This window comes from Malus domestica, chromosome 05, assembly GCF_042453785.1.
Source record: "Malus domestica chromosome 05, GDT2T_hap1".
Taxonomy (NCBI): domain Eukaryota; kingdom Viridiplantae; phylum Streptophyta; class Magnoliopsida; order Rosales; family Rosaceae; genus Malus; species Malus domestica.
In genome coordinates this window covers 32999471-33143649 of record NC_091665.1, presented here as the reverse complement: position 1 = coordinate 33143649, position 144179 = coordinate 32999471, and the positions used below count along the sequence as shown (strand labels likewise).

The window sequence follows — 144179 nt, the reverse complement described above, 5'->3', positions numbered from 1 at the left end:
CACAATTGGTGCCCTTATAAAAGAAAGGGCAACCGTTGGTTCAAAAATCGAAGAGGCACCACTCTCCGGATTTCGAAAAGGCACCACTTTCCACACGCAACATTAGCTCATCGAGTACCACAGATAACTTTGCCAAAGATCTCTGACAAAGTTTAGACACATAAATTTTGAAGGTCCAGCTACCCTACTATTACCCACAAGGGTAAAAGAATAACACTACTGCTTGATAACTAGAAAGTCCCAATGTGTGTCAACCTCCGTGCTCCGTGGCAAGGCAGACTGGCAAAAATGCCCAACCTTTACTCACATTTGAGAAAACACTCCCAACATAATTGCTTTCTAAAAAATCGAAGAGACATTGCTCTCCGAATCTCAAGAGTCAGACTCCCAACATGATTGTTTTCTCAAAAATCGAAGAGGCATCGTTCTCTGAATCTCGAGAACCAGATCCCTGACAAGATTGCTTGTTCGAAAACTGAAGAGGCACCGCTCTCCGAACTTCGAGAGCCAGATTTCCTTGGATAAAGCTTGTCTGCAATCTTCACACGCAACATCAGCTTTCCAGATACCACATACCACTTTTTCAAAGCGCTCTGACAAAGTTAAAACATGTGAAGCTTGCAGCTCCCACTACATTGCTATGACCAAGAAGGGTAAAGGAATAACATTATTACTTGCTCAAAAATCGAACAGGCACCGCCTTCCGAATCTCGAGAGCCAGACTTCCAACAGGATTACTTTCTTAAAAATCGAATAGGCATCGCTCTCCGAATCTCAAGAGCCAGACTCCCAACATGATTGCTTTCTCAAAAATCGAAGAAGCATCGTTCTCCAAATCTCAAGAGCCAGATCCCCGATAGGATTGCTTGTTTGAAAATCGAAGAGGCATCGCTCTCCGAACTTCGAGAGTCAAATTTCCTTGGATAAAACTTGTCTGCAATCTTCACACGCAACATCAGCTTTCCAGATACCACATACCACTTTTTCAAAGTGCTCTGAGAAAGTTAAAACACGTGAAGTTTGCAGCTCCCACTACATTGCTACGACCAAGAAGGGTAAATGAATAGCATTACTACTTGTTGTTAGGGAAACTCCTATATATATCGACCTTCATCCTCCATGGACAAGCAGACCTGCAAAAATTCTCAACCCTTCCTCATATCTGAAAGGGCACTCCCAACGAAGTCTCTCGAAATACTCAGCTTTCTTCCCCCCAATAATACCTATGCAAACTAGCCACACCAGAGCAAAAGTATCTTATATCATCAAGGTCAAAAGCAAGAGTATCCCATATCATGCTTTTTCCCTGTCTTTTCCTTTACCCATGTTCTTACCTGCAAGGCAAGGAGAAAGAGGGCAATCAGTCAACACTTGGAATCAAGCTTTCAATCAGGAACTGACTGCCTGAAACCCCTTGACTGATTACTTACCTTGCATTGCTCTCGAGTACTCATCTTCAACATCTTATGCTTCCAGAAAAGATATCACATCTGCCTGAAGAACAGATAGGGCAAGTGAGAAGGATACAAGGAAGTATATGGAGACAAGCGTAACATAACACGTGCCGATACATCCACTACTTTGTCAAAAGCAAAAGTATCCTATATCATCAGGGTCGAACGTACTCTAGATTTGATGGACTTGTTTTGACTTTCAAATTCTTGAGTCGGCCTTATACTCTAGAAGAAACCAGAAAACCCTCCAGCCCAATTCAAGAATAAGCCTGTGGAAAGTTACTTCTTCAAAAGCAAAAGTATCTCATATCATCTCTTCTCCATTTGCTTCTTCTTATCCTTGTTGCTATTTACGACACAATGAGAAGGAGAACAATCAACCGGAAGCCGAAGTCGAACCTCCGATCCAGGTTGCTTGCTTGGAAGTCTGATTGCTTACCTTGTCTGTTACCTCTTTTGGCAAATCTCCTAGCTCGGCGACTTGGGGGACTCCTACTATAGGGTTTTGTATCGCACTTGACCAAGCCCGAAACTACAAGTAAGCTTCAAGTGAAATTGATACATTAACTTGTGCATCTTCATCGATTAAAGATATCACCCCTGGATGGAGGAAAAGTACTTCCAGAGAAGATACCACATCTACATATGAGACAGATAAGGTAAGGGAAAATGATACCACACTTCGGTACTTAGAAATTTCGTGATTACTCAATGGCTTGGATCTTGCAAGTCCCCAACCGAGAAGCTTCCATCACTCAGGAACTTAGGGGAGCACTCTTTGTACCATACTTGACAAATCCTGAAACTACTGAGCACCGGTCAACGTTATACTGTCAAGGACCCAGAAGAGTTTCCCTCCAACCAGGAGGCCAATCATAGCGCGACACGTGTCGACATCAGAAGCCAATCACAACATGACACGTGTCAATGTTAGAATGAAACTAGAAACTCTCTTCTATAAATAGAGATCATTCTCTCACAATATTTCCGAATGTCATTTGTACTAAATCATTCACTAGTACTCACTAAAGGAGAGCTTGAACCTATGTACTTGTGTAAACCCTTCACAATTAATGAGAACTTCTCTACTCCGTGGACGTAGCCAATCTGGGTGAACCACGTACATCTTGTGTTTGCTTCCCTGTCCCTATCCATTTACATACTTATTCACACTAGTGACCGGAGCAATCTAGCGAAGGTCACAAACTTAACATTTTCTGTTGTACCAAAGTCCTCACTGATTTTGTGCATCAACAATGTCATTTATGTGGAGAGTGACTTCAATGTAAAACCTAAAATGCATAAGGTTTGAGTCTATAACAATTAGGTGTCAAAGAGCGCAACTAAACTATCCCTATGATAAATCTACTGTTTGATTTCCTTCACTATAGCAAAATAATAAATATATTCTTAACTTTTCCTCTTTTTTTTTTAATTGTAGGACGGGCAAAACCTATGAAGCTGATCGTTGATCGTGCACTGTAACAAACAAAGGTTAGGGTTAGGTAAAAACAAGATCAAGTGGATTACTAATAAAGGTTATGGAAGTTAATTCTAAATGGTTAGGAATTAGTTTCGAGTTTGTTTAAGGATCGGCTTATGCATTCTCCTTCTCTGCTTCTCATGTTTTGTATTTGTTTTTTTTTTCTATCATTAAATTGAACAATCAAAAGATAATCAACATACATAATTAAAAAGTGGAAAAGGTAAGGAGGAAGGTGTGGAAATTATTTCCCTAATTTAAAGTAAATTTCGGGTCATTTGCACTATTCCTCTTAATTTGTAAATCAAATATCTTAAGTTCAACTCACCTTATGACAAGCTTGATACTTGATTATGAATGACATGACTTAACCAAAAACTCAAGTTAAGATAAGCCAAAGATTGAAGCCTGGGTGCCCCATCTACTAATTATTTTGATAAAAGAATTTCTTGTATTTTTTTTTTGAACAAGCGATATTTTCTACGTTAAGTGAGAGGGAGGGCTTAGCTTTACAATGGGTTAGCAATAATGTGGTTCAAATTCGCCTTTAGCGAGAATTGAATTTAATACCTCTTACTTATAAATAAAGTTGAATACCATCAAACTGTAGTATTGTGTGACAATTTTTTGTATTAGTCATATTAAAATGAGTGCAAAATTCATCTTTTTGTTTTTAAGTGAACTTTTTTTTTATTTGTTTCTCACCCACTCATATTTAAACCTTGTTGAGTTGTAAATATATTTAATCTTTACAATTGAGCAATCGTTGATTGTTGATTGTTAAGTCAACAATTAATAAAAGAAATGAGAGAATACAGTAACACAAATAGGTATTTTCTAACAATTTTTTTCCTGATTCGTAAAGATTAGCTTTATTTGTCACAAAAATGAGCTTAAATTTTTTAAGGTGCCCTCTAAATTAAAGTTCTGGCCTGGTTCACCCATGCTATTACGAGGATATTTTATATGTGTTGAGAATGAATTTCACACTGATAGGAGGAGAGACATAAGTAAGTTGGGTTACTCCCTATATAGTCAATTAGTTTTATGATGGAATCTCAACTTTTTTCATGGTATCAGAGTAGATTGACACACGTATGAAGTTCAATGGCCATACTATTCCACGTCACCCAATTCATGTTGTCCACTTGTTTGACTTAAAAATTCACCATATGTGAGAGAGAGTGTGAGAAAGCAAAGGTAAAAGAGTCTCATATTAGTTAAAGGACAAACCTTGTAAGAGTTTACAAGATATTGAGCTACTTTCTATATTAACAATTAGTTTTATAGTAGAATTTCAACTTCCTTCATATACAACTCAAAACCATAAATTGATATGATTTCAAATTTCATATTGTGACGTAAGACAATCGAAACTATTTAAGGTATTTTAAAAATCACTCCAACCTATAGAGTACTAAATGTAATTGGCCTACAAACTATTATCGCAAAAACTATGACCCTTGGAAGTAAAATTCTCAAATGTGATGTCAAACTTAGGAAGAAAGTCCATGGGTCACAACCGCCTACAGTTTACATTACCATGACATCCGTTGTAATGGTACTTGAATAATAATAAAACGAAATATTATATTCATACATTTTAAATTACTTATTTATTTTTTAAATTAATTTTTAATAGTTTTTTATCTAATGTTAGTGATCTGTAAAATATTAAAAAACAAACAAATATAAAAAAAATAATTTAAAATGTGTAAATATAATATCTCTAACGAAGTCGCTATCATTTCTTACCATCATTTGGTAAACCAAATAAAATAGCAAATAAAAATGAGTGCAGCTGTACGAAATTCATTTAAAGGTTTTGTATAATTAGATAGATAATGGAGCCGCGACTTTTGGAGAGCTACTGAAATTCATAAAGAAACAAGACTTGCGTATCACCTTTCTGTCTTGTTTCTACAACGGGTTTACCTTTTCCCTATTTCTTAATTCTTTATTGTTTATTATTTTAATATAATTTGTAGGTTTCATTTAGAGGTATGATATCCACACACATTTTTTTAATTTTCGACCGTCGGATTCATCAGATCAAAAGATATAAATTAACAAAGAGTGCACACCCCTTCATTTATTGCTTGTTTTGTATGATTAGAGCATGGGCCATTGGTGATTGCTTTTCCATGGGCGAAAGATTTCACAATTGTGTATGGACTTTGGAACAATGGCGGATTCAAGAAAAAATATTCGGAGGATTACATGTAAAAGTTTACAAACATTTTTTAGACATATAATAATCTCAAAAATTAAATCATAGCTCCGTCATTCATAATTTATAGAATAAATAACAATCCAAGTTACAATTGTTTCCGATGTGTTTTCATATTGTGAACACGCTGCATTATAGCTTCATTATCAATGGATAAAAAAAATTGCTCTCAATATAAACCACCATGTAGGGATGTCAGCGGTTCGGTTTGGAGACAGAAGTGTCATATCCATCCCATAACCACGAAAATTAACCATATCCAAAACCGCAAATTTGACACACCCCAATCTGGGAAGGTCGAAGCATGCTGGCCATCACCGTGAGGTGACGTAACCATAAGGGTAAGTGATGTAAAAAAGTGAATAATTTCAAGACTAATTGAAACTAATTATACTAAATAGTGAAAGAGTGCGCAATCGTGGGAAGAACCCATTACAATTATTCAAAGCGTAATAGACAATGAGACTACAGAAGAGTAGTCAAAGTAACTAAAGTACACTTATTACATAATAATGATAAGTTCCTACGTCTAAACAGAAGAGAATGTCAGAACTGCCGAGATTCCTCGAGTGCCACAAAGAGTACAACTATCTAGGTCCTGGAGGGGCGAAAAATAAAGTTGAGTGGGTCAGTAAAACAATGCTTATACGAAATCCTTTATTTTCGAATATACTAACCCCTCGCCGTAAAACAAGTATAGTTTCCTTAAAACATATTGCATATGTATGTAAACAATAAATCAACAGCATTATAATAGTATTATAACCAGAAATATGCCAAGTCATGATGTATCAAATGCCATAATAATATAATCATGTGATAATCAAGTATAGCTAAGTGCTCATCTATCTAGGCTGACACACGAGTTCGAACAAATAATTTCTAACACGAATATGACTGGGTGTAATCAATATGCTCTAGTACTACGATCACGTGAAGGCTGGTGCAGGAGCACGATCACATATAAGTCGGATTGCCTAATGCATTCTACTCGACAAAACTGGCACCTAACTTGGATCTAAGGAAAGCGAATGGTGCGATGTGAACATACACGTGAAGGACTGACCCTAGCCCTGGGGCGAGTACTAACACTGGTGCAGCAAGATAAGCATGTACAAATATGTATGAATGTCATGACAGTAATATCTCAACCATATAGCAGCATTTATCACAATTATATCGCAGTTATCAATTATTTGGCAATATATATGTAAAGTGATGTATTTATGCAATTCTGGAAACTATAAATACGTATAGATATAAAAATAAAATGCCCACTCACAAGTACATCACTAGGTCATACCCCCCGAGCCTAGCTTGGCCTCGAACGTCATCGGGATACGTTTCCCCTATATGTGAAATAACTAATTTCGAATTAATTAAAACACATATACGTAAACCTAAATAAAACCACCATAGTTTGCTCAAACCTAGGGTTTAAATATACCATCGTGACCTACTTGACGTCACGAACATCCCCAAAATTTTAAAATAATTTTTGGACAACTCACGCGCCCCCATGCGCAGGCACGTGTCGTCAGCGTGACTGAAGCCGTTAGGAATATTCCATGAAATATTCTGTTAAATGCTAATAGAGATTAACGGCGTTATCTAACGCCGTCAGGAATATTCCGTCACCTTCTCCGATTGTCCTTGCCATTGCCGCCGTCCACGGCCGTCTGTAACTAAATTTTTCTTCGGATTTCTGGGAAAATTTCAAATTAACATAACTTCTTCATTTCTCATCCATTTTTAACCCACTTTATATGGATTTGAAGCTAATGAAGTGTAGAATGGTGTTATACATGTTTGGAGTCCAAAAAGTGGACGGAGGTCGCTAGAAAATGCCTCGAAAGTTCCGGCCAAAAGTGAACTCCTTGAAACTCGGTCGTTTCATGTCGACCTTCTTCCAAAACAAGCCTAGGACCCTTAGAATGTTGTATAGAAGCCTTCCCAAGCTTCAAAACATCCTAACTCGTCTAAACCAGGTTTCAAGGACATGGTTATGATCGTGAGGCTGAGATGAGTACAATGGGGTAGTTTTTAGGTTCGATCTGAGAAGTTTAGGGTTCGCTCAAGGGGGTTTGCAGAGAGGGAGAGTATACAGGACAGAAAGAGAGAAGGAAGAGAGAGAGATAATCATTTTTTCTCTTTTTTTGATTGGAGGACAGAAATAAGGGAGAGATGATATTGGTTGGTTTGAGAGTGAATTGAGGAGATTGATTGGTGAGTATAATAAAGGGGGATGGGGTGCACGGGTAGGCTTAAGGAATTCAAGGATAGAGTTTTGGATTTTCTCCAGTAAAAGGAAATCGGAGTATATCCGAAACAAGTATTTCTACACTGGTAAAATCTACGTAGTCTCCTAGTAACGTGCACAATTTATTTATGAAGACGATAAAATAAATAAGGAGGAAATAAACACGTCCACGTCATTCGCCACTAAGGGCATAATCGTCAATACACATACTCGGGGAGAAATTACATAGGAAAATTAGGGATGGGTCGTCACAAAATTAACCATCAGGGATTATCCATAACCATATACACCGAATAGCCGATTTTCAATCGGTTATCGGTTATATCCATCTTCGTCAAAAAACAAAAAAATGTTATATTCATCCAATTGACGCACTATAAATTTTAGTAGATACTAATTCCATCATTAAATAGCAACATCCAATTACAAAAAACATAACAATATATTTGAAGTTGTTCATGATAAGCCAATATGATAAATTGGTCCAATAAAAAAGAAAAAAGAGGACAAAAACAAATACGAAAGGAAGACAAAACAAATTGTCTAATAATTCCAAAACTTGTGATGACAAAAGAACGAGATATTTGCACTTCGCTTCTTGTTCCACCAAGTCAACATCATATTTCATGGTGCCCCTCCTTCACACCCATCAATGGAGCATGATTCCTACATTATTAAGTAGATAACAAAATAATTAATATGAATCGCTGCACACATATAATCTCCAAAGAAGATAGTTATATACATATAATATAATTGCCAATACTTACCTCATCCATATCCATATCTTCAAAATAAATGCAGCAACCAAATGTGCATTAGAACAAGAAGCTAGTTGTGAAACATAAATACTTAAATTAGTTCTAAAACTGAATGCATACTAATTAATTAAGTTTGAAAAATAAGTTCGAAATTAAGATTAAAGAATATGCACAAATATAGGATGAAAATAAATTAATACTTTGGGGTACCTTGAATTTATTTCCATAACCAATTTTGGAAGCACATTAAGGCTTCCAATGTCTTTGGATGAAGTCTATTACAATGTGGACTTACAAATCTCCCACTAGTACTGAAAGCTGATTCGAAAGCAACTATAGATACATGAATAACTAATATATCCCTTGCCAAAGCACTTAAGATAGGATATTTAGTCCCATTTGATTTCCACCAACCCAAAATATCAAAATCAGATGTTCTAGGCAAAACAGCCTTATCCAAATAGTGATCTAATTCTGACTTTACATTATCAGTACTTACAATACTAGAAACAAACAAGTCAAAGTTATCCATTAAAGGATTCATCTCTTCAAAGTCAAATTGATTCAATTGAGATGAAGTGAACGATGGTTGATGACCCATGTTAAAGATATGATTAGAGAATGATGGTTGATGACCCATGTTAGAGATATGATTAGATCCACACTCTTTTACCAAATCATAACAATATTTACGAATCTTGTCAATTTCATTCGAAGCATATTGCCCATACATAAGAGGAAAGAAATACTTAATCAGCCTCATCTTGAATCTTGGATCCAATACAGTAGCTACAACCATTATTCCATGAATCACACTCATCAAATTTCTCAATCATACTTCTTGCCATATTTTTTATTTCATCACGTCTAGAGGTAAGCCACCGAGTTAGCGACAACCTGATCTCACAAATATTTGGAAAATAAAGATTGTTGTAGGGTACTTAGTTCCAAAAATCAACTCGGAGACATTATAAAACAACTTTAACTTCTCACAAATCTCTTTTGCCATCTCCCAATCTCTATCATCAGGCAAACACTTATATTGCGACTCTCATTGTTTCAAGCAAGGAAAAACATCCTTGTAAATCAAAGCAGATTGAATCATTAAAAAAGTGGAATTCCACCGAGTTTTAAATCAAGCACCATCTTCTTAGTGCTTGGAAGCTTCAAATGACGCGCTGCTTCCTCGAACTTTTCCTCTCTTTTTTGTGTTGTTGTCTAGTAAACAACACTATCACGAATTTTCTCAACACCACCACCAATCACTTCCAGACCATCCTTCACAATCAATTTAATATATGCGCATAACAACGCATGTGAAAGAACCCTTCACCCAACAAAAGTGAACTACTAGAAAGTTTTTCAAGAATAAGATCAATCATTTTATCAATTGTAGTGCAATTATCTACGGTTAAGGTATAAAGCTTACGATTGAGGTTCCAATCTAGCAAGCATTCCATTAAAACATTTGAAAGTGTCTCGGCAGTATGCAAACAGGGCACATAAATAAATCTGAAAAAGTTACAAAGAAGATGGTTACAATACATAATCTGAAATATAAATCTAAAGCTAGACAATAATTAAATAGAAATTAAAGTATTAAAAATATCACCTTATTATTCGGCTCTGCAACGTCCAAGAGTCATCAATAAAATGTGTTGTTATTACCATAAATCCTCTGTTTTGATTACTTGCAGTCCACATATAAGTAGTTATGGCAATTCTACTCTTATTTTCATACAACAATTGCATTGTTTTCGAACACTCATAATCATATATTTTGAGGATATCACTCTTGATTGTGTTTCTTGAAACAACCTTAAACAACGGTTGGACAACACTCATGAAGTTTGTAAATCCAACATGCGCAACCATGGAAATAGGGTACTCATGCAATATTATCATTTGGGCGAGAGCTCTCCTTGCACTTTCTTGATCAAATATATACAACTCTACTTTCCCATCTCCCACTTTTTGGGTTAGCGTTTGCTTCAATTTTTTTTTGTCTCTAACACGGACATATTGTCAAATGATGCCTCAAATGGCTGGTTCCATTTCTAGTGTTCCCACCAAACTTCTTGTTACAATAATTACATATTTCTTTCATCACCCCATCAACAACTGTTCTTATGTAATGTTGCCAAACCAAACTACGAAGTCTCGAATTATTACCTTCACCATCATCACCTTCAGGTTCCTCAATTAATCTCACCAGCGACCTCATTTGGAGTTGGTATATCTTAGGGCCGAGCAATTTGATTTGGTATTTCTTGTTGCATAACACTTGGGATTCAATGTAGGTGCTAGATTACAATCAGTTGGGGTAGATATTGTTTCTTCTTGAGACTTATATTTTCTTTTAGACATTTTGATTGCTGCGAACACAACCAAATCCATTAATATGTAAACAAAGACATGGTATAATACTGAAACTGAATCAATTAACATGTAAACTAAATATATAACAACAAACAAGAAGACAATTATTGATTTAATTTTTTCATAATTCTATGGGCTCATAACATATGTAATAAACTAGAAAAATGACACTAATTGAGAATTTTCATGAATCAAATAACATGAAAAAGAATGAAAGAGTACCTATTGAGCTAACAACATGCACCAATTTCTTGATAGTGAGACTCTTGAAGAGAGATGAATCTAATAAACTTGGAACATTTGATAATTGATATATAAAATGATTCAATGAATTAATTTGGTTGAGTATAACAATAAGAGTATTGAATTGATGAGGTTGTTGGTAAGCCTCATGCATGATGTTTGGTGCATAATAAAGATAGTATAGGGTTTGATGCATGCATAATGAATTAGTATAGGGAGGGTTCGGAAAATTGAATAAAATTATATTATATATATATATAATATTTGGGTCGAATTCGGGGACGGATACGGATTGGGGACCCCTGTAACCATATCCAAAGCCATAACCGAATAAATTAACGGTTTTTCCCCATATCCATACCATACCCGAATTTTCATAGCCAAATCCAATCCATTTGGGCGGTTATTCACGGTTATCGGGTTTAACGGTTAGAATTGTCATCCCTACCACCATGTTACTACTCAACCATTGATATCTCCCATTCGATTACGCAATGGACTTTTAACAATATTTATAACGACAAAGGCTTTCTCCATTGAAGCAGTAGCAACCGGTAAAACCAAAGTTCAAAATATTTATAGTAGCAAAGACTTTTCACAATATTTATAGCAACAAAGACTTTTCACAATATTTATAGCGGCAAAGGCTTTCCCAAACCTGCCACCCAAAAGGTTCAGAAAAACAAAACAAATTACCCTAACATTTTTGTAAAAAGACCTATTAACACAAAAGACTAAACTGGAAGAAAATACGTTCAAACGCCTTTTTGGTGAAGGGACGAGGGAAGAACGGAAGGGGGAATGAGGGTGACGATGGATGTTCGAACGCCTTCTTGGAGTCAAAATCCCGAGAATTTCATGGTTCGATCAACCATGAACGACAGCCAAACAGCGTGAAATTTGGTGGGTCTAGTTCGTGGCACCAAGAGTAGTGGAACGGTGGTGGTGGTGGTGATGGTGCTTGTAGATGGAGTTTACCGTAAAGTCACCTGAGAAGCTTGCCCAGAAAACGGGTCGGGCCAGATATCCGGGTCATGGCAGAGACACAGGTCTATGGGATTAGTCCAGGCATAACTGTTGATCTAGGTTGAATTTTGCAGGTCCATATTCATGTTTGGGTGGTTGTGGTTTTGGTGGTGAAGGGAAAGGGACAGACAGAAGGGGAAGGCAAATGTGGGTTCTAGTTTAAGTTAGAGGTGAACAATGAAGGTAGGGGTTGTAGGGGTGTGTTACACATTGTTTTATAAAAATATTTAAATGATTTTGTTTTCAATTTTTAAAATTTAATTAATTTTTAATCCAAGTTTGCTAGTGAGTAGGCCCTTCTCAATCCACGTCAGCATTTAATAGAAAAACAGACAGAGATCTAATTTTGCAACAAATTCGTACAATGAGGTATGACATTGTAATTTTTAAAACATGAGGTATGAGATTGTGGTTTGACCCATAGTTGAGGTATTTTTGTGTAATTTACCCAATTTAATTTGAATAAGTTAGGAAGAACTTACTTTGACATTTGAAAGATAAAATTTAGGTGGTTTTCAGAATGACTGTTGACGTGGGATTGGGATTTGAGAATTGAAATTGAGTTTGGGTTTGTTGCAGCTTGTAGGTCAATTTTTGTCTTTTTTTTTTTAAGCTACTGCATGTCTGTTTTTTTTTTTTTCCTTTTTATAAAGTAACCTGACCCAAAATGACGTCGTTTTGGCCAGGTTTTAAAAATAATTAATAATTAAGGTAACTAAGCAGTTAGAGGATATGTATGAAGGGCAACTCCAACTATCAAAGGGGCAGCACCCAAATCATCTATGAAGATTCATCGGAGTTTGGAGGGTCAGTTGACCCTCCTTTCTCCTTAATAGGTATGTCCTTGCTTTGGAACACATAAATCCAACAATATGTGACATGCAAATTGTTAAATACTACACAAGTTGAAAATATAACAATTGCCAAATATATGCGCAATGGTCATGCTCATCTCACATAAGATAAGAATCCGGTGTCAATTTGAGGATTTAATGTCGATTTTTGTGGACATAGTAAAACACACTCTGTAATAGCAAACCACCCAAATTCACAATCACCACAACACCTACCAACCACAATCCTCATAAAAACTCCGTAATCCTTCCCGCTGTACACAATCACATTCTTATTCTAAATATGACTGCAACACTCCCCCTTGAGTGTGTAAATACTCAACAAACCATCGCATCAGATCTTCAGCATATAAGGTAGAATAGTTGATGAAGTCATTGGCATAACGGGTGATCGCGAGTTTTAAATTTAAGTGAAGTATGTATTTGTAGTAAAACTCACAAAAACCTCACTATGATAAAACCCAAGGCATGGTAAAAAAACTCATAGACTAAAGAGAAAAGTGAGAAGTATGCATAGTGTCTAAAACAAACGTCAAATAGGACGACAATAGTAAACTCAACGGAGTATGATCATCCCAGAATGGGTGCCTCATTAAAACCTCGTTAGGTAGCAAAAACCTAGTGGGAAAAATGCTACTAATCGTAGGAAAAAGAGTACATTAAGATCATGTGAGTATGCTTTTAGATACTCCCCCTGAGTTAGACATAACTTCTAAATAAGAGAACTACAAGCAATTCAACTCAGATAATTTACGCATACCGATTCCTTGGACAAGCTTCTGAAATGTAGATTTGGGCAATGATTTGGTGAAAAGATCGGCCAGGTTGTCCTGGGAACGGATTTGCTTGACTTTAATATTCTGATGTTGCTGTTGCTGGTGTGAGTAAATGAACTTCAATGTTATGTGCTTAGTGTTGTCTCTCATGTATCCTTTCTTCAATTGCTCGACACATGCCACATTGTCTTCAAAGATCGTCGTAGGAAGGTCAACGACTGATGTAAGACCACTAGTGCTTCAAATATATCCCATAACTTCTCTCAACCAGAAGCATTCACGCGATGCTTCATGCAAGGCGAGAATCTTAGCATGGTTAGACGAAGTTGCAACCAGCGTTTGCTTGGTAGACCTCCAAGATATAGCGGTGGCTCCAATGGTAAAGACATCACCTGTTCGAGAACGTAGTCTATGTGGGTTAGACAAATATCTAGCATCTGCGTAACCAACAAGGCCAGAATCAATCCAAAGACCATAAGGGACTGCAATACTCGGAGATTCGTGGGTATAGAACAAGCCCAAATCCGTTGTACCTTTAAGGTAGTGAAAAATGTCTTTAACACCATTCTAGTGCCTGCGTGTAGGCGCATTGTTGTATCTTGCCAAAAGATTCACAGCGAATGAGATGTTAGGTCTAGTGCATTTAGCCAAGTACAAAGCCCCAATTGCACTTAGGTAAGGCACTTCGGATTCCAAAATCTCTTCCTCATCCTTCTTTGGACGGAAAGGATCACGTTTAGCATTTAGAGTATGAACGACCATGGGTGTACTCAAAGGTTTCGCTTTATCCTCATTAAAATGATGCAACACCTTTTGGGTGTAGTTCGATTGATGTCCTAGGATTCCATTTGAACAATGCTTGATTTTCAGGCCGAGACAATATCGAGTTTTCCCAAGATCCTTCATCTCAAATTCTGATTTCAAGTGTGCAGTAATCTCTTCAAGCTATGTGGAAGTCCCAATGAGGTTCATGTCATTGACATAAACTGCAACGATTGCAATCTGGAATGTGACTTCTTTATGAACATGCATGGGCATAATTCGTTGTTCACATAACCCTAACTTGTCACATATACACTCAGACGGTTATACCACATCCACCTAGATTGTTTCAATCAGTAAAGTGACCTCCTCTACCTAATTGAGAGAGTGTTCCGTGGTCTAGAACTATTTGACTCAGTCAATGAAAGTCATTCTGGAATTTTATAATGTTCATTACGGGGGAACGTTATAACGTCCATTACGGGGGAATACGTCTCCTCGTAATCAATCCTAGGGCACTGAGAGAAACCTTGTGCTACGAGGTGTGCTTTGTATCGCACTATTTTATTCTTCTCATTATGCTTCTTCACGAAAACCCCCTTGTAGCCAACAAGTTTCACGTGTGATGGTGTAGGAATGATAGGTCAAAGACTTTACGTTTCGCAAGCAAATCGAGTTCGACATAGATTGCTTGTTTCCAGTTTGACCAATCGGTTCTATGTCGGCATTCATCGATAAAACGTGGTTCAATGTCATCGCTAAGCATGATGTCAGTAGCTACTGAGTACGCGAATGCATCGTTAACGATTATCTCATTCCTATTCCAAACCTCATCTAATACTATGTAGTGAGCTGAAATCTCACGATTCTTGGAAGGCCATCATGTTTTGTCTGAAGCATCACCGTAGTCTAGAATAACCTCATGTGTTGGAACGGATGAGTGAACGATGGTCGAATTTAAACAAGGGTCACTTGTTGGTGCCATTTTCCTCTTCCGGGGTTGTGAATCATTTGAACCAAGGGGTCTACCACGTTTCAGGGTCGGAGCAGGTGATTAGCTAGCCTCCAATGTACCTTACCGCGTAGAAGGTGCGGCCTCCCCACCTTCAGGGATGGTCCAGCCTTCCTAAGCAGGTTGTTGGCATACGTTGGGTACATCTATCCTTGCATGTGTGTTTGCAGCGGGTATATGTGATCTTGTCACCTTTGCTATATCATTAAAACATCTGGCATGCTTTAAGCAATGCTCTGAAGATCTATAATTTGTTGCACCTTAGTTTCAGACTGGGCAGTACAGGGATCTAAATGAGACATAGTGAGAGCATACCATGATAATTCACAACGTTCTATGGGAACGTTAGCATGCTTATCTCCCATTAACGTTCCTCTTAACGACGGGAAGATTGTTTCATCAATGTGACAATCTGCAAAATGTACGGTAAAAAGATCTCCTATCAAGGGTTCTAAGTAGTAAACAATTGATGGCGAATCATAACCGACATAGATTCCCATTTTTCTCTAAGGACCTATTTTGGTACATAGTGGCAGCGCTATTGGCACATAAATGGCGCACCCAAACACCCGTAAATGCGAAACATCAAGCTTGTATCTAATGACCAACTATAACGGTGAATGTGGTTGGGTAGCGGTGGGCCTCAGACGGACCAACATAGTTGCATGCAATATTGCATAGCCCGAGGCAGATATCAGCAGTTTGGTTCTCATAACCAAAGTCCGAACGATCAATTGAATGCGCTTTATAAAAGCTTCTGCCAGGCCGTTTTGGGTGTGGACATGGGGTACAAGATGTTCCACATCAATTTCTACTGACATGTAATAATCGTCAAAAGTTTGTGACGTAAATTCTCCAACGTTATCCAGTTGAATCGACTTAATCAGATAATCAGGGTGGTGAGCCCTTAGCTTAATGATTTGAGTTAGGAGTTTAGCAAACACGACGTTACGTGTGGACAACAAGCAAACATGTGACCATCTTGTTGATGCATCATCCAACACCATAAAGTATCTAAATGGTCCACAGGTTGGTTGGATAGGTCTATAAATGTCCATTTGAATCCTCTGAAGAAATTTAGGGGGGTCGTGAATAATCTTTGTATGGGAGGGTTGAGTATTCAACTTCCCTAGAGAACACGCTTTGCATGGTGGGAGTCCAACATAGGGATGTAACTTATGCATGTGCGAAGATTTGAGGATACGGCGCATCATGTCACGTCTAGGATGTCCCAAACGGTCATGCCAAAGCAACAAAGTGTCCTGAAACTTATGCATAGGGTCGACCACACTATGGGCTTCTATGCTGCGATTGGTTGTGATGTACAACCCACTCGGCAGACGTTCCAACTTCTTGTGAATATGCTTCTGGGCATATTCGTATGAAGTGATACAAAGAAATTCAGAACCATTAACTTCAGTGGTTTCAATATGATATTGATTATCTCGAATATCTCTAAAACTCAGCAACGTTCTTCCGGAACACGGAGAATATAGTGCCTTCTTAATGGTCAAGCTTGTACCATTGGACAACATGATACGTGCCTTTCTGTATCCTTCAATCAGGTTGGATGGGCCTGAGAAAGTTATCAATGGATCTTTCTTGGGTATTAAGTTAGTAAAATAGTGTCGTTTACACAATATGGTGTGCGTGGCTGCACTATCTGCCAGACAACTAACTTCCTTACTAGACATACCTAGAAATAAATTGATTGAATTGGTCACATGTATAAATATAAGTCCATTCATTTAATTAAGCAATTCGAGAAAAAAATATCCATTTAAATAACAATCCATAATTCAAAACAAACCAAAACCAAACAAATTATTCCAAATAATTTAGAAAAATTGTTCAAAATTAAACCATAAACCTAGAAAAATAGGGGGTAGGGCCGGCCACTCCTAGTGGGTTCGGCCACTAGGGATAAACACCCTAAAAATATGTCTAATTTATTCATCCATAGGCGATGACGTCTCCTGAAAATCCAATATCTCCATTGATGTAGTTGCATCTTCCAGATGATCCACATGTGCAAAGTTAGACTCACGATGGGAATGATACTTGGCAATAGCCTTAGGGGAAGCTCGGCATACGCGTGACCAATGATCCCTTGATCCATAGCGATAACACATGTCCCGTTCAGTAGAAGCAGGCTGAAAGGGAGCTTTGCCCTTGTTCTTGAAGTTTGGGGACTTAGGGGTGAGTGGTAGACGCTGCTGGGTCACATTTCTTCCTTTAGGTGCGGCACTCTGTTGACCTTGGGCCTGTGGTGGGGCTTACGGCGCATTGCCACGGTTACGATGATTCTTTCATCGTTTATGGCTGCTAGAATTAATTGCATGCGCTTTAGGTGCGGCGTTCGAGCCAATCGGTCGAGCTTGATGATTCTTCATAAAAAACTGGTTCTATTTTTCAGCGAAAAGTAAAACAGAGATCAAATCCGAAAACTTGGTGAATTTATATGCTCTATATTGTTGCTGCAGGATAATATTGGTGACATGGAAGGTTGAATAGGTATTCTCCAAGAGATCTGATTCAGTTAGTTCCACTTTACAGAATTTCAACAAAGAACGGATTCTACAAACTTCAGAGTTGTATTCATTCACGGACTTAAAGTCCTGGATGTGAAGATGCTGCCAGTCATGTCTTGCTTCAGGCAAGTATATGTTTTTTTGGCGATCAAAACGGTCAGCCAGAGCAAGCCAGAGGGTGCGTGGGTCCTCCTCAACGAGATACTCAGTCTGCAGTGCATCATGGATGTGTCTTTAAATGAAGATCATTGCAGTAGCCTTCTGAGCTTCGTCAACAGGTTTGTCGGCAATAGGTGTCTCAATGGTGGCTCTAATACCCTTTGCAGTTAGATGAAGCTTCACGTCTTGAACTCACTTTAGATAGTTTCTTCCAGAGACTTTTAGAGCGGAGAAATCGAGCTTGTTCAAGTTCGACATGTCCTTAAAATAGAGGAAAAAACGTGAGTAGTCCTATGGTAAGCCATAGACATATATCATAGAACATACAAGTTCTATAGACATGTATTGGTTTAATTTATAGATGAAAACTACAGGTTTCATGTGGTATGTTTTGAATAAAAACTTCGGGTTTCAAATGCACTAAATTTGAAACTACATGTTCAATTTAGTTTTATGAACAATTAGTTCATAATGAAAGGTTCCTGCAAGAAACACACAATGCAATATACTAATTTGAATATAGTGGATTTGAGGTTTTTTGGGAACTCAAGTTTGAGAGCTTCGTTACTATGAAAGTATGTGATGGTTCAAAGTATAAAAATAAATTATTGAATCGTTAATGTCCAAAAGTGATCTTTAGGTCAATAATTTTGGATTCATTATTAGATTAATAGACTGCAGGTCATTTTTAACTAATTCAATAAATCGAGCCATACGGGGTCGATTGTAGAAGCTAAATAATATTAAAATAATATTATTGGATCGAAAACATAGCATAGCCCAAAGAAGGGCTGTGTATCGTGAGCAAAAGAGCTCGAGTTGGCTGCTCAAAGCAGCCCTTGGGGTGGCTACAGGCCACTGGTCTAGAGGGTAGGCCCAAAAACCTACGGGGTGGGAGAAAAAACCCTAATTGTAGCTAGGTTTCATGTTTGGGTCAAAAGGGGGACACGGGTCAGGTCCAACGAAAGCTAGCCTATGTGTTTGGTCCGAGAAACCCAGCCAAAGCTAGGTTTCTATGTTTTCGATCTGAGGCAACCTAAGGCTAGCAACCAAAGTTGCTGGCAAGTGGGCTGAGATTGGGGCGAAGCTCAGTGAGTTCACGGGCCAAAGGACGCTGGACAATGAGCCAAAATCTGCTGGTATTTTAGACTTAGGGATTATGGGCCCTATAAATAGAGGTAGGCCGAAAGGCCTAGTAGTCTAGGTCAGTGCAGCAAGGCCATAGGGTTGCTACCATGAGGGGTCTAAGGTGTCAATTCCTCAGCTTCTGGCAAGAGCTTGCTGATAACATGTTGTAGGCTTATTTGATTGAACGATCTAGGGTTTAGAGAGAGAGGGGGGGCTGGCTATGGTTAGAGAGAAGAGAGAGTGATTTAATTATGAGGTGTGTTTGATACACCCATTGTGCTTTTATTTATAGTAGTAGAATATGTAAAAACCTTTCTCTTTAAGATTACAACATTGAATAGGTAATCTACTCTTAATAGGAATATAAGATACATTCCCAGATTCTCTAGAATTTACACAATCACATTTCTATTCTAAATATGACTGCAACAACTATAATTTTACATGGATTATAATTTTGGTTTTTTTTTTTTTTCAAATTTCCCTATTCAGATCAGAAAAGGAGGAGAGGAATGAATGAGGCCTAAAATTACATAAAGGGTCCCACTATGTTCCTTTTGATATGATTAATGGCAACTGAAGCTTCTGCATGCACTTGAACATTGTATATATTTTCATATTTTCTAACTTTAACAATTGACATTGTGATGGTCTATACTAATACTTATAGCCTAAAGCAATTAATTTGTAAAATGCTAAAAGCATAGCATGGCTATTGAGAAGGTTTTGGGTTGAGACTAAAAGCATAGCAAGTTTCTCTAGTTTGTATTGGCAAAAGTTGCCTAGACATAATCTACTTGCAAGTTTCAACACAACGAAATGAAAGATATACGGAGAATGTTAGCGACGTTTCCATTTATACCTTCTTCTATCTTTTCTCGTTTGATTCCATAATAGGTTATAAGAACTTGCAGCGGTGGATCCAAAAAAATTTATTCACAGAGGTAAGAAGCTCCCAATATTTTTGTAAAAGAAAAAAGGCTACATTGGCCACCAATAAGCTGCTTGATGCATTTTGACAAATTTTCCCGCACCTTGACTATTTTAGGCTTCACTTTAGATATCTTGCATAATCATAATGCTTTAGATTACGTGGGACATGAAGAACCAAGAGGTATCTCGTAAGTTCATAACAATATCATTGTAATTAAATTGAACAAAAAGTGTCATGCAATGAGTTTATAGCTCAGACGAAAAACATTCACTCTTGTATAGTATATATAAAAGGAGGGGTGTGATATCCACACACCCCTTTTTATTCATCCTACACTTTTTTGGTTTTCGACCGTCAAATCGGATAAATTGAAGAAAATCAACGAATAAAAACTAATAAAGAATGTGTCAGAAATAAAAAAGGATGTGTGGATATCACATTCCATAAAAGGAGTGCGTTCGATTGCTTCCACAGTTCCACTAGGAGTAGTCTAGACCATAGATGACTTTACAAGAATAGATGGCCTGGCCCAATCAAAAGAGTGCATGGTAGCCAGCCATAGGGACAAAACAATGGTAGGTATACATAGCCCAGTCAAATCCTTTGCCATAAAGTATAGTCTAACCATCTCAATACCGTGCAGTTCAATCCTTCTAGATTCACTTCATACGAGTCAATACAAGTCGACGGTTCACAATATTAAACTCAATGGTCATTGACGTTTGCAGTGCATTTTAAGCGGTCAATAAAGAAACTTCAACGTAGGTTGCAGGAAACTTCCAAGTTCCGATGTGCTTTACTGCTTTTAGGCTCGTACTTTCTACACTACTGCTCTATCAACTTGCTCCTTCTATTTATACCCCCTCATTGGATTTCCTTCAAGTCTAAGTCTTCCACACAATCTTCATTTTCCTAGGAAAATCTTCATTCTCCCAGGAAAGTATTCCCTTTTTCCAGCAAAAGAAATTCAGTTCTGCAAATAAAAAACTCATGGGGAGGACTGGATTGTTTGATCTTGAAAAGCAGTTTGCCTTCTATGGAGCATATCACAACAACCCAATTAACATTTTCATACACACTTTCTTGGTGTGGCCATTGTTCTTCACTTCTGTTCTTCTTTTCCACTTCACACCTTCTCTCTACAGTTTCCCAGTTTATGGCCTCGAATTAAATTTGGGGTTTGTTTTCACTTTGGCGTATTGTCTGTATTATGTCAAATTGGACAAGAAAGCTGGGTCCTTGGCAGCTTTGATTTGTATTCTCTGCTGGGTTGGAGCCAGTATTCTTGGCAGTGAGCTAGGGTTTTCTAAGTCGTGGAAGGTGGTTCTGGGTGGTCAGTTCTGCAGTTGGGCTGGACAGGTCGTAGGCCATGGGATTTTTGAGAAGAGGGCCCCTTCAGACAACTTTCTTGAAGGACTTCTAACAGGGCCGTACTTTGTGTTGCTTGAGCTTCTTCACTTAGCTTTTGGGTACGAGCCCTATCCAGGGTTTCAAAAAAGTGTGAAGGCAAAGATTGAAGCTGATATCAAAGATTGGAAGGCCAAGAACCAAAAGAAAGTCTCCTAGTTAATTTAGCTGGTCTGAGATATATGAATGTACTAATAATATTCTATTAGGTTATATTTTGTATCTAAATTTGTCGACTCGAATCTATAATTTCCACCAATCAGTTTGATGGACTTATAGTCTTATACGATTGTAAGAGTAATTTTTGCAGTGTAACCGTCGCAAGATTTCTTTTATAACAACTAGCTTATATGAAAGTTTCAGTTTTTAAGGTCTTGTCAGATATTGTTTGGTTTCTTGGGAAGTTTGCTTTGCTTTTCAGATTATCTCTAATGGGGATCCGGCTTGTCTGCCCTCCCACTTCCCATATACTTTTATCTTCTTCTATTTTGTGTGATCACAGTTAAATCACGTTAATATTTTATATTAAATTTTTTTTATAGAGATAATAAGATAAAAAGTAATAATAATATAAAATGTTAACGTAACTTAACCGTACAAATAAAAGAAAATATAAGTGTATGAGAAATGGAAGGGCAGAAAAGTTAGGTCCCTCTAATGGTCTAGCTAGTTGATTTGTTAATGAAACTTGCACAAGGGAATCTTGTGTTGGTTACAATATGACTTTGCGAAGCAGTTGAAGTTGGACTGGCTGTCAACTTTTTATTGGATGAGGATGTTTTATATTTAATGACACACAAACGAAACAAGATAATGACGACAAATAATAATGATAATCTAAACTATATTAATGTCAATAAAAAATGTGAAAGGTAATTTAGTATTTTATCACAAAATAAAATTAAAGGTAATAAAATAATTTTACCCAACTTAAATTTTATATTTTTTAAAGTTTCACTAACAGGTGATACTAACGTATTTCTGAATTAAAGAATAAAAAATAAAAGAATCTCTCCCTACCCTACTTCCATGTTCTCTCTCATTCCCCCTTAAAAAAAATGTTCACTGGAAATTTGTGTAGACATATGCTAGTAGTAATTTGTGTAGGCATATGCTACTAGTAGTAATTTGTGTAGGCATAATAGTGGCTAATTAATAGTTTTCACTTTCAAATTTGAAGTGATTTTTAAAATGAGTAATTAATAATAATAATAATGGCTAATTAATAGTTTTCACTTTCAAATTTGAAGTGATTTTAAAATGAGTAATGAAGTTTTAATTTTTTTTCATATTGCATCATGTGATTTTGAAATTGTATCGATTTACATATTTTGTTTCTTTGAATTCTCAAATAAATTAAGGGAATTTTTTTCCGTTAAAACCACGAAGTCAACCCTATTCTAGTATTGCTACCATGGAAAGTGACAATGAAGTATCTTTATTAAAAATAAAAAAGAAGGAAAATACAATCTATCAAAGGGACAAAAAGCCTAACATTGACCATAATAACACTCATTAACAAATAAAACCTCGAACAACCAATATAAAATATAACACGGCCAACAAAAGTTCGGTAGTGTGGAAGCCTACATAGTCACTTTGATAACATGGCAAAATGAAATCAGGAGGAGAATCCCGAACAATGCATGTAGAAGAGGAATCATGATTTGCAAGGGCATCAACAACTTGATCACCTCCCCTATAAATGTGAGAAGACCGAAAATACATTTGGGAAATTTTATGCAAGCAATTCTTCCACGAATTGAGGAGAGCTCAAGAAATCAAGAATCAAAACAGAATAAGCCGCCAACCAAATAAAATTCCAATCCCAAACTGAAGCTAATTCAATAGCATTGATTATAGCTATTACCTTCATTGCAACACAGCTAGGAATCTTCAAAGTTAGAACAAAAGGCGCCAAGGAACTAACCTTTGAAATCCCGAAACACACCAACATAACCAGCATAATAGTGACCAATCTTGCAAGCACCATCAATATTTAACTTAACCCAACCAGGATTGGGAGGAATTCAACACACCTCTAAAATGATGGGGGCTCGATGAGGCATACATGTAGCACCAAACCTCTTCAACACACATAAAGCGCGAACATCGTTATTCATAAAACCAGACCGCATTCTATTGGAATAATGGATCTGACCATAAGCAACATTAACACCAAGTCCTTCACGCCGAGCTTGGTTTCTCAAGTACTATACACACACAAAGTAGAAACAAAAGATGCCAACCACAAATCTCGTAATTGTGAACTTTTATTCAAGGCTAACTAGTGGTGAAAGCGCTCTAATAAGGAGCCATGAAGTGTAACCAAGCCAAAAGAATCCCAAATATGCTGCCAAATTGACATGGTAAAAGTACATATAACAAAAACATGCTCAAAAGATTTTATATGCAAACAACATAAAACATATGTAGATGCCATAAAAATTTCGCGTCTTTGCAGCATGTCCTCAGTCAAAACACGACCACATAAAACTTCCCATGCTAATATAGACATTCTAGGAGGAATAAATTTAGACCAAATCAATCTCCCCCAACCATCAAACGGCAAACGAGGCCTTGAGAATGATATGCATCACTAGCAGAGAGCTCACCTGAAGGAGAGGGTTCACAAATTACCATATCGGATCCTTAGCCAGCCATGCATGGAAATAAGTACATATTTCCGAAGAAACTCGCAAATAACAGGAAAGTGCAGTTGAAATTGGAGCAAAAGACCAAACACCTTCATTAATAATATGAACATTCGTGTCCTCAAGACTATCAACATCATCCCTTCTAACACCAAAAAGATCAAACAACGGTGATCCAACAAAATTCTCTCAAAAATAAATCTTTTCACTGGAAACCCACTAACCATCTACTTTGCTCAACAAATAGAAGACAAATGTTTAAGACCTAAACCACCTTCCTCCTTATGCACACAACAATGCTTCCAAGCAATCAATGACAAGGGAAATTTTTTCGAATGTCATATGAACTTATATATATTTTTTAATTTGTCATATGAACTAAAAGTTTAAGTAATTTGTCATATGAATGTTCTGAAATCGTTAATTGTCATCTCAACTAACTCCATTAAATTTTCCATCCAAAAGAATGTTATTTTGGATTTTTTACCTTAGTTTTCACAATTTTTTTTCATTTATTTATTCATTATTTTTATACAATGATATATGTACAAAGGGTTGGGCGATAAATTGGTTTTCAACTTTTGACTTCTTTTATATAAGTTCTCTACTTATATTTTAGAGCATCCTCGTGATGAAATGTCCAATTATTTTATCTACATGAATGACTAAAAGATCTTCAGATTGAATTATTTTTTGCACATATGATCTTTAAATGATGAAAAGAGAATGAATGTTTCTAATTATGATGTTTGGACTATAGAAGCAAAAATTCGCCGCCTTTAGTCTTGATAAATTTGTACTATTAACTCCTTTAATCAAAGATCAAAGCCTCACACACCGACAAGGTGGGTGGGGGTGGGGAATGGGGATGGTTGGTCAATGGATCTTCCATGCTTAAGTTAATATCTTTGAAAAGAGTGAAGTGTTTAGAGCTTGTATGCGTAGCAAAAAGCATACCAAACACTACTACAATATTAGCTTTAGGTGGCGGATATTAGAAAAATCATGTCGGATAAATTATATCCGACACATTATTTAATTAGTGGCGGATATTAGAAAAATCATGTCGGTTATATCCGACATAAATTCCTGGCAGATATAAAAAAAATCATGTCAGTTATAACCGACAGTATTTTTGAATCTTTTTTTAAAAATATTTTTGACAGATTATGGCAGTTTTTAAGTTAATGGTAGCGGTTATAACCGACAGAAATTGACTATTTTATTATTTTACTTTTTGGCGGTTATTATTTTAGTATTCTAGCGGTTATAACTAACAAAAATGAAAATAAGATTTTGTGGTATCCATTAGTGTAAATATTTTAAATTGAAGATCGAATTCGTTCATTGCATTCTTATAGGGTCGAGGAGTATAGCTGTAAAAAAAATCATCAAAACTGGAGCTAAAATAACTGTTAAATTGTGGTTTTTCGTTTATAACCGACGAAAACTTTTGTTCCGTTACCTAATCTCTGAATTTTTTTCTTTTTGTGATTTTTTACGTATGCGATCTTGTAGTATCTACAAACAAGTTTGACCGTTAGATCTTTGAAACTAGTTTTGTAGAATGTATATCTCCGCTAAATTTGCCTAAATTTTGAAGTGTGAAAAGTAATTTGTGCTAAATTTTTATTTATGTTTTTCAAGTATTGATTAGACAATATTTAGTTTGTGGGATGACATTTTCATTGTACAATTATCTTTTTGTTTCTTTATTGCATATTTTACATGGGTTATTATCTATTAAACCAAACAATTATTTATTTTTGACAAAAAAAAATTATTTATTTTGTTGATACACAAAATCAGTGAGAACTTTGGTACAACAGAAAGTGTCAAGTTTGTGACCTTCGCTAGATTGCTCCGGTCACTAGTGTGGATAAGTATGTAAATGGATAGAGACAGGGAAGCAAACACAAGATGTACGTGTTTCACCCAGATTGGCTACGTCCACGAAGTATAGGAGTTCTCATTAATTGTGAAGGGTTTACACAAGTACATAGGTCCAAGCTCTCCTTTAGTGAGTACAAGTGAATGATTTAGTACAAATGACATTATGGATTATTGTGGGAGAATGATATCCTTTTATAGAAGAGAGTTTCTAGCTTTGTTCTGACATTGATACATGTCGTGTTGTGATTGGCCTTTCTAGCTTTGTTCTGACATTGACACGTGTCGTGTTGTGATTGGCCTCTGATATTGACACGTGTCGTGCTGTGATTAGCCTCCTGGTTGGAGGAAAACTCTTCTTGATCATTGACGGTATAACGTTGACCGATGCTTGGTACTTTCGGGATTGGTCAAGTATAGTACAAACATATTTAATTTTTAAAAACGTATTCTACTTAAATACATATTATTTATTTATTTATTAAACCAAACAATTATTATTTTATTTTTTAAAATCATAACAAAATTTTTGGGGGGAATTTTTCCGCCATTTTTGTTATGTCGGTTTTAACCAATAGGAATGAAAATTTTCTGTCGGTTTATATTTAAAAAAATGTTTTTGTCGGTTGTAACCAATAGTAATGAAAATTTTCTTATACCCACATCCGACCCCCACTCATCTCCTTTATTTTTCTGAAACCTAACTCTAAATCTTGACACTCTCCCTCTTTCTAAGCTCTGAGAAGGAACCCCTACCATTCATCTCAATTCTGACCAAATCAACCCTAAAAAATTTGAACCTCAAACCTTTGGGACATGGGGAATCAACCTGCAGCGTTGCATGTATCATCGATGCATCACTATGTGATTTGCCATTAACACTGAGAGCTTCAGCTCTCTCGAACTCCATCTTAGGTATGAATTATTTTCCCCTCTTGGTTGTGTGGGTTCTAATCCATCAGTGATAAGTATTATGTCGAAAATCTCTGGGGTTTAATCTCTTTTTTGAATCTGTGTTGAAAAACCAGCGCTGGCTCTACGGAGGAGCATTGGGGGTGTTCTGGAGTGACTTCTTCTTGGACTGCTTGAGAGAAGAGCATGGGTGAGGAAGTGGGAGCGCCTGTTGGGTCGGGAGCTGAAGAGGAAGGAGGAAGAGGAAGTGGCATGCATGTCATCACATCGACGATTTTGGCGAATGTCGTTAAGTTCGAAGCTAGGTGGTGACTGTCTTCTTGGGAACCCACTCATCGTCTTCGTTTCGCTTCAAAGATCCGAGCTTTTCTACATGTCAGTGAAGTACAAATTTCTTCCATAACTCTCGATTCAATCGTCGTTTAATGCATTAATTTCAATCGTCCTTTTTTCCCTTATTTCTTCTTCCTATACTTCGTTTTTGATGCTGCTTCTGCTTCTTCTTCATCTTCGTTTTGCTGCTGCTACTTCGTTTTTTCCCTTATTTCTTCTTCCTTTACTTCATCATCACAGGTTTGAATGCAGAGGATATGGAAAATGCAAAAAGTGGTTGTTTATATATATATATATATTTTTAATTATTAATATATTTTATGTCGGTTTTATCCGACAAGAATGCTTTTATTTATTCTTATTAATAAATTCTCTGTCGATTATATCTGACAACATTTTTGGCGGTTTTAATATTTTCTGTCAGTTTTAGCCGACAGAAATGCTCTTATTTATTCATTATTAATATATTCTCTGTCGATTATATCTAACACAATTTTTGTCAGTTTTAGAGTATTTTCTGTCGGAAAATTCATTTCCTAACGCTAGCAAATCTGTTGCTTATTATTTTGTCACTGCATCCATTTTCTGTCGGACTTTGCTTAAAATCTGACAGTAATATACATTTTTTGTCAATTTTTGGACCGCCAGTTATAGATAATTTTGTAGTAGTGAAAGTTTGGTGGAGATGGAGGTATTTATAGGAGGTAGCCGACTAAGGTTAGGGTTTTGCCCTACACATGGTGGTGTCCAATTGGCCAAGGTGTGTCATCCATTGGAGAGTATTTATCAAATATAGCCAAAAATTAATCCTTAGTTTCAAAAACATTCCTTAGTTTCAAAAACATTACTTTTTATAAAAAAATTCAAATATATCCAAAATTTCACTTAAATAGACACAAATACCTGCAAATGTAACAATAAAATAAATTAAAGGCTTTTAAGCCACCATCGCCTCAACTTCTGGTCCAACTTCACCTTCACTCTTACACTCCACCACCATAACCCTATCCTCTTCAACCCCTTCATCACCGACATTGAGTGCCGTCACGGTTACCGTAAGAGCAGCAAAATTGCAATCATGCCTTCAATGCCTTCTTTCTTCCCACGACCCGGTTGCCAATTCATAGACGCTTAAACTCTTTCCGAATTGCATCAATTCTCTATAATCTTCGAACCCAATTGGAAAAGGAAAATTTTAACAAAGAACCACTAAATTTATCTCAGCGTGCAAAAATTTGGTTTGGAAGGTGGAGGGTTTGGATTGTGAGAGAATAAGGGTTTAGGTAGGTTAGGGTTTTTTATTTGGGAATGTTTGTTGGATTTTACCTACCAACCGAACAAGACGACTTCTTCTTTTAATTTTTTTATTTTTTAATTATAATTTTTTTTCTTACTATATCATTTTTAGTTTTAAATATAAAAATATTTTTTTAAAATTAATCCACATGTCGTTATATAATTGTATTTGTGAGACCCATGTGGCGCCACATTATCGCACTAATAGAGCAATTGGCAGATTTTTTATGGAAATACTAAAATGATCACAATAGACAAATTTAGAGAAAGACTAAAATGATTCATGATAGACAAATTCAAGGACACTACTATTGATTTTCATTGTTAAGGACCAGACTAAGGAGTTATGTTAATGTCACAAACCATTTTGGCTAAAAAGCCTTTAATTTATTTGATTGTTAAATTTGAGGGTATTTATGTCTATTTAAATGGAATTTTGGATATATTTGAATTTTTTATTATAAAAAAGTGACATTTTTGAATTGAAAAGTTAATTTGGGCTATATTTGATAAATACGCTCCATTAGATGAACTAGGAAAGAATATTCCCAATATATTAATGGGAGTTTTAACGAAAAGCCCACGGTACTGTTCACTTTAACAAAAAACCACATTTTTACACTAAAAAGTCAAACCTGGTACTATTCACTTTACCCTTTATTTTGTCCTTATCATTAAAACTCAAAGTTTTCAAGTACTTTTCATTAGTTTTCCTTATATTAATTAGGAGAAAATATCTTAGAACAATGGTGGATGTATCCTTACTTGGTTACAAGGAGGATTCCTTACTTGATGGAGTTGAACTTCAATTGGGAATGTATTAAAGATAGGATTTGGTGATTAATCTTAATGTCCTTGACTTTTTCATGCCACGAGTAGAGGAACTTTGAGCAATCATAGTCCGCTGCTTGAATTTCGAGAGATGCTAAGCTGCATGTGGGAGTATTTGTGTGCATTGCCCATTTAATGAGGAGAATATTGTCTTCTTCGGGATAAAGTTCACATGTCGCCTTCAAGATTTTTGAGATTATTTTTTACTCTACATGATAAAGATTTGTTAATCGTAGGTAGGAGACACAAACATTATAAAAAAAATGAAACTTTGGTTCCAGTCCTTGATTGACTAAAATCTTAAATTGAAACTTTATTCATCTGAATATTTTGATTGAAGGACAAAATGTTAAATTTCAGTATTAATTAAAAATTTTAATAACCACAATTATGAAATCCTTCCTAAAATCATGCAAATATTAATACCAAATAGAGATTTTCCGCTTAGCTTTCCGAGACTTGAGAAAATGGAACTTGGGATTAAACTTGACATGCACAAGGCCTGTGATAGGGTGGAGTGGGATTTTTTGATGGCAATTATGGAGAAGATGGGGTTTGATCCTAAGTGGCGCAGCCTTGTTTTGGGGTGTATTTCAACTGTGAACTTTGCTATCATGCTCAATGGCCAACCTGAGTCGAAATTTGCTCCATCTCGTGGCCTAAGACAAGGCGATCCACTTTCTCCTTATTTGTTCCTGTTGGTTAGTGAAGTTCTATCCTTACTAATTCAAAAGGTGAGTGATACAAACAAGATCACAGGTGTTCAATTTAATCCCAAGGGGCCGAGCATTTCTCATATTTTCTTTACGGATGACACCCTAATTTTTTTGAGGGCAGATAAGATGAACTGCTCCAATATTGTGAGTCTAATCAGGGAGTATTGTCAGGCTTCTGGACAGCAGGTTAATATGCAAAAGTCCAGTGTGTTCTTTGGTGCTAATCTTCCTGGTGCTCGTAGAGGGGAGCTTGCTGGTATATTGGGGATGCCTGCGGTAGAGGCTCCGGGAAGCTATCTAGGTGTGCCCGCCATCTGGGGAAGATCTAAGAAGGGGGGATTGGCGTATGTGAAAGACAGGGTATTGGAAAAAGTTCAAGGATGGAAGTAATCAACTATTTCACCTGCAGGAAAAGAAGTTTTGATTAAAGCAGTGATTCAGGCCATTCCGGCCTACCCAATGAATATTTTTAAATTTCCTGCCAATGTTTGCAATGAGCTTGATTCCATCATTTCAAAATTCTGGTGGGGCCATAAAGGAGACGAAAGACGGATTCATTGGGTTTCTAGAAATATTATGGGATTACCGAAGGCTGATGGGGGTTTGGGATTTCGATGCTTCAGGGATTTCAATGACGCCCTTCTCGCTAAACAATGTTGGAGGTTGATACATGATCCACACTCTCTTTGGGCTCAGGTGTTGAAAGCCCGCTATTTCCCTCACTGTTCTTTCCTTGATGCCAAGCGTGGTGGGCGTGCTTCGTGGGCGTGGTCAAGCCTTCTTTCAGGCTGTGATCTTCTAATGAAAGAGTCCCATTGGCAGATTTTCAATGGGAAATAGGTGCGGGTTTGGATTGACAGGTGGCTCCCCACTCTCCCTGATGGACACCCTCTTCCTCGGGGTGATGTTCAGGTTAGCAGGAATACTCGGGTGTCGAAGTTACTGTGTCCTGCAACGGGTGGATGAGATATTGACTTTCTAAAACCTTTCATCTCGGCTACTGAGTATGTTGCCATTGAGGAGACTCAGATTGGGGACCCTTGTTTGGGAGACAGATTGGTTTGGCCTTTTGATCGTCGTGGGATCTATACTGTTAAATCGTGATATCATTGTGTGCATGCAAAGCTTGATCAAAGGGTCAATTTGGGTTCTTCCTCCTCCTTGACTGTTCCTGGAAAGTTATGGAAAGCCATTTGGAAGCTTAATACCCCTCCGAAGCTTCGATGTTTCTTGTGGAAGACGATTCATAATGCTTTGGCTACGTCGGCGGGCCTTTTTAGGAGACTGGTGGCGCCATCTCCTCTTTGCTCGATTTGTCAAACTCACGAGGAGACCATTGAGCATCTCTTTCTGCTCTGCCCGTGGGTTGAAGTGATATGGTTCGGTGGTATGTTGAGTCACAGAATTAATCGTAGCTCTATTTCTTCGTGGGTGAGTTGGCTCGTCAACCTCACTAATTCCACCTTGAAGTCGAAGGTTGAGGTGGATCGAGTGTTATCTTATGTTGCATTCACGTGTTGGCACATTTGGAAGAGTAGATGCAATTTCCTTTTCCAAAACAATTCTATTAACCCAGGAATGTGATTGCTGCCATTGACACCTCTGCCCGTGCATTCCGTGAAGCCTCTAGAGCCTCGGAGCTTATCTCTTCATTGCCCAACCCTGCTGCTCTGGAACCTGCCCGGTGGAGTCTTCCCCCTCCTCCTTTTGTTAAGCTCAATGTCGATGCTAGCTGGGAGCATGTTACAAATTCGGGCTTCTCGGGGGTTGTGGTTAGGGACTCTGCTGGAACCTTTATTGCTGCTAGGAGAAGATGCATTGCTGCTCATTCTGCGGCAGTGGCAGAGGCGATTGCGATCCGTCACGGCTGTGAGTTGGGTGTGGATATGGGGTTCAATTTTGTTGTGATTGAATCAGATTCACAGGATTCTATTTCTTGCCTTAAGGGTAAGACTTCAAATGGCAGGTGGGAGGCTTTTCCAGTGTTGACGAAATGTAAACTGCTTGGAAATTCCTTTCAAGACTGTCGCTGGTCTTGGACTCCAAGATCAGCCAATATGGCGGCATATTGTTTAGCGTCGCGTAGAAATAGGGAGATGTGTGATTTTACTTGGGTCAATAGGCCTCCATCTTCTTTGGTTCATGTTTTATGTAATGATGGACTTCCTTGCCCTCCATGAGTTGCTGTGGTAATAGGAGGGGTGACGCTTGTTGTTGGTTTGTTGCGTCAGTGTCTTTCATCCCCTTGCATTACCCGGTTTCCTCTGTTGTTTGCCTCTGGGTAGGCTTATGTTGTTCCTTTGGCTTCTGTGCCCTGGGTTTAATCGGATCCAGTTTCTCCAAAAAAAAAAAAAAATAGAGATTTTTAGTGGTCGTCATCCATCCCTACCAAATTGGCATCGGTATCTGGTCCAGGATATTGCCTGTCTCCTTCCCGTTCTCTCTCTCTTCTTTTTTTTTATTTTTATTTTTTTATTTTAAACTATACAGAACGAGACTTGAGGAGATATGGTGTCTGATTGTATCAAAATAATAATTAATAATGAAAATGAAGGATTGGTCTTTCCATTGTCGGTGGGGTGAGTTTTACTGCATTTTAGTTGAAAAACATAAAGATGAAGAGGCCGAAAAGAAGAAAGGATAGGGAAGATGGGCATTGTAGTAATCATGTTTGTTTTATTTTTTATCAGATGTCTCCAAAGAGACGTAATCATACTTGTTTATATCCCGATTCTGCTGAATTAGTAAACAATTTTATGAAATCAGTACAATTTTTATTCTGATTCCAGAACATTTTAGTAAACAATTTTTATGAAAATATGATTTTGATTCTCCTTAATTCAACTCCTTTAATTTTAATTATGGCTAAATAACGGGTCATTAATCCCTAATAGGCAAAGAATCGAAATCTTTAACCTACAAGAAACCTTAGACTCAAAATACTAAAACACCCTTACAATATAAAATTACCTAAAATACTAATATATTCCAACATAATCCTCCTTAATAACGTGCAGATTTTTTGTGTTCATCTCAATACCTTGCAGTTTAATCTATTTGCATCATTCCATATAACTTAATACAAGTTGATGATTTTACAATATTATACCATTGCTGCATTTGTAAAACATTTAATAAAAAAAGTTCAAAGTATAGATACCAGGAGCGTTCCACTACCTTGCTTTTAGGCTCCAATTTATATCCAATTTAATTCATTTTCTCAGTCTAGTTTCCGAGCAAGGGAAGCCTGTACTTTTTTCAACAAAAGCAAATCAACTTTGCAAGAAAAAATTTCATGGGGAGGACCGGATTGTTTGATCTTGAAGGGCACTTCGCCTTCTATGGGGCATATCACAGCAACCCAGTTAACATTTTGATTCACACTTTCTTTGTGTGGCCATTATTCTTCACCGCTGCTGTTCTTTTCCACTTTACACCCTCTCTCTACAATTTCTCATCTGGGTTTAATAATCATGGTTTCACATTGAATTTAGGGTTTGTTTTAACTTTTATGTATGCTTTCTTTTATGTCAAATTGGACAAGAAAGCTGGGTCCTTGGCAGCTTTGCTATGTTTTCTCTGCTGGGTTGGAGCCAGTGTTCTTGCTAGTGGGCTAGGGTTTGTTAAGTCATGGAAGCTTGTTCTTGCTGCTCAGGTTTTCTGTTGGGGTGGACAGTTCATAGGCCACGGGATTTTTGAAAAAAGAGGACCAGCTCTTGCAGACAACTTTGCTCAAGCACTTCTGATGGGGCCTTACTTCGTGTTGCTTGAGCTTCTTCAATCAGCCTTTGGGTATGAACCTTATCCAGGGTTTCATAAAAGTGTGAGAGCAAAGATTGAAGTTAATATCAAAGAGTGGAAGGTCAAGAACCAAAAGAAACTCTCCTGATCATTAGCTTAAATGCATGGGTTACGTTTAGTTAATTTCTTCTTAAGTTATGTTTTTGTCAACTCTACAGTTCCATCAATCACATTTACGAACTTATAATACAGGTACTGGCTTTATACAATAACCTTATTCTTTGAACCCTTCAGCTTTGTGACAACTAGCTCAAATGCAATTTGCATTTTTAATGGTCTTTCCAGGTGCTCGATTTCTTAGGATATTTACTTTCAAATGCAACTTGCAGCAAGAATCTTGTGTTATATTTTTATCGATTTGGGTATCTGCTTTGTTTTTTTTGGCAGGATCTGCTTGATACTTAATACATACAATGCTTTTTTTTTTTTACTAAAACTACATTAAGGGCTGAGGGGTTTGATTAAGCCTAGCAATAGTCTATAATAAATATTTGGTATCGAGCTCGCTTTTCATATGCTTCAAGTCTAAAATCTCTAATTTAGAAGTGGATATAAATACTTTAGAAAGCACTAAGTAGCCATTAAAATACAATATTAGAGATTAAATAATTGACAACAAAAAAAGAAATTTAAAAGAATTGCTATTCTCATCCATATATTTTTCTTTTGCTCACCTTTTAATGAACATATATAACAAGTTTACCTTTTGTGAAGTTGACCCTTGAGGACTTAAAGCAGAATTAATTTAGGTTAAGATCAATAGTATTTTTCGTTTTTTTTTTCCAAAAGATAAAATTTATTATAATTTAATTAAAATGTTTATATCCTCCACAAAAATATTAAATAAGAACTCAGGACCTATGCAATCCCAAACTATAAGTGCCATTTTTTTTTTTTGAAAGAATAAGATATAACTGCATGTGCCGCCTTATCACCTTTGGTGAGGTCCGTAGGCTATCTTAGTAGTTAGGAATACATCAAGAGTAAAAAGTTTTGATTTTAAGACTAATCCATGGGTTTTAGAGGAAGTACCCGCACCATACGGTTAGAGCCTTTAGATGTGACTATTTTTTGTTTTCTTTAAACAAGTTTTTGGAAACAATATTATTTGAATTTTTTATATTTTAACAAGCAAGTGAAATCAAGTATTCGTGATTTTGATGCATATTGGGTTTGTGCATATTTTCTTAGTGATTTTGATGCCACCAACCTTATCTCAATGTATCACTTTTGACATTTTATTCAGCTTCTTCTGGTAATTGTACTTAATTAATAAGATTTTAGATGTCTTTATTCTCGGTTCATTTAGTCAGTCAATGTGTTAATTTATTTCAATTAAGCTCATGAATCATTTTGTCATGATTTGAAGCGAGATTCCTGGTGGTTAGAGTTTTTAATGGAAAGAAGGGTAAAGATTGTTAGGCAATACAAGTTGTTGATATCGTGCACAGGAAACTCTGAAATTATCACAATTGGTACAGTTGCATCATGAATTTACTACAAAATCTAATCTGTATCTGACAGGAAAGGGTAAATAGGCCATTTCCGAAATGACATGAAATTAGTTAGATATGGTTTAAAAAGAGGGGATACTTATGGTCTCATAAACCTATTTCAGTTGGAGAATGTATTTTGGCAGGGACATTTGAGTTGATTATGTGAAGAAACCAATTGTCTTTATACGTATACAAAGTAAACTATGTGAAATGGGAGAACCCACCTCTTTCTCTCTCCTCTTCCTCACTCCTCTCTTAATTCTGATTTATTAGGGAGCCCGTGCTTTTCCTCAAACCGACGTTGTCTTACTTGATGAACGGCGGCACGATCGAAGTCCCTCACCCTCTGTTATCGTTGGACCATGAGGTGGCGGTGATCATCTCTCAGAAAGCTAGCGATGTTCCGCAATCCACCGCCATGGATTACGTTGCGGGTAAATTTGTAATTTTCGTTACTGTTATTTGTTAATTAATCACTTTTTATTTTATTTTTTGAAGGTCAGTTAATTAATCAGTTAATAGTGTTGCTGTTAATGATTTAGTTTAATTAATCAGTTAGTAATGCTGCTGCTAATGATTTAGTTTTAATATAATGATGCTGTTAATGATTTGGTTTTAAGTTTAAATCTAATTAGCGAAAATCGGATGGTGTAAGGTTATGCACTTGCTTTGGATATGACTGCCAGAGAAATTCAAGCTTCTGCTTAGGTAATTATCGATAATCGGATTGTTTAATGCGATAAAAAACGGTAGCGAAATGTTCAATTTTATGGCAACAAGTTTCTAATTAGAATGCTAATGCTGCAGTTCATGATAATCATATGTTCTGATTTAAACAGTTACTGCAAATGTATTGTTGCTTTGTGATGAATGAGTTATCTTTTGCATTTAAGACTTTTTCGTTTCTCGATACTAAGTCTAAAATAGAGATTTCAGAGCAAAACATTGATCCAGTATAAGAGAGTTGTGATTTTGTAGTTTTTATATGTTTCCAGATAAAATCTGCTGAGATTAGAAAGAGAAAAAGGGCAAAGGAAAGCTATGGTGACTCTCGAAAGATGGTTCAAGTCCTTGTTGGAGGTACATTGGACTTATGTTTCTTATGTGTTTAGTACATTGTTAGGACTATAGATTTGGATTGAACTCAATGTTGTCGGTGGATATAAATATATGTGTGTGTGAATATATGTGTACATATAGATTTATACATTGTTAGGACTAATAATTTTTGTGCTGGCAGGATTTTTGATTGGGATTGGGGCTAATGACTAGGAATGTTGGATAGCATGTTAATTTATATGGGAGTAGGTTTTTTCTTCTCTGTGAATCAGGATTGACAATTTCATTTTGCACAGGCCATACCGATTAAAGATGCTATGGTGTTGTCAAAGATACACCAGACATATAAAGTTGAATATTTCAAGGTTGCCTGTTTTCTGTTTAACCTTTTTGTTTTTCCTACTTATTCAGTTTCATTTCTTACTTCTACTACTTTTAGGATGTTGTTTTGGCTAGACTTTTGGATAAGGCCACAGTCCTGCAAAGATATAATTTTCTCTTCTTTTACATAAGATATTAATTTTTTTAGTCATTCACCCCGCTTAAAAAGAAAAAAAAAAGCTGGCAGAGGGAAAACCCCGTTGACTTAATCAGAGCAACGGGGGGCTCTTACCCCGTTGGTCTCCCCTCTTTAACCCCTACCTCCATCTTTTTAAAAAGCAAAAGAACGGAGAATTAGATGGAGATCTCAACCATAGAATACAAGCTGGATGGATGAAGTGGAAGAGTGCATCCGGCGTGTTGTGTGACCGCCGTATGCCACTGAAGCTCAAGGGAAAATTTTATAGGATGACAATAAGGCCGGCGATGCTGTATGGCACAGAATGTTGGGCGGTGAAGCATCAACACGTACACAAAATGAGTGTAGCGGAGATGAGGATGCTTCGTTGGATGTGTGGGCACACGAGAAAGGATAAGATTAGGAATAAGGATATCCGGGGTAAAGTAGGAGTAGCCGAAATTGAAGGAAAGATGAGAGAAAATCGGTTACGGTGGTTTGGACATGTGCAAAGAAGGCCTACTGACGCTCCGATTAGAAGATGCGACTATGGGACAGAGGTTCAGGGCCGAAGGGGTAGAGGAAGACCTAGGAAAACTTTGGAAGAGACTCTAAGAAAAGACTTAGAGTACTTGGATCTAACGAAGGACATGACACAGGACCGAGCACAATGGCGTTCTAAGATTCATATAGCCGATCCCACTCAGTGACTTGGATTTTCCAAGTCTCCAACCGAGAAGTTTTCCTCACTCGGGAAATTAAGGGAACACTACCCCAACCTACATGCTCCACTCAGAAAGCTTCAACATACAAGCTTCAACAAAAGAAAATTCAAAGAACTTAGCGAAGTAGGCTTTGGTGTATTTAACACAATACGTTGAAATGAAGGAAAGCTTATTTATTGATATCCCCGATAAGCTACAAATATGTACATATACATGAGTCAAAATAAACAAACAAGAGGGAGCCTTCACAAAGGTTGCTTAGGAGAAGTCTCAACAGTCGGTAGAGCCCCAGAAAGAGAAGGCACCGGAGGGGGATCATTCGGAGCCTCAGTACTAGACAGAACCCTAGAAGGAGGAGGCATCAGAGGTTGATCATTTGGAGCTTCATTACGCGGTACAGCCCCAGAAGATGAAGGCAATAAATGCCTTTGGAACAAACCCACAAATCTCTGATGATCAAGTAAAACCTGACCATCAGTTTCCTTCATCTGGTCAAGCTTCCTCTTCATGTTTGTAGCAAGTCATGTGCGAGCCGGTGCAACTGTTTATTCTCATGCTTGAGCCCTCTAATCTCCTGTTTGAGACTCATCACTTCAGCCGCCAATGATTCAACTTGGCGGGTTCGAGCAAATAGGCGTTAGGCCATATTAGACACAGAACCTGCACACTGAACACTGAGAGCCAGCGAATCCTTAACAGCTAACTCATCAGACCGTTTGGAAAGTAGTCTGTTATATTTGGGAGTGAGTACGTTCCTGGCCACCACCGTAGCGGTCATATCATTCTTCATCACAGAATCCCCAACAGTAAGAGGACCAGTAGGGGAGATGAAGGATGGGCACCATATGTTGTCTGGAGAAGGCGGGGCTGCCTCTTCAACAAGGTTCAAGTCAAAACGACGGTCGGAGGGGCCAGACATTTTCAAAGGTGTTGAAGAGAGAAGAGGTCGGACAAATCAAGATCTTAGAAGTGCAAGAATGAAGCTTCTACTGGTGGAGATTCAAGTGTGCTGTGGAACTTAATGCCAGCCCCTATAAAAATCTGCACTCGACGGAGCTTCAGAAATCGAAGAGGCGCCTGCTCAGAAATCGAAGAGGCGTTTGCTTTCTCAAAAGCTGGGCTGCTTAGAGACCACGAGGGTTGATCTCAGAAATCGAAAAGGCGTTTGCTTTCTCAAAAGATGGGCTGCTCAAAGACCACGAAGGCCGATCTCAGAAATCGAAGAGGCGCTCGCTTTCTCAAAAGCTGGGCTCCTTAGAGACCACGAGGGCCGATCTCAGAAATCGAAGAGGCACCTACTTTTCCAGCCTTGTCAGCACCTGTCACACGCACACTTAGCTTTGCGGAAATTATGGGCATTCTGTCGAAAACTTCTGGTGAAGTAGAAAACATATGAATCTTACTGTTCAATCACCCACTTCCCACACGCAACAATAGCTCATGGGTACCACAGATAGCTTTGCCAAAGTTCTCTGCCAAAGTTGAGCACGTGAAGCTTGCAGCTCCCACTACATCGCTCTGACCAAGAAGGGTAAAAGAATAGCAAAGAAACAGCACTAACAAAGTTTAGACCCATAAATTTTGAAGGTCTAGCTACCATATTATTACCCACAAGGGTAAAGGAACAGTACCACTGCTGGATAATTGGAAAGTCCCTGTGTGTCAACCTCTGTGCTTCGTGGCAAGGTAGACTAGCAAACATGCCCAAACATGCCCAACCTTTACTCACATTCGAGAAAACACTCCCAATAAGATTGCTTGCTCCAAAATCGAAGAGGCACCGTCCTCTGAATCTCGAGAGCCAGACTCCCAACATGACTACTTTCTCAAAAATCGAAGAGAGGGTAAAGGAACAGTACCATTGCTGGATAATTGGAAAGTCCCTGTGTGTCAACCTCTGTGCTTCGTGGCAAGGTAGACTAGCAAACATGGCCAACCTTTACTCACATTTCGAGAAAACACTCCCAACAAGATTGCTTGCTCCAAAATCGAAGAGGCACCGACCTCCGAATCTCGAGAGCCAGACTCCCAACATGATTACTTTCTCAAAAATCGAAGAGACACCGCTCCCCGAATCTCGAGAGCCAGACCCCCAGCATGATTGCTTTCTCAAAAATCGAAAAGGCATCGTTCTCCGAATCAATCGAAGAGGCGCTCGCTTTCTCAAAAGATGGGCTGCTCAGAGACCACGAGGGCCGATCTCAGAAATCGAAGAGGCACCTACTTTTCTAGCCTTGTCAGCACCTGTCACATGCACACTCAGCTTTGCGGAAATTATGGGCATTCTATCGAAGACTTCTGGTGAAGTAGAAAGCACATGAATCTTACTGTTCAATCACCCACTTCCCACACGCAACAATAGCTCATGGGTACCACAGATAACTTTGCCAAAGTTCTTTGCCAAAGTCGAGCACGTGAAGCTTGCAGCTCCCACTACATCGCTCTGACCAAGAAAGGTAAAAGAATAGCAAAGAAACAACACTAACAAAGTTTAGACACATAAATTTTGAAGGTCTAACTACCATATTATTACCCACAAGGGTAAAGGAACAGTACCACTGCTAGATAATTGGAAAGTCCCTGTGTGTCAACCTCTGTGCTTCGTGGCAAGGTAGACTAGCAAACATGCCCAACCTTTACTCACATTCGAGAAAACACTCCCAACAAGATTGCTTGCTCCAAAATCGAAGAGGCACCGTCATCCGAATCTCGAGAGCCAGACTCCCAACATGACTACTTTCTCAAAATCGAAGAGACGGTAAAGGAACAGTACCATTGCTGGATAATTGGAAAGTCCCTGTGTGTCAACCTCTGTGCTTCGTGGCAAGGTAGACTAGCAAACATGCCCAACCTTTACTCACATTCGAGAAACACTTTTGCTTGCTCCAAAATCGAAGAGGCACCGCCCTCCGAATCTCGAGAGCCAGACTCCCAACATGATTACTTTCTCAAAAATCGAAGAGACACTACTCTCCGAATCTCGAGAGCCAGACCCTCAGCATGATTGCTTTCTCAAAAATCGAAGAGGCATCATTCTCCGAATCTCGAGAGCCAGATATCACAGACCACTTTTTCAAAGTGCTCTGACAGAGTTAAAACATGTGAAGCTGGCAGCTCCCACTACCGTGCTAGGACCAAGCAGGGTAAAGGAATAACGTTACTACTTGTTGTTAGGGAGACTCCTATATATGTCGACCTTCATCCCCAACGGACAGGCAGACCTGCAAAAATGCTCAACCCTTCCTCATATCTAAGAGGGCACTCCCAACGAAGCCTTTCGAAATATTCAGCTTTCTTTCCCCCCGATAATACCTCTGCAAACAAGCTATACTAGAGCAAGAATATCTCATATCATCAGGGTTAAAAGCAAGAGTATCCCATATCATGCTTTTTCCCTGTCTTTTCCTTTGGCCTTGTTCTTACCTGCAAGACAAGGAGAAAGAGAGCAATCAGTCAGCACTTGGAATCAAGCTTCCAGCCAGGAACTGACTGCCTGGAACCCCTTACCTGATTACTTACCTGGCATTGCTCTTGAGTACTCATCTTCAACATCTTATGCTTCCAGGGAAGATACCGCATCTACTTGAGGAACAGATAGGGCAAGTGCGAAGGATACAAGGAAGCATGTGGAGACAAGCGTAACAGCACACGTGCCGATACATCCATTACTCTGTCAAAAGCAAAAGTATCCCATATCAACAGGGTCGAACGTACTCTAGATTTGATGGACTTGTTTTGACCCTCAAATTCTTCAGTCAGCCTTATACTCTGGAGGACACCAGAAAACCTTCCAGCTCAGTTCAAGAATAAGCCTGTGGAAAGTTACTTCTTCAAAAGCAAAAGTATCCCATATCATCTCTTCTCATTTTTCTTCTCTTTATCCTTCATGCTGCTGCAAGATGGGGAGAAGGTGAACACTCAGCCGGAGCTCTGATTGCTTACCTTGTCTGTCACCTCTTTCAGCAGATCCCCTAGCTCGGCGACTTGGGGGACTCCTACTACATGGTTTGTATCGCGCTTGACCAAGCCTGAAACTACAAGTAAGCTTCAAGTGAAATTGATACATTACCTTGTGCATCTCCACCAGTTAAAGATACCACCCCTGGATGGAGGAAGAGTACTTCCAGAGAATATGCCACATCTACCTATGAGACAGATAAGGCAAGTCAAGACGATACCACACTCCGATACTTAGAAGTTTCGTGATTACGAGATCATTCTCCCACAATATTTCCTAATGTCATTTGTACTAAATCATTCACTTGTACTCACTAAAGGAGAGCTTGAACCTATGTACTTGTGTAAACCCTTCACAATTAATGAGAACTCCTCTATTCCGTGGACGTAGCCAATCTGGGTGAACCACGTACATCTTGTGTTTGCTTTCCTATCTCTATCCATTTATATACTTATCCACACTAATGACCGGAGCAATCTAGCGAAGATCACAAAAAGCGACCGTTTTCGCTACCTAGGACCTATCTTGCAAGAGAACGGAGAATTAGATGGAGATCTCAACCATAGAATACGAGCTGGATGGATGAAGTGTAAAAGTGCATCCGGCGTGTTGTGTGACCGTCGTAGGCCACTGAAGCTCAAGGGAAAATTTTATAGGACGGCAATAAGGCCAGCGATGTTGTATGGCACAGAATGTTGGGCGGTGAAGCATCAACACGTACACAAAATGGGTGTAGCGGAGATGAGGATGCTTCGTGGGATGTGTGGGCACACGAGAAAGGATAAGATTGGGAATGAGGATATCCGAGGTAAAGTAAGAGTAGCCGAAATTGAAGGAAATATGAGAGAAAATCGGTTCCAGTGATTTGGACATGTGCAAAGAAGGCCTACTGACGCTCCGGTTCGAAGATGTGACTACGGGACAGAGGTTCAGGGCCGAAGGGGTAGAGGAAGACCTAGGAAAACTTTGGAAGAGACTCTAAGAAAAGACTTAGAGTACTTGGATCTAACGGAGGACATGACACAAAACCGAGCGCAATGGCGTTCTAGGATTCATATAGCCGACCCCACTTAGTGGGAAAAGGCTTTGTTGTTGTTGTTGTTGTTGTTGTATTCATCGTTTTGAAGAATGCATTTGGTCTACTTGAGCATAATATTCTGATCTCAAACCACTTTCACAAAGCCGATTTGTTATCTACACGTGTGCTATTTTCATTTCAAATTGTGACTGCTATTTTGCTCTTCCCGTTCTCATATTCTTGACAAGTGACCTCTGAAATTTATTGCCTGTAGCTTTTCAAAGCGCTGCAGGTATAAATTCACCTCACACTTCCTTGGCAGGGGAGAATCAGACCATTGAGTGGGCTATACGACTAACAGTTGCTCTGAACATTGCCAAAGCATTAGATCACTGCAGCAGCGAAGGCCGCCCATTGTACCATGACTTAAATGCATATATGGTTCTCTTTGATGAGGTGTTGTCTCAAATTTCCTTTCCCAAACGACAATTAATCAAGTAGAGGACCAATTAAGTCTTTGAGAAACAAATTTCTTTGTCTACATTGCTGAATATTTGCAGCTTGCAAATTTCATTGGTTATGATATTTGATTGAGTTAAACTTGGATTTCTGGATTTTGACCTTTTCATTTGTTTCTCTGTTGCAGAGTTGGCTTCATTTCAGTCCAGTCTCTAAATAGGTCCAATAACTCACTAAATAGGTAAGTCGAGAAGAATTCAGCGTTGCAACTCCTTTTTTGGTATGCTGTTTAAATCTGTCTGTCATTTTATTCATTCGTCATGTTTAACTTTGTTCTGTAGGCTTCCTATGGCTAACTTAAGCATTTTAGTTATTCATTTTTTTAAAGATGTTAGCTATTTTGGAACAGTTTGAAAGTTAATGCATGACTCGAGGATGACTTTTAGCTTATCCCACTTATCTTTTAAGCTCTCGCTTCATTCATGTGCTGAGTCATGGTTTAACTGTCTAAATTCAAGAACTAAAAATGGCCAGCAGGCTATAAAGCGATTAGATTTTGAGATGCATATTTTGGTTTCTCATTATTTCTTTGTTTTGTAATTTTCATTTATTAATGTTCTTTTGGCAGCTTATTTGATTGTATTTGTCTAACACATTGGTTACTTGACATTTTGAGGTATATAATTTGCTTTACCTTGTTTCAGTTTCTTCAGTTAGATAAAGAGTGGATATGTGTTTGCTTTATGCGAAGTATCTTTTGTATGTACATATTAAATCTTATGTCGAGATTGAAGGCTTTTTTATCAACAGTTGCATGGCTGGCTTTTTTTTATTAACAATTTATCCATGAATGTGAACTATAAGGTTTCTATCAATTAGAATTGGCTATTTCTTTTATTAAGAATTTGTTTTTACACACCATATTGACTCTTCTTCATATAAGTATATAGCATGAGTATGTAGAATGTCATGTCTGCGTGTCATATGATTTTGCATGAGAATTATAGAGTGACAGCATGTTGCAATGGTTTATTGTGTGTAAAACATAGTCCACTTGGTGAATGGTTTCCCATTCTTTTAAGCTTCAGTGTTTGAGTTGCGTTAGATTGTTGAGGAATTCATCAAAAAGGCTTCCAGATATAGCCGCATTCTTACTTCCAAGGGTCATGCATATTTCTCCATTTTTTCATCGATTACTTTTCTTTAGATACATTTTCTTTTCTCTTTTAAATTATTGTATTCAAGGTTGACTTTGTTATATAAACTCTGAAATTCGAAACTCGAACACAAGTTTCTAAAATATAATGTTCTTTGGAACTTTCCATATTTCTGAGTATGCACTGCATTGATTATGGTTTTTTAAATTCCCACGATGTTTGCATGTCCGCAATCATGTGAATTAAGGCTAAAACAGATACAAGTATGATGAGAGCAATTCAACGATTTAAATTAGTTTTCTAATCACATTAGTTACTTTGTCTAAAGAAAAGAAAAAAGAGCATCTCCTTCATCAATCATTCTTGAGATGCATCTTAGTGTACATACGGTTCTCAGTTTTCTGTCTCCCTTTATTCTTTTAATTTTTGTGTGTGTACACGTCTATCTATGCATATACACAGATCTCGGATAAAGCAAAGTTCTAGATGTTTTTTTAATTCTAACAAACTGATTAGACGAATAAGCGTTCAACTTGGCTAAGTCTATTGATATTATCGTATTAGTGGGAATGATATGGTTGGAAATATTGTGTATATTTTTATGCATGGGCTTGATAAAATCCTGCACTTTTTGCTGCGATCAATTTTTAGTTTTTTGGTTTGGTGAATTCTTGCGTTGTTTTCCAATGAAGAGGATTCGAGCATTAATATTGTCGGTAATGGTGAGACTACTGGTTTTCCAGCCACCCCACATAATGAGCAGCTGAGTTATGCATCTCCAAGCAAGAAAAGGCTGGATGCTATTAGTGATTCTGCCAAAGAATCAAAACAATGTGGTAGGTATTTACATTTCCATGTATAGGATTTTGTGGATTTTATGAGATATATTGTTTGTTCTTCTCTCAGCTTTGAGTTTTAGATGTGTTTAGCTCCTTTTCGAAGGACAAACAGATTTTGTGCTAATTTTTTTTTTTTTTGGTCAATAGATTTTGTGCTAATTTAATGACGTATAGCTTATCTTTTTTTCCTTCAAAATTCATGTGCAAAATTTTGTTGATTCAACATTCAATGCCCTTCCTTCGAATCAAGTTAAAGGTCGGATCACTAAATCATACTATTTTCATCGCCTCTTCATCCCCTTGCTGAACAGAATGGAGTGTATTGTCTTCATTTGCATTCTTGCATTTGAACTTGCAATTCAGTTTATGCTAAATTAATGATATTTATTTTTTGTTGTCTTCGACTCTGCTGAGTTACACCTTATTGTCTATTTTTAGATTTCATTTAGACTCATAAACTGAGGCATTATGTATGGCATTATGTATGCCCAAGAACGAATCGAGGAGTTCAAGCAGCAATGTCGGTGGCCGCTTTTGTAAATAGAGTGAAATATACGAATGATCAATTAGCTATCATAAAATAACGTGGTCTATGTATCTATAACACCTTCAAGGGTTTTCTGATTTTTTTTTTGTCGCAAGGTTTTTCTATATTTCATAAAATTTTATTTAAAATTTTGAATTTAATATTAACAATTCTGTATTAATAAAATTAAATACGTATTTATTTTTCACTAGCCTTTGATTACATGTATATGTTTGTGGTTCCTGATTTTTGAATTTCTACGGGTTTTGGCAAATTTGTCCGATCTATTAGTCAAGTGTGAAACTGTTTGCAAATTTGTCCATTTGAATTTCTAATGAATTAATCTGATTGCAAGTGTCTTCCCTTCCAGAGAAGACTTTGCCCTTCCAGAGGAGGAGGACACGGTCATATCTTATAGTTTATGGCAACTGGAATTATTTATTCGTTTTCCTGGGAAATTGATGGTGTACTGGTGTGGTGGTCCTTTCTGTTGACTTATATTAGGATTCCTATAATTGTGGGATTCCTACTGTAATTGGTTTCCTAGTTTAGGATGTAATTATTCTTCCCTTATTCTTTCCCATATCTGTATAGGGTTGTATATATACCTTGTTTTGATATGAAATAAAATATCATTGAAAAGCATTCTTTCTTCTTGGCACCAGAGTCGGGTTAGAAAAAAAAAAACTGAACCCTAATTTTTTCCTGCCGTGTACCTGATCCATTGTAGCGAGCAACCTTAGGGTTGTTGCTGCCCGTTCCCTGACTGATTGCAGCGAGCACCAGAGAAGGTGTTGCTGCTCTGACCGATTGCAGCGAGCACCAGATAGGGTGTTGCTGCCCTGTTGATTTGTCCAACGTGTTCTAGGTCCCATCACCGCTGCTGTTTTTTTTTTCCTCTGCCTAGTTTGTGTCAGTCAACACCGAAGCAACAGAGAGATGGCTGAAGAAAAGGGGGCTGGTTCACAGATTGTTTCAGCGGCTGCTCCAATTATGGTGCAGTCAGAGAATTCAAGCTTTAATATTGGTATGGTTTTGGATGAAAAGAACTATGATTTATGGGCTCCTCTCATTCAAATTCATATTGCTGGAAGGAAGAAGATGGGATATCTTCGTGGGTCTATCAAGGCACCTAGCGAAGATGATCCTAAATATGATGATTGGTTTTCTGAAGATCAAAAAATTAAGAGTTGCTTTTGTCTTCCATGAAGCCCGAGATTATGAAACGGTACATTCGGTTGTCTACATCGAAGGAGATTTGGGACTCCTTGAAGGCTGCCTACTTTGATGAGAATGACGAGGCTAGAATTTATTCGTTGAATCAGAAGGCATCCCGTCTGCGTCAGAATGGCCGACCCTTAGCTACCTATTTTGGGGAGCTCACTGAGATCTTCCAAGAATTGGATCACTTTAATAAAGTATCCATGGAGTGTGAGAATGACATCAAAGTGTTTCAGAAATCCACTGAGAGACAACGGGTCTATGTGTTTCTTGGTGGTCTTGATGATGGGTTTGATCAGGTGCGTGGAGAAGTGCTGCGGAAGGATCCCCCACTTGGCCTGCAGGCTTCTTATGCCTATGTTCGTCGAGAAGCCGATCGAAAGGAAGCAATGAAGACAGAGGTTGACAAGGGGGAGTCTGCTGCCATGGCAGCAAGGGCCCGTGGATCATCTAGTGGGTCGAATCGAGAAGGGGTACAAAACCGGCCTGGATCAACTCGGCCAAACCAGACAAGCCGGGATCGTCCACAAGGTAAGTGCCCACACTGTGGTCTGACGGGACACTCCAAGAGTCGTTGTTTTGAGCTGATTGGATATCCCGAGAATTGGGATAAGACCCGTGATCCTCGGTGCAACAAATCTCGAGCCTCCATTGTCGAAACCAAGAATGATTCGGATCAGATAGCGGACAAGGCATCTGCCATGATAGCTGCGGCAGGAAGTGATGGTAAGGCACTCAGTACTTCTACTTCTGTTATGAATAATACATGGATAATTGATTCCGGAGCTACTGAACATATGACTTGTGATTCTAGACAGGTTCCATCACTAAAAACATCCACACAAACCGAGGTCAATGTTGCTAATGGTAATGCCGTCCCTGTTATTGGGGAAGGCGTTGTTTCCCTTTCTGATACCATGAAACTTGACACTGTTCTTGTGGTTCCCTCTCTAAATTATAATTTGTTGTCCGTTGCTCAAATAACCCTTGCCTTACATTGTTTGGTTATTTTTTGGCCATATTTTTGTGTTTTTAAGGACATCCGGACGCGGAAGACGATTGGTTATGGTATTAGAAGAGGGAAACTTTATTACTTGGAGTTGACCACCAGTAGTTCTAGCTTGCTGACTCAAGCTCTTTCCGTTGATGATTCTCAAGGGGTTACTAATAAAGTGTCAGACATCTGGATGTGGCACCGGCGACTTGGGCATGCTTCCTTTGGTTATCTGCATAAGTTATTTCCTAGTTTGTTTGTCAAGACTGATGTTTCTCAGTTTAAGTGTGATGTTTGTGAAATGGCTAAGAGCCATCGAACCTCTTTTCCTCCCAGTTTAAATAAAAGTACTGTTCCTTTTATGATTGTGCATTCTGATGTATGGGGACCGTCAAAAGTAGCCACTCTTGGTGGTGCTCATTGGTTTGTTACTTTTATTGATGATTGTACCCGCATGACTTGGGTTATTTTGTTAAAGTCAAAGAGTGAAGTTAGTTCGGCCTTCCAACGGTTTCATAAAATGATTGTTGTACAATACAACAGGAATATCCAGGTTCTTCGCAGTGACAATGGGGGAGAATATATTAATATGGAACTTCGTTCATTCTTAGAGTTGCACGGTATTGTTCATCAGACCACGTGTCCGTATACTCCTCAACAGAATGGGGTTGCAGAAAGGAAAAATCGACACTTGTTAGAAATGGTTCGTGCTTCCCTACTTGCGGCACATTTGCCGCTCCATTATTGGGGAGAGGCACTTACGTCTGCAACCTATCTTATTAATCGCCTTCCATCTCGGACTCTCGACTTCCATACACCATTTCAGGCTCTCACATCTCAGACTAGCAGCCCCCCGACTCCCAATCTTCCCCCACGGGTCATCGGATGTGTTGCGTTTGTTCACCTCCATCCACCTCAACGGAAGACTAAACTTGAACCTAGAGCTCTTCGTTGTGTTTTTTTGGGGTATGCTACTACCCAGAAAGGGTATCGTTGTTATCATCCTTCGAGTAAAAACATGTTTATTACTCAGGATGTGAGTTTTCACGAGAATGAAATGTTCTTTGGTTCCTCCCCGTCCTCACTTCAGGGGGAGTACTGCAATGATGAAGTTCTGACTCGCGATGATAGGGACGTGTTGAGCTTGGAGTACACGGCTTCTGGGGAAGGGCAGCAGCCCACGACACCTGAGGAAGGGCAGCAGCCCGTGTTTTCTGGGTTTAGTCCTACCGAGCAGCCTACTGAGGAGCAGCCAACACGTCAGGAAGAGGAGCAGCCCACGGGTCTCACGGGTATTGAGTTGGAAGATGAGATGCAGCCGTCCAATTGCAGTGAAACAGAGCAGCAATTACAGCATGTGTCACGAGATACTACTTCTCATAACCAATCGTCTTCTACACCGGATGCACCTTCACTTCGTCGCCTTCCAGAGCGTATTAATAGAGGTATTCCCAAACCCACTTATGAGGCAGATCCTGAGTGTAAACACAAGTATTCCATGAGTGAGCCAAACTCTGATTCCAGAGTGAGATACCCATTAAACCATTATGTGTCTACCTGTCACCTGTCAGAATCAAATAAGTCATTTGTGTATCAATTATCTACTGTATCTATTCCTAACAGTGTGCAAGAGGCTTTAGCAGATTCCCGCTGGAAAGATGCAATGAACGAAGAATTGAGATCGTTGAAGAAGAATGCTACCTGGGACATAATAGACTTGCCAGCCGGAAAGAAAACAGTGGGATGCAAATGGGTTTATACAGTAAAATATAAAGCCGACGGAACGGTAGATCGCTTTAAAGCAAGATTGGTGGCAAAGGGGTATACACAGAAATATGGCATTGATTACACTGATACATTCGCACCAGTGGCAAAGATCAATACAGTTCGTGTTCTACTGTCCTTAGCAGCAAATCTGGATTGGCCTTTGCAACAGTTCGACGTAAAAAATGCTTTCCTCCATGGAGATCTGACTGAGGAGATTTACATGGATCTTCCACCAGGGTGCAGTGATTCGGACAGACGGAAACAAAAGGTATGTAGGCTCAAGAAATCACTGTATGGATTAAAGCAGTCTCCTCGAGCCTGGTTTGGTAGATTTACCAAGTCCATGAGGGCATTTGGGTATATACAGAGTAATTGGGATCACACGTTGTTTCTGAAACACCAGAACGGAAAGGTTACGGCTCTAATCGTGTATGTGGATGATATGGTGGTTACTGGTGATGATCCTGTTGAGCAAGCAGCCTTGAAAAGTTATTTGTCCACAGAGTTTGAAATGAAAGATCTTGGTCCTTTGAAATATTTTCTTGGGATTGAAGTATCAAGATGCAAGTCCGGGATATTTCTATCACAAAGGAAGTATGTTCTTGACCTGTTGGAAGAAACCGGTATGACAGCATGTAAGCCGGTGTCTACTCCTTTGGCCGAAGGAATGAAGTTGGGTATAGATCAGAACCAAGTACCGGTTGATAAAGGGAGGTATCAAAGGTTAATAGGAAGATTAATGTACTTGGCTCACACTAGGCCTGATCTTGCTCATGCCTTAAGTGTGATTAGTCAATATATGCACAATCCAGGAGAACAACATATGAGTGCAGTTATGAGAATATTGAGTTACTTAAAGGGAAGCCCTGGTAAAGGAATTTTATTTCGGAAAAATGAGCATTTCAGAATTGAGTGCTATACGGATGCTGATTGGGCAGGATCGACGGATGATAGACGCTCGACATCTGGGTATTTCACCTTTGTTGGGGGAAATCTAGTAACATGGAGAAGCAAGAAGCAGAATGTCGTATCAAGGTCAAGCGCAGAAGCCGAATTTAGAGGCATGGCACTCGGTATTTGTGAACTCTTGTGGCTTAAGTTTCTGTTGCAAGATGTGGGGGTTAAACAAGATCTACCTATGATGTTATTCTGTGACAATAAAGCGGCACGGGATATTGCTCATAATCCTGTGCAACATGATCGGACCAAGCATGTAGAGGTTGATCGGTTCTTTATTAAAGAGAAGCTAGATAGTAAAGTAATTGAGGTTCCTCCCATAGGAACGGACGACCAAGTAGCAGATATTCTCACGAAGGCGGTTTCTAGTAACAAGTTCTCCAGATTTCTAGACAAGTTGGGCATGTGCAACATCTATGCACCAACTTGAGGGGGAGTGTTGACTTATATTAGGATTCCTATAATTGTGGGATTTCTACTGTAATTGGTTTCCTAGTTTAGGATGTAATTATTCTTCCCTTATTCTTTCCCATATCTGTATAGGGTTGTATATATACCTTGTTTTGATATGAAATAAAATATCATTGAAAAGCATTCTTTCTTCTCTTTCTTGGGAGTTGCTCTGCAAATTAATCAATTCAACTTGCACAAAGTATTCTTTTGTGTGGTGGCATGAATTCGAGATAAACCAAGGCAACTATCATATAGAAAATTAGTGATTCTAGTAACAGCAATGGCAGAAAATAAAATATACGGTTGTCAAGAAATTGTAGCTACGAGGAAATACCAGACCTTAGACTTTTCTTTTTAATTATACAGCTTCTCAGCTTCTCAGCTTCTATAAGTAGGTGCTCACCACCATGCACTCTCATTATCCTCAAGAAAAATAGCTATTTCAGACCCATTCATTGTTCAATCCCTTCGTCAACCTCTCATTGCAATTAGCTGAGTCTTTTTCTAGCCAGCTCGTTCAATACTTGCACCAACTGAGTTACCGAGAAGCAACTTTCTTTCTTCTTTCTTTTTGTGATCGGACAGAAGCAATTTTCTGCAACTTGGAAAGCTGCCCTTTCTTTTACAAATGGCTGAAATTGCCGTACCAGTAGCGTTGTTTCTGGCGGACAAAGTGATAATGTTCCTCGACAAAAAATTCGGCCGATCGAGCATTAATAATAATAATCCCTGTGATGATGTTGGAAGAGCCAGAAGCTGTTTAGAGAGGATGCGCGCATATCTTAGTGACCACTCATCAGCAGAACTGTCTGCTTACGATGGAGGGTCTCAACAGTTTCAAGCTCGTGTAAAAGAGATCCGAAATATAGCTTATGAAATTGAAGACGTTCTTGACGAATTTCTGCTTCATGTCCCTCATCAATTCCACAACGACGTCTCTCAGAAGCTACACGATGCTGTGAAATTTTTCACGGTACAGAAAGCAAGCCGTGAGTTCTCGGACAGAATTCAAAATATTGACAAGAAGCTAAATTTTGTTTTCACTCTTGATAAAATTCCACAATTTCCGGGACGAGATCAAGAAAGTCGCCCAAGTTCCAGCACCACAAGACATGGAGATAGCACGGTGACTCATCATAACCAATTCCTTGAAGAAGAAGAAATGGTAGGGTTTGAGAAGCCTAAAGAAAAACTCATCAGTCAGTTGATGAAAGGAGATCCAAGGTTTCCGAATATCTCGCTTGTAGGTCCTGGTGGCTCAGGCAAAACCACTCTTTTGAAGAATGTCTTCAAGAGCAAAAAGGTCCAACGGTTTTTTGAATGCCATGCTTGGATTGATGTGCCGCGTGACTTGTGTGCCCGTAAACTTGATGAGCTCTTGCTCAACATGTTAAGCAAATTTGATCCAAAAGGCAGAAGGAAGGAATCAGTTAATCATGAAGATTTGGTAAGAGCTTTGAAGGGCAAGAAGTTTGTGGTCGTGTTAGATAATGTTTGGAGCAAACAAGATTTGGAACGCATTGTAAATGTTTTACCAAATGATTTACCTGGGACTGGGAGTAAAATAGTCATAACTACTCGTTACTCTGAAGTAGCGTCTTCTCATGCAAACTCTTCGTACATCCACAATATGAGCAAAGTGTTGTCATGGGAACAAGCTTGGAATCTATTCTGCCGAAAGGCTTTTCACAAGAGCGAAGGAAAGTGTCCAACCCAGATTTTGGACTGCGCAGAGAAAATCGTCAAGAAGTGTGAAGGCTTGCCCCTTGCAATTTCTGCTGTTGGTACTTTGCTAGCAACGAAGCGACCAACTCCACTTGATTGGAAGAAGTTACATGAGAGCCTTGGATCAAATGTTCCCATTATTACCCAAATATTGGAGCCAAGTTACAAGGACCTTCCAAGCCATCTTAAGACTTGTTTCTTGTACTTTGGCATGTTTCCTGAAGACTACTCCATTAGCCGTGAAAGGCTAATTCGCTTGTGGGTAGCTGAAGGATTTGTGATGCAGAGCAGATCAAGAAAACTAATGGAGGAGGTTGCAGGAGGCTATCTGAATGATCTCATTGGAAGAAATTTAGTTCATGTGAGTTCAAGGGAAGTCGATGGAAGAGTCAGAAGCTGCCGTGTACTGAACCTCGTTCGCGAGTTCATCATTGAAAAAGCGGAGAATTTCATCACTGTCTCGTTGGCAGCAAACTGCAGAGGTACTGCTCCAGGTGAGAAAATTCGACACCTTTCTGTTCATGATGTTCGTAAGGGCAACAATTTTTCAAGTGGTACAGATTTGAGTTGTACTCGTACCATGCTATTAAGTGGGCAGGGAAGTTATGATTCCGAGCTTGAAAGACTACTTAAAACCTTTAAATTTTTAAAGGTTTTAGATTTGCAAGGGATAAATTTGGACAACTTTCCCGATTCTGTTTTTGGTCTCACCCTCTTGAGGTACATAAGTCTAAGGCACACCGATATTAAAGAAGTGCCAAAGTCCATAAAGAAGCTTGGATTCTTGGAAACCTCAGACCTTAAGCACACAAAAGTGACCAATTTACCAAAACAGATTTATAAGCTCCGCAATTTGCACCACCTTTTAGTCTATCGCTATGATGTCACGAATTATGTGACATTTGAAGCTGCAAGAAGCGTAGAGCTCTCTGCAGGCAACATTTCATCTTTATCCTCCATACAAAAGTTGTCACTAATTAGTGTAAAAAATAACAGAAAAATCATAACAGCCTTACGAGAGTTGAAAGGTCTTAGGAAACTGGGGTTGACCGATCTTCAAAAAGAAGATGGAAGGAAGTTGTGTTGTTCTCTTCATGAAATGGAGCAGCTCTCGACATTGGATGTACGATCAACGAGCGAGGAGGACTTTCTGGATTTGGATCATGGTGAATTTCGTCCTGACTTTCTGCAACGCCTATATTTGAAAGGGCGCCTAGAAAGGCTGCCAATGTGGATTTCCAAACTTCACAGCGTAGTAAAGATTGGTTTAAAGTGGTCAAAACTTCAGGCTAATGAAAACCCACTTGAGGCCCTTCAAGCTTTGCCTGAGCTGATGGAGCTCGATTTGGTTCAGTATCACACCGGTGCAGAGTTGAAATTCAAAGCTGAAACGTTCAACAAGCTAAAGATATTACATATTGAACAGTTTGATCAGCTAAATAAGATGGTAGTCGAGAACGGGGCAATGCCTAAGCTGTAAGCTTTGTTAGAGCTGCTCACTTGTTTGACACGTGCTTAAGGGTTTGAGATCATAAGAGATTAGGATTGACTATACTTGTAAGCTATCAAGGAATGTATGTGGACTGATATATAGCTAAAGTAATTCTGATATGAGTAGATATATCTATACTGATATGAATAGTATGGTTTTGTGGTGATAAGGGTTATCGGTTTGATAGTTTGATAAGGATTACATGATGGGAAGTATCCTTATCAAACACCACCATTTAGGATATATAATAGGGGTCCCCTGCTCTCACACGGATTACGCACAAAAAGATATCAAGCCCCATTGATTGTAGCAGTGCATTCGGTCTGTGTTGAGAGTAGAAGAATCCTTAGTTCATTGCAGCAATGGCGTCAAAGGTTAGTGGTTAATTATTTGGTATTGTGATTTACTTATTCCGCATTTATTAATCTTACATTTGGTATCAGAGCTTTCACATACCAATTAACCCTAAGAGGAAAGCATAAAGATTTGTTTTTTAAAATTTTCAGGTTAAAGACTAATTACGTATTATACAGGGAGAACATGTGTATGCATATGATAGCTAAAGCTATCTGTGCAATATGTATGATTCTTATTAAGAATACGAAATTAGTATTGGCATTGGGATTGAAGCATCGTCACTGATCATCTAAAGATGTTCAGTAGTCTATGTTTTGATCTCAAGTGGCATGGCACTTTACAATCCAAGGTATGAACACAGTTACTTCTTGCAATCCACAAAGGGTTGTAACAATGACTACAGAAAAACGTATGTTGGCTGTGAAGGTGCCATGATTAAAGAAAAATCTTCATATAACTCATTAATCCAAAGGTTTTTGAGTCTATGATATAAAGAAAGGGGATTAAAGAGTAATACTTTTCAAGTTGCAGCCATGAACCCTAGTTCCATAACCTCAACACTGTTGAATCATCAATGGCGTCAACTATAAGAAAAGGAAACAAGACTTGGAAATCGTTATGGTGTCATGGATATGGATTTAGCATTGAGAATTGAGGAACCCCGCTAACTGTCAATGGAAGCACTTCCAGCCAAAGATCAAAGTATGAAAAGTGGCAAAAATCGAATCGAATCTCGCTGATGATAATCAACGAACAATGCCTGATGTTGTTCGTGGAGGATTCCCAGAGGCAACGAATGCAAAAGAGTTCATGAAATCTATTGAGGAAAAGTACAAAGAGTCCGAGAAAACTGAAACTGGCAACCTCATGAATTCACTCACTAATCAGGTATGATGGTGAAGGAAGTGTGCGCCAATATATTCTCAGAGTCATCAACATTGCTTGGAAACTCAGAAATCTTGAGGTACCAATTTCTGAAACCTTTTTGGTGCATGTAATCATGAATTCACTCCCAGAATCCTATACTCATTTGAAAGTTTCTTACAATGCTTTGCAAACCAAAGCCAAATGGGATGTGAATGAGTTAATTTCTTTTTGTGTTGGGGAGGAAGTGAGAATTAAAAGGAGAGAATTGAAAAGGATGAGTATGTGAACTATATTCAAGGTCATACCAAAAGCAACAGGTCAAGGGTGCCAGGAAAGAAAATGCTAGAAATACTCCCATGTCTAGGACTTTCAAACTTAACAATTTTACAGTTTGCAAATGTTATTTTGCCAAAAGGCAGGCCATATGAAGAGAAATTGTCCCAAGTACAATGCATGGCTTGCGAAACAGGAGGCAAATAAAAGTAAAAAAAAAAAAATATATATATATATATATATTTCAATTTTTTTTTTTGTTTGTTTTGAATCAAATTTAACTGATATGCCTACCAATGCTTGGTGGCTTGCCTTTGGCTCTTCTATTCATGTAACAAATTCATTGCAGGACTTCATAATAAAGAGAACACCAAATAAGGATGAAGTCAAAAGTCTCATTTGGCAATGAAAGAGTTGAAGTCATGGCAATAGAAACTACTAGGATAAAATTAGATTTTAGTTTTTGTTTAGAACTTGATAACATGGTTTATGTACCTTATATTAGAATGAAATTAGTTTCATTTCAAAGTTGGTTTTGCTAGTTTTTTATTTTCTTTGAATAATAAAGGCGTCAACGATTTTGAGTTTTGATTGTGTCAAGAGAAAAATGACAAACAAAAGAAAAGAGGGTTCAAGGAAGAGCAAACAACTTTTAGAAATAATCAATAAAGATATTTGTGGTCCTTTTTCCACACAAATAATTGAAGAAAATAAATATTTCATAATTTTCATAGATGATTTTAAGACTACTGTTACATTTATTTGATTTCTGAAAAATCAAAAGCCTTAGAAGTTTTCAAGATTTATACTATGGAAGATACAGACAAATTGTGGCAGATACCCTTGGCCTTTTGCTTTATTTTTACAAGAACATATAATTGTAGCTCAATATACCATCCCTGGTACACCGGAGCAAAATGAAGTGGCTTAGAGAAGAATTAGAACCCTAATGGACATGGTAAGGAGTATGATTGTAGGACCAATCTACCAGTTGTTTATGGAGTTAGAGATGGACGATCATGTAAGCACAAGAACTGACAATTTTATATTTGAAGAAGATGGTCAAATGGGGAATGATTTAAACATTCACTGACTGCAGCAGCTTTGGTTCAACTTCCAAATCAAATGGAAGAAATTAAGTGGAGGTATTGATGATTCTAATTTTGGGCATGGCACTGAAACTAATGAATTATTGCATGGTGAGCAGCAAACTAATGTGTTGTTGCATGGTGAGCAACAAAATGATGATCATGGAGATTACGTGGAGGTGGCAGCTCCAAGTGGCAATAACCACCGACTGGAGTATGGCACTGAAATTGGGGTGTTGTTGAATGATGAACAACATGCAGGAAATCAGGAAGCACACGTGGAGGAAGCACTGCCAATGGAAGCAACCACCGACTAAACTCACCAGTTTTGGCAGTCGATGATGCTTCACTGCTTCTGAGGAAATCAAATAGGGTAAGAAAGTCAACAATCTCATCAGATTTTGTGTATTTGGAAAGGCCAGATTTTAATTTATCAGAGTTCGAAGATCCTGGGACTTTCAAACAAGCCATCTCGAGTCCAAAAGCAAGCAAACAATTAGAAGCTATGGAGTCTGAATGTCATCAATGGAAGAAAAAAAAAAAAGTATGGGAACTAGTGGAACCAAGAGAAGGCATGAAACCGAAAGGTTGTAAACGGGTGTTTAAGACCAAGAAAGACTCAAAGGGAAATATAAAGAGACATAAGGTCAGATTGATGGCCAAGGGATTCATTCAAAGAGAAGGTACCGATTATAAAGAAACTTCTAGTCCAGTACCAACAAAAGATGCATTCAGAGTAATCATGGCGATGGTGGCACATTTTGACTTGTTTTGCATCAAATGGATGTAAAAACGACTTTTTTAAATGGTGATATGGAGGAAAGTATATATATATATACACGACAACCAGAGAGTTTGAAGGAGAAAGGGAGAGAGCAATTAGATTGAAAAAAAAAACCAATCTATGGTTTAAAACAGGCGTCAAGACAGTGGTATTTAAAGTTCCATCGTGTTGTTAAGGATCATGGCCTTGTGGAAAACCCTTATGATGCCTACATTTACTTGGAAGTCAGTGGGCGCAACTTCATTATTCTGGTACTCAATGTTTATGACATATTGTTGGCAACAAATAGTTTGATTTTCTTAGATGATACCAAGTCTTTCATGTTTGAGATGAAAGATTTAGGTGATCGGCATCGAGATTAAAAGAGAAAGAAGAAAAAAAAAAAAAAAAAAAAAGAAAAAAAGAAGGGATTGTTAGGGTTGTCAAAAAGAAGTTACATTGAGAAAGTTTTAAATAGATTCAACATGTCAGCATGCGGCACAACTGAAATGCCTATATCGAAGAGTGCTAAGCTAAGCAAGGAGCAATGTCTTAGAAATAATTTGGAAAAGGAAATGATGAAGGATAGTCATTACGCCTCATTAGTAAGGAGCTTATTGAATGCTCAGGTTTGTACTAAGCCAAACCTATCTTTTACCATTAGGTTTTTAGGGAGATTCCATTCTGATGCAGGAGAAGCACATTGGAATGCTAGGAAAAGAGTTCTAAGGTACCTGTAGAAAACTAAGTCTCATATGCTGGTTTATAAGAATACTGAAAACTTGGTCTTAGAAGGATACAAATGACGCAGACTTCGCTGATTTCCCAGATGATTTGAAATCAACTTCAAGCTATGTGTTTATGATGGCTAATGGAGCTGTTTCTTAAGGGAGTGCCAAGCAAGACATCATTGCATTCTTCGAGGTTGAGTACTTGTCTTGCTGTGAAATTGTGAATTAGGTAGTTTGGTTCAAGAATTTTATCATTGGTCTTCGTATTGTTGACTCAATCTCAAGACTCATTCAGCTTTACTGTGATAATAGTGCAGTGATTTTCTTCACAAAGAACAATAAGAGATACAATACTACAAGGAACCCGGAGATTAAGTTTTTTGTTGCTCGTGAAAAGGTGATGATTGGTTTGGTTAAAATCAATTATTTGGAGACAGGTTCTATGATAGCATATCCGTTGAACAAGGCCATTGCAAAGGCAATATTCAAGAAACATACAAGGAAGATGGAAGTGCTGGAAGTTTTTGGTACTGCAGAAAAGTGGGAGTTTAGATCATGTTTAAGACATTTGTTCTTGGACATTGGTTGATTCAGGTATTTTTTGGAATATGCATTAAAGTATTTATGTTTAGATCATCTTAACTAATAAAGTAATACGCTGCTAGTTGCAAAGGTTTCCCAGAAATTGCAGTGTTATAGTTATGATACAGATACATTATGAAAGTGTATTTTGGATGACAATTTGTTTGAATTGTTGTAACAAAAAAAGCAACTTAAGGGTCTCAGTACGAGACAATAAAGTGGACTAGTTTACTGGTCTTAAGGGAGGACCATAATGCAAGTGCATTAAAGAAGCATTCATATTTGCATCTTGTATTATTTTTCATGTCTTGATGGAGTTTCATGTGTTTGATGGTTTCATGACAGTAATTTTGGGGATAATGTTTATATATTGGAGCATGACTTCCCTTTAGTTCTTCATGAATACTAACTTATGACAGAAACTTGTTATCAGGGTTTTGTTAATCTTATTCTCATGGCCATTCAAGTATGATTTCTTATTAGGTGGTACTGTGATAAACAAGTGTTGGCTCTAGTGGGAGAATGTAAGCTTTGTTAGAGCTGCTCACTTGTTTGACACGTGCTTAAGGGTTTGAGATCATAAGAGATTAGGATTGACTATACTTGTAAGCTATCAAGGAATGTATGTGGACTGATATATAGCTAAAGTAATTCTGATATGAGTAGATATATCTATACTGATATGAATAGTATGGTTTTGTGGTGATAAGGGTTATCGGTTTGATAGTTTGATAAGGATTACATGATGGGAAGTATCCTTATCAAACACCACCATTTAGGATATATAATAGGGGTCCCCTGCTCTCACACGGATTACGCACAAAAAGATATCAAGCCCCATTGATTGTAGCAGTGCATTCGGTCTGTGTTGAGAGTAGACGAATCCTTAGTTCATTGCAGCAATGGCGTCAAAGGTTAGTGGTTAATTATTTGGTATTGTGATTTACTTATTCCGCATTTATTAATCTTACATAAGCTTGAGAAGCTAATCATGTCTAGATGTCAAAATTTGAGCTTACTTCCACTTGGAATGGAGCATCTTACGCATCTCGACGAACTGCTTCTATATGACATGCCTGATGAGTTCATCGCTAAGCTTGGGAAAGACAGTGAGGACCGTGCTCATGTTGAGCATATTCGAGTCATCCACTCTTTCCATCTCGGGAGCAACCAGTCCTTCACTGGATTTCAAAATCTTTCCTGATTGAGTTGACCCTAAAGAAACACAAGGTAAATAAAGCATTCAATTGCCTGCTTGTTTTTTGGTTGATGAATTGCAATAGTTTTGACTAGGGTTTTAATATTTTGATCTCTTTCTTCTCTATCTCTAGGCCACTGTGGGGGGAAGGAGAGTAACTGAAATGGTGATCAGGTAAAGGACGAACTGACGGTTAAGTTGGCTTAGAACTTTGCTGAAGTGAAGAAGGCAGGAATTCACCAGTACAGAAATGCTATGGCCTTTTGCATTTATTTTATAAACTTATATATTGTTGGCTATGTTCTCGTGTATGCATTTTGTTATTGTAAGGGGCAAACTTGATGTCTAGTGAATGAAATTGAGCTGTGGCTCACCGCACGGCCATAAATAAGAGTTGAGTAACCACTGATTAATGAATATACACATGTTATAGTTCGGATATCTTTTGCACGATTTTGAATCACTTAATTGGGAGCTTTCATCGATTTGTTTCGATAAGCAGTCCGTCAGATAGGCTTGCATCATCCTGCTCAAAATTCTGAGGGCTCTTTCAACAACATCATCCCTGACATTGCTTGAAAGGTTTAAGTTTAGGTTTGTGAATCTTGAAATTCTCAACTAGCATCATTGCTAGGTGGAACGGAAAATTCAGCCATTTTCACTGGAATTATTAAGCCTGAAATATAAGTAGCTACATTGCACGCCTCCATGGTAAAAATTAAATTTTTTGTATAAAACAACTGTATAACTCTATTCATTGGCGAGCAAGGTTTTACGCTAGAACAGGAGGAAAGATGGGGGAGCTGAGGAGTAATGGAGAATAAGGGTTTTGCGACCATGTTCGTCCTCACATGACTCCGCCCCTAACTTTGTCTTAGAAATGAGATAGAATATACAAAGTAATACAATCAATTTTGGAACATAACGAAGGGTCTTGGTAACTCCGCCTGTGTAAGTTTATCTTACATTGCAGGTCTCAAGCCCGGATAAAGGAAGAGGGGGAGGGCGTCAGGTAGTCGACAGCCGGCACTCCTAGTTTACGTCGAATCCTTATGAAAATGAATCCAGAACAAAATCACGCTAAAGCTAGGGCGTCACCAGTAAGTGGCGCGCTGTGTGGCCCGAGCACAGTGATAGGTGAGCAAAGGTCGCTGTATCTCCATCGGCACCCGGATGCAGTGTTAAATGAGCAAGGGGGCCATAGACTCTTCTTTTCGAATGCGTTTAGGAACGTGGAATATAGGAACTCTAACGGGAAAATCTATGGAATTAGTGGAAGTTATGGTGAGGAGAAGGATAAATATTATGTGCCTACAAGAAACTAAGTAGGTTGGTCTTAAGGCAAAAGATCTAGAAAACTCAGGGTTTAAACTCTGGTATTCGGGCACAAATCGAATGAGAAACGGTGTTGGCATCATCGTGGACAAGACCTTGACACAAGATGTTGTAGATGTCAAGAGGGTAGGAGATAGAATCATGGCAATCACGATTGTAATAGGACAAGAACTCATCAATGTGATTAGTGCGTACGCACCTCAAGTAGGGTTGGATACGAGTTCGAATGAGAAATTTTGGGAAGACCTTAGAGACTTGGTGCAAGGAATTGCTCAGACGGAGAAGTTATTTATAGGAGGAGATTTAAATGGACACGTGGACAAGGAGACAGGCAACTATGGAGGTTTTCATGGTGGCCATGGTTTTGGGGAGAGAAACGAGGATGGGGAAGCTATCCTGGATTTTGCAATGGCATATGATCTCTTCTTAGCCAACACCTTCTTTAAGAAGAGAGAAGAACATGTGATCACCTACAAGAGTGGGTCGTCAAAAACACAAATAGATTTTCTTTTAATAAGGAAAGGGGATCGTATAACTTGTAAGGATTGCAAAGTTATACCGGGAGAGAGCTTGGCTAATCAACATCGCTTGTTGGCGATGGATGTACATATCAAAAGAGTGAGAAAAAAGAACAAGACTTGGAAGTGCCCAAGGACTAGATAGTGGAATCTAAAAGGAGAAAAACAAGTCATTTTCAAAGAGAAAGTAATCACCCAGTGTGTGTGGGATAGAGAGGGGGAAGCTAGCCAAAGGTGGGATTCCATGGCTAGTTGCATCCGAAAAGTAGCAAAAGAGGTATTAGGAGAGTCCAAGGGCTTTGCTCCACACCAAAAGGAATCTTGGTGGTGGAATGAGAAGGTACAAACAAAGGTGAAGGCTAAGAAGGAATGTTGTAAAGCCTTATATAAGGATAGGACCGATGAAAATGGTGAAAGGTATAGAAGAGTGAAGCAAGAGGCGAAGAAAGCTGTGAGAGAAGCTAAGTTAGTGGCTTATGACGATATGTATAAGCGACTAGATACCAAAGAAGGAGAGTTGGATATCTATAAACTAGCTAGAGCAAGGGAAAAGAAGACAAGGGATCTAAACCAAGTGAGGTGCATCAAGGATGAGGATGGAAAGGTTCTTGCTACAGAGAACACGGTCAAAGACAGATGGAGAAGTTATTTTCATAATCTTTTCAATGAAGGACATGAAATGAGTACTTCTTTAGGGGAGTTGAGTAACTCAGAAGAGTGTAGAAACTACTCATTTTATCGTCGAATCAGGAAGGAAGAAGTGGTTGTAACTTTGAAGAAGATGAAGCATAGAAAAACAGTGGGCCCATATGATATACCGATCGAAGTGTGGAAAGTCTTGGGAGAGACAGGTATAGCATGGCTTACTGACCTTTTCAATAGGATTTTGAAAACGAAGAAGATGCCAAATGAGTGGCGAAAGAGCACTTTGGTGCCTATCTACAAGAATAAGGGCGACGTACAAAATTGCATGAACTATAAGGGTATTAAGCTAATAAGTCATACAATGAAGCTCTAGGAGAGAGTCATTGAGCATAGATTGAGGCAAGGGACATGGGTTTCGGACAACCAATTCGGGTTCATGCCAGGGCGCTTAACCATGGAGGCAATCTATCTCTTACGAAAATTGATGGAAATATATAGAGAGGGGAAAAAGGATTTACACATGATCTTTATAGATTTGGAAAAAGCGTATGATAGGGTCCCAAGAGACATTCTCTAGAGGATTTTGGAGAAGAAAGGAGTACGAGTAGCATATATCCAAGCTATAAAGGATATGTATGAAGGAGCAAAGACTGCCGTAAGAACTCATGAAGGACAAATTGAAAGCTTCCCCATAACTGTAGGATTACATCAAGGCTCATTCTTAAGTCCTTACCTTTTTGCGTTGGTAATGGATGAGTTAACATGACATATTCAAGATGATATTCCTTGGTGTATGCTTTTCGCAGACGATATAGTGTTGATAGATGAAACTCAGGAAGGGGTAAATGTGAAGCTTAACCTTTGGAGAGAAGTGTTGGAATCTAAAGGTCTTTGCCTAAGCCGATCAAAGACAGAATATATGAAGTGTAAGTTCAGTGCAAATGGAGGCCAAAATGAGTTAGGGGTGAAGATCGGAGATCAGGAAATACCAAAGAGCGACTGCTTTCGCTACCTAGGATCTATCTTGCAAAAGAACGGAGAATTAGATAGAGATCTCAGCCATAGAATACAAACTGGATGGATGAAATGGAAGAGTGCATCCGGCGTGTTGTGTGACCGTCGTATGCCACTGAAGCTCAAGGGAAAATTTTATAGGACGGCAATAAGGTCGGCGATGCTGTATGGCACAGAATGTTGGGCGGTGAAGCATCAACACGTACACAAAATGGGTGTAGCAGAGATGAGGATGCTCATTTGGATGTGTGGGCACACGAGAAAGGATAAGATTATAGGATATCCGAGGTAAAGTAGGAGTAGCCAAAATTATAGGAAAACTGAGAGAAAATCGGTTACGGTGGTTTGGACATGTGCAAAAAAAGCTTACTGACACTCCGGTTAAAAGATGCGACTACGGGATAGAGGTTCAGGGCCGAAAAGGTAGAGGAAGACCTAGGAAAACTTTGGAAGAGACTCTAAGAAAAGACTTAGAGTACTTGGATCTAACGGAGGACATGACACAGGACCGAGCACAATGGCGTTCTAAGATTCATATAGCCAACCCCACTCAGTGACTTGGATTTTTCAAGTCTCCAACCGAGAAGTTTTCCTCACTCGAGAAATTAAGGGAACACTACCTCAACCTACATGTTTCACTCACAAAGCTTCAACATACAAGCTTCAACAAAAGAAAAATTCAAAGAACTTAGTGAAGAAGGCTTTGGTGTATTTAACATAATACGTTGAAATGAAGCAAAGCTTATTTATTGATATCTCTGATAAATTACAAATACGTACATATACATGAATCAAAATAAACAAACAAGAGGAGGCTTTTACAAGGGTTGCTTATGAGAAGTCTTAGCAGTCGGTAGAACCCCAAAAAGAGAAGACACCGGAGGGTGATCACTCGGAACCTCAGTATTGGACAGAACCCTAGAAGGAAGAGGCATCGGAGGCTGATCATTTGGAGCTTCATTATGCGGTACAGCCCCAGAATACGAAGGCAATAAATACCTTTGGAACAAACCCACAAACCTCTGATGATCAAGTAAAATCTGACCATCAGATTCCTTCATCTGGTCAAGCTTCCTCTTCATGTTTGTAGCATAGTCATGTGTGAGCCTGTGCAACTGTTTATTCTCATGCTTGAGCCCTTTAATCTCCTGCTTGAGACTCATCACTTCAGCCGCCAATGATTCAACTTGGCGGGTTCGAGCAAATAGGCGTTGGGCCATATTCGACACAGAACCTGCACACTGAACACTGAGAGCCAGATAATCCTTAACAACCAACTCATCAGACAGCCAACTCATCATCAGACAGCCAACTCATCATACCGTTTGGAAAGAAGTCTGTTATCTTTGGGAGTGAGAATGTTCCTGGCCACCAACGTAGCGATCATATCATTTTTCATCACGGAATCCCCAACGGTAAGGATGAGCGCCATATGTTGTCTGAAGAAGGTGCGGCTGCCTCTTCACCAAGGTTCAAGTCAAAACGAAGGTCGGAAGGGCCAGACATTTTCAAAGGTGTTGAAGAGAGAATAGGTCAGACAAATCAAGATCTTAGAAGTGCAAGAATGGAGCTTCTACTAGTGGAGATTCAAGTGTGCTTTGGAATTTAATGTCAACCTCTATAAAAATCTGCATTCGACGGAGCTTCAGAAATCGAAAAGGTGCCTGCTCAGAAATCGAATAGGCGTTTGCTTTCTCAAAAGCTGGGCTGCTCAGAGACCACGAGGGCCGATCTCAGAGATCGAAAAGGGGTTTGCTTTCTCAAAAGTTGGGCTGCTCAAAGACCACGAGAGCTGATCTCAAAAATCGAAGAGGCGCTTGCTTTCTCAAAAGCTGGGCTGCTCAGAGACCACGATGGCCGATCTAAGAAATCGAAGAGGCACCAGCTTTCTCAGCCTTGTCAGCACCTGTCACATGCACATTCAACTTTGCAGAAATTACGGACAATCTGTCGAAGATTTCTGGTGAAGTAGAAAGCACGTGAATCTTACTGTTCAATCATCAACTTTCCACACGCAACATCAGCTCATGGATGCCACAGATAATTTTGCCAAAGATCTTTGACAAAGTTTAGACACGTGAAGCTTGCAGCTCCCAGTACATCGCTATAACCAAGAAGGGTAAAAGAATAGCAAAGAAACAGCACTAACAAAGTTTAGACACATAAATTTTGAAGGTTTAGCTACCATATTATTACCCATTAGGGTAAAGGAACATCACCACTGCTGGATAATTGGAAAGTCCCTGTGTGTCAACCTCTGTACTCCGTGGCGAGGTAGACTAGCAAAAATGCCCAACCTTTACTCACATTCAAAAAAACACTCCCAACAAGATTGCTTGCTCCAAAATAAAAAAGGCACCGCCCTCCAAATCTCGAGAGCCCGACTCCCAACAGGATTACTTTCTAAAAAATTGAAGAGACACCGCTCTCCGAATTTCAAGAGCTAGGCTCCCAGTAGGATTGCTTTCTCAAAAATCAAAGAGGCACTGTTCTCCGAATCTCGAGAGCCAGATCCCCGATAGGATCGCTTGTTCGAAAATCGAAGAAGCATCGCTTTCTCAACTTCGAGAGCCAGATCTCATTGGATAAAGCTTGTCTGTAATCTTCATACGCAACATCAGCTTTCCAGATACCACAGACCACTTTTTCAAAGTGCTCTGACAGAGTTAAAACATGTGAAGTTGGTAGCTCATACTACAGTGTTATGACCAAGAAGGGTAAAAGAATAACATTACTATTTGTTGTTAGGGAGACTCCTATATATGTCGACCTCCATCCTCAACGGACAGGCAGACCTACAAAAATGATCAACCCTTCCTCATATCTGAGAGGGCACTCCAAACGAAGCCTCTCAAAATACTCAGCTTTCTTTCCCCCCGATCATACCTCTGCAAACAAGCTACACCAGAGCAAGAATATCTCATATCATTAGGGTTAAAAGCAAAAGTATCCCATATCATGCTTTTTCCCTGTCTTTTCCTTTGGCCTTATTCTTACCTGCAAGACAAGGAGCAAAAGAGCAATCAGTCAGCAATTGGAATCAAGCTTCCAGTCAGGAACTAACTGCCTGGAACCCCTTACCTGATTACTTACCTGGCATTGCTCTCGAGTACTCATCTTCAACATCTTATGCTTCTAGAGAAGATACCACATCTGCCTGAGGAACAGATAGGGCAAGTGAGAAGGATACAAGGAAGCATATGAAGACAAGCGTAACATAACATGTGCCGATACTTCCATTACTTTGTCAACAGCAAAAGTATCACATATCAGCAGGGTCGACCGTACTCTAGATTTGATGGACTTGTTTTGACCCTCAAATTCTTCAGTCGGTCTTATACTCTGGAGGTAACCAGAAAACCCTCCAGCCCAGTTCAAGAATAAGCCTGTGGAAAGTTACTTCTTCAAAAGAAAAAGTATCTCATATCATCTCTTCTCCTTTTCTTCTTTTTATCCTTCATGCTGCCTACAAGATAAGGAGAATGAGAACAATCAGCCGGAACTCGAAATCAAACTTCTGATCTGGGACTGATTGCTTGGAGCTCTGATTGCTTACCTTGTCTGTCACCTCTTTCAACAGATCCCTTAGCTCGGCAACTTGGGGTACTCCTACTACATGGTTTGTATCGCGCTTGACCAAGCCTAAAACTACAAGTAAGCTTCAAGTGAAATTAATACATTACCTTGTGCATCTCCACCAGTTAAAGATACCACCCCTGGATGGAGGAAGAGTACTTCTAGAGAAGATGCCACATCTACCTATGAGACAGATAAGGTAAATGAAGACGATACCACACTTCGGTACTTAGAAGTTTCGTGATTACTTAACGGCTTGGATCTTGCAAGTCCTCAACCGAGCAGCTTCTCCTCCAACCAGGAGGCCAATCACAGAGCGACACATGTCGACATCAGAAGCCAATCATAGCGCGACATATGTCAACATTGGAAGCCAATCACAACACGACACATGTCAATGTCAGAACAAGGCTAGAAACTCTCTTCTATAAAAGGAGATCATTCTCCCAAAATATTTCCTAATGCCATTTATACTAAATCATTCACTCATACCCACTAAAAGAGAGCTTGAACCTATGTACTTGTGTAAACCCTTCACAATTAATGAGAACTCCTCTACTCCGTGGACGTAGCCAATCTGGGTGAACCACGTACATCTTGTGTTTGCTCTCCTGTCTCTATCCTTTTACATACTTATCCACACTAATGACCAGAGCAATCTAGCGAATGTCACAAACTTAATACTTTCTGTTGTACCAAAGTCCTTACTGATTTTGTGCATCAACAATCCTTAAGTCCTTACCTTTTTGCATTGGTAATGGATGAGTTGACAAGACATATTCAAGATGTTATTTCTTGGTGTATGCTTTTCGCAGACGATATATGGTTGATAGATGAAACTCAGGAAGGCGTAAATGCGAAGCTTAACCTTTGAAGAGAAGTGTTAGAATCTAAAGGTCTTCGCCTAAGCTGATCAAAGACAGAATATATGGAATACAAGCGGGATGGATGAAGTGGAAGAGTGCATCCGGCATGTTGTGTGACCGTCGTATGCCACTGAAGCTCAAGGGAAAATTTTATAGGACGGCAATAAGGTCAGCAATGCTGTATAGTATAGAATGTTGGGCGGTGAAACATCAACACGTACACAAATTGGGTGTAGCGGAGATGAGGATGCTTCGTTGGAGGTGTGGACTCCCGAGAAAGGATAAGATTAGGAATGAGTGGGTTGGACATGTGCAAAGAAGGCCTATTGACGCTCTAGTTCGAAGATGTGACTACGGGACAGAGGTTCAGGGCCGAAGGGGTAGAGGAAGACCTAGGAAAACTTTGGAAGAGACCCTAAGAAAAGACTTAGAGTACTTGGATCTAACGGAGGACATGACACAAAACCGAGCGCAATGACGTTTTAGGATTCACATAGCCGACCCCACTTAGTGGGAAAAGGCTTTGTTGTTGTTGTTGTTGTAACGAAGGGTCTTGGTAAATGCATGTATCGAGCAACTAGATAACGAAAGGTCTAGGTTTTTCCAATCCAATTGCATGCGGATGGGAGGGCGGCTACAACAGTCCACCCATTTTGAACATTCATCCTCAATTTTTCTTTGTTTCTTGGCTTATGGTTATAAGGTTTCACTTTCTTCCGTCTAACTCTTTAAGTTTGTATGACAAACTACAGTTTCAAGCACGAGGACCATGGCATTTTCTCAAGTGGCGTCCCTTGAGAAATTTGGCCTACGTCAATCAAGGATTCCAAAGAAGAGAAACTAGCCATGCATCCATGAATCTTTCTTCCTAAAAATTCCATAGAATAGAAACTAGCCATTCAGAATAAGTTGATGAGAAATAAAAATGTTTGCTATATAGGCTACAGCCATGCAAAATTTGGGTCTGAGAGGGCCAGTTCAGATTGGAGGTCTGCCCACGCAAATTTCATAGATAGACTCAAGGTATATCTTTATAAAGCCTTTCCAAGGGTTTTCTTTCAGGTGTGATAGTTTTACCTTCACAATCTTACACTTCCCCTAACGTGTGGCAAACACGTGGACAACACGAATTGAGTGACGTATAACACGTGTGGCTATTGGGCATCATACGTGGGCCAACTTGCTCTAATACCATGAAGAAAATTGAGGTTCCACCATAAAACTAATTGGTAATATGAAGAATAGTCTAACCTTTTATAAGCTCTTGCAAAGTTTCTCTTTTCACTGATGTGATACTCTTTTACATTCACATCCTCACATATACTTTCTTATTGTTTGTTGAGAATTGGATTGGTAACACATTATGAAAAAATCCAACAAAAAAAATGTTACAGCGGGAGGGATAAAAGGAGGTGGGCTAGAGAAATTACGTTATTTGAAATTACTACAAATAACACCATGGCTTGAATAAATTTCTAAAGCTATGAACTTGTCCAGAGCATTTTCGCTATAGTAATCTTTATCTTGAATCTCAGTGATCCGGGCTTCTGATGATGAGTAGTCCCTTACTTAGGTAGACTTTCATGATTTTATTTTTATCCTTCCCAAGCATATCCTGGGCTCTTTAAAACATCATGATTAGAATCTCTTTGAAAAATTGGATATGTGGGTTAAGTAATTCTCAACTAGTTCCACTGCCAAGGGAACAGAAAATAATTCAGGCATTTTTCACTCCCAATTCCTTTGAATGGAACATGAAGCTAAAGCACATACGGATAAGTAGCTCCACTTGTGCGGATCCCCAGTATGTAACATATATATTGTTTTATAGCAATTTTTTGTTCTTTCTGGTCTCTTTTTATTTTATCAACATCGATGAATTTCATTCCACATTAATAAAGCATTACACATTTGGGATGGATTGATTGGAAAATAAAGCAATGGCATACAAAGACTTCAAAAACACCCGTCTAGTATAACCATCTTCAAATAAAGAGTCCATCAACAAAAAACAAACTCCCTGTTTACCACCTTCTGAAATTATATACTCCGAATTTCCGACTCAACCTCCAAAATTGCCATTAGTCATGAAGGAGCATTCTCAATCCAAGCCACGAATTCACTACAGCTTAACGCAAATTGAACCACTAAATGTACCACCATGATTATAATAGCTTTTAAAAATTGGATTTCTGGTGTCTTTAACCTTCTAACAATTCTTATTGTATTTAATAAAATTTAGGATCTGAAATCGCTTCAGAAACCAAAACTGTTGATCACACGATTTGGAGGAAAATGTAATATGCTAACTTTTAATCTAACTTGATATTTTAGACTTGACAACATACTATATGACCACCACATTAAAATTTGCCCTACTGTAACAGAACTAGATTGTGAAAGGTCTTGGTCTTTGTTCCCAATGGGAGGCGGTGTAGGTTACAATGGGCCATCCATTTTGACTTGTTTTTATATATTTATTTAGTCAGCAAGTATAACCAACTTCAAATAAAGAAGGTCCATCATCAGAAAAGAAGCTCTCTGTTTACCACCTTCTGAAATTATATACTCCGAATTTCCAGCTCAGCCTTTGAAATTGTCATTTGCCATGAAGGAGCCTCCTCAATCCATGTCATGAATTCACTACAACTTAACGTAAATTGCACCACTAAATGTGCCACCATGATTATAATCGCTTTTAAAAATTGGATTTTTGGTGTCTTTAACCTTGTAACAATTCTTGTTGTATTTAATAAAATTTAGGATCTGAAATCGCTTCAGAAACCAAAACTGCTGATCATATGGTTTGGAGGAAAAATGTAATATGCTAACTTTTAATCTAACTTGATATTTAAGACTTGACAACATACTATATGACCACCACACTAAAATTTGCCCTACCAACATAGTGTGCGACATAACTAGATTGTGAAAGGTCTTGGTCTTTGTTCCCAATGGGAGGCATAGGTTATAATGGGTCATCCATTTTGACTTGTTTTTATTTATTTATTTAGTCTGCAAGTATAACCATCTTCAAATAAAGAAGGTCCATCAATAGAAAAGAAGCACCCTGTTTAGCACATTTTGAAATTATATACTCCGAATTTCCGACTCAACCTTAAAAAAAATGGCCATTCAAGTCATCTCTATTTAGATTATAATAACTCTCAATTTGAGAAAGCAAATGCAATATAGAAAGCAAATATAATCCAAATTAGCTTGAACACCGTCATCATATTTTTACTCCGTTAGGTACACACATCCTTTTCTTTCTAGATAAACTTTATTTCTTTGAAGTTTCTGCAGGGTGCATTCCAATTTAACCCTTTAAATGTTTGTATAAAACTTAGGGTTATCAGGGTAATTCTATTCTAATTTAATACATTATATTCTCGCCTGCGTGCAAGTCAACTAAGTCAACTATTCAACCTTCACATATTGTTTAGCTGCCATATGAACCAAGTCTTTGTAGAAAAATCAATGTATGTAAAGGGCTTAAATCCTTCAATTATGGATATACTAATGTAAATCCTTTGTTCTAGACCAATTTTTGTTAGTTTTTGTCTTCTAAAAGTTGAAAAATGTTAAAATATCTCATCTTTTTTCTTTTGAGACAAACAACATTTTTTTTTTGTATTAATATAAATTTGTTTGCACCAAGGGATGGGGTGGGAACATATCTTGAAATATGGCCACGCCCACATTTGCAGCTGAAGAACACTTTAATATAAGTTTAATTTGGTGCTATTATAGGTTTAATTTGGGTATGTTCCACCACTTAAAAAATGCAATACTAATTTTGAACAACGAATAAGAAAAATCTACCAGGAGACAGTAAAATAGTAAATCAACTCAATTTCTATAAAAAAATACTTGTGCAAAAATTTTATGAAATTTTGGTAAAAACGGAAAAGAAAGGGTTAAGACAATCAAGACTAATGGAAATTATGATATTGTATTAGCATTAACTCAGGTTGATTTTGTTCACCAGCATTAATAAAACGAATGACTTTAACTTGGGCAAGCAAACAATTAAATTAGACGTAAGCCAAGTAACTTAGAAGTTAAACCATATGAAAAAAGCAATGACAATCAAACTAACCTCTTCTTTTCATATGAAATATAATATGTTCTCTATTTGTCTTTGGACCTTTGTTGTGTATTTGGGTTGTTGGTAATGGAATTGTTTACCTTTGTCAAAAAAAAAAAAATGTTCTCTATTTTGCCTTTGTGAAGAATGCACTTTTCACTCCCTACACACAACATAGCATATATTGAAAATGCTCAGTAACATTATAAAAACTATACATATATAGTACTGTATATGTATCATATACTATATTGTATACGTATTTGGACATAAGGTATAAAGATTTACTAACATAATTAAGCTTAAATTTAACAAAAAATGGTAATTACAAATTGAAATCAAACAATATTATAGTTGTTTAAAAAAATTGTCACAGCCCATCCCGAATTATTGTTATCGATGGTGTAAAATGTCTAAATTGCCCTTGGACATTGAGCATGTTTATGTGGTGTTGTGGCTTAAGGTTGGGTTTAAACTAAATGGGTTAGTTCCTAAGTTTTTGGAACTTAAAGTTAGTAATTTTAGTTGTGATTAGTGACCCAAAACTGGACCACACACTCACACACACACACACACACACCTCCCGTTGACTTATCTCTCTCCTCCCTCTCTCGGATTTTCACCATTTCCGTACAACCTGTACGGACAACCTTCAAACCTTCACTTCCAATCGTGGATCGGAGCTGGGGAAGCGATCTTTGTGTTCCTTGCAAGTCCATGAGCTTATCCATACCATTTTTTGTAAGTGAAACCCTCGAAAACCCGGGAACTCAGAATCTCAATTTTGATGCACTGTTCATGTGGTCGTAATTATGGATGTTTCAGGAGATTTGAAGCTTATAGGAAGCTTTAAAACATCCTTACGAAGCTCAAAGAGAAAAACCAAGCAAATTGGACGTCGGGAAGTCGAGTTTGAAGAGTTTCAAATTTGGCCGGAATTATCGAGCTCTCTGTGGAGAGTTATCGTGGATTTCAAGCCTTGAAATTGGTAAGGATGTGTTCTTCTGGTTATAAGCTTTAAATTGAGACCAATTTCATAAGTTTTGGTTAAGAAATGACCGAGATACAAGGTTTTAAAGTTTTTCCAGTTTCTGGCGACGGTGACGATCGCCGGAGTTTGAAGGTAGGGGATGACAGAATATTCTATCAAATTTGACGAAATATTCCTAATGGTGTTGGTTAGTTTTAAAGGTTTTTGTTACTTTTTAACGAAATATTCCTAACGGGGTTAAGGGATTCCGTTAGGGTCCCTGCGCGTGCCTGCGTGTAGGGCCGTGCCCTTGCCGACGCATGAGGACTCTAAAAATTATTTTAAAAATTTGGGCATGTTCGTGGAGTTGTGTAGGTCACGATGGTATATTTATATACCTCATTTGAGCAATGTATGAGAAGTTATTAGCCAGTATTGGTTATGTGCTTTAAATGACGTTTATTCAGGTATTTCGCGCATGGGTGAGACCTATCCCGAGGACAAGCGCAGTCAAGGGCGACACAGGGGCTACGACCCTTCAACATACCAGTGAGTGGGCTTTTGGTTTTCAGTATATATGTATATGCTTGGTATTTTTCCCAGAAAATGCATTTAAATGAGTTATGCTTTGAAAATGCCATGCCTATTGAATTATGTTTAAACCATGAGTTAGAATTGTATGCATAAATGTGAATTAGTGATGTGGACGCTCAGGTAGGTACCAGGTGAGTTATGGTTTGTTGTATGAGATAGTGATAATGTGAAATGTGATTGAGAGCTCATAAACCTGCACCCCGGGTGATTGTGATTAGCCAGAAATTTGGTACAGGCCTGTTTATAATGACATTTCCCGCACCATATGCTCACATTGGATCCCATTTAAGTGCACAATCTTGTCGTACATACCACTATAGGTGGTTCCAACTCGTAGGCGACCAACGATTTATCACACAGCTTATACGAGAGCGTAGCATTGAACATAACTATATTACACCCAGTTTTGTCGTACAGACCATTATAGTGGTTCCGACTCGTGTGCAGTGCAGTGCCGTATAGGTCGCGTGCGGTGACTCTGGCTAGATTGATTGATGAGCCATGAATTCAGCCGCATAGACCTCTGCAGGGGTTCCGACTAATATGTTATTTCTATGAACTTATCTTCACCTGAGTTACTTATTATGTTCTATATTTGGCATGACATACTTATGTTTGTGGTTAAGTGAAGCATGATTTGAATATATATATATATATATATATATATATATTCTATTTCTGGGAAAATTATACATGTTTTACGGCGAGAGGTTAGAGCATTTGATAAATGAAATGGTTTTGAAAAACTTTGTTTTTGCCCACTCATACTTTATATTTTGCGCCCCACCAAGTTTTAGATAAGCTTGTTTGTTGGTGGCTCACGAGGATTGACTGGAGGTTCTGACAGACTATCACAAATGTAGGGCATATTCGGGTGTCGTTTAATTAGTATTTGTTTTCTGGACTGAACTTAGGCTACTTATGCTCTGATTGTGTATTCACACATTTATTAGCACTTACCTTAGCTATTACTCTTATGAATTTGGCTTTTATTTATTCGTATCTCTATCATCATTATTGCTTCCGCACTGTGCATATGGCTACGTCACCCTCACGTAACGACCAGCATGCCCTGATTCGAGTCGGGGTGTGTCAAAAATTCTAACTAAATTTTACATATAGTATTATAAATTGTTAAAAAAATAACACCATTGAAAAAAAGGAAAACTAAAGAAAGGGACTTGAAAATTGAGTTTTAAAGATAAGGACAAAATAAAGGGTAAAGTGAATAGTATCAGGATTAACTTTTTAGTGTAAAATGTGGTTATTCGTTAAAGTGAACAGTACCAGAAGTTTTTTGTTAAAGTTCCCTTGAAAAAACTCACTACTCAAATATGCAATTCTATTAAAAACACATCACTAAAAATTAACTCCAAGGAAAGGGGATTAACAAATTACACCTTTTTAGGAGTTGGAATTGTTTTATCTATATCTTGAGCTGGACCCGCTGGATTTGAATCCTCAGTTGATTTAGAGGGAGGACAGGCATGAAAAGAAGTCTAAGGTTAAACATATCGTAAAAATTACACTGGATCAAGGAATGATTAGAGTTGATGGGTGCAATATGGAATATAAGTTTCTGGAGAGAGAGACAACCAAACTTCACACTGGATCATATTTTTTTGAGATAGAGAGAGTTCTACTTTTCAACAGCAGAGAGAACAAATTCAATCTTGGGCATAAAAGGAAAAAACAGAAGCTTCATAGCACAATAAGTAACCATAATCCTCTGTTTTTCTAAGTGCAAATAGAAAAAAATGAATCAAAATATTCAACACAAAATCTTCAAATTAGCTCAAGAACTATATTATTTCCAGAGGTTTCCAATTTCCCAGCATGGAAAGACAAACATAAAAGCATTAAAAATATATAATTGCAAAATAAAATAAAATTGTTTGGACCCGATTTTATACTATTGGCCCGAGCAATCAAAGTCGTTGGTTGAGCATAGTTCTAGATCGGCGGATGGAAAGATGAAGATAATTTTGTTATTAAAAGATATTATTATGGTTTTATCATAATAATTATCTTTTAATAAAGAATTGTTTTTATATAAGATAAATGGGATGCAAACTATATCTCAAAACTTTGAGACTCTTATCTGGTTAAGCAACAATTTGCGTGCAAATTAAATGTTGGTCAGATAGGACTATAAGGAGATATGGATGAGATTGAAGACTATTGTCGTACAAAAGTTGGATTATAGTGACATATTGCAATTCACACTACATGCGTAGTTGTACCTTAACAGATATCATGGAAAAGAAAGTTTTATAGTTGCATTGGGAGTTTTAATGGGATAAAGCAAGGCATGGATGGGAGTTCTGATTATGATGTGATAAGCCTAGAAGCCTAGATAGGTTTAAAACCACGAATAGCAATCTGAAGGATAGGCCTCTGACACGGATCAATTTTTGTTCCGCGAGTTTGAGTTACAGCTAGACTCTACAATATTATCAGACCTTGCCAAGCAGAAAATATGAATACTATAAATACAAGACTCCATGCAACATGCAACCCCCTCCAATTCAACACACAAACTGCCCTGTGCAAACCATCGCTCTACGCGAAACCTCTCAACAACTTTAAGATTTTTTACTTTCTTTTTCGCCGACACACCTTCAGTTTGGATAAACAACACTATGGAGGCAACTGGCGAACATTTTCAGTTTGGATAAACAATGTTGTTGCTGTAGAATCAGTCGACCGCGAAGCACCTTCAGTTTGGATAAATAACACTGCGTCAAGGCCGATTGGTTATCTACCCAAGTCTCGGTCGAGAAAGGTTTCTGAATTCTTATCGGCATAGGTCATCTCATTAGCCTTCTCGGCGAAGTGAGGTGTTACAGATTACTGGGCTCAGCTCGTTGAACGCCGAGTTGTTTTATGATTGGATACTCATAAGTACATTTTAGAGTTCAATATGGCGATAGCCCAACTACATTCACCATCAAGACATTTATCTCTTTCGAGTATTTGTGTCTGTACAGTCTGGTACCGGTTCGGTGTAGATATATTCTCACGACTAATATAACTGAGACCGAGCCTGGCGCCGACTATCCGTGAACTTCGCAAAACTAGCAACCTTGTATTCATGCTCTAGAACCTGAAGGTCAAGAGTGTTCCTTCCTCGGCCGTAGTCGTGAGATCGAGAAGTCAACCGCGCGGTCAACGCAACATCAACACATTTTACTCTTCGGTCGAGCTCGGCCGACGAGTTGGCACGCCCTGCATACAACCGAAGGACATAGTTAGCTCATTAGTTATTCGGCCTGCGCGCCACGTAGGTTTGGTAGTGTTTAGGGTCAACAAAAATAAAGAACAATTCCAAGAAACTAAATGTGAAGTTAGCCAAATCTGCACAGTAACACAAACCCATTATTTGAAATTAAGAGCATTGCGGCTCACCCTGAAAACACCCATTTTGCAATGAGGAAGAGAGATGTCGCTGCTCTGGCTGCTGAGTGCTGAACTCGGCCAACTCTTCAAACATTCCGGAGTCGAGCATTTCGTCGACTCACTTCGATAGATACTCCGTCAACACTGCCATCAACATGTCCACCCACAGAAAACAACAATTGTACCTGAGCTCGGCCGACACCCCCATGCTTTTCTCTGAATGTACCCCCTCTCCCACTCATGAAATCAAGGATATGCAGCAATGGCACTAAGATCCCCACTCTTCCATTTCCTTCTCTCTCTTTCGCTCTGTCTCTGTCTCCCTCTCCTATCTCTATCTCTATCTTTATCTCCATCAGCATGGCCTCCCTCTCCTCCCTCTCTCTCTATCCTAGAGGCGGCATGGCCTCTCGAACCCAAACCTTCCACAACGAACACTCATTAAAGCACTGGCATAGCCGTAAATAGAGCAAAAATCGGGTCCAAACTACAAAGGCAACTCTGTAAAGCAGTGGCATGGCCATAATTAAACTAAAATTCGAATCCAAACACTGTTCATTTGAATAGTGCAATTGAAATCCTTCTTTAGACTTAAAGTAATATCATATGAAGCTCTCAACCTAGTTACTTGATATTCACACATTTTGACTTGATTGTGAAAGGTATGTGACAGAACTAGATTGAGAAAAGTCTTGGTCTTTGTTCCTAATGGAAGGCGTAGGTTACAACAGGCCATCCATTTTGACTTGATTTTTATTTATTTATTTAGCCTGCTTGTATTAAGCTGTTCCTCATTCATGAAAATTGTAGATGAGATCTTTTAATTTACAAGTGGAAACAGTAGTACTGGTGTCGACTTTTTGTTTTATTAATTTTTCTCTTTTAATCTTGAAATGCCATTCGTATGTTTTAAATAAGAAAAGCTTTTTATATAATAAAAAGAAAAATTACAGAAAAAATAAGGTAAACAAAAACCAAATCACTAGATGGTTCAAACAAATTTTAAACCCGTATTTCACATAGCACATCTTGAGTTCAACTCATGGCGCTGATAAATCACCTGATGATGGTGCCCATGAGGAGTGGTCTTTCTGATTCTCAAAAGGGGGACTCCTGTGACAAAACCATTTGGTCCTCTATTTTGAAAAAAAACAAAAAACAAAACAAAAAAACAAACAAAGCCATGACAAGTGAGAATTTCAAGGAAGAGATTGGAGCCAACAGTGAATATTCGAGGAACATTGACCAATCTTTGTAAGCAGCAATAAATTTGCCTCCTAATATATATAGCTGAAATAAATAATCTGAAACTGACAAGCCAATCTCTGAATATTTGAAAGAAAGTTCTCTCGAATGACATTAGAACTTGGTTTCCGACTATTGAAAGCAAAATAGCCATTATACGACCCAGTACTATTTTTTTTTTTTTCATTTGTAAGTAAATTGTTTTAAATTTGAATATCATGAGTAACAAGTTTGCAACCAATTTATTCTCTTATCTCCTTAATATGTTAATGTACTGTTATATTAAAAAAAGGAGTCCGCCCAATAGCCTGAAAGGGCGCATGAACACCAACTTTTTTCAGATTATGGGAGAGATAATTTTCCCTTCATCAAATTTTATGAAAAGTTCAAGCAGCCAATAAGAAATTGTAATTGACACGCTCAATAAAAAATCATCTCGGACTCGGCCTTTCTCAAAGCGTAAAAGATACATAATTACAATTTGAGGGTTGCATGTGTCTTCTAGAGTGCCAATACCAAATTTTTGTTTAGTAGGTTGAGACCTCCATATATTTATAGTAATGTATATCCTATGAAGCTCTCAACCTAGTTATTAAAAAAATTTGGTATTCAGACTACTATATAAATATATGGAGGTATCAACCTACTAAACAAAAATTTGGTATAGGCACTCTAGAAGCCACATGCAACCCCAAGTCGTTATTCAAATCAAGATATTCCTCCTCGTTGTTGATCTCAGTTCAAGTGTTGATCTCTCCATTTTGTCAATCCACAACACAACTACAACTATGTTCTAATATATTGACTTGTTCATGATCCCTCCCTAGCTAGCTAGTTTGGCCCTAGAACTTGGAAAATGTAGACTTGTCCATACTCAAAAGAAGTTGCCGAAAAAACGAAAAACTATCACATCTTTTCATCAACAGTCCACCGAATTAATTAGATAGGTTGGATTTCCTTATCAGATTTCTTTTATTAACCAATATATTATATATGGAGCTGATTTTTACCTACTATTTTTAGTATCACACACACTGTTTTTATTTTTATAAGCAGATTGAACAAATCAAACAGATACAATGAACATAATGAAACAAAGATGTGTGAAAGACTAAAAAATACGGAACCTTTGAATTTTTAAGCTAGCTATTTCTCTCAACGACGGCAAACACACTGAGGCATTGATGGAAGATATATTATACCTAATCTTTTTCAGTCTACCTACTTGTATGTATGCCTTACTCTTTTGATTGAAGAAAGCCACGAGAGTTTGAAACTTTGAAAGCATATATATTTATGAATGTTTAATGGTACATGCTCATACACCTCACATTTAACATTTGAAAATAATTACAAACTAAGCAAAACAAGTAATTAGTTTTTGCATCAAAAAGTGTCAAGTATGTTTGATGCATTGTGTAAGATAAAGCCGAACACAGCTGACAAATATGTCAATATAGCTCAGCTTTATCCACACATTATTTTAAGAAATACTATGGTAAAAACCATAAGCATCTGAAAGAGTAATGGCAGTGGACTCGCTCCGCCGGCTTGTGTCCTTCACTTTGTTGAAGTTTTTCGAGCCATTGCCGCCTTCAGTTTCTCCTCCCTTCTCACCCCCGCGCTGTTGCCTAGAGAATAAACAAGAGGGTCAAAAATGCAAACTACAATTTTCGAGAAGTTGCTGAAAAATATTGATCACCAAATAAAGAAATTGAATGCTTACTCACTTGAGAAAGATTTTGGAATCCAGTCCTGAGATTAAAAGAATGGATGACTGGAATATGCTCAACCGCCTGACGATCTTCACCATCCCTTTGAAGCTTGGCAATGAGTACAGTGGGCATGTCATGGAGAAACAGTTCCTCGAGTTCCCGTAGACCCTCCATGCCGAGTGGAGGTAAATTCAAACTCTTACAATTGGACAGGGTTACCTTCTTAAGATTAGGCATTGCTCCAGACTCAACTTTCATGGTATGTAGTTGATCAAATTGTTTGATACTTAATATCTTTAGCTTCATGAACGTTTTAGCCTCAAATTCTAACACTTGTCCGGTATAATAGCAAACCAAATGAAGCTCCATCATATTCGGCAATGCTTGAAGGGGCTTGAGTGGGTTGGCATCAGCATCAAGTTTTGACCCCATTAGGGAAATCTTCACTACACTATCAAGCATGGGAACCCATTGCGGCAAACATCTTAGCCTCCCTTTCAAACTGAGGCGTTCTAGAGACCGAGGAGGGGATTCCATATGATGATCCAACTCAAGATATTCCTCCTCGTTTGTTGATCTCAATTCAAGTGTTGAAAGACTTCCCATTTTCTCAATAGCGCAACACAACTCTGTTCCATGTTCAATTATGAGATCTGTCAAGCCCAACTTTCTGAGACCAGTTAGTTCTGCTAAGGCTTTTAGTATTGTTCTGTTGTTTCCCACCTTAATCAGTGACAACTTTTGTAATTCGGATAAAGCTCCAATGTTGCCTGCAGAAATCTCTACTCCTTGAGCGGGTCCATCATCATCACCATCACAGCCACGACTCACTAAAAGATGGCGCATATTGTAGAGCTTATAAATCTCTTCTGGTAATTTGGTCACCTGGGTGTGCTTAAGATCTAAAGTTTCCAAATGAGCAAGCCGGTTTATGGAACTTGGGACTCTTTTGATTTTGGTTTTCCTCATACTTATGTACTTTAAGAGAATGAGACCAGAAATAGATTTTGGAAAGTCCTCTAAAGGAATGCCTTTCAAATCTAAAACCCTTAAATATTTAAGAGTATTAAGTACCCTTCCAACCTCATCACATTGAGCCTGCTGGGAAGGGCCAAACACTAGTAAGGTACGTGTTTGATTCAATTCTCCACCTCTTCTTAATAAATCTTTTATAGAAACATAATGTGCAGAAAGGCGTCGGATTTTCTCACCTGAATTAGTACTGCTAGTACTTGCCCGAGTGTTGCTTGATTCCAACACAGTGACAAAACCCTCCACTTTTGACATGATGAACTTGCAAACGAGGTTGGAAACACGACAACTCCTTACTTGTCCATCGATCTCTCTTGAACTCACATCAACCAACTTTCTACCGATGAGTTGATTTAGATAACCATCTGCAACCTCCTCCATGGTGGCTCTCCCTCCTTGCTTCACAAATCCTTCGGCTACCCACAAGCGAATTAGCCTCTCACGCTTGATAGAGTTGTCTTCTGGAAACATGCTGAAGTACAACAAACAACTTTTGAGATGGTATGGCAGGTCCCTATAACTTGGCTCCCAAGCTTGACTAACAATCTGAAGATTGGAGCCAAAGCTATCATGGAACTTCTTCCACTTCACAAAATTCCGTGGCTTCTGCCAAGCTAGGAAAGTACCGAATGTAGAAATTGCAAGGGGCAGGCCTCCACAATCACTGATGATTATTTGAGCCAACTCCACAAGCTCTTTTGGACAGTTGTCCCAATTTCCGTGAAAAGCCTTTTTGCAGAATAGTTTATTGGCTTCTTTGGAGGATAATCCGTTACTCAAATCATGGATATAATCGTCAGAACTTGTATGCCAAGAGGCTACAATATTAGAGTCCCGAGTAGTTGTGATTATTTTACTCCCAGACAAACCTTTTGGCAGAGCATTTACTATACGTGTCAAATCTTGTTCGCTCCAAACATTATCCAAAACCACCAAATACTTCTTTTTCTCCAGAATTTGTCTCAATTTCTCTTCAGGATGATGATGATGCTCAGCTACAGGTTCCTGCATACTTTGGGCTTCAAATTTTCTCAGCATGGTTAGCAAGAGCATTCGCAATTCAAAGGAGCGCGGCACTTCAACAAAAGCATGGCAATCAAAGGCAGCCTGCACGCTTCTTCTCTCATAAACATTTTTTACTAGGGTGGTTTTGCCTGAGCCACCAGGACCAACAATTGAAATCATGAGATGCCCTTGACTGATACATTCTTCTTCTCTCAACTGTTGGATGAGTTTTGTGATAGCCGTCTCAAACCCCACAATTTCATCTTCTTCCACAACTTGGTGATAAGCCAAATTATTATTATCTTCTTCAGATCCTGTGTTGGCAATTTGTAGGCGGTCAATAAGTGAATCTAAATTTGGTGGAAACCTTTCTTCGATTTGTTTGAGCATGCGCGACAACTGTATGCGTGCTATCCATTCAGAAGGGTAATGTTTAGCGTTGTGAGCAGATCTAGAGATTAAATTGCTATGGTAGTGATGAGGAATCTTAACCAAAAACATGGAAAGAGCATCCTCAATGTCGTAAACTTCATCTTGGACCTCTTTTGCATGATTTTGAAACACTTGGGAGCTTTCACCGATCTGTTTCGATGAGCAGTCCGTCAGATAGGCTCGCATCCTCCGCAAAATTGTCTTGGCTCTTTTAACATCAGCCCTGGCATCGCTTGAAAGATTGAGGTTGGGAATCTTGAAATTTTCAATTAGCACCAGTGCTAGTGGAATGGCAATTTCAGCCATTTTCACTGCCTATCTAGCTGGTCAGACTTTTTGGTTGATTGGATTTTTTTTTGGTACATAAACAACTATGCAACTCTATTCAGTGGCGAGGAAGCGATCCAATGAAGGGGGAGGAAGAAAGAGCGGGGAACCGCGTAGTAGCGGAACTTCATCATAGAAATAACATAGAAAATCAATAAAAAAAATTCAACTTTTGGACTAATGGTGAAGGCCTAGCTTGAGGTAAATACAGGCATGGAGCAACTAGATAACGAAGGATCTTGGTCTTTTCCATCCAACTGCATGCGGATGGGAGGGGGACTGCAACAGGCCATCTATTTTGAACTTTCATCCCTCATTTTTCCTTGTTTCTTGGGTTATAGGGTTTTGTTTTCTTCCGTCCCCGTCTTATAAGTATGGGGCTTTAATGAAAATGGCTTGTACTAAGTTTAATTTAACCACAAACTACGTTATAATATTATTTAATAATAAAGGCTTCACCTTTCATATTTAATCATAAGGACAAAACTAATCTTTATGAGATCTCATAAATATTGAACACACACATGGGCTGAGTTAAAAGCCCAACACGAAATAAATAAGTTTCCAACTCGTGCCCTTAACGAAAACCCGATTCCGTCAGCCAATTCCGTTTGCAAGGTTTTTGGTTTTGTCAACAATAGAGCAGCAAAAGCACACCAAATTTCAAACCCAAGACCAAGAGGTGTCTTGCAGGAGCTTGGCAATTTCAGATGAAGCATATGGAATGGAAAGAAAGGGAATTTCGAAGTTGTTTCTGTTTCATGCTCATCCTATGTGGAGGAAAGTAAAATAAAGGGTATGAAAATTGGGACTAGAAGATTTCATATGAGGATGAAAGTAAACCACATGGAATGGGAATTGGGACCCTCTGGAAGATCGATGGCAAGAGAGAAGGATTTGAGTTTTTAGTATGTTATGGATCTCCCGCAATCAAGCTCTCTGTTCTCACCGATGTTTGCCGAGTGTGTCCACGATGCAATTGTGCGGTGGGTGTGGTGGAATTAGGGATCTCAAATGAGACAACCAGATTTTCTGTAAGAGGAGAGGGATGGTTGGCCAATAGATCTTCCATGCTTAAGTTAATATCTTTGAAAAGAGTGAAGTGTTTAGGGCTTGTATACGTAGCAAAAAGCTTACCAAAATTTGGTGGAGATGGAGGTATTTATAGGAGGCCGACCAGGGTTACAGTTTTGCCCTACACATGGTGGCGTCCAATTGACCAAGGTAAGGTGTGTCATCCATTGGAGAGTATTTATCAAATATAGCCAAAAATTAATCCTTAATTTCAAAAACATTACTTTTTATAAAAAAAATTCAAATATATCCAAAATTTCACTTAAATAGACACAAATACCCGCAAATGTAACAATCAAATAAATTAAAGGCTTTTAAGCCACCATCGCCTCAAGTTCCGGTCCAACTTCACCTTCGCTCTTACACTCCACCACCATAACCCTATCCTCTTCAACCCCCTCATCACCGACATTGAGTGCCATCACGGTTACCGTAAGAGCAGCAAAATTGCAATCATGCCTTCAATGCCTTGTTTCTTCCCACGACCCGGTCACCAATTCATAGACACTTAAACTCTTTCCGAATTGCATCAATTCTCTATAATCTTCGAACCCAATTGGAAAAGGAAAATTTTAAGAAAGAACCACTAAATTTATCTCAGCATGCAGAAATTTGGTTTGGAAGACGGAATAAGGGTTTAGGTAGGTTGAGGGTTTTTGATTTGGGCATGTCTGTTGGCTTTTACCTACCAACTGAAGAAGACGACTTCTTCTTTTAATTTTTTTATTTTTTAATTATAATTTTTATTTTTCTTACTACTATGATTTTCAGTTTTAAATATAAAAACAATTTTTAAAATTAATCCACATGTCTTTATATAATTGTATTTGTGAGATCCTTGTGGCGCCACATTATCTCACTAATAGAGCAATTGACAGATTTTTCACGGAAATACTAAAATGATCACGATGGACAAATTTAGAGAAAGACTATAATGATTCACGATAGACAAATTCAAGGACACTACTATTGATTTTCATTGTTAAGGATCAGGCTAAGGAGTTACGTTAATGTCACAAACCATTTTGGCTAAAAAGTCTTTAATTTATTGTATTGTTAAATTTGTGGGTATTTGTTTCTATTTAAATGGAATTTTGGATATATTTGAATTTTTTAATTATAAAAAAGTGACATTTTTGAAATTAAGAGTTAATTTTGACTATATTTGATAAATACGCTCCATTGGATGAATTAGGAAAGAATATTCCCAATATATTAATTAAGAGAAAATATCTTGGAACAATGGTGGAAGTATCCTTACTTGGTTACGAGGAGGATTCCTTACTTGATGGAGTTGATCTTCAATTAAGAATATGTTAAAGATATGATTTGGTGATTAATCTAATGTCCTTGACTTTTTCATGCCACGAGTAGGGGAACTTTGAGCAATCATAGTCCACTGCTTAAATTTCGAGGGATGCTAAGCTGCATGTGGGAGTGTTTGTGTGCACTACCCATTTATTGAGGAGAATATTGTCTTCTTCGGGATAAAGTTCACATGTCGCCTTCAGGATTTTTGAGATTATTTTTGGCTCTACATAATAAAGATTTGTTAATCGTAAATGAAAGACACAAACATTATAAAAAAGGAAACTTTGGTTCCGGTCCTTGAGAGGTACCATTTGGTACGCAGACGGGACGGAACAAGACGGGAAGGGACGAGACGGAACAGAACGGGACGGGACGGGACGAGACGGAACAGGACGGAACAGATGATGTAAATATTGAAAAAGATAAAGAGAAATTTTGTTATAAAATGTTATAAATTTGTGTCCCACGGATGTGGAACGAGTTGTTCCAGGGCGAAGAGGTGGAACGAAAAATCAGCCAAATTTCATCCCATGGGACAACCCGTTCCACAGTTTTTAGGCACATCAAACATGGGACGGAACGACTCGTCCCGTCCCGTCCCGTCCCACGTACCAAACGGCACCTGATTAACTAAAATCTTAGATTGAAACTTTATTAATCTGAATATTTTGATTGAATGACAAAATGTTAAGTTTCAGTATTAATTAAAAATTTTAATAACCACAATTATGAAATCCTTCCTAAAATCATGCAAATATTAATACCAAATAGAGATTTTTAGTGGTCGTCATCCATCCCTACAAAATTTGCATCGTTATCTGGTCCAGGATATTGCCTGTCTGCTTACCGTTCTCTCTTTTTTTTATTTTTTTTTTTATAATTTTATATTTTTATTTATTTATTTTTAACTATACAGAACGAGACTTGAGGAGATATGGTGTCTGATTGTATCAAAATAATAATTAATAATGAAAATGAAGGATTGTTCTTTCTATTGTCGGTGGGGTGAGTTTTACTGCAATTTAGTTGAAAAACATAAAGTTGAAGAGGCCGAAAAGAAGAAAGGATAGGGAAGATGGGCATTGTAGTAATCAAGGAAGAAAATATCGGTAATATCGGAAATATCGGTAGTCTGAAAACACGGAAATATCGATGGAAATATCGGTAAAATATCGATATCGATAAAAATTACATGGAAACCACGGAAATTGTAAGAAAAACTTGGAAATTTTTATTGAAACTTTGTAGGATGTTTATTTAGTCAATTATCTATTAGTTTATCACAAAAAATTGGAAAGAAATGCATTGCATGATGGATTTAACATTATCAAGTTGATTATATAGCGAGCTGACAAACATTGTGAGTGTAGAAAATATGTAGTAATTAATGAAAGAAGTCTAAACACACCATAATCATTTATATATAATGAATTAGTACAATATTTGGAGGTTTTATTTAGGATATTAAAAAAAAAAAAAGGGAAGTGAATAAAATGATGAAGAATAATGTGCCGAATTTGACACTTTAAATTTCTTACACATAAGCATGCGTCTAGGCGTTGATGTTCCAAATTATAGTATATCAATTAACGATTGAAAATCAATACATTGAATAAGACTAAACTTTAATTTGGATGCCGATTATGTTTTTTCAAGTTTATATAAAGTAAAAGAATTGAATTTTGGAAGTCAGGAGTGTGTCAATTGTTTTATAATTCGTCCGAATACATATATCAGGTTGCTACTCAACGTAATTTGAAAGTATATCTAGTGCAAGGACTTGTCTTTTTTTGCTGATAAGCAAAGGGTTTGTAGCTTTTTTTGCTAAGCAGTAGAACATATTATGTTTGTTTAATCTTTAGCATTTGATGGTTGTCCACAAATATAGGATAGAAGGCCCCAAATTAGATCTGGCTCTTACCTAGTTGGAGTCACAAGTTCACATGTACCAGCCCTTGAGGCAATACGTTTTGGTTTTCTGGCCAAACCACGGCGAGTTAGCCGGCGTGCAAGGTATCAATCTCTTCGTCTCGTCGAGTAGTACAACTTTCCTTTTTATTTCACTCAATTTCGTTGAGTATTGAAAAAGTTATACTCATTTGAATCTTACCCAGTTTCCGGCGACCTCAGTGGCTTTCGAGGCAATTTCCGGCCAAACCACAACGAGTCAGAAGTCGTGTGAGGTACCATTCTCTTCGTCTCTTCGAGGGCTACAACTTTCCTTTTTGTTTCACTCAATTTCGTTGTGTATTGAAAACGTTATACTCATTTGAATCTTACCCAGTTTCCGGCGATCTCAGTGGCTTTCGAGGCAATTTCCGGCCAAACCACGGCGAGTTGGCTGCCGTTCAAGGTATCAATCTCTTCGTCTCGTCGAGTAGTACAACTTTTATTTTTGTTTCACTCAATTTCGTTGAGTATTGAAAAAGTTATACTCATTTGAATCTTACCCAGTTTCCGGCGACCTCAGTGACTTTCGAGGAATTTTCCGGCCAAACCACGACAATTCAGACGTTGTGTGAGGTACCATTCTCTTCGTCTCTTCGAGGGCTACAACTTTCGTTGTTGTCTTGCTTGATTTTGTTGAGTTTTGACAAAGTTATGGCCGTTTAAAGTGGGTGTGGATTTTCGGCCGAAATTCCTATTTTTTTTCCTTGGTCGAGTCCCACATCGCCCAGCGAGGGCAGTGAGCAAGCCAAGAACGCCTATAAAAGGCACATTCACATGGTGAGAAAAGCAGGTCTTGGTTAGCCTCTGGGGGATTTGATCAAGTGTAGTGTATGTTGAGATTTTCAACATTTTTAAATATTTTTGAATATTATTTTACGATAATATCGATAATTTTAAAAATATCGCGATATTTTGACGAAAATCATTTGGATAGTTAAAAAAAATTTTGATCTCCAAAAAAACGATAATATCGGCGATATTTCGCCGATATTATTGAATTTTTCTTCCTTACTAGTAATCATGTTTATTTTATTTTTTATCAGATGTCTCCAAAGAGATATAATCATACTTATTTATATTCCGATTTTGGTGAATTAATAAACAATTTTATGAAATCAGTACAATTTCTATTCCGATTTCAGAACATTTTAGTAAACAATTTTCATGGAAATATGATTTTGATTCTCCTTAATTCAACTCTTAATTTTAATTATGATTAAATAACGGATTATTAATCCCTAATAGACGAGGAATCGAAATCCTTAACCTACAAGAAACCTTAGACTCAAAATACTAAAACACCCTTACAATATAAAATTACCTAAAATACTAATATATTCCAACATAATCCTCCTTAATAACGTGCAGATTTTTTGTGTTCATCTCAATACCTTGCAGTTTAATCTATTTGCATCATTCTATATAACTTAATACAAGTTGATGATTTAACAATATTATACCATTGCTGCATTTGTAAAACATTTAATAAAAAAAGTTCAAAGTATAGATACCAGGAGCGTTCCACTACCTTGCTTTTAGGCTCCAATTTATATCCAATTTAATTTATTTTCTCAGTCTAGTTTCCGAGCAAGGGATGCCTGTACTTTTTTCAACAAAAGCAAATCAACTTTGCAAGAAAAAATTTCATGGGGACGACTGGATTGTTTGATCTTGAAGGGCACTTCGCCTTCTATGGGGCATATCACAGCAACCCAGTTAACATTTTGATTCACACTTTCTTTGTGTGGCCATTATTCTTCACCGCTGCTGTTCTTTTCCACTTCACACCCTCTCTCTACAATTTCTCATCTGGGTTTAACAATCATGGTTTCAAATTGAATTTAGGGTTTGTTTTAACTTTTATGTCAAATTGGACAAGAAAGCTGGGTCCTTGGCAGCTTTGCTATGTTTTCTCTGCTGGGTTGGAGCCAGTGTTCTTGCTATTGGATAGGGTTTGCTAAGTCATGGAAGCTTGTTCTTGCTGCTCAGGTTTTCTGCTGGGGTGGACAGTTCATAGGCCACGGGATTTTTGAAAAAAGAGCACCAGCTCTTGGAGACAACTTTGCTCAAGCACTTCTGATGGGGCCTTACTTCGTGTTGCTTGAGCTTCTTCAATCAGCCTTTGGGTATGAACCGTATCCAGGGTTTCATAAAAGTGTGAAAGCAAAGATTGAAGCTAATATCAAAGAGTGGAAGGTCAAGAACCAAAAGAAACTCTCCTGATCATTAGCTTAAATGCATGGGTCACGTTTAGTTAATTTCTTCTTGAGTTATGTTTTTGTCAACTCTACAGTTCCATCAATCACATTTACGAACTTATAATAAAGGTACTGGCTTTATACAATAACCTTATTCTTTGAACCCTTCAGCTTTGTGACAACTAGCTCAAATGCAATTTGCATTTTTAATGGTCTTTCCAGGTGCTCGATTTCTTAGGATATTTACTTTCAAATGCAACTTGCAGCCAGAATCTTGTGTTATATTTTTATGGATTTGGGTATCTGCTTTGTTTTGTTTGGCAGGATCTGCTTGATACTTAATACATACAATGTTTTTTTTTTTACTAAAACTACATTAAGGGCTGAGGGGTTTGATTAAGCCTAGCAATAGTCTATAATAAATATTTGGTATCGAGCTCACCCTTCATATGCATCGAATTTAAAATCTCTAATTTAGAAGTGGATATAAATACTTTAGAAAGCACTAAGTAGCCATTAAAATACAATATTAGAGATTAAATAATTGACAACAAACAAAGAAATTTAAAAGAATTGCTATTCTCATCCATATATTTTTCTTTTGGTCACCTTTTAATGAACATATATAACAAGTTTACCTTTTGGAAAAGTAACCATATTTTAGACCCCATATAGAATTATAGCCACCATTTTAGTTTTTTGATAATTATAACCAAAACTTGATGTAAAAGGACTAATATACCCTTAATGACAAAAAAAATCCCAATTACTCTTAACCATGAAAAAACAATAATTAATTGAGATCTTGAAGCATAAAAGATGTAGCCTCTTGAATACTACTCGGTGCCCCTTACTCTCGAACCCCTCCATTTCCTACACTCTTTTTTAATCTATATATATATATATATATATATGTATGTATGTATGTATGTATGTATGTATGTATGTATAGAGTAGATATACATATTCACATATTGCTGTTAAATTAAGGGTATATCATGAAAAATTGGCAAAGGGTGCTCATCTGGTTTAAGGTGAGAAACCAAAAGGTTGCGAGAGAGTTTAAAGGAGTTTTTGTTGTGAGAAACCCTAATATTAAGGGTACTTTAGTACTTTTACATCAAATTTTGGTTAGAATTATCATAAAACTAAAATAGTGGCTATAATTATATATAGGGTCTAAAATATGGTTACTTTTCCAAATTTCCCTATATTTTTCTTTTTCGTCACCTTTTAATGAACATATATAACAAGTTTACCTTTTGTGAAGTTGACCCTTGAGGACTTAAAGCAGAATTAATTTAGGTTAAGATCAATAGTATTTTTCGATTTTTTTTTTCCAAAAGATAAAATTTATTATAATTTAATTAAAACGTTTATATCCTCCACAAAAATATTAAATAAGAACTCAGGACCTATGCAATCCCAAACTATGAGTGCCATTTTTTTTTTTTGAAAGAATAAGATGTAACTGCATGTGCCGCCTTATTACCTGTGTAACTGCATATGCCGCCTTATTACCTTTGGTGAGGTCCGTAGGCTATCCTAGTAGTTAGGAATATATCAAGAGTAAAAAATTTTGATTTTAAGACTAATCCATGGGTTTTAGAGGAAGTACCCGCACCATATGGTTAGAGCCTTAGAGGTGACTATGTTTTGTTTTCTTTAAACAAGTTTTTGGAAACAATATTATTTGAATTTTTTATATTTTAACAAGCAAGTGAAATCAAGTATTCGTGATTTTGATGCATATTGGGTTTGTGCATATTTTCTTAGTGATTTTGAAGCTACCAACCTTATCTCAATGTATCACTTTTGACATTTTATTCAGCTTCTTCTGGTAATTGTACTTAATTAATAAGATTTTAGATGTCTTTATTCTCGGTTCATTTAGTCAGTCAATGTGTTAATTTATTTTAATTAGGCTCATGAATCATTTTGTCATGATTTGAAGCGAGATTCCTGGTGGTTAGAGTTTTTAATGGAAAGAGTGGTAAAGATTGTTAGGCAATACAATTTGTTGATATCGTGCACAGGAAACTCTAAAATTGTCATAATTGGTACAGTTGCATCATGAATTTACTACAAAATCTAATATGTATCTGACAAATTATTAACTTGGCCATGCTCGCGAAATTATTAACTTGGCGAAAAGTTCTATTTTCTTCGGGAAAGGGTGTTATAAGAAGACTAAAAAGCGTATTGTGTCGAGAATGAATATTCAGGCACGAGACGGCTTTGGTAAGTATTTGGGGATTCAGGCAGATTTTGGGCATTCGAAGAAGGCGGTATTTGAATCTGTACGACGTGGTATGGAAAGTCGCATTGATGGATGGGCGGAACAGTTTTTGTCCCCGGCAGGTAAGGAGGTATTGATCAAATCGGTCGCAATGGCGATGCCGAACCATGTTATGGCATGTTTTAAATTGCCGGTGACTTTGTGTAAAGAGATGGAGCGAGTCATTGCTAATTTCTTTTGGAGGAATCAACCGAACACTAGGGGATGCTATTGGGTGGCATGGGACAAATTGACTGAGAGTAAGAAGATGGGAGGGTTGGGATTCCGTGACCTTGTTGGGTTTAATTTGGCCATGCTCGCGAAAATTGGGTGGAGGGTGATGGACAAACCGGAGTCGATGCTTAGTATGGTGCTTAGGGATAAATATTTTCCACATTCTTCGTTTGAGGAGGCCCGACAACAGAAGAACTCTTCTGGGGGGTGGAAAGGGATTCTTTTGGGGAGACAAATTATGCTTCGGGGGCTTCGATGGAGGGTGGGTAATGGAGAGACGGTTAGGGTGGCTGATCCATGGGTTCCCAAACCCCACTCGTTTAAGCCGGTGTTGCAGAGTTTGGATCCTAATACTAGGGTGTGTGAGTTGATGACGGTGGATAGGCAAGGGTGGAATTTGGAGGCGTTAGAAAGGGGAGTGGCACCGGAGGATATGGTTTTGATCCGCGCTATTCCGTTTAGTCGGTATGGGTGTGCGGACAAAAGAATTTGGCACTACACAAAGACCGGAGTATATACGGTAAGGTCGGGTTATCATGTTGCAATGGATATGATGAAAAATGGAGAGTTTGGGAGGAAAGGGAGGGGGATGTCGAGTTCTATGGGTTCCTTGGGGGGGTTGTGGAAGACGATTTGGCTTCTCGCTGTTCCGCCAAAGCTCCAGTTTTTTATGTGGAAGGCTGGTAGGCGGGCGTTGGCGGTAAGGCATAATTTGGAACGTCGGCGAATTCATATTTTAAATAGATGTGAGCTGTGTGGAGTCAATGATGAAACTGAGGCTCATCTATTCTTTAATTGTGAGTTTAGCCGTAGTTTTTGGTTTGGAGCGTCGATGCAATTGAATATGGCAGCTTTGGATGTCCAGGATTTCTTGGAGGGTTGGAAGTTGGTTGTGAAGCATCTGGAGAATGTGGAGGATGCGGATTTGATCTTGCAACAGGTGGTTTTTGGATTCTAGTGTATCTGGAAGTGCAGAAATGACTTGGTTTTCAAGGGGGTGACGACGGAGCCACGGGTGGCTGTGGAGCTTTGGCACCGGCATGTGGAGGAGGTTCGAACGGCTTCGGATACTTTGGAAGGGGGCACTGGGGCTATGGGCAGTGATAGGCGGGATAGGGTACAGGGGGGACGTAGGGTAGGCAGCGGGGAGGGAGGGGTGAGGCATGGTGATGGTATCGTGGTGGGGGAAAGGAGAGAAGAGGTAGGGCTACTATTGTGGCAAAAACCGCTGTTTGGCACGTTGAAGTTGAATTGTGATGCTGCTTGGAAAAAGGCCACGGGAGAGGGAGGAGTTGGGTGGGTCCTTAGGGATTTTGCCGGTCTTCCTTTGCTCGCAGGAGGAATGGGAGGGGAACGGTTCGGGGACGCCATTATGGCGGAGGCAGAGGCAATTAGACGGGGCTTGGAGTCGGTGGTGGGGAGTGAGGTTTGGGCGAGAAGTACATGTTTGGTGGTGGAATCGGATTCTAAAGGCTTGATCAATATGCTCAATAAGGAGACGACAGTTGATGTGAAGCTTGAGGTCTATATCCAAGATATTTGGAGGATGACTTGTGTTTTTCCGGTGGTACGGTTTTGCTTTACCCCTCGTCAATGCAATCGTGCTGCCCATTCGATCGCGGCGTACGTTGTTAAGCATGGCCGGAGATTTGGCTGGGATGAATTAGGTCCTGAATTCTTATTTAATATTTTAGCAGAGGATGCCAATGTAATGGTTAGGCTTTAGTCCTATTGATTTCAATACAATCTTAACTTTCGGAAAAAAAAAAAAAAATCTGTATCTGACAGAAAAGGGTAGATAGGCCATTTCGGAAATGACATGAAATTAGTTAGATATGGTTTAAAAAAAGGGGATACTTAGAGTCTCGTAAACCTATTTCAGTTGGAGAATGTATTTTGGCAAGGGGACATTTGAGCTGATTATGTGAAGAAACAAATTGTCTTTATACGTATACAAAGTAAACTATGTGAAATGGGAGAACCCACCTCTTTCTCTCTCCTCTTCCTCACTCCTCTCTTAATTCTGATTTATTAGGGAGCCCGTGCTTTTCCTCAAACCGACGTTGTCTTTCATGATGAACGGCGGCCCGATCGAAGTCCCTCACCCTCTGTTATCGTTGGACCATGAGGTGGCGGTGATCATCTCTCAGAAACCTCGCGACGTTCCGCAATCCACCGCCATGGATTACGTTGCGGGTAAATTTGTAATTTTCGTTACTGTTATTTGTTAATTAATCGCTTTTTATTTTATTTTTTGAAGGTCAGTTAATTAATCAGTTAATAATGTTGCTGTTAATGATTTAGTTTAATTAATCAGTTAGTAATGCTGCTGCTAATGATTTAGTTTTAATATAATGATGCTGTTAATGATTTGGTTTTAAGTTTAAATCTAATTAGCGACAATCGGATGGTGTAAGGTTATGCACTTGCTTTGGATATGACTGCCAGAGAAATTCAAGCTTCTACTTAGGTAATTATCGATAATCGGATTGTTTAATGCGATCAAAGACGGTAGTGAAATGTTCAATTTTATGGCAACAAGTTTCTAATTAGAATGCTAATGCTGCAGTTCATAATAATCATATGTTCTGATTTAAACAGTTACTGCAAATGTATTGTTGCTTTGTGATGAATGAGTTATCTTTTGCATTTAAGACTTTTTCGTTTCTCGATACTAAGTCTAAAATAGAGATTTCAGAGCAAAACATTGATCCAGTATAAGAGAGTTGTGATTTTGAAGTTTTTACATAAGATATTAATTTTTTTAGTCATTCATCGTTTTGAAGAATGCATTTGGGGCTGGTTTGGTATTGCTGTGCTTTGAAAAAAAGCTGCTGTGAGAATAAGCGGCTGTGCTGTGTGAATAAGCGGCTGTGAAAGAAATCAGCAGAGCGTTTGGTAAACTTTTTTGTAAAAGTGCTTTTGGAAAAAAAAGCAGTATGATAGTGGGTCTTTTCATTAAAGAAGCACTGTAGCTCCGTGTGCTTTGAAAAAAAAGCCAGTTTTTCAAAGCTGCAAATAGCAGCTTCAGCTTTTTCCTTTGATTTCAGCTTATTCTCACAGCAGCTTCCAAAATAAGCCATTTTTTTTCAGTTTACCAAACACCTAAAACTCTCACAGCTTTTTTTCACATGAGCTTTTTTTTTTAAGCACCTCAGTCCCAAACTAGGCCTTGGTCTGCTTGAGCATAATATTCTGATCTCAAACCACTTTCACAAAGCTGATTTATTATCTACACGTGTGCTATTTTCATTTCAAATTGTGACTGCTATTTTGCTTTTCCCGTTCTCATATTCTTGACAAGTGACCTCTGAAATTTATTGCCTGTAGCTTTTCAAAACGCTGCAGGTATAAATTCACCTCACACTTCCTTAGCAGGGGAGAATCAGACCATTGAGTGGGCTGTACGACTCACAGATGCTCTGAACATTGCCAAAGCATTAGATCACTGCAGCAGCGAAGGCCGCCCATTGTACCATGACTTAAATGCATATATGGTTCTCTTTGATGAGGTGTTGTCTCAAATTTCCTTTCCCAAACGACAATTAATCAAGTAGAGGACCAATTAAGTCTTTGAGAAACAAATTTCTTTGTCTACATTGCTGAATATTTGCAGCTTGCAAATTTCATTGGTTATGATATTTGATTGAGTTAAACTTGGATTTCTGGATTTTGACTTTTTCATTTGTTTCTCTGTTGCAGAGTTGGCTTCATTTCAGTCCAGTCTCTAAATAGGTCCAATAACTCACTAAATAGGTAAGTCGAGAAGAATTCAGCGTTGCAACTCCTTTTTTGGTATGCTGTTTAAATCTGTCTGTCATTTTATTCATTCGTCATGTTTAACTTTGTTCTGAAGGCTTCCTATGGCTAACTTAAGCATTTTAGTTATTCATTTTTTAAAGATGTTAGCTATTTTGGAACAGTTTGAAAGTTAATGCATGACTCGAGGATGACTTTTAGCTTATTCCACTTACTTTTAAGCTCTCGCTTCATTCATGTGCTGAGTCATGGTTTAACTGTCTAAATTCAAGAACTAAAAATGGCCAGCAGGCTATAAAGCGATTAGATTTTGAGATGCATATTTTGGTTTCTCATTATTTCTTTGTTTTGTAATTTTCATTTATTAATGTTCTTTTGGCAGCTTATTTGATTGTATTTGTGTAACACATTGGTTACTTGACATTTTGAGGTATATAATTTGCTTTACTTTGTTTCAGTTTCTTTAGTTAGATAGAGAGTGGATATTTGTTTGCTTTATGCGAAGTATCTTTTGTATGTACATATCAAATCTTATGTCGAGATTGAAGGCTTTTTTATTAACAGTTGCATGGCTGGCTTTTTTTATTAACAGTTTATCCGTGAATGTGAACTATAAGGTTTCTATCAATTAGAATTGGCTATTTCTTTTATTAAGAATTTGTTTTTACACACCATATTGACTCTTCTTCATATAAGTATATAGCATGAGCATGTAGAATGTCATGTCTGCGTGTCATATGATTTTGCATAAGAATTATAGAGTGACAGCATGTTGCAATGGTTTATTGTGTGTAAAACATAGTCCACTTGGTGAATGGTTTCCCATTCTTTTAAGCTTCAGTGTTTGAGTTGCGTTAGATTGTTGAGGAATTCATCAAAAAGGCTTCCAAATATAGCCACTTTCTTACTTCCAAGGGTCATGCATATTTCTCCATTTTTTCATCGATTACTTTTTATTTAGATACATATTCCTTTCTCTTTTAAATTATTGTATTCAAGGTTGACTTTGTTATATTAACTCTGAAATTCGAAACTCGAACACAAGTTTCTAAAATATAATGTTCTTTGGAACTTTCCATATTTCTGGGTATGCACTTGTTGACCCTAAAAACTACCAAGCCTACGTGGCGCGCAGGCCGAGTAATTAATGAGCTAACTATGTCATTCGGTGTATGCGGGCCGTGCCAACTCGTCGGCCGAGATCGGCCGAGGAGTAAATTTGTTGATGTTGCGTTGGGTCGCGCCACTGACTTCTGCGTCTTGCGATTGCGGCCGAGAAAGGAACACGTCTCGGCCTCTTGGGCTCTCGAACCTGAAGACAAGGTTACTATTCTTACGAAGTTCAATATTAAATTCGGCTTTCAATGTGCCGAATGTAATAACTGTAACACCTCACTTCGCCGAGAAGGCTGATGAGATGACCTCGACCAATAAGGATTTAGAAACCCTTCTCGACCGAGACTTGGATAGGTAATCAACCGTTCTCGCCGCAGTGCTGTTGATGCCAACGGAAGATACTGCGAGACCGATTAACTCTACGGTGACAGAGCTATCTATGCCGACTTAAGATATCACCGGTTGCTTCCACAGTGCTGTTGATGCCAACGGAAGATGTGTCAGCGAAAAAGGAAAAAGAAAAATCACAAGTTGTGAGAATTTGCGCAGGGCAATTTTGTATTGATTTGCAGGGGGCTTTTTCCTGATGCACAGCGTCCCCTATTTATAGTACTGAACCTTGAGTCCGAGTTTACATCCTACTCGGACTAGGTTTCCCTCTCCGGATCACCTCAACCAGTCCTACACCTACTAGGACTATGAACCTAGTCCTTAGCTAAGCTGGATTAGTTTCCTGGATATCCGATCCCGTCGAGACTCCCCATTGCACTAGGATTCGTCCTAACCGCCCTAGGTTTGGACTCCCACGGGTTGACTGATCCATGGTCCTTTTGCCGCCCGGCCTCCTGGGCCGAGAGTGATCCTACCCTCGGCCCAAACTATTATTTTGGGCCCAAACATTGCCCCCTCGCTTCTGAGGTCCTCGGCCTGAAACCTTTGGCCGAGTTTCGGCCTTGAAGAAGCGAATCTACCACTCAGGATCCTAATACCCGAGTTCCAAGGCGCATTTATTGAGCACGATCGCACGATCTTGAACCTGCTAACCCACTCGCCACGTGGCGTCCTCTAACATGGCCAATCCCCCATAATGACGTCTAAGGCGTGCGGCAGCCTGAACCGTCTTGCCATCATGACCACTATCTCAATCCGCGAGCCACTACCTCAGTCCGTGAGCCCACTTGTCATCGTGCGGGCGTCGAACCGTCTTTCGTCATTAATTTCGCCGTCACACGCAATCATACGCCCCCAAAACCCTAACCTTCGGTCTTCTCAACCGCATTTCCCAAATGTTCATCATGATCAACAATTCCTTCGGTCGACTTTGCCCTTTGTTTTGAATTTCGAACGATTGCTCTTCCCCCTATAACTCTATAAATACCGAAATTCCCTCATTTGTACTTTTACGCTCTCAAACTTCCTGAAATCCTCTGCCGTTGATTTCTAGTGCATTTCTCCTATTCCAAGTCTTCGTCTTTAAATCCCCAACCCAGACAACCCTTCTACTCCGTGCTTCTTTCTCACAATGGCGTTCTTCATCTCCAAGCTTTCCAGGGAATGTGACCAACATCAGAAGATTTTTTATCGGAGCTCGATCAAGACCATCCGGTTTGAAAACGACATGAGCACCCAGTACCAAATCTTGGGTCCTCTCTTCAAGGCTTCAATACCGCCGACTATCATCGGCCTTCTACAGGAGCACTGCCTAACACCCTTGCTTCAAGGGTTTGAATGGTCGCGATGGGATGCGGCTAAGCCCCAGGGCTCCTGGCCCTCGACGACCACATCCTGGGCAGCCTGGGTCGTTCGAATGGAACGATTCTTCGGCGAGCAATGGAAGGCCCTTGGCATCTACGACGCCATCCTCCTTTCGTCTATGGAAATCGTCCCCGACAAGGAGCTTCTCCAAGCCGCCCTGTGCTTCTGGTGCTCGGCCACCAACACAATGGTCCTTCCTCTGGGTCCCATTGGTCCTACCATCCTGGATCTTACTGCCATTCTGGGGACTTCGGCGACCGGGATCCCTGTCGACACGACCCTCTCTGGGCATCCTTCGAATATCGACCTGAAAACGCTCTTCGACCGTCGGGCCTCCGAGACCTTGAACCGTGACGGTCATATCCCGTCGAAGGAAGATATTCAGAAGCTCCACAAGAACTTCTGTAATTACAACACCCTCTATCTCCACTTCGCCGGCCGAGGAGAAGAGGACCTGCGAGAGGGAGAGCATGAAGCCTTCCTCTTCTACTGGTACAACAAATACATTTGTTGTACCAAGTCAAACAAGTGTTTGGTCGAGAACATGCCGGTAGCCGAAGCCCTGGCTAGTGGTCACGTCTTGGCGCTGAGTTCCAACATTCTCGCCCAACTTTTCCGCTGCCTGGCCGAGGCGACCCTCCACAAGGTCGACCCACACCAGAATGGTCCTCTCTGGGTCTTCCAACTCTGGTTGCAGGTATACTTCGCCTCCCTTCGGCCGGCCATAGCTGAATTCTCACCAACAGAGGCGCTTGGGCCTCAACTGGCCTCTCGACCGACACCTCCCCATCAAGCCGAAGAGGTATTTCGGTACCTAATATGTCGTCGTCGAGACTATCCTTCCTCCATCAGGCTGCCTACCTCCCCATGGAGTGCGGAGGAGGACGCCGATCTTCGTCAGACCTGGGGGTCGTTTGTGCTTGCTCGCGACCTCCCTCTCGGCTGTGATGGGAAACGGTCAGGTTGGGAAGTATATCATCCGAACTTCCTTGCCCGTCAGCTCGGCTACCTTCAGGGCTGCCCTATCCCCCTTCTCTCCTCCCGAACGGTCCTAAGCCGTGGACGCGAACCTCGTTCCTCTGAGAAGGAGTGTAGAACCGCCGTGAGGGAGTTCCAAGAGCGCTGCCAAAAATTCCGCCTTCGACCAGCCACCCCGGAAACCCATTGCACCGACACCTTTGGTGAGTGGTGGGAGAAATACACCCAGGAATTCTTTGGTGCGCCGGTCGAAGATGTGCTTAGCAGACTCTTCGGTGACCGGCCTAAGAAGGCCTCGGCCCCTCATCCTCAAGGTACCTGTTCCATTTTCCTCCTTTCCATCAACCTTGCATATTGATTTGCCTTACTGAATTGTCTTTATCTTTTTAGGTAGTCAGCCCTTGAGAAAGACGGAGGCAGTTGCCGCTGCCACGGCCGGGAAAAAATCGGTCGTGGCCCAAAAGGACAAACCCGCTGGTAGGGCCGTGCTGATCAAACGGCCTCGCCAAGAAGCCGAGCCGGCTGTCGAGCCTTCCCCGCCTGCTAAGCGGGTTAAACAAATGGCGAAGAAAGGTGCACGCGAGATCCACGTTATCTCCAGTCACACGACGACTCCCAGTGCTTCCCCTTCTCCCGCCGCCGGTCATTCTGGGGTCGAGAAACAGCCGGCTTCGGCCGCAGAGACGGCCCCAGCGCGGCCTGCCTCTGTGGCCGGCGCATCAATTGTACCTCCCTCTATCGAGAAGGCACCTGTCTCACAACAGGCGGTTTCTACGACCGAGGGAACATCTCCCAAGAATCCAAAGCCCTCGGTCCTCGTGTTGGAAGAGAGTGAGGGGAGCGACGAGGTCCCGCTGGCGCATCGTCCTCATACTCGTCGACAACCTCCTCCAGTATCCGAGATGGCGGTTCAAACCGGCCCCTCCTCAGCTAATCGTGGCAAGCGCACGGTCGAGGAACCGACCCCGGTGGCCGAACCTCTCGTTCCTTCTCAGGACCAGGACGTCCCGGCCTCCTCTGAAGCAGCTGCGCCAGTCGGCCCATCGGCAGCCGACCGTGGCAAACGGCTGCTCGAGGAACCCGAGGCCACGGCGGAATCGCCGGTCCATCCTCAGGACCAAGGCTTCCACATTCCTCCACAGGAGGTTACCTCGGCTTTTGTAAGTACCTTCAATTGTCTCCTCCTGATTTCTTTTCTGCTTTAGAATTCTAAACAAGGAAAATACTAAATGTCAGGTGCCTGTACATTCTTTTCACCGTCAATTCTATGCGCCGAAGGGCGTTGTCTATATTTCCTGGCCGCCTCAGTGGCCATCAAACGTAGATAACCTCCATCGGCCACGTGAAGTGAGAAGCAATCTGAGACACTGGGCTCGGCCATTGAGTTCTTTAGGTTCGAGCAACGATCCTGGGGACATGGCCGAGGTCTCCTCTCGGCAGGTTAAAAAAAAAAAAAACGACACCTTCTTGCTATTCTTGTCATGACTTCCTTTAAGCTTAACCTTGTCTATTCGTGCAGGCTTCATGGGAGGTTGAATTCAAAGCCCTCCTCTCCAGCACGACTGCAGAGTCCGGCCCTTCGGCCGCTCCGACTGAGGCTGCCGATCCAAGCGCCCTAACCCAGTTGCGAGAAGTCTTATCGCTCTCATCATCGCAAGTACTTGAGCGCAACGGTCTTGATCTGCTCGGCGTGTGTTTGAACGACCTTGGAGCCGACGGTCGCCTGAGCGGAGATGCCATTATTCGGGCATCGTCTGCCTTGAAGCGCGTTCGGGAGACATTTAGTATCTTCCAGACTGCTCTGAAGGCCGAACAAGACCTGCAAGCCGCCACGGCCATTCAAGACACCCTCCGTCCGAAGATTGACGATCTACGGGCAAAAGGAGAAGCGTTAGCCGAGCTCGACCGTCAGATGGCCGAACTAGCAAAACGCCGGTCGGCCATTGCTTCTGAGCTTGCGAGGGACTTCGAGTCAGGTGGGAAGAATCGCCTAACTGAGTATGCGGCGGCCAAAAAACGGGTCGAGCGGCTGAAGCTGGACAAAAAGAATCGGCAAGCCGAAGTCATCATGGCCGACGTGCGGTGGTTGGAGTTGAAGGCTCTGCTCAGCACTCTTCTTCCCTCGTCTCCTTGAATGTTTTCGACCTACTCATTTTTGTAATACCTATCAATCTTAATGGAATGATTTTTTTCTACTGGTACAACAAATTTTTTATTCACGCATTTCCCATGTGACCGGATAGTATTTCTTCAAGAACTTCCCATTAATCGGTAATTTGTGAACTACTCCAGTCCGGTCTTTAAGATGATACGCACCTTTGCCGTATACCTTATGCACAATGAACGGCCCTTCCCAATTTGGTGACCACTTGCCGAACCTGGGATCTTTTATTCCTACGGGCAACACCGTTTGCCACACTAATTCACCTTCGCCGAACGTTTTCTGTCGTACCTTTTGATTATAGGCTCGCTCGGCAATCTGTTTTTGTGCCACCAGTAAGTTGTAAGCGTCAAGTCGCGCCTCTTCCAAATCTTCTAGTTCCTGTCTCATGGACTGATTATATTCGGCGCTAAACAAACTACTTTGTTCAATTAATCGTAACGAATTTATGCTCAACTCGACTGGTAGCACCGCATCGTGTCCATAGGTCAATGCGTATGGGGTTGTTGCAGTCGCCGATCGGGGCGACGTTCGGTATGCCCATAATGCCTCGTTCAACTTCAAATGCCACATGCCAGGCTTTTCTTTTATTATTTTTTCGAGGATGCCAATCAACACTTTATTACTTGCCTCGGCCTGCCCATTCGCCTGTGGATAATACGGTGTGGACTGTTCCAGCCGAATTTTCAAACTGGCCGTGTATTCTTTAAACCTTTCGGCTGTGAAAATTGTTCCATTGTCGGTTATGATCGTTTCTGGCACACCGAATCGGGTCACAATGTGTTCCTCCACAAATTCACAAACTTCTTTAGATGTTAACTCGGCATATGATTTTGCTTCGACCCACTTAGTAAAGTAATCAGTTGCGACTATTATCCATGCATGCTTAGCAGCTCCGGAAGTCGGCGTGATTTTGCCGATTACGTCCATGGCCCATCCTCTAAACGGCCACGGCTTAATGACCGAATGTAGTGATTCGGCCGGGACCCTTTGTATAGGCCCATGGATTTGGCACTGCACGCATCCTCGTGCAAACTCGATACAATCTTTCAGTATTCTCGGCCAAAAATAACCGTGTCGTCGGAGTAGCCATCGCATTTTCCGTCCAGACTGGTGAGCTCCGCATACCCCTTCATGAACCTCTGCGATCGCTCGAGCACTCTCTTGGGGGCCGAGGCATAGCAATAACAAACCATCTTCGCCCTTTCGGTACAACTCGTTCTGGTACGTGACATAGTTCGTGGCGTGAACCCGTGTCCTGCGACTATGTTTTCCGTTAGGATTGTCAATGTACTGCATAATGGGCTTTCTCCAATCATCTGGTACTGCCTCGGCCGCGCAAATTTCTATAGAGTCCTGCCGATTTAACAACGAAGGCAAGGACATGACCCTGGTGCGTATCACATTGTCTCGACGGAGGATTTGCTGATCAACCAAGGCCGGGTATAATTGTCGTAATATTGGTATCTCCCGGCCTAGCTTGCCCCCCATGAGTTGTGCATCGGAGGCGATTTGAGCCAACTCGTCTGCGTCGGTATTATGAACCCGAGAAACATGCTCGAATGTAATACCGTCAAAAGACTCGGCCAAATAGCTGGCGACCATGTGGTAAGGCGCCAGAGTACAACTCATGCAGCGAAAAGACCCATTAATTTGGTTAATCACTAGTTCAGAATCCCCGAGGACGAGGACACGAGTGGCATGTAAGTCAAGAAGGAGGCCCAGACCAATGACCAGCGCCTCGTATTCGGCCTGATTATTGGTGCAGTCGAAATCCAATTTGAGCGAAAAATACCAACGATCGTTGTGGGGAGATTGAATGACGATGCCTGCGCCGGCCGAGGACGAAGTACTAGAACCATCGAAATACATCGTCCAATAGTTGTCGCGGGTCACCACCATGCCGATTTCGACGTCAGCACTCCCAAAACCGTAAGGCGAAGGGTGCTGGGCAAGGAAATCGGCCAATGCCTGTCCCTTCACAGCTTTTTGCGGCACGTATTGCAAACTGAACTCGGACAACGCCATTGTCCATTTCCCAATTCGGCCCTTCACAATTGGCCGGGTAAGCATGTACCGGATAACGTCGGTCTGGGCAATGACTTGGGTGACCGCCGGGAGCATGTAATGCTGAAGCTTGGATGCAGCGAAAAATACGGCGAGACAGAGCTTCTCAACGGCGGAATAATTGATCTCCGGATGACTCAGATTACGGCTGAGGTAGAAGATAGCCTGTTCCCGTCCGGCATCGTTGTCTTGCGCGAGGAGGCAACCGATGGACTCCTCGGCCGCCGAAATGTATAGCTTGAGAGGCTTACCGCGCTGAGGAGGGACCAGGACAGGTGGATTTGTGAGAGAAACCTTGATCTGTGTAAACGCCGCCTGATGCTCCTCATTCCACACGAACTTATCTGAGTCCTTGAGTTTCAAAAGTGTGGAAAACGCTTTCATCTTACCTGCCGAATTAGCAATAAATCGGCGTAAAAAATTGATCTGGCCGAGTAAGGATTGTAATTGTTTCTTCGTTGTTGGGGGTGGAGCAGTGATGATTGCGCGAGCCTTATTCTCATCGACTTCAATCCCACGATGATGTACGAGAAAACCAAGAAAATTCCCGGCCGATACACCGAACGCACACTTGGCAGGATTCATCTTGAGGTTGTGCTGACGCATGCGGATGAAAGCCTGTCGGAGATCGTCCAGATGTGTCTGTCTGCGTTTAGATTTGACGACAACATCGTCGATATAAACTTCGACGATGGTGCCAATTAAATCATGGAAGATGGTGTTCATCGCCCGTTGGTACGTGGCGCCGGCATTCTTGAGGCCGAATGGCATGACAACCCATTCGTAAGTGCCGAGTGCCCCCGGGCAACGGAAAGCAGTTTTGTGCACATCGGCTTCGGCAATAAATATTTGGTTGTACCCGGCATGTCCATCCATAAAGGACAAGATCACATGATTCGCCGTGGCATCGATTAACAAATCTGAAATCGGCATTGTATACTCATCTTTGGGCGTTGCCAGATTCAGATTTCGAAAATCGGTGCAGATGCGCAGTGCACCACTTTTCTTTAATACAGGAACAATATTCGCCAACCATTCGACATATCGAGCTGTCCGAATGAATCCGGCTTTCAAAAGCCGAACTAGTTCGTCCTTGATACTGAGTTGTACTTCGGTCGAGAATCGACGAGGTGGCTGACGGAAAGGCTTGAATCCGGGCTTAATACGTAATTCATGCTCGACCAGAGCACGATCTAAACCGGGCATTTCATGATAACTCCAAGCAAAACAATCTTTGAATTCCGTAAGCAAGGCCCGCAACTCGTCCTTCATTTGTTGAGGAAGTAAAGCGCTAACAAACACAGGCCGTGGGTCACCGGCCGTCCCAACATTAATTTCTTCTAGGGGGTCCTTAACTTGGGGCCGATAATCCTCGAGCTCGGCCGGGGCGGCTCGAACTTGATCAAAAGATAGGGCAGGACCAGGATCCTCTTCAGCAAGGAATTCGACGAGGTTAACGCCTGAATTCGGTTGCCGAGATATAGTATACCAATGGGCCAGCAGTCGTTCCATCGTAGATGAAACCGCGGCCCTACGTTTGTCCTGGTCTGTGTTAGACATCAGATTCGGGGAGAAAATTGGCCAATCCGAGTCTCGCCGAATCCTGGTGGACAGTCTCGGCGCCAACCTCGATAGCTTTTTGAACCGAAATCCGAGTAGGCCGTCCGTCTTCATTGAAGCCTTGCAATGTAATGTAGCCGACGTGGTCATTGATCGGATCATATTTATATATATTTTTACTTCAAATTCACTCGTCTTTTCTTAGTTAGTTCCTCATATTTTTGAGCTATTTACGTTATTTTTGTGTTTATAGGATTTGTTATGCAAAGAAAATAAAAATAGCACAAATGGGTTTTAAATAATAAATAGAAAATTGTGGAACACGGGTGGACCACGAGAAAAATAATGGAGAGCATAAAATATATATATATATATAATATATACATATATAATATATATATATATAATATATATATATATATATAATATATATATATATATATATATATTTATAATTGGGTTGTTTAAGTAGTGTGGTAGGTGGAAGCACTGGCAGCGTGGGAAAGAAGAGAGGCGCGGGGGACAGGAATAAAAGGGATAGAAAAAGAAGAACCAGAGGGAATCAAAGCTGCCAATTGGGCAGCGTGGACAGCGCAGCAGCAGGAAATAATAAGGAATAAAAAGGCTGGCAGCGTGGGAAAGGAGGTGGCGCCAGGAATAAAGTGAGGAAATAAAAGGATATATACGAGACGTGCAGAGAGAAGAAGGGAGGGGGTTTTTCTGCTGCTTTGCAGCAACAAGGAAAAGGGGGGAGAAGTCAGTACAGGGAGCAAGGCTGCCAGAGGGAGGAGGAGCTGCTTGGGCAGCGTGAAGCAGAGAGCAGAATCTGTGGAGCGCCAATTCACTCATCTTTCGGTTTAATCTTTCCAAACTTCTATTTTATTTTTGTTTTAATAATGTGTAATTAATTTTATTTTGGCTAGAGGTTAATTCGAAACCATGAATATATTTGTAATATGAATTGATTACCTTCGGTTGTGATTTCATAAGTTGTGATTTCAATTTACTTATCCGTTCGTATAAAAACTGATTTGTGTATGTTGGTTGAGAGTGCACGCTTAATTTACATGCATGAATTTGATGCTAGAATATAAGTGAATTTCACCTAATCGTTATGAACTTATTTTCACAAGTAGTAAAGGTTGCTAGTCACAATCACGTTAAGTAAATTCTTGGCAAGAGTATCATGCTTTTCATAGTTACGAATGCCTCGTCAATGCTTATAGTTTTCACAAAGTTTAATGATCTTTGATTGTATCGCTATTGTGCTTTTCACGTAGGGGACTTTTGAAGAATGTTTTGAATTGTTGTATGCGTTTTTCCGTCCAATTCAATAACTTAAGGAAAACTTGAAGATTAAAAAAGTGCTGTTCACGGTTAATCTGGAGTATTGAGATTCACAATTTATTAAATGAACAACTGGAAATCATTTTGTATGCAAGTATAACATGTGTGGAGAAGAACCCTCTAGCTAGTCCGTCATTTATCATTTCACCTTAATTTCATGTTTTTGTCAATTATGTAATTTAGTTAAGTTTAATTTACTTTTCATCAAAACCAAACACCCCCCCATTATTAAATTATATTATTTCGTTAGTTTCATTGTTGTTAGTCTTTTAATTCAATTTCCGTCCATTTCAGTTCCTAGTGTCTAAATTTGATTGTTTTCATTATTTTGAGTCATTCTAAGTGTGTTTCGAGTTATTAGAGTTTTTAGCCTAGTTTTGTGTCCTTGAGTCTTGTTTAATATTTTTAAATTAATTTAGAATAGATTAGCAATCCCTCCTAATCCCCGGCCTAGAACGATACCCTACTTACATCTTTACTACAATTGTCAAAAAGAGGGTTTAATTTGTGTGCTTATTTATTTCGCATCAAATTTTGGCGCCGCTGCCGGGGATTAGCAACTTTGCTAATCCCTTTATTTTTGTTTTTGTTTATGTTTATATTGGTGTTTGTGTATTTTACTTTTGATATTTGATTTATTTATTTATTTTTTATTTTTTTATTTGATTTTAGGTACAAATGGAGCGAGACATGGCACTTGCGACCATTCAAGCTCAATTGGCACAGCTCACTGCTCAATTGACTCATAATGCCGAACGGACCACAATGCCAAGTGTCCATACACTTGATGTGCCCTATGGGCAAGGATATCAAAGTCCTCAATTTTCTGCCAATGAAGATGTTTGGGGATATCAAGGCTATAACCAATCAAGGGGCAACATGTTTTCCAACGCTTACAATTCAGATTGGAGAAGTAATTCAGATTATATGTGGGATGAACCTCAACAATTTCAACAAGGTGGATATTGGCAGCAAGACGAGTTCTATTCAAGACCTATGCAGCCACCACAGCATCCCCCACAACAATTCCAATCAAATCAAAGTATGCCCATGAATTATAATGAAATTCTTGAAGGACTAATTTCTGTGGCGCAGGGTTTACGAAAAGAAGAACAATTGCCGCCATCGGAAGAGTTCTATCAGTGGCCATATGAACCGTCACAGCCACCACAACAATCAACCCAATTCAATTCAGGTACATCCTTGGATAATGATACATTTAATAAGTTACTCACCTCTTTGAATCAGGGAGTAGAAAATCAAAACCAGGAGATGCAAGACCGAGTCAAAAGAGTGGACGAATTGGAAATGCAAGTTGGGCAGATTGTGGAATTCATGGCACAGATTCAAGATCAAAGTGAATTTTCCAACTCGAACATTGCAAATTCAAAGGTAGAAAGTGAGATCGATGAAGCCACCACCTTGGAAGGTGACATGAAGGATGAAGCTGTCCCAGAACCATCCAAACACAGCCCAAACATGGATGAATTGCTGCTGCAAGCAGAAGAGGAGGAGGACGACCTGGGCAGTTTAGAAGAATTCTTGCTGCAAACTCCTCAAATCCCTATGTCATCTAACTCAGGTGAGGAAAGTCTAAATTCACTTCATTCTAACATTAGTCCACCAAATGTCCTTTTTCCTTGCAGGTTTTTGATTCCAAATATCAAAGAGAGTGAAAAAGACATTGTGGAAGCTCTTCCAAAGGTGCAAAGTGATATCCTAATTCTTGGTGCACCAAAACAAGTTCCCGATATTATTGAAATGTTCAAAGAACCTTGCACACCAAGAAAAGGGATTCAAGAGAATGAAGTGGTTGAAGCATATCAAGAATACATCCAAGAGGCTGTGCATGAGACAATCAAGCCCAAAGCAGTTGAGTTTGATGACACGGGACAAGCCACAACCATCATAGTAAACCTGGCCAAGTTCAAAGTCCCGGAAATGTTCACAGATGTGGTGTTTGTCATTGAGTTTGTGTCGGAAAAAGAAAATAAGCCATCTTCTCCAATTTTAATTTTAATTTATACTAACATGTTTCTTATTTTGATGATTCAGGCACCCACTCTTGAATTTAAACCATTGCCGAATCATTTCAAGTATCACCTCCCATTAAAAGATAAATTTCATGCTTTGGAGCCGAGGGGAGGTTAAAGGAAAGATTCGTCCGGCTAAAGACGTTAAATCAAGCGCTTCTTGGGAGGCAACCCAAGCATTCAACGAAGGGAGACTTTGGAATCGCTAACCAAATCAGATTTGAATTCTTACACCCTTATCTTTACTGCTTTCATTTTGTTTTGTTCAGTTAGTTGTGTTATTTGGTTGATTTATGTGAGTTTGTGTTATTTAGTTTAAGTGTAGGGGAAGGTTAAACAAAGTCTTTTTACATTGATTTACATATTTTACATTGATTTAAAAAAAAAAAAAAAAAAAAAACAAAACAAAACAAAACACACCTAAAAAAAATAGAAATAAACATTTTTTACAATGATGTGTAAACTAATAGAATTCATTGGTCAGGTGGTGCTTCAGTAGTCGGCGGAGCTTCAGCAGTCGGCGGGGCCACGGAAGGAGGAGGTATCGGAGGTTGATCAGTTGGAGCTTCACTACGCGGTGCCGCCCCAGAAGACGAAGGAAGATGCGGTTGGAACAAACCCACAAACCTCCGATGATCAAGTAAAATTTGACCATCAGTGTCTTGCAGCTGGTCAATTTTCCTCTTCATGTTTGTGGCATAGTTGTGTGCAAGCTTGTGCAATTGTTTATTTTCATGCTTGAGTCCTCTAATCTCCTCTTTGAGACTCTGTATTTCAGCCACCAACGATTCAACGTGACGGGTTCGAGCAAATAGGCGTTGGGCCATGTTGGACACAGAACCAGCACACTGCACGCTAAGAGCCAGAGACTCCTTAACCGCCAATTCATCAGACCGTCTAGCGAGCAGTCTGTTATCTCTTGGGGTGACAAGGTTCCGGGCCACCACCGCAGCTGTCATATCATTTTTCATCACCGAATCCCCCACGGTAAGGGGACCAGTAGGGGATATGAAAGATGGGCGCCATATGTTGTCTGGTGAAGGCGGAGCTGCCTCTTCACCAATGTTCAAGTCAAAACGACGATCGGAAGGGCCAGACATTTTCTGAAGGTGTTGAGAAAGAAGAGATCGGACAGATTAAGATTTTGGAAATTGCAAGAATGGAGTGTTTACAGGAGGGAGCTCAAGTGTGTTGTGGAACAAAATTAACGCCTCTATAAAAAGAAGAAATCGGAGAGGCGCTCCTCAGAGAAGCGTCCTCTCGCAAATCGAAGAGTCGGGGCTCCTTTCTCAAAAGCCGGATTCTTTTCTCAAAAGAGGCGTTTCATTTCTTAAAGGCTGGGCTTGCTCAGAAACCACGAGCCGAACCCCGGATTTCAAAAGATCAATTTGTCCTGACGTGTCGCCACTTGTCACTCGCAAATTGCTTTGCGAAATTCTCGGGCAGTTTGTCAAAGCACCAATTCAGAAATCGAAGAGGGAAATTCAACAGTCAAAGACACGCTAGCTTTCTCAAAAGCTGGGCTTCAACCCACGGGCAAATCTTCTTTTCCAGATTTATCCGCACGTGTCACATGCTACCTCTACAATCGACGATGCTCAGAGCTCGAAGCGCCGATTCCAGATATCAATGAGGAATCTGCTTTGCGAAAATTACGGGCAGCTTTGTCAGAAAGCGCGTAATTTGTACTATTCATTCATCCACCGGCTGCCGACAATACGTGAGAGAATAGTTCCGGTTGTGAAGACAAGTCCTATAAGTATCTACCTTCGCCTTTCACAGCAAAGACACACCCTCTTAACACTTCTTCATCTCCGAAAATGCATTCTCAAAGAATCCTCCTAAGTTACTCCGTGTTCCTCATTCCCTGGGATACCCCTGCAAACAACCCATCCAGAGCAAAAGTATTTCATATCATAATGGTTGAAAGCAAGAGTATCTCATATCATGCATTCTCCATGTCCTTTTCCTTGTCTTTGTTCTAACCTGCAGGACATGGAGAAATTGCTCTCGAGTACTCGTCTTCCACTGCTGATGTACTTCCAAAGAAGCTGCCACATCTACCTGAAGAACAGATAAGGCAAGCGAAAATGATACCAACAGCATGTGGAGACAACGTACAGAAGAAACAAGCAGAGAAGAATGCAGCTTGCACAATCATCCCAACAGAAGGAGTCCGAGCTGAAGAACTAGAGAAGCTGCCACATCTGCTTGGAGAACAAATAAGGAACTGCAACATAACCAAAGAGCAAAGCTTCGCCGTACAATATCATCAAATCATCACTTGCAAGTAAAAAGCTAAGTGTCACCCCGTTCAAGAGGAAAGCTGTGGAAAGTCAACAAGCACGACCAATGACCACTTATTAGTTCTATTCATTGTCTTTTATCGTGATTTTCAATTTTTCGTTTGCAATTTTTTTTTTATATTTTCTTGTGTCACTTAACTGATTTATTTCTTTTCTTTGCAGGAACTTTTGGTTATTTCCACCCTTGAAGTTGATTGCAGAATTTTAGCTTGGGGGTCATCGCTTGATTTTACTGCAAATTAGGGAAGTTTTCAGTCCAATTGTTTTATTTTGTTTCTTATTATTTATTTATTTTATTTTTATTTGCATTATAGTGTTTTCTGACATTGGGGACAATGTCCAGTTTAAGTTTGGGGGTAAAGAGTATAAAAAATGACCAAATTGAAATTTTTTGTACCTTCAACTACGAACGAGTTTCATTTGTTTCCATGTTGTTGCTTTTTGTTTTCATAAAAAAAAAAATATATTTAAAAAAAAAATAATAATAATTTAAAAATCGGAAAATTTAAAAAAATCCAAAAATATTGTCTTGTTTCCCTTATTGTTTTGAATTAGATTTTTGTTAGTTTCCCAACCCAATGATATAATTAGATCAAATTTGAATCATGATTATCAAGAACTTAGTTAACATGTGTTTTGTGAAATTCCTAATTCTTTTGTTAGTTTTGTACATGTTTGATCATCTTTGAAAAACCAAATGCACATAGCCTTGTTAATGTGAAACTAAAGTATGACTTAAAGCTTCATATGTGAATTTAGTGACCATATACATCCTATGTGAGTTTTTGAGCCTATTGAAAGTGTGTGCATTTTTCATACACTCCTATTCTTTCATGTGTGATGAACTTATGTGAAATACATCTCTAGAACTTGCGTAACGATCTTTCGAAATGTTTGTCATTGATTGCATGAACTTGGAAATGATAGAGGCATTAGGTTTACCACCATGGCCCAAATAACCATGTATCCCAAAGAAAAAAATGATATCATTAGATTGCCAATTTGAGCCGTATTTGTTGAGCCTTTTATTTCTTATCACCAGATATGTCTACCCTTATACCTGAAACATTTTTTCCTTACCCTTTCCAAGCGAGCAATGCGAGATTGTCTTATGAGAAACGTTTGTGAAGTACTTTGAAGGTGTTTGGCAAAAGAATAAGTGTGGGGGTATTTCATGTTTGTATTTAAAAAAAAAAAAAAAAAAAAAAAGAAAAAGAAAGAAAGATTGTATAAAAAGAAAATAAAAAGTTTTTAAAGTTTCAGTTTAAGGGTGTGATTGGAGGTATCAGAAGAATCGTTGGAGAGCTTGAGTTCTTATAAATCTAAACAAAAGAATTGCTTGCAATGTAGCTTGGAACTTGTGTTTTCCTATTATTTCGTTTCAATAACCCTATCCCTAAGCCTCATTATATCCAATAAAAGTCCTATTGATTTAAGTTTTGCAATTATGACTGTGGAGAAGTGATCTTTATGCAAGCTTATGGTAGAAATTTCACATTTGTTTCTTTGAGCGAAACACATTAAAACTAAACACATGTGTGATTGAGTGCATATCCCGTGAGAAGGTCGCTAGTTTGCATATGATGATTTTAAAAATAAAAACTTGAAATTGCATTAGCATGGCTATCTCACACACTACACTTCAAGGATGATTCAAAGATTACTGCTAATATTTGAATAAGAAAGATGAACTTGGATTAGTTTGTTGGTGTTAGCTATGGTTCTTGATGATTTGTTTTCTCGAATGAAATTCTATGAGGGTCACATAGAGGGAAGCTAATGTTTTTCATGTTAGTACTTTTTCATGTTTTCTTTGTTTTGCTCGAGGACTAGCAAAAGCTAAGTATGGGGGTATTTGATCGGATCATATTTATATATATTTTTACTTCAAATTCACTCGTCTTTTCTTAGTTAGTTCCTCATATTTTTGAGCTATTTACGTTATTTTTGTGTTTATAGGATTTGTTATGCAAAGAAAATAAAAATAGCACAAATGGGTTTTAAATAATAAATAGAAAATTGTGGAACACGGGTGGACCACGAGAAAAATAATGGAGAGCATAAAATATATATATATATATAATATATACATATATAATATATATATATATATAATATATATATATATATAATATATATATATATATATATATATATATTTATAATTGGGTTGTTTAAGTAGTGTGGTAGGTGGAAGCACTGGCAGCGTGGGAAAGAAGAGAGGCGCGGGGGACAGGAATAAAAAGGATAGAAAAAGAAGAACCAGAGGGAATCAAAGCTGCCAATTGGGCAGCGTGGACAGCGCAGCAGCAGGAAATAATAAGGAATAAAAAGGCTGGCAGCGTGGGAAAGGAGGTGGCGCCAGGAATAAAGTGAGGAAATAAAAGGATATATACGAGACGTGCAGAGAGAAGAAGGGAGGGGGTTTTTCTGCTGCTTTGCAGCAACAAGGAAAAGGGGGGAGAAGTCAGTACAGGGAGCAAGGCTGCCAGAGGGAGGAGGAGCTGCTTGGGCAGCGTGAAGCAGAGAGCAGAATCTGTGGAGCGCCAATTCACTCATCTTTCGGTTTAATCTTTCCAAACTTCTATTTTATTTTTGTTTTAATAATGTGTAATTAATTTTATTTTGGCTAGAGGTTAATTCGAAACCATGAATATATTTGTAATATGAATTGATTACCTTCGGTTGTGATTTCATAAGTTGTGATTTCAATTTACTTATCCGTTCGTATAAAAACTGATTTGTGTATGTTGGTTGAGAGTGCACGCTTAATTTACATGCATGAATTTGATGCTAGAATATAAGTGAATTTCACCTAATCGTTATGAACTTATTTTCACAAGTAGTAAAGGTTGCTAGTCACAATCACGTTAAGTAAATTCTTGGCAAGAGTATCATGCTTTTCATAGTTACGAATGCCTCGTCAATGCTTATAGTTTTCACAAAGTTTAATGATCTTTGATTGTATCGCTATTGTGCTTTTCACGTAGGGGACTTTTGAAGAATGTTTTGAATTGTTGTATGCGTTTTTCCGTCCAATTCAATAACTTAAGGAAAACTTGAAGATTAAAAAAGTGCTGTTCACGGTTAATCTGGAGTATTGAGATTCACAATTTATTAAATGAACAACTGGAAATCATTTTGTATGCAAGTATAACATGTGTGGAGAAGAACCCTCTAGCTAGTCCGTCATTTATCATTTCACCTTAATTTCATGTTTTTGTCAATTATGTAATTTAGTTAAGTTTAATTTACTTTTCATCAAAACCAAACACCCCCCCATTATTAAATTATATTATTTCGTTAGTTTCATTGTTGTTAGTCTTTTAATTCAATTTCCGTCCATTTCAGTTCCTAGTGTCTAAATTTGATTGTTTTCATTATTTTGAGTCATTCTAAGTGTGTTTCGAGTTATTAGAGTTTTTAGCCTAGTTTTGTGTCCTTGAGTCTTGTTTAATATTTTTAAATTAATTTAGAATAGATTAGCAATCCCTCCTAATCCCCGGCCTAGAACGATACCCTACTTACATCTTTACTACAATTGTCAAAAAGAGGGTTTAATTTGTGTGCTTATTTATTTCGCATCAGTCATCATAATACCGGGCTTGGATCATGTTAGCTTCGAAGGGTTGGCTATCGGCCGGATGAATAGTGACCGATTTGCCGTCCCAAAAGACAAGCACTTGATACAACGAAGAAGGAATACAGCTAGTTTGATGGATCCAATCTCGGCCGAGCAGTGCATTATACTCGATTTTGGAATCAACTACGAAAAAGACGGTCATGTGGGTGCAACCAGCAATATTGACAGTTAACGGAAGTACCCCTTTTGTTTGGGATTTGTCGCCGACAAAACTACTCATTGTGATTCCTGACGGAATGAGCTCGTCATTCGAACGGCGTAAGGCCTTCATGATGTTCAGAGGCATGATGTTGACGATAGCTCCACAATCGACAAAAACTTTAGAAACTGGATATCCCTCGATATGGGCCGTCACATACAATGGCTTTAAATGGTGAAGCTTGGCCGATGATGAACGAGGGAACAATTCGGCCAAAGCGGCCTTTAGATTATCATCTTTTGTTGTTGACTCGCCTTCAGCAATAGACACAAAATCAACATGGCCAGGTTCCTCAGCAACCACATCGCCATCAAGGAAATTTGGTTGAGCCGTGCTTGACTGGAAATCGGCAGGTAACACATGAACCATACTGATTTCCATATTATCCAGGACTGATGGGCCCATCTGGTCAAGACACTCCTCGTTCGGTTGGTCGGCGACTACGGACTCAGTTGTCGTCAGAGTCAGACACCGATACTCTTCTGTTCCTTCTTCAATGACGTCACTCGGCGGAGCTGCTTCGGCGACGTGTTGGTTCTGTGTGACCGCTTCAGAGATTGACAATGTATTTGGGGTCATGACCTGAACCTGCTCCTGGTAATGTAGCCGAGCATCCCTCGTGTCGAGATAAGCATCTAGACGAGCAATACGTGCGATTTCATCGGCCGTAAGGCCGAAGAGAGAGACCGCTGAAAATACTTCAAAGTGATATCGCAAATACTGAAGGTCCTCGAGCGAGAAAGGAAGGTCGGCTGTATCGATATCGGTATACGGGTCGACTCCAAATCCAAGGACACGAGCTTCTCGTATGTGCTGGAACCTTGCTTTCAATCCTGGATCTGAGGTCTTCTGGATGATCCGCTCAGCATCCGGACAAGTCAGGACCAAATCAATGGTGTCCTGGCATGCTTTCGGCAAACCATACAAATCGTTGGCCGAATGTTTCTTATGAAATTCTCGCATATACTCCAAAGACTCCCCAAGGAATGGTGGATGCAAATTCCGTCAAATTTTGATCAAAGGTTCTTGTATAGCTGGCGGTGCGAATTTGCTTTCGGCCTCTTGCCTGAAAAACTCGAGCCGTGCCTTCATCTCCCCTGGCCGAAGAAGAAGTTTGATCCGTTTATCAGCCTCCTCGAACGTAGTTTCAACAGCTCGGTCGACCAACCGTTTCCCTTGAACCAACTCTGTCATGATGGAGGGACTTGGTCGCTCATCATCGGGAGCAATTGTGTCCTTCGGCCGCCATTTAGGGACCGAAGTTTCATAGGCTGCCCGTCGGCGAGCCATGCAATCTATCCTTTGGTGCCTACGTTTCTGGGATTTGGACAGTGTCGTGTAAACTCCCCTCGAAGAATGATATGTATACCACCGTTGATCTTTAGGTTCAGGAGGTTTGAAGGTTTTCTGGCTCCGCGATGATTCTGAGCTGCTAGAATTTCGTTTGTAGTAATCATCGTCATAGAACGAATCATCAAAATCGATGCGCCTCCGGACCGGGGGTATCTCTTCCATCCGTACTTTAGGACCAAGCCTGTCAAAAACCCCTTGATGTTGGCCTATATTGGCAACATTACGCCGGGTTGCGGCCACGGGTCGTTCCGTCCCAAGTGAAGGGGGCTTCTCCTCTGACTCACTCTCGACCTTTGTTCTACATTTCCTGCACAAAACCGCCGTCCCGCTGTCTTCATCGGTAGTATAATCCATCATAGGTTTGACAACAGCGGGTCCCGTTAAAGCCGTAGGTGGTGCGTTTGAACGGAAATCGGCCATGAAGCGTGGCCGAGAATTCTGAGTCCGAAAACGTTGCATCGTAACGACTTCGGCCTTCCCTTTCCCTTTGTCCTTAGGTAGGCACGCGTCGACCATATTCACGGTTGCCGTGGGGAACGGATCAGTGTCAATACCCATCTTCTTCTCGGGAAATTTCAGTTTACCATTATCAATCCAGCTTTGGACGTTGTCGCGAAATACGACATAATTGTTTGTCGTATGTTTACTCGAATTGTGATATTTGCAATACACCTTTCCCTTAAGCTCTTCGGCCTTAGGAATGTTGTGACCAGGCCGAAGCTTGATAATTCTTGCGGACAACAGTTGGTCAAAAATTACGTCAGCCTTGGTAATATCAAAAGTGTAAACCTTTGACGGTTTCAATGCTCCTTCGGTGGCCGAGCGGCCTTTGACTTCTCTAGAATCAACCTGAGTCAACGCCTTGCAAACGTATGGCTTATCTATCACTATCTCGGCCGCATCCACACTAACGCATTCCTCCTCGGTGGACGCATAGTTGACGGTAGGATTCTTGTAAAGCGTCCCCCGAGATGGCGTTTTCGAAACCTTCTCCTCGCGGAGCAAATAGTCATACTGTTCGACATGTTGGGCTAATTCGTACATGTCCCGAAAGTTTGCCCCCAAGAATTTCTTTTTATATTCGACGTCTAATCCGTTCAAAGCAAGCTTGACGAATTCTACTTCGGGTAAAGGTACTCGGCACCAATTCCTGGCTGACTTGAACCTAGTAAGATAATCCATTGGTGATTCATCAGATGCCTGAGCCATCCTTGCTAACGAAGAAACTGACATCTCCATTCCTGGCCGATAAAACTGCTCATGGAATTTCTCGACCAACTCTTCCCAGTTCTGGACGGAATTGGGGGGTAAATTAATGTACCAAGCGAATGCCGAGCCGGTCAATGAGAAGTTGAACAGCCGTAACTTATGAAAGTCACTATTAACATCTCCGCATTGCGCGGTGAAACGAGCCACGTGCTCCAACGAAGACAGGGACGACTCACCGGCAAAAAGACTAAAATCTGGGATCTTGAAACCCTTCGGGTACCCAAACGTTTCCACGTAAGCTGGGTGCGGATGAATGAACTTGGGAAACTTCGGCCCTTTCTTCATGGCCGAGTCGATCATCCGCTGAACTTCGGTCATATCAACAGGTGTTGCTTCGACCCTCTGGTCGGTCCCGTCCGTCCTACTATTCGACCCTCCTCCTTTCTCCAAGTTAATTGGTTTGAGCGGAGCAGGAATAGGATCGACCGGTACAATCGGTACCGGATTGTTTCCTGGGGGACAATGCTGGAGAAGGTCGAAAGGTCTGCTGCCACCAACTTTACTAACCAGCATTTCGAGCAGCTTGGTTTGTCGATCATTGGCACTGAGTATCGCGTCATGCAGCTTATCGATACCTCGACTGAACGTCTGCTCGACTGACCGAGATTGCTCGTCCAGTCGCTTTCGGAGAAACGACCTCGTTGGTGGGTCAGATCCTTCACCACCATCCTCATCACACTCCTCTATTATCCCTTCATTGAGAACGCATGTGTTTCTGTTAGGGATCTCTAAACCACGGAGTTGACCGCCGAGATTAACTTCTCTCTCTCGGCGAGTCGCGCTCGTGGACTCAGGTGTACCAGCGCTAAGGGGATTCTGCGCCTATGGCACACTCTGTCCTATGCTCTGACTCGGTAAATCGGCTATCGACTTTCCCATAGCTGTCTTCTTTTTTATCGATCGTGTTTCAATTGGCATGAACTTCGTAGTTTAGCACTAGATCCCACCGGGCGTGCCAAAATGTTGACCCTAAAAACTACCAAGCCTACGTGGCGGGCAGGCCGAGTAATTAATGAGCTAACTACGTCCTTCGGTGTATGCGGGGCGTGCCAACTCGTCGGCCGAGATCGGCCGAGGAGTAAATTTGTTGATGTTGCGTTGGGTCGCGCCACTGACTTCTGCGTCTTGCGATTGCGGCCGAGAAAGGAACACGTCTCGGCCTCTTGGGCTCTCGAACCTGAAGACAAGGTTACTATTCTTACGAAGTTCAATATTAAATTCGGCTTTCAATGTGCCGAATGTAATAACTGTAACACCTCACTTCGCCGAGAAGGCTGATGAGATGACCTCGACCAATAAGGATTTAGAAACCCTTCTCGACCGAGACTTGGATAGGTAATCAACCGTTCTCGCCGCAGTGATGTTGATGCCAACGGAAGATACTGCGAGACCGATTAACTTTACGGTGACAGAGCTATCTATGCCGACTTAAGATATCACCGATTGCTTCCACAGTGCTGTTGATACCAACGGAAGATGTGTCAGCGAAAAAGGAAAAAGAAAAATCACAAGTTGTGAGAATTTGCGCAGGGCAATTTTGTATTGATTTGCAGGGGGCTTTTTCCTGATGCACAGCGTCCCCTATTTATAGTACTGAACCTTGAGTCCGAGTTTACATCCTACTCGGACTAGGTTTCCCTCTCCGGATCACCTCAACCAGTCCTACACCTACTAGGACTATGAACCTAGTCCTTAGCTAAGCTGGATTAGTTTCCTGGATATCTGATCCCGTCGAGACTCCCCATTGCACTAGGATTCGTCCTAACCGCCCTAGGTTTGGACTCCCACGGGTTGACTGATCCATGGTCCTTTTGCCGCCCGGCCTCCTGGGCCGAGAGTGATCCTACCCTCGGCCCAAACTATTATTTTGGGCCCAAACAGCACTGCATTGATTATGGTTTTTTAAATTCAAGGCCACGATGTTTGCATGTCCGCAATCATGTGAATTAAGGCTGCCTAAAACAGATACAAAGTATGATGAGAGCAATTCAACGATTTAAATTAGTTTTTCAATCACTTTAGTTACTTTGTCTAAAGAAAAGAAAAAAGAGCGTCTCCTTCATCAATCATTCTTGAGATGCATCTAGTGTACATACAGTTCTCAGTTTTCTGTCTCCCTTTATTCTTTTAATTTTTGTGTGTGTGTGTGTGTCAATCTTTGCATACACACAGATCTCGGATAAAGCATAGTTCTAGATGTTTTTTTAATTCTAACAAACTGATTAGATGTATAAGCGCACAACTTGGCTAAGTCTATTGATATTATCGTATTAGTTGGAATGATATGGTTGGAAATTTTGTGTATATTTTTATGCATAGGCTTGATAAAATCCTGCTCTTTTTGCTGCGATCAATTTTTAGTTTTTTGGTTTGGTGAATTCTTGCATTGTTTTCCAATGAAGAGGATTCGAGCATTAATATTGTCAGTAATGGTGAAACTACTGGTTTTCCGGCCACCCCACATAATGAGCAGCTGAGTTATGCATCTCCAAGCAAGAAAAGGCTGGATGCTATTAGTGATTCTGCCAAAGAATCAATACAAAGTGGTAGGTATTTACATTTCCATGTATAGGATTTTGTGGATTTTATGAGATATATTGTTTGTTCTTCTCTCAGCTTCGAGTTTTAGATATGTTTAGCTCCTTTTCGAAGGACAAGCATATTTTGCGCTAATTTAATGACTTATAGCTTATCTTTTTTTCCTTCAAAATTCATGTGCAAAATTTTGTTGAGTCAACATTCAATGCCCTTCCTTCGAATCAAGTTAAAGGTAGGATCACTAAATCATACTATTTTCATCACCTCTTTATCCCCTTGCTGAACAGAATGGAGTGAATTGTCTTCATTTGCATTCTTGCATTTGAACTTGCAATTCAGTTTATGCTAAATTAATCATATATATTTTTTGTTGTCTTCGATTCTGCTGAGTTACTGTGAACACGAAAATTTCCTGAAACGAAAGAGACAAGAACAACGTGCTGAAACAAATATTTGTATTTGATGATTTTGGGTTACAATCTCTCTCTATTTTGATCCTCTGATTTGATCTCTGTAAGGTGTTGATTTGTGGATGTTTCGTTGATCCAATGGCCGTTAAGGCTTGATCTTGGATGAATTGTTGGAAGTTTCTTCAAGGGGCCGTGGGCTTGATCTTTGAAGGTGGATTTGAGCGGATCTTCAAGGAGCCGTTGGGCTTGATCTTGAGGATGAGTGTTTATTCAAGGGCCGTTAAGGCTTGATCTTGAATAACGGTGATGAACGGATCTTTAAGGGCTTTTGGGCTTGATCTTGAAGAACAGTGATGAACGGATCTTCAAGGGCTTTTGGGCTTAATCTTGAAGAACGGTTGGATGTGTGGATTTGTCGACGTTGTTGATCCAAAGGGCCGTTGGGGCTTGGTCTTTAGGATGAACGGATGATGAACGATGGTGCTTTCTTCAAGGGCCGTCGGGGCTTGATCTTGAATTGGTGGATGATTGTTGATCCAAAGGGCCGTTGGGGCTTGATCTTAGAAGAACGATGAGCGAAGAACGAAGAACGAAGAACGCTTTCTTCAAGGGTCGTTGGGGCTTGATCTTGAATTGGTGGATGTTTGTTAATCCAAATGGCCGTTTGGGCTTGATCTTGGAAGAACGATGAACGAAGAACGAAGAACACTTTCTTCAAGGGCCGTTGGGGCTTGATCTTGAATTGGTGGATGTTTGTTGATCCAAAGGGCCGTTTGGGCTTGATCTTAGGATGAACGATGAACACTTTCTTCAAGGGCCGTCGGGGCTTGATCTTGAATTGGTGGATGATTGTTGATCCAAAAGGTCGTTGGGGCTTGATCTTGGAAGAACGATGAATGAAGAACGAAGAAGGCTTTTCTTGATTCTTCAGGAACCTGGATGTTTGAGAGCTTCGGAGTTTCAGAGCTTCAGAGCTTCAAGGTGTAATATGAATTGGTTCCCCCCTTAAATGAATGAAATTGGCTTCTATTTATAAAATTTTCCAAGGCCTAATTTTGAATATAATATTCCAGATGAAATAAGTCGTTTCTGCCAGGTGTTGACACGTGTCCTGTTTGATGACTTTTCCAACTTATTTTGATTTTTTTTAGACACACGCTACATGTAAAATTTATGTAATACATGAGCGTTGAAACTTTGATTTATCGGTCAACATTTATTTAACGAAATTTCGATGTCTACAAATGCCCCCACTTCAAGGCGCGTCGTATACATGTGCTTGTCACGTGTAGAAGATGCGTTTTGAAGTCCCTTACTGTAGATGTCGATCCAAGGGTCGTCGAGGCTTGATCTTGATTGGGCTGGAGATTTCTTCAAGGGCCGTCGAGGCTTGTTCTTGAACTTTTGTTTGAAATTTCTTCAAGGGCCGTCGAGGCTTGATCTTGAAGGTTGAAATTGGACAACAAGGAGCTTCATGTGGTAGATGATCTTTGTCTTTGGTAGTGGATGAATCGCCACGTATTTGTTTTTGCGCTTTGTTGACTTTCCACAGCTTTGATCTTAAACTGGATTTGATTCAAGAGTGGTAGACACTTGATCTTGAATTGGACTTGTGATTTCCTCAAAGGCCGTCAAGGCTTGATTTTGAATTTGGCTGGAAGCTTCTTCAAGGGTCGTTGAGGCTTGATTCTTGAAGGTTGACTCGACACATGGCAAGCATGCACGAGGGGAAGTCGTGGCTACTTGTTGCTTTGTTCAATCTTTCTAATTCACACCTGAGCAGTTTGGTCAACAGTATGATCTTCAAGATTGATGGGCTCTTCTTCCAGTTGATGACTTGATCTTTAAGGATTTGATTCAAGGGTGGTGAATCGGCACGTGCAGCCCACAACGCTTAGTAAGTCAACCCAAGAATTTGAGGGTCAAAACGAGTTCACCTTCCAGAGTGATTGCAACCCTGATGATATGAGATACTTTTGATTTTGAAGAAGTAGTGGATGAATCACCACGTGCTTTGTTGCACTTGTCTCCACATGCTTCAAGGTATCATTTTCATTTCCTTTATCTGTTCCTCAGGCAGATGTGGCATTTTTCAAGTTCCTCATCTCAGACTCATTCTGCAGTCTTCTCTGCTTGTTTCTTCTGCACGTTGTATCCACGTGCTGTAAGGTATTATTTTCACTTGCCTTATCTGTTCTTCAGGCAAATGTGGCAGCTTCTTTGGAAGTACAGTAGCAGTGGGAGACGAGTACTCGAGAGCAGTGCTAGGTAAGCAATCAGGGAAGGGTTCCAAGCAGTCGGTTCCTTACCCGAGTTTGAGTGGAGGTTCCGGCATATTGTTTTCTTTATCCTTGTCTTTGTAGGTAAGAACAAGGACAAAGGAAAGGACAGGGAGAACGCATGATATGAGATACTCTTGCTTTCTACCCTGGTGATATGAGATACTTTTGCTTTGGTGTCATTTGTTTGCTGAGGTACCCCAAGGAATAAGGAACACTGGGTGACTCGAGAGGCTTCGTTGGGAAGACATTCTCGGAGATGATGAAATGTTCTGTATGTTTGCCTTGCTATGGAGGGTAAAGGTGGACAGTTATAGGAAGTCCTTTAATCCCTGTAAAGGTACTATTCTTTCACTCGTGTCGGCAACCATTGAGTGATTGATCAGTATGGTTTCACGTGCTTTCTTCTTTATCAGAAATCTTCGACAAATTGTCCGTAATTTTTGCCAAGCTGAGTGTGCATGTGACAGGTGTTGATGCGGCTGAAAAAGACTGGCGCCTCTTCGATATCTGGGATCGGAACTTCGACAAATTACCCGTGATTTCCGCAAAGCTGAGTTTGCGTGTGATGGGTGCTGATGTGTCTGGAAAAGCAAGATGCCTCTCAGATTTCTGAGCTTGCTTCTTCGATTTTTTTGAATTGGCCTCTTCGATTTCTGAGCTCCATCGAGTGTAGAGGTTGCATGTGACAAGTGCGGACAAGTCTGGAAAGGAAGATCGCTCGTGGTTTCCGAGCAAGCCCAACTTTTGAGAAAGCTAGCACCTCTTCGATTTTTGAATTGGCCTCTTCGAATTTTGAGCTCGCCTATTCGATCTCTGAAATCCCATCAAGTGCTTTTTTTTTATAGAGGCACGCAGTTCGTTTCAAAACACACTTGAATTTTCACTTGTAAAAACTCCCTTCTTGCACTTCTAAGATCTTGATTTGTCCGATCTCTTCTTTCTTTCAACACTTTTGAAAAAAATGTCTGGCCCTTCCGACCGTCGTCTTGACTTGAACCTTGGTGAAGAGGCAGTCCCACCTTCTCCAGACAACATATGGCGCCCATCCTTCGTATCCCCTACTGGTCCTCTTACCATTGGGGATTTGGTGATGAACAATGATATGACCGCTGCGGTGGTGGCCCGGAACCTTGTCACTCCCAAAGATAACAAACTACTTTCCAAACGGTCTGATGAGTTGGCTGTTAAGGATTCTCTGGCTCTCAGTGTGCAGTGTGCAGGTTCTGTGTCTAATATGGCCCAACGCCTATTTGCTCGAACCCGTCAAGTTGAATCATTGGCGGCTGAAGTGATGAGTCTAAAACAGGAGATTAGAGGGCTCAAGCATGAGAACAAACAGTTGCACAGGCTCGCACATAACTATGCCACAAACATGAAGAGGAAAATTAACTAGATGCAGGAATCTGATGGTCAGATTTTACTTGATCATCAGAGGTTTGTGGGTTTGTTCCAACAGCATTTGCCTTCGTCTTCTGGGGCTGTACCGCGTAATGAAGCTCCAAATGATCAACCTTCGGTGCCTCTTCTTCCTGGAGTTCCGCCGAGTGATAAGGCGCCACCTGATCATCTTTGAAGATCCCCTCTTGTAAATTTGATTTGACTTTTTTTTTATTATTATTATTTTTATAGGTATGTATAATGCAAATTTATGTAAAATTTCCAGAAAAAATAAATAAAATGGACATTATTTCTCTTAATGCTTTTTTTTTTTTTTACACATGGTGCTAGATGCACCATCCATTTTTATATATTTTCCTTTCTTTTCCCTTTTTTTTTTTGCACATGGTGCCAGAGCACCAAACATCAAACATTTTTTTTTCTTTAATCATGGTGCCAGACGCACCAGAGATAAAACATTTTTTTATTTTAAATTCTTTAATTTTTTTTTAATTTTTAAATTATATATATATATATATTTAATTTTTTGTATTATTATTATTATTATTATTATTATTTGCCTTTGGCTTCTCACACATGGTGCCATGATGAATCAAGATTCCATTTATTTATTTATTTTTTTTTTTTCATGGTGCCAGAGCACCAAAGACTCCACCATTCCCTTTTTTTATTTTTTATATTTTGGCTTTTGGTAGTGCTCAAACACACTGCATCATGACCCTATTGAATTTTTGCTATTATTATTATTTTTTCTTTGCTTTCGGTGGTACCACCACGTCTCTTATTTTTCCCTTTTTTTATATTGTAAGTTTTATATGCACACATACATACATACATACGTATATATATATATATATAGGGTGTAGGATAGGAGTTTGTAGGAGGAAGAAGGAGGAGCAAGGTGGCGCGGGAGAGGAAGATCCGTCGCAGAGGAAGGTCTCGAGGCAGACGTAGCTCTTGCTTCCATACTTTTTTGCTCGTCCGCTGCTCTAGCTTCCATGGCAGGTTGCGAGTGGCCAATCATGTATTTGAGGAGGAGGAAGACGACTTGTTGCTGCCCTTCCAAGTCTTGAGGTAGTCGATTTAAGCTTCAATCGTCTCATCAGCCGCTTCCCACAACCCTCTTCAGAGCCGCCACCGTCATCATCGACCTCATCGAAGATCGAGATCAATTCCTTTGTTTTCACGAAGAGTTCACGAGCCTACCAACGATGATCACTCTCAACACCACCTATGGGAATTTCTTTACCTGCACTTTCACAGGCCACGGTGCCGGAGTCCAGAAGCTTGCCATGGATAGAACCAAAGTTTTCACTAGAGATCCAGTCGCCAAGTCATTGCTGCAAGTAGAGAGAGTCAGAGGTGGTGGAGACAGAGCATGTCCTCCAATGCCGGCGACGAGAGAGCAGATGAGTGCCACATTGAAGATGTTCTATCTCGGATGCTGCTGCTCTACCATGGTTCAGAACGACGACGAGGTGGTAAGTTTAGAGATGCAGGTTTGCACAGAGGAGGAGCGGGCTGACGTGGAGGTCCACTTGCTCCGGGTGTGCACACCATGTGCAGCAGGCGGGGTTTGGTGGAGTGAGGCAGCAGAAAACGGCACAAAGACCGGCGGATTTAGAGATGTCTTGGAGGGCATGATGAACGAAAATGGAAGCGTGGATGCCATTGCTGAATGCTAAGCAACTGAGTCGGACCGCGTCGAAACCATGCATGGCTGTCCGATTGAGGAGGAAGGATGCAGAGCTGGTCTTTGATGCGAGAATTACTTGACACACAAATTAAACCCTCTTTTGACAATTGTAGTATAGATATAAGTAGGGTATCGTTCTAGGCCGGGGATTAGGAGGGATTGCTAATCTATTCTAAATTAATTTAAAAATATTAAATAAGACTCAAGGACACAAAACTAGGCTAAAAACTCTAATAACTCGAAACACACTTAGAATGACTCAAAATAATGAAAACAATCAAATTAGACACTAGGAACTGAAATGGACGGAATTTGAATTAAAAGACTAACAACAATGAAAACTAACTAAATAATATAATTTAATAATGGGGGGGGTTTGGTTTTGACGAAAAGTAAATTGAACTTAAATAAATTACAGAATTGACAAAAGCATGAAATTAAGGTGAAAGGATAAGTGATAGACTAGCTAGAGGGTTCTTCTCTACACATGACACATATGCAACCTAAATTGATTTTCAGTTGTTCTTTCAATAAATTGTGAATCTCAACACTTCAGATTAACCGTGAACAGCACTTTTTTAATCTTCAAGTTTTCCTTAAGTTATTGAATTGGATGGGAAAACGCATACAACAATTCAAAACATTCTTCAAAAGTCCCCTACGTGAAAAGCACAATAGAGATACAATCAAAGATCATTAAACTTGGTGAAAACTATAAGCATTGACGAGGCATTCGTAACTATGAAAAGCATGATACTCTTGCCAAGAATTCACTTAACACGATTGTGGATAACAACCTTCACTACTTGTGAATATAAGTTCATAACGATTAGGTGAAATTCACTTATATTCTAGCATCAAATTCATGCATGTAAATTAAGTATGCATCCTTAATCGACATACAAAAATAAGTTATCAATCAAGCAGTTAAGCAAATTAAATCACAACTCAGAAATCACAACTGAAGGTAATCAATTCATATTACAAATATATTCATGGCTTTGAATTAACCTCTAGCCAAAATAAACTTAGTTACACATTATTAAAATAGAAATAAAATATAAGTTTGGAAAGATTAAACCGAAAGAGGAGAAGCTTGCTCTCTGCCTCTGTGCTTCTGCTCTGCCTTTCTCGCTGCTTTCCGTTTTCTGCTGCCGCAAGGCAGCTGTCTCTCCTCTTTATTTTCTGCCTTTGTTTTTGTTCTTCTCTGCAGCCTTGCTGCTTCTCTCTGCCTTTCTCACTCCTGCCGTGTCAGCCTCTCCTCACGTCTCTTCGTTCCTGCTGCGCCTCTGCCCTCCTCACGTCTCTTATATTTTCTGCTTTCCCGTTGCAGTCTCTCCAGCTGCCAAAGGCAGCTGTCTTTTTTTTATTCCCCGCGCCTTCTGCGCACTGATCTCTCCCTCCCTTTCTATATTTTTTTTCTTTTTTCTCTGGCAGCCTCGCTGCCTTCTCTCTTCTGCCTTTCTTGGATCCCTTTGTCGCTGACCTGCTTTCCTCCAGCTGCAAAGGCAGCTTGCTTTCCTCTATATTCTCCTCCCGGTGCTCTCCTTTTATTTTCATTTAGTTTCTAGCAGCCCCACATAGCAGAAAAATAAGTTCTTTGGATCATGTTACTCCTACAAACACAATATATCAAAAGTATCATAGATACTTAAAGCTTCCAAATAAATTAGACAAGAAAAGAAATATAAAATGATGAAATATATAGTTTAAATATTGGTTTATCATTTAGCGTCACAATGGGTTAGCAATATTGTAATTTAAATTTGCTTTTCACGAATAAAATTTCACTTGTTCTATTTTTATTTTCTTTGCATAACAAATCCTATAAACACAAAAATAACGTAAATAGCTCAAAAATATAAGGAACTAACCAAGAAAAGACGAGTGAATTTAAAGTAAAAATATATATAAATATGATCCGATCAAATACCCCCACACTTAACTTTTGCTAGTCCTCGAGCAAAACAAAGAAAACAAGAACAAGAAGTAACAAGAAAAACATTAGCTTCCCCCTATGTGACCCTCATAGAATTTCATTTAAGAAAACAAATCATCAAGAACCATAGCTAGCACCAAACAAGTTAATCCAAGTTCATCTTCCTTATTCAAATATTAGCAGTAATCTTTGAATCATCCTTGAAGGGTAGTGTGTGAGATAGCCATGCTAATGCAATTTCAATTTTTTATTTTTAAAATCATCATATGCAAACTAGTAACCTTCTCACGGGATATACACTCAATCACATATATGTTTAGTTTTAATGTGTTTCGCTCAAAGAATCAAATGTGAAATTTCTACCATAAGCTTGCATAAAGATCACTTCTCCACAGTCATAATTGCAAAACTTAAATCAAGAGGACTTTTATTGGATGTAATGAGGTTTAGGGAGAGGGTTATTGAAATGAAAGAATAGGTAAACACAAGTTCCAAGCTACATTGCAAGCAATTCTTTTCTTTAGATTTATAAGAACTCAACCTTTCCAACGATTCTTTTAGCACCTCCAACCACACCCTTAAACTGAAACTTTAAAAACTTTTTATTTTCTTTGTATACAATCCTTCTTTTTCTTTTCTTTTTTTTTTTCTTTTTTTTTTATTTTTTATTTTTTATTTTTTAAATACAAACATGAAATACCCCCACACTTATTCTTTTGCCAAACACCTTCAAAGTACTTCACAAACATTTCTCATAAGACAATCTCGCATTGCTCGCTTGGAAAGGGTAAGGAAAAATGTTTCAGGTATAAGGGTAGACATATCTGGTGATAAGAAATAAAAGGCTCAACATACACGGCTCAAATTGGCAATCTAATGATATCATTTTTCTTTGGGAAACATGGTTATTTGGGCCATAGTGGTAAACCTAATGCCTCTATCATTTCCAAATTCATGCAATCAATGACAAACATTTCGAAAGATCGTTACGCAAGTTCTAGAGATGTATCTCACATAAGTTCATCACACATAAAAAAATAGGAGTGTATGAAAAATGCACACACTTTCAATAGGCTCAAAAACTCACATAGGATGTATATGGTCACTAAATTCACATATGAAGCTTTAAGTCATACTTTAGTTTCACATTAACAAGGCTATGTGCATTTGGTTTTTCAAAGATGGTCAAACATGTACAAAACTAACAAGAGAATAAGGAATTTCACAAAACACATGTTAACTAAGTTCTTGATGATCATGGTTCGAATTTGATCCAATTATATCATTGGATCGGGAAACTAGCAAAAATCTAATTCAAAACAATAAGGGAAACAAGACAATATTTTTGGATTTTTAAATTTTCCGATTTTTTTTTATTTTTTATTTTTAAAGAAAACAAAAAACAACAACACAGAAACAAATGAAATTCTAGAGATTTCTACCCCCACACTTAAACTTGACATTGTCCCCAATGTCAAAAAACACTATAACGCAAATAAAATAAAATAAATAAATAATAAGAAACAAAATAAAGCAATTGGACTGAAAACTTCCCTAATTTGCAGTAAAATCAAGCGATGACCCCCAAGATAAAATTCTGCAATCAACTTCAAGGGTGGAAATAACCAAAAGTTCCTGCAAAGAAAAGAAATAATTCAGTTAAGTAACGCAAGAAAATAAAATAATAATAAAAAATAAATAAAAAAAATTGCAAACGAAAAATTGAAAATCACGATAAAAGACAATGAAAAGAACTAATAAGTAATCATTGGTCGTGCTTGTTGACTTTCCACAGCTTTCCTCTTGAACAGGGTGACACTTAGCTTTTTACTTGCAAGTGATGATTTGATGATATTGTAAGGCGAAGCTTTGCTCTTTGGTGATGTTGCAGTTCCTTATTTGTTCTCCAAGCAGATGTGGCAGCTTCTCTAATTCCTCAGCTCGGACTCCTTCCGCTGGGATGATTGTGCAAGCTGCATTCTTCTCTACTTGTTTCTTCTGTACGTTGTCTCCACATGCTGTTGGTATCATTTTCGCTTGCCTTATCTGTTATTCAGGTAGATGTGGCAGCTTCTTTGGAAGTACATCAGCAGTGGAAGACGAGTACTCGAGAGCAATTTCTCCATGTCCTGCAGGTTAGAACAAAGACAAGGAAAAGGACATGGAGAATGCATGATATGAGATACTCTTGCTTTCAACCTTTATGATATGAAATACTTTTGCTCTGGATGGGTTGTTTGCAGGGGTATCCCAGGGAATGAGGAATACAGTGTGACTCGAGAGGGTTTGTTGGAAAGCCATTTCAGAGAGATGAAGAAGTGCTGAGAGGGTGTGCCTTTGCTGTGGAAGGCGAAGGTAGATACTTATAGGGCTTTTCTTCACAACCGGAACTATTCTTTCACTCATTGTCGGCAGCCGGTGAATGGATGAATAGTACAAATTACGCGCTTTCTGACAAAGCTGCCCGTAATTTCCGCAAAGCAGATTCCTCATTGATATCTGGAATCGGCGCTTCGAGCTCTGAGCATCGTCGATTGTAGAGGTAGCATGTGACACGTGCGGATAAATCTGGAAAAGAAGATTTGCCCGTGGGTTGAAGCCCAGCTTTTGAGAAAGCTAGCGTGTCTTTGACTGTTGAATTTCCCTCTTCGATTTCTGAATTGGTGCTTCGACAAACTGCCCGAGAATTTCGCAAAGCAATTTGCGTGTGACAAGTGACGACACGTCTGGACAAATTGATCTTTTGAAATCCGGGGTTCGGCTCGTGGTTTCTGAGCAAGCCCAGCCTTTAAGAATTGAAACGCCTCTTTTGAGAAAAGAATCCGGCTTTTGAGAAAGGAGCCCCGACTCTTCGATTTGCGAAAGGACGCTTCTCTGAGGAGCGCCTCTCCGATTTCTTCTTTTTATAGAGGCGCTAATTTTGTTCCACAACACACTTGAGCTCCCTCCTGTAAACACTCCATTCTTGCACTTCCGAAATCTTAATCTGTCTGATCTCTTCTTTCTCAACACTTTCAGAAAATGTCTGGCCCTTCCGATCGCCGTTTTGACTTGAACCGTGGTGAAGAGGCAGCCCCGCCTTCACCAGACAACATATGGCGCCCATCCTTCATATCCCCTACCGGTCCCCTTACCGTGGGGGATTCGGTGATGAAAAATGACATGACCGCTGCGGTGGTGGCCCGAAACCTTGTCACCCCCAGAGATAACAGACTGCTCGCTAGACGATCTAATGAATTGGCGGTTAAGGAGTCTCTGGCTCTTAGCGTGCAGTGTGCCGGTTCCGTGTCCAACATGGCCCAACGCCTATTTGCCCGAACCCGTCATGTTGAATCGTTGGTGTGGCTGAAATACAGAGTCTCAAAGAGGAGATTAAAGGACTCAAGCATGAAAATAAACAATTGCACAAGCTCGCACACAGCTATGCCACCAGCATGAAGAGGAAGATTGACCAGATGCAGGACACCGATGGTTAAATTTTACTTGATCATCGGAGGTTTGTGGGTTTGTTCCAACAACATCTGCCTTCGTCTTCTGGAGTGGCACCGCGTAGTGAAGCTCCAACTGATCAACCTCTGCCGCCTCCTCCTTCTGTGGCCCCGCCGACTGCTGAAGCACCACCCGACCAATGAATACTATTAGTTTACATCATTGTAAAATATTTGTACTTTTTTTTTTTTTTTTTCATTAATTTTAAATTTTATCTTTTTTTTTTTTTTTATGTAAATTAATGTAAAGAGACTTTGGTTAACCTTCCCCCACACTTAAACTAAATAACACAAACTCACAGAAATCAACCAAATAACACAACTAACTAAACAAAACAAAATGAAAGCAGTAAAGATAAGGGTGGAAGAATGCAAAGCTGATTGGGTTAGTGATTCCAAAGTCTCCCTTCGTTGAATGCTTGGGTTGCCTCCCAAGAAGCGCTTGATTTAACGTCTTTAGCCGGACGCATCTTTCCTTTAAATTTCCCTCGGCTCCATTTGAACCTAAAATCAAAGAAAGAAAAATAAATCAAATATCAAAAGTAAAATACACAAACACCAATATAAACATAAACAAAAACAAAAATAAAAGGATTAGCAAAGTTGCTAATCCCCGGCAACGGCGCCAAAAATTTGATGCGAGAATTACTTGACACACAAATTAAACCCTCTTTTGACAATTGTAGTATAGATATAAGTAGGGTATCGTTCTAGGCCGGGGATTAGGAGGGATTGCTAATCTATTCTAAATTAATTTAAAAATATTAAATAAGACTCAAGGACACAAAACTAGGCTAAAAACTCTAATAACTCGAAACACACTTAGAATGACTCAAAATAATGAAAACAATCAAATTAGACACTAGGAACTGAAATGGACAGAATTTGAATTAAAAGACTAACAACAATGAAAACTAACTAAATAATATAATTTAATAATGGGAGGGGGTTTGGTTTTGACGAGAAGTAAATTGAACTTAAATAAATTACAGAATTGACAAAAGCATGAAATTAAGGTGAAAGGATAAGTGATAGACTAGCTAGAGGGTTCTTCTCTACACATGACACATATGCAACCTAAATTGATTTTCAGTTGTTCTTTCAATAAATTATGAAACTCAACACCCCAAGTTAATTAGATACGCTTAAATTAACCTTCAAGTTCTCCTTAAGTTAATGAATTGGATGGAAAAGCGCATACAACAATTCAAAGCATTCCTCAAAGGTTCCTTACGTGATGAGCACAATAAAGATACAATCAAGAATCATGAAGCACAATGAGAACTATAAGTGTTGACGAGGCATTCGTTACTATGAAAAGCATGATACTCTTGCCAAGAATTCACTTAACACGATTGTGGATAACAACCTTCACTACTTGTGAATATAAGTTCATAACGATTAGGTGAAATTCACTTATATTCTAGCATCAAATTCATGCATGTAAATTAAGTATGCATCCTTAATCGACATACAAAAATAAGTTATCAATCAAGCAGTTAAGCAAATTAAATCACAACTCAGAAATCACAACTGAAGGTAATCAATTCATATTACAAATATATTCATGGCTTTGAATTAACCTCTAGCCAAAATAAACTTAGTTACACATTATTAAAATAGAAATAAAATATAAGTTTGGAAAGATTAAACCGAAAGAGGAGAAGCTTGCTCTCTGCCTCTGTGCTTCTGCTCTGCCTTTCTCGCTGCTTTCCGTTTTCTGCTGCCGCAAGGCAGCTGTCTCTCCTCTTTATTTTCTGCCTTTGTTTTTGTTCTTCTCTGCAGCCTTGCTGCTTCTCTCTGCCTTTCTCACTCCTGCCGTGTCAGCCTCTCCTCACGTCTCTTCGTTCCTGCTGCGCCTCTGCCCTCCTCACGTCTCTTATATTTTCTGCTTTCCCGTTGCAGTCTCTCCAGCTGCCAAAGGCAGCTGTCTTTTTTTTATTCCCCGCGCCTTCTGCGCACTGATCTCTCCCTCCCTTTCTATATTTTTTTTCTTTTTTCTCTGGCAGCCTCGCTGCCTTCTCTCTTCTGCCTTTCTTGGATCCCTTTGTCGCTGACCTGCTTTCCTCCAGCTGCAAAGGCAGCTTGCTTTCCTCTATATTCTCCTCCCGGTGCTCTCCTTTTATTTTCATTTAGTTTCTAGCAGCCCCACATAGCAGAAAAATAAGTTCTTTGGATCATGTTACTCCTACAAACACAATATATCAAAAGTATCATAGATACTTAAAGCTTCCAAATAAATTAGACAAGAAAAGAAATATAAAATGATGAAATATATAGTTTAAATATTGGTTTATCATTTAGCGTCACAATGGGTTAGCAATATTGTAATTTAAATTTGCTTTTCACGAATAAAATTTCACTTGTTCTATTTTTATTTTCTTTGCATAACAAATCCTATAAACACAAAAATAACGTAAATAGCTCAAAAATATAAGGAACTAACCAAGAAAAGACGAGTGAATTTAAAGTAAAAATATATATAAATATGATCCGATCAGTCTTTCAGCAGAGGCTTCGGGGCAACCTTGTTGTACCGCGCCATGGTTGCAGTTCTTGGTGATAAGATGGTACGGGTTCCCGGAGTATTCCTCTGTTAGTTTCTCCATAAAAGCACGGACCTCCTTCGGATCCAAATCCGTTCTTCCGATCAAAATTGATTTTCTGAACACAAAGTTGGGGCATTGCTTCGGTTCCACTTCGAAAATCCCAGTCGTTGCATGGTCATAAGCTCCAAAGGCATATTCAACGCCATGTACTTGGACGCCGGAATGGTAGACTCCGAGGCCGAGCCAATAGGCGTAGCCATTGATCGGAGTAAGATCGTACACGTTCAGATAAACGGGCACCTTCCCAATCTTCTTCTTCATCGGCACCAATACCATCCTACAAAGCATTTTCTCTTTCTGTCTCTCTCCCTGTCAGACCGAAAGGGGAGCTCCAGGAACCGGCTGAAGACATGGGGGAGACGGCGGAGCTTCTTATGGGTCAGATCCAAAAGTGCCTATGCTTCAGAAAAATGAGTTTCTTGATTTGTATTGATGGTGATGACAGAAGTCGGAAGAGAGAGATGGACAGCTTGAGACGAGGAAGCTTTGGAAGAGGATTTGGACCAGCTTGGAGTCTAGTGATGATGGGCCACCGGAGATGGGCCCAACGTTTGGTGGACTTGTTGATGGTGTGAACCGTGCTGGGCCGAAGCAATTGCAGATTATATATATGTATACATATATACATATATATATATATATATATATATATTGTACAAACTTTTCTTTTCTTTTTTTTTTTTTTGATCTTTTGAAGAAATTGTATCTTTTTTTTTTGTAAATACATAATAACATATGTATTCATTTTTTTTTCGAAGAAACAGTAATTTAATTTTGTCAAAGAAAAATTGCATAGATTTTTTTTTAAACAAAATAAATTTGTAATAAAATTGACCTTCATCAATGAAACTTTTTTTTTTTGGATGTGACTGAACTCGAAATTGAATGCTCGAGCTGCCTACGTACCTTTTCAAAGAAAGACATCAAGTCAAAACGTAGTTCAAATACATACATATATATATATTTTTTTTTTTTTGGTATTTTATTTTTTGTGCTGTTTGCAGTTTCAGTTTATGCAGGCAAGGAGCGTTGGTGTTGCCTTTTATGCTCATGCAGACCAGGAGCATTGTGCCATGTTGCAGTTTCAGCTCGTGCAGGTAAGGAGCGTTGGTGTTGCCTTTTATGCTCGTGCAGACCAAGAGCTTAGTGCCATGCAGTTTAGGCTCGTGCAGGCGAGGAGCCTCGTGTCCTACAGTTTAGGCTCGTGCGGACAAGGAGCTTTTGTTGGTTTATCAGGCGATCTGAGAGAGTCGTTCCTCGCAATCTTCATAGCAAGGAGCCTTGACTGAGTAGTTGAAGAAGTCTTCTGGGAAGGTGTCACGCATCGTGATGGGGATGGATGATCTTCGTGTCAAAGTTTCATTATCTCCAACACTTTCACATTGTTCTGGAGGTGAACAAGAGCTGCTTTGCCCCCTTTCCCATTGGTGAACTTGTGGAGAAGACATATGCTTCTTGTGCAATTTCTTCGGAGTGACATAAGTCCATCCTTCAACTTCACTCGGCTTGACTAGCATGGTTTTGGAGCATGCCCCCAGCGATTGAGGTGAAGATTTTGAGTTGACAGAGCCGGAAGTGACGTCTTCTTCCAGGATTTCGTCTTCTTTGTCTTCTTGGGCCTCCTCTTCAGTGCGGTCCTCTTATGTTTGTTGCCGTGAAGATTGGCCAGTGTAGATCATGGTGCGCCTCCTTACCTTCAGTGGTCCTTTTGTGTCGACTTCCAAAGTTGCTTGGCGCTTCATCCTTGAAGGAATCAAGCTTTGAACATCATCTTTTCCTGCTAGACTGTCGAGCTTTTCTCCCTTTGGCGTTGTCTTCCATTTTCTAGAAGGCTTTTTAGTTTCTTCAAGTCTGTCAAAAGCCGACCGTTGCGGAGGAGATCTAGCTGTGCCGCTTTGTTTCTTGGGTTTTGATAACCTTTCAAAGACAGATCTTTGCGGTGTTGGCGTCTCAAGCCTTTTGAAGACGGAAGTTTGGTCTAGACCACTGATGCGATCAAGTGCCGAAATTCTAGGTTTTGAATAATCCAGCCTTTCGAAAACTGAAGTTCGAGGGGCGGGTTTAGGCTCCTCTTTTGGCCTTGTGGCTTGTGGTCTTGGCTTCCTCATTTTTTTTTGCAGGTCGCCGATGTCCACCATTTCTTATCACCAGTAGATGCATCTTGGTTGCTTTCCCCCGGTGATGGTTGTGTAGGAGGTGTCTTGTGACTTGAACATTGACGGGAATGGTCATGCATGCTTCGGAGAGGCACATGATCAAGTGATCCAAACACGATAGTAGTAGTGTGTGCCGCAACCGTGTCTTCGAGGTCAAGCTCGATTTTCCCTTGTTGTGCTAGCTTCAGGATGAGATCTTTCAGTACGAAGCACTTTTCAGTTGGATGACTGATGAAACGGTGGAATTTACAGTATCTTGGACTGTCGGTACGATTTATCTCTTCCGGCCGTCTGCACTCAGGCAAATCGATCACCTTTTTGTCCAACAGGTCATCTAGCATGGCAACCACATCAGAGTCAGAGAATGGATAAGTCTTCTCCTCAAGCTCCTTCAAAGTGCGTCTACGCATTTCTTGATCACGAAAAGCTTCAGTTTGAATTGCCTTGCCTCGTGTGGAGATTTTAACTGGAGATGTGTTGACCGTCATCGCTTCCTTGGTGGGTTTCCACGCAGCCTTTTCCACCTTTGTCCCAAGAACTTTGTCGCTCTTGTAGTCGACGATCGGTTCTTTCTTCCCATGATGGGCGATGCTTAACTCCATGTCATGGGCGCGGGTGGCTAGCTCTTCGAAGGTCCGTGGTTTGATGCCTTGAAGGATGTATTGCAAACCTCATTGCATGCCTTGGATGCACATCTCGATTGAAGAGGTTTCCGAGAGCCTGTCTTTACAGTCGAGGCTCAGAGTGCGCCATCTGTTGATGTAGTCAATGACTGGCTCGTCCTTCCACTGCTTTATGCTCGTTAGCTCTAGCATGCTCACAATGCGGCGGGTGCTGTAGAAGCGGTTGAGGAATTCCCGCTCTAATTGCTCCCAGCTGTTGATGGACTCAGGCTCTAGGTCCGTGTACCACTCAAAGGCGTTTCCTTTCAGCGAGCGCACAAACTGCTTGGCAAGGTAGTCCCCTTCGGTCCCTGCGTTGTTGCAAGTTTCAACAAAGTGGGCAACGTGCTGTTTCGGGTTTCCTTTTCCATCAAACTGCATGAACTTTGGTGGTTGATAACCTCTTGGCATCCTTAAGGCGTCGATCTTCTTTGAATACGGCTTCGAGTACAACCCGGAGGTATTTGAGCTCCCTTCGTACTATGCCTTGATGGTGTTGGTGATCATCTCTTGCAGCTGCTGAATAGAAATAGATCCTATGAGTGCCGCTACTTGGTCTGGCTCCGGCTTCACATCGATTCTCTCCACCGTAGGCTCATCTTCTGGATTAGGGTTCACGCCGTCCTGTGGCTTCAGTCGGCTGACGAGTGCAGCGATTTGCAAGTCTTTTTCTTCCACAATCTATGTTAGCCTTGCAATCGCTTCATTCATTTGAGCCAGTTGTTATTAGATGGAGGTAACGCCGATAGTCATGACTTGTGCGACCAATAGACGTGACTTTCCTTTAGACATCCAGGATGCTGATGAAGAACGTCGTTGGCTGCTTTGGGATGTCATCTTGTGTGCCTCAGCATCATGCTTCGGTACCCCCAGCGAGGTCAGGTTGATGACGGACTCGCGCCTTTGATGCTCCCCTTGCTCCTTTAGCGGCACAAACTTTGAAGTGGCATGTTGAGGAGCGATTGTGGAGCCAATGGATTGTCCATTTGCGGCAGAAGTGCTTAGGATCCTTCCCTCAGTGGTTGCGAGAACGGCTTGTCCCTTGCTTGATGCCATTGATTTTGAAATGTGTTTGGATTCCTTGAACGGAGAAAGAGATGAAAGGTTGAGATGGTCCCACTAGGCGTGCCAATTTGTGAACACGAAAATTTCCTGAAACGAAAGAGACAAGAACAACGTGCACAAACAAATATTTGTATTTGATGATTTTGGGTTACAATCTCTCTCTATTTTGATCCTCTGATTCGATCTCTGTAAAGTGTTGATTTGTGGATGTTTCGTTGATCCAATGGCCATTGAGGCTTGATCTTGGATGAACTGTTGGAAGTTTCTTCAAGGGGTCGTGGGCTTGATCTTTGAAGGTGGATTTGAGCGGATCTTCAAGGAGCCGTTAGGCTTGATCTTGAGGATGAGTGTTTATTCAAGGGCCGTTAAGGCTTGATCTTGAATAACGGTGATGAATGGATCTTCAAGGGCTTTTGGTCTTGATCTTGAAGAACATTGATGAACGGATCTTCAAGGGCTTTTGGGCTTAATCTTGAAGAACGGTTGGATGTGTGGATTTGTCGACGTTGTTGATCCAAAGGGCTGTTGGGGCTTGGTCTTTAGGATGAACGGATGATGAACGATGGTGCTTTCTTCAAGGGCCGTCGGGGCTTGATCTTGACTTGGTGGATGATTGTTGATCCAAAGGGTCGTTGGGGCTTGATCTTGGAAGAACGATGAACGAAGAACGAAGAAGGCTTTCTTCAAGGGCCGTCGGGGCTTGATCTTGAATTGGTGGATGTTTGTTGATCCAAAGGGCCGTTTGGGCTTGATCTTGGAAGAACGATGAACGAAGAACGAAGAACACTTTCTTCAAGGGCCGTCAGGGCTTGATCTTGAATTGGTGGATGTTTGTTGATCCAAAGGGCCGTTTGGGCTTGATCTTAGGATGAACGATGAACACTTTCTTCAAGGGCCGTCGGGGCTTGATCTTGAATTGGTGGATGATTGTTGATCCAAAGGGCCGTTGGGGATTGATCTTGGAAGAACGATGAACGAAGAACGAAGAAAGCTTTTCCTGATTCTTCGGGAACCTGGATGTTTAAGAGCTTCGGAGTTTCAGAGCTTCAGAGCTTCAAGGTGTAATATGAATTGGTTCCCCCCCTTAAATGAATGAAATTGGCTTCTAATTATAGAATTTTCCAATGCCTAATTTTGAATATAATATTCCAGATGAAATAAGTCGTTTCTGCCAGGTGTTGACACGTGTCCTGTTTGATGACTTTTCCAACTTATTTTGATTTTTTGTGTAGACACACGCTACGTGTAAAATTTATGTAATACATGAGCGTTGAAACTTTGATTTATTGGTCAACATTTATTTACCGAAATTTCGATGTCTACAGTTACACCTTATTGTCTATTTTTAGATTTCATTTAGACTCATAAACTGAGGCATTATGTATGCCCAAGAACGAATGGAGGAGTTCAAGCAACAATGCCGGTGGCCGCTTTTGTAAATAGAGTGAAATATACGAATGATCAATTAGCTATCATAAAATAATGTGGTCTATGTATATATTATGTACTTGCACATCAAGCATGTAAGTGGTACCATATGTACTGTTTTCAATCCCGTAGCATCACACAAACATTTTTTGCTAGTAATATCTATAACACCTTCAAGGGTTTTCTGATTTTTTTTTTTTTTTTTTTTTTGCAAGGTTTTTCTATATTTCATAAAATTTTATTTAAAATTTTGAATTTAATATTAACAATTTTGTATTAATAAAATTAAATACGTATTTATTTTTCACTAGCCTTTGATTACATGTATATGTTTGTGGTTCCTGATTTTTGAATTTCTACGGGTTTTGGCAAATTTGTCCGATCTATTAGTCAAGTGTGAACCTGTTTGCAAATTTGTCCATTTGAATTTCTAATGAATTAATCTGATTGCAAGTGTTTTCCCTTCCAGAGAAGACTTTGCCCTTCCAGAGGAGGAGGACACGGTCATATCTTATAGTTTATGGCAACTGGAATTATTTATTCGTTTTCCTGGGAAATTGATCGGTGTACTGGTGTGGTGGTCCTATCTTGGGAGTTGCTCTGCAAATTAATCAATTCAACTTGCAAAAAGTATTCTTTTGTGTGGTGGCATGAATTCGAGATAAACCAAGGCAACTATCATATAGAAAATTAGTGATTCTAGTAACAGCAATGGCAGAAAATAAAATATACGGTTGTCAAGAAATTGTAGCTACGAGGAAATACCAGACCTTAGACTTTTCTTTTTAATTATACAGCTTCTCAGCTTCTCAGCTTCTATAAGTAGGTGCTCACCACCATGCACTCTCATTATCCTCAAGAAAAATAGCTATTTCAGACCCATTCATTGTTCAATCCCTTCGTCAACCTCTCATTGCAATTAGCTGAGTCTTTTTCTAGCCAGCTCGTTCAATACTTGCACCAACTGAGTTACCGAGAAGCAACTTTCTTTCTTCTTTCTTTTTGTGATCGGACAGAAGCAATTTTCTGCAACTTGGAAAGCTGCCCTTTCTTGTACAAATGGCTGAAATTGCCGTACCAGTAGCGTTGTTTCTGGCGGACAAAGTGATAATGTTCCTCGACAAAAAATTCAGCCGATCGAGCTTTAATAATAATAATCCCCGCGATGATGCTGGAAGAGCCAGAAGCTGTTTAGAGAGGATGCGAGCATATCTCAGTGACAACTCATCAGCAGAACTGTCTGCTTACGATGGAGGGTCTCAACAGTTTCAAACTCGTGTAAAAGAGATCCGAAATATAGCTTATGAAATTGAAGACGTTCTTGACGAATTTCTGCTTCATGTCCCTCATCAATTCCACAACAACGACGTCTTTCAGAAGCTACACGATGCTGTGAAATTTCGCACGGTACAGAAAGCAAGCCGTGAGTTCTCGGACAGAATTAAAAATATTGACAAGAAGCTAAATTTTGTTTTCACTCTTGATAAAATTCCACAATTTCCGGGACGAGATCAAGAAAGTCGCCCAAGTTCCAGCACCACAAGACATGGAGATAGCACGGTGACTCATCATAACCAATTCCTTGAAGAAGAAGAAATGGTAGGGTTTGAGAAGCCTAAAGAAAAACTCATCAGTCAGTTGATGAAAGGAGATCCAAGGTTTCCGAATATCTCGCTTGTAGGTCCTGGTGGCTCAGGCAAAACCACTCTTTTGAAGAATGTCTTCCAGAGCAAAAAGGTCCAACGGTTTTTTGAATGCCATGCTTGGATTGATGTGCCGCGTGACTTGTGTCCCCGTAAACTTGATGAGCTCTTGCCCAACATGTTAAGCAAATTTGATCCAAAAGGCAAAAGGAAGGAATCCATTAATCATGAAGATCCAAAGGCGCAATTGGTAAGAGCTTTGAAGGGCAAGAAGTTTGTGGTCGTGTTAGATAATGTTTGGAGCAAACAAGATTTGGAACGCATTGTAAATGTTTTACCAAATGATTTACCTGGGACTGGGAGTAAAATAGTCATAACTACTCGTTACTCTGAAGTAGCGTCTTCTCATGCAAACTCTTCGTACATCCACAATATGAGCAATGTGTTGTCATGGGAACAAGCTTGGAATCTATTCTGCCGAAAGGCTTTTCACAAGAGCGAAGGAAAGTGTCCAACCCAGATTTTGGACTGGGCAGAGAAAATCGTCAAGAAGTGTGAAGGCTTGCCCCTTGCAATTTCAGCTGTTGGTACTTTGCTAGCAACGAAGCGACCAACTCCACTTGATTGGAAGAAGTTACATGACAGCCTTGGATCAAATGTTCCCATTATTACCCAAATATTGGAGCCCAGTTACAAGGACCTTCCAAGCCATCTTAAGACTTGTTTCTTGTACTTTGGCATGTTTCCTGAAGACTACTCCATTAGCCGTGAAAGGCTAATTCGCTTGTGGGTAGCTGAAGGATTTGTGATGCAGAACAGATCAAGAAAACTAATGGAGGAGGTTGCAGGAGGCTATCTGAATGATCTCATTGGAAGAAATTTAGTTCATGTGAGTTCAAGGGAAGTCGATGGAAGAGTCAGAAGCTGCCGTGTACTGAACCTCGTTCGCGAGTTCATCATTGAAAAAGCGGAGAATTTCATCACTGTCTCGTTGGCAGCAAACTGCAGAGGTACTGCTCCAGGTGAGAAAATTCGACACCTTTCTGTTCATGATGTTAGTAAGGGCAACAATTTTTCAAGTGGTACAGATTTGAGTTGTACTCGTACCATACTATTAAGTGGGCAGGGAAGTTATGATTCCGAGCTTGAAAGACTACTTAAAACCTTTAAATTTTTAAGGGTTTTAGATTTGCAAGGGATAAATTTGGACAACTTTCCCGATTCTGTTTTTGGTCTCACCCTCTTGAGGTACATAAGTCTAAGGCACACCGATATTAAAGAAGTGCCAAAGTCCATAAAGAAGCTTGGATTCTTGGAAACCTTAGACCTTAAGCACACAAAAGTGACCAATTTACCAAAACAGATTTATAAGCTCCGCAATTTGCACCACCTTTTAGTCTATCGCTATGATGTCACGAATTATGTGACATTTGAAGCTGCAAGAAGTGTGGAGCTCTCTGCAGGCAACATTTCATCTTTATCCTCCATACAAAAGTTGTCACTAATTAGTGTAAAAAATAACAGAAAAATCATAACAGCCTTACGAGAGTTGAAAGGTCTTAGGAAACTGGGGTTGACCGATCTTCAAAAAGAAGATGGAAGGAAGTTTGTTGTTCTCTTCATGAAATGGAGCAGCTCTCGACATTGGATGTACGATCAACGAGCGAGGAGGACTTTCTGGATTTGGATCATGGTGAATTTCGTCCTGACTTTCTGCAACGCCTATATTTGAAAGGGCGCCTAGAAAGGCTGCCAATGTGGATTTCCAAACTTCACAGCGTAGTAAAGATTGGTTTAAAGTGGTCAAAACTTCAGGCTAATGAAAAACCACTTGAGGCCCTTCAAGCTTTGCCTGAGCTGATGGAGCTCGATTTGGTTCAGTACCACACCGGTGCAGAGTTGAAATTCAAAGCTGAAACGTTCCACAAGCTAAAGATATTACATATTGAACAGTTTGATCAGCTAAATAAGATGGTAGTCGAGAACGGGGCAATGCCTAAGCTTGAGAAGCTAATCATGTCTAGATGTCAAAATTTGAGCTTACTTCCACTTGGAATGGAGCATCTTACGCATCTCGACGAACTGCTTCTATATGACATGCCTGATGAGTTCATCGCTAAGCTTGGGAAAGACAGTGAGGACCGTGCTCATGTTGAGCATATTCGAGTCATCCACTCTTTCCATCTCGGGAGCAACCAGTCCTTCACTGGATTTCAAAATCTTTCCTGATTGAGTTGACTCTAAAGAAACACAAGGTAAATAAAGCATTCAATTGCCTGCTTGTTTTTTGGTTGATGAATTGCAATAGTTTTGACTAGGGTTTTAATATTTTGATCTCTTTCTTCTCTATCTCTAGGCCACTGTGGGGGGAAGGAGAGTAACTGAAATGGTGATCAGGTGAAGGACGAACTGACGGTTAAGTTGGCTTAGAACTTTGCTGAAGTGAAGAAGGCAGGAATTCACCAGTACAGAAATGCTATGGCCTTTTGCATTTATTTTATAAACTTTATATTGTTGGCTATGTTTTCGTCTATGCATTTTGTTATTGTAAGGGGCAAACTTGATGTCTAGTGAATGAAATTGAGCTGTGGCTCACCGCACGGCCATAAATAAGAGTTGAGTAACCACTGATTAATGAATATACACATGTTATAGTTCGGATATCTTTTGCACGATTTTGAATCACTTAATTGGGAGCTTTCATCGATTTGTTTCGATAAGCAGTCCGTCAGATAGGCTTGCATCATCCTGCTCAAAATTCTGAGGGCTCTTTCAACAACATCATCCCTGACATTGCTTGAAAGGTTTAAGTTTAGGTTTGTGAATCTTGAAATTCTCAACTAGCATCAATGCTAGGTGGAACGGAAAATTCAGCCATTTTCCCTGGAATTATTAAGCCTAAAATATAAATAGCTACATTGCGTGCCTCCGTAGTAAAAATTAAATTTTTTGTATAAAACAACTGTGTAACTCTATTCATTGGTGAGCAAGGTTTTACGCTAGAAGAGGAGGAAAGATGGGGGAACTGAGGAGTAATGGAGAATAAGGGTTTTGCGACCATGTTTGTCCTCACATGACTTCGCCCCTAACTTTGTCTTAGAAATGAGATAAAATATACAAAGCAATACAATCAATTTTGGAACATAACGAAAGGTCTTGGTAAATGCATTTATCGAGCAACTAGATAACGAAAAGTCTTGGTAAATGCATGTATCAAGCAACTAGATAACGAAAGGTCTTGGTTTTTCCAATCCAACTGCATGCGGATGGGAGGGTGGCTACAACAGGCCACCCATTTTGAACATTCATCCTTAATTTTTCTTTGTTTCTTGGCTTATGGTTTTAAGGTTTCGCTTTCTTCCGTCTAACTCTTTAAGTTTGTATGACAAATTCTACAGTTTCAAGCACGAGGACCATGGCATTTTCTCAAGTGGGGTCCCTTGAGAAATTTGGCCTACGTCAATCAAGGATTCCA

General features: G+C 39.6%; 9 protein-coding genes, 1 long non-coding RNA gene and 1 pseudogene across 11 annotated transcripts; 8 read left to right on the top strand and 3 right to left on the bottom strand.

The window, feature by feature from the left end:
* The first annotated feature begins 20826 nt into the window (after positions 1–20826).
* Positions 20827–21767, top strand: LOC103441485 (2-hydroxy-palmitic acid dioxygenase MPO1-like). Its single transcript, XM_008380172.4, has one exon. The coding sequence runs from the start codon at positions 20983–20985 to the stop codon at positions 21556–21558; it is 576 nt and encodes a 191-aa protein (XP_008378394.2). The 5' UTR covers positions 20827–20982; the 3' UTR covers positions 21559–21767.
* An 11394-nt stretch (positions 21768–33161) lies between these two features.
* LOC103441499 (2-hydroxy-palmitic acid dioxygenase MPO1-like) lies at positions 33162–34185 on the top strand. The gene has a single exon (XM_070822609.1). It carries the CDS (start codon positions 33327–33329, stop codon positions 33918–33920), a length of 594 nt encoding a protein of 197 aa, XP_070678710.1. The 5' UTR covers positions 33162–33326; the 3' UTR covers positions 33921–34185.
* A 1318-nt stretch (positions 34186–35503) lies between these two features.
* On the top strand, positions 35504–45637 carry LOC108173735 (serine/threonine-protein kinase BSK1-like). Of its 2 annotated transcripts, XM_070822610.1 has the most exons (7): positions 35504–35762; positions 35984–36036; positions 36324–36408; positions 42862–43043; positions 43234–43287; positions 44947–45039; positions 45481–45637. In XM_070822610.1, exons 3-5 carry the CDS (start codon positions 36387–36389, stop codon positions 43264–43266), a joined length of 237 nt encoding a protein of 78 aa, XP_070678711.1. In that variant the 5' UTR covers positions 35504–35762; positions 35984–36036; positions 36324–36386; the 3' UTR covers positions 43267–43287; positions 44947–45039; positions 45481–45637. The 2 variants fall into 2 exon arrangements, with proteins under 2 accessions (XP_070678711.1, XP_070678712.1); XM_070822611.1 differs by lacking the exon at positions 35504–35762 and having other exon boundaries at positions 35788–36036.
* A 5951-nt stretch (positions 45638–51588) lies between these two features.
* On the top strand, positions 51589–54165 carry LOC114825146 (disease resistance protein RPM1-like). The gene has a single exon (XM_029103516.2). The coding sequence runs from the start codon at positions 51589–51591 to the stop codon at positions 54163–54165; it is 2577 nt and encodes an 858-aa protein (XP_028959349.2).
* A 5762-nt stretch (positions 54166–59927) lies between these two features.
* LOC139196510 (uncharacterized) lies at positions 59928–60477 on the top strand. Its single transcript, XR_011581509.1, has 2 exons — positions 59928–60068; positions 60170–60477. It is a non-coding gene; the product is annotated as an uncharacterized lncRNA (long non-coding RNA).
* Positions 60478–79557: 19080 nt separating this feature from the next.
* On the bottom strand, positions 79558–83156 carry LOC103421273 (disease resistance protein RPM1-like). Its single transcript, XM_029102703.2, has 2 exons — positions 80019–83156; positions 79558–79919 (listed from the first exon to the last, which is right to left on the bottom strand). The coding sequence occupies exons 1-2, from the start codon at positions 82776–82778 to the stop codon at positions 79902–79904; spliced, it is 2778 nt and encodes a 925-aa protein (XP_028958536.1). The 5' UTR covers positions 82779–83156; the 3' UTR covers positions 79558–79901.
* A 5515-nt stretch (positions 83157–88671) lies between these two features.
* Positions 88672–89694, top strand: LOC114825249 (2-hydroxy-palmitic acid dioxygenase mpo1-like; annotated as a pseudogene).
* Positions 89695–92937: 3243 nt separating this feature from the next.
* Positions 92938–93570, top strand: LOC139196216 (uncharacterized). Its single transcript, XM_070821887.1, has one exon. The coding sequence runs from the start codon at positions 92938–92940 to the stop codon at positions 93568–93570; it is 633 nt and encodes a 210-aa protein (XP_070677988.1).
* A 20940-nt stretch (positions 93571–114510) lies between these two features.
* On the bottom strand, positions 114511–118269 carry LOC139196215 (uncharacterized). The gene is made up of 3 exons (XM_070821886.1): positions 118242–118269; positions 115855–118082; positions 114511–115617 (listed from the first exon to the last, which is right to left on the bottom strand). The coding sequence occupies exons 1-3, from the start codon at positions 118267–118269 to the stop codon at positions 114511–114513; spliced, it is 3363 nt and encodes a 1120-aa protein (XP_070677987.1).
* A 14695-nt stretch (positions 118270–132964) lies between these two features.
* LOC103410863 (uncharacterized) lies at positions 132965–134057 on the bottom strand. The gene is made up of 2 exons (XM_008349511.3): positions 133669–134057; positions 132965–133260 (listed from the first exon to the last, which is right to left on the bottom strand). Exons 1-2 carry the CDS (start codon positions 134036–134038, stop codon positions 132965–132967), a joined length of 666 nt encoding a protein of 221 aa, XP_008347733.2. The 5' UTR covers positions 134039–134057.
* Positions 134058–139922: 5865 nt separating this feature from the next.
* LOC114824928 (disease resistance protein RPM1-like) lies at positions 139923–143367 on the top strand. Its single transcript, XM_029102702.2, has 2 exons — positions 139923–142959; positions 143061–143367. Exon 1 carries the CDS (start codon positions 140121–140123, stop codon positions 142434–142436), a length of 2316 nt encoding a protein of 771 aa, XP_028958535.1. The 5' UTR covers positions 139923–140120; the 3' UTR covers positions 142437–142959; positions 143061–143367.
* Positions 143368–144179: the final 812 nt, after the last annotated feature.

Bases quoted from the DNA above. Each gene is read 5' to 3' on its own strand.
- LOC103441485 (XM_008380172.4), top strand. From the start codon at position 20,983: ATGGGGAGGACTGGATTGTTTGATCTTGAAAAGCAGTTTGCCTTCTAT.
- LOC103441499 (XM_070822609.1), top strand. From the start codon at position 33,327: ATGGGGAGGACCGGATTGTTTGATCTTGAAGGGCACTTCGCCTTCTAT.
- LOC108173735 (XM_070822610.1), top strand. From the start codon at position 36,387: ATGGTTCAAGTCCTTGTTGGAG. The intron at 36,409-42,861 runs GTACATTGGACT...TATTGCCTGTAG, and splicing joins GGTTCAAGTCCTTGTTGGAG to CTTTTCAAAGCGCTGCAGGT. The intron at 43,044-43,233 runs GTGTTGTCTCAA...TCTCTGTTGCAG, and splicing joins ATATGGTTCTCTTTGATGAG to AGTTGGCTTCATTTCAGTCC.
- LOC114825146 (XM_029103516.2), top strand. From the start codon at position 51,589: ATGGCTGAAATTGCCGTACCAGTAGCGTTGTTTCTGGCGGACAAAGTG.
- LOC103421273 (XM_029102703.2), bottom strand. From the start codon at position 82,778: ATGGCTGAAATTGCCATTCCACTAGCACTGGTGCTAATTGAAAATTTC.
- LOC139196216 (XM_070821887.1), top strand. From the start codon at position 92,938: ATGGGCAGTGATAGGCGGGATAGGGTACAGGGGGGACGTAGGGTAGGC.
- LOC139196215 (XM_070821886.1), bottom strand. From the start codon at position 118,269: ATGGGAAAGTCGATAGCCGATTTACCGA. The intron at 118,083-118,241 runs GTCAGAGCATAG...TTCTCAATGAAG, and splicing joins GTCGATAGCCGATTTACCGA to GGATAATAGAGGAGTGTGAT. The intron at 115,618-115,854 runs GCACGGCTCGAG...CGGATCATCCAG, and splicing joins TTCGGCCAGGGGAGATGAAG to AAGACCTCAGATCCAGGATT.
- LOC103410863 (XM_008349511.3), bottom strand. From the start codon at position 134,038: ATGCTTTGTAGGATGGTATTGGTGCCGATGAAGAAGAAGATTGGGAAG. The intron at 133,261-133,668 runs GTTGCCCCGAAG...TGAAAATAAAAG, and splicing joins CCATGGCGCGGTACAACAAG to GAGAGCACCGGGAGGAGAAT.
- LOC114824928 (XM_029102702.2), top strand. From the start codon at position 140,121: ATGGCTGAAATTGCCGTACCAGTAGCGTTGTTTCTGGCGGACAAAGTG.